Source organism: Brassica napus, chromosome C9 (assembly GCF_020379485.1).
Source record: "Brassica napus cultivar Da-Ae chromosome C9, Da-Ae, whole genome shotgun sequence".
Classification (NCBI taxonomy): domain Eukaryota; kingdom Viridiplantae; phylum Streptophyta; class Magnoliopsida; order Brassicales; family Brassicaceae; genus Brassica; species Brassica napus.
In genome coordinates, this window is record NC_063452.1 from 60,760,546 (window position 1) to 60,897,266 (window position 136,721).

Below are 136,721 nucleotides of genomic sequence, written 5' to 3' on the forward strand. Positions count from 1 at the left end.
TATAAAATCGCTATTCTCTAAAGAAATGAAGACAAGAAAGGTTTCAAACCTCTTTGACCATCACCATATATTAGTACAGAAGACAACTATGCATTAAAACAATAATGTTATATTTTTGAATTTTTCTAAAAATCTATGTGTTAACCCCTACGAAAATATTGAATTTTACGTTAAACACTATATACTGGAGCCTAAACTTTTTAGTGTTGTTTTAAAATTTCTAACCATATTCTAAATTTGTATTAATGTATTTTAAACTCTCTTTCATGGTATAAGGCAATCGTAAAAAAAAATTATTAATTAATTTAGTAAAACTTCATAATACTCTCATAGTCAGTGGAATAACAACTACAAAATCACTATTTTCTTGAAAAACGGAGACAACAAAGGTTCAAAACTTCTTTCAACATCATATGTTAGTGCAGGATGCAACTATGCATTAAAACAATATTGTCATATTTTTGACATTTTCTCAAAATCTATGTGTTAACAACCCCTACAAAATATTGAATTTTGGTAAATGCTTTATATACTGAAGCCTATAATATTTAGTGTCGTTTTAAAATTTCTAACCACATTCTACATTATTATTAATGTATGCTAAACTCTCTTTCACGGTAAAGGAGCATCGTTCAATTTTTTTTATAAATTAATTTAGTAAAATTTCATATTATCCCTAAATTAGTGGACTAACCATTATAAAATCGTTATTCTCTAGAGAAATGAAGACAACAAAGGTTTTAAACTTCTTTGACTATCACCATATATTAGTACAGGAGACAACTATGCATGAAAGCAATATTGTTATATTTTTTGAATTTTTCTCAAAATATAAGTGTTAACCCCAACAAAAATATTGAGTTTTAAGTTAAACGTTCTATATAGCGAAGCCTAAAATTTTTAGTGTTGTTTTAAAATTTCTAACCATGTTCTACACTTGTATTAATGTATGCTAAACTTTCTTTCATGGTAAATGAGCATCATTCAATTTTTTTGATAAATTAATTTAGAAAATTTTCATACTCTCCCTACCTTAATGGACTAGCCCTTATAAAATCGCTATTTTCTAGAGAAATTGATACAACAAAGGTTTCAAACCTCTTTGACCATCACCATATATTAGTACATGATGCAACTATGCATTAAAGCAATATTGTTATATTTTTTTTATTTTTCTCAAAATCTATTTGTAACCCCAACGAAAATATTGAGTTTTACGTTAAACGCTCTATATACTGAAGCCTAAACTTTTTAGTGTTGTTTTAAAATTTCTAACAATATTCTACATTTGTATTAATGTATTTTAAACTCTCTTTCATGGTATATGGAAATCGTTATAATTTTTTATTAATTAATTTAGTAAAACTTCATAATACTCTCAAAATCAGTGAAATAATCACTACAAAATCGCTCTTTTCTTGAAAACGGAGACAAAAAAGGCTTAAAACCTCTTTGAACATCATCACATGTTAGTGCAGGATGAAACTATGCATGAAAACAATATTGTCATATTTTTTGAAATTTTCTCGAAATATATGTGTTAACCCCTAAGAAAATATTGTGGTTTACGTTAAACGCTCTATATACTGAAGCCTAAATTTTTTAGTGTTGTTTTAAAATTTCTAAACATATTCTAAATTTGTATTAATGTATGTGTTAACCCCTACAAAAATATTGAATTTTGGTAAATGATTTATATACTGAAGTCTATAATCTTTAGTGTTGTTTTAAAATTTATACATTCTACACTTGTATTAATGTATGATAAACTCTCTTTCACGGCAAATGAGCATCGTTCAAATTTTTTTATAAATTAATTTACTAAAATTTCATATTCTCCCTAAATTAATGGATTAGCCATCATAAAATCGTTATTTTTTAGAGAAATGAAGACAACAAAGGTTCCAAAAATTTTTGACCATCACCATATATTAGTACATGAGGCAACTATACATTAAAGTAAGATTGTTTTAATTTTTGAATTTATCTCAAAATCTATGTGTTAATCCTTACGAAAATATTGAGTTTTACGTTAAACGCTCTATATACTGAAACCTAAACTTTTTAGTGTTGTTTCAAAATTTCAAACCATATTCTACATTTGTATTAATGTATTTTAAACTCTATTTCATGGTAAATGAAAATCGTTATTATTTTTTATTAATTAATTTAGTAAAACTTCATAATACTCTCAAAATCGATGGAATAACCACTATAAAAAGACTATTTTCTAGAATACGTAGACAACAAAGAATCTAAACCTCTTTCAACATCATCATATGTTAGTGCAGGATGAAAATATGCATTAAAACTATATTGTCATATTTTTAAAAAATTTCTCAAAATCTATGTGTTAACCCCTACAAAATATTGAATTTTGGTAAATGTTTTGTATACTGAAGCCTGTAATTTTTAGTGTTGTTTAAAATTTCTAACCACATTCTACACTTGTATTAATGTATGTTAAACTCTCTTTCATGGTAAATGAGCATCGTTCAATTTTTTTTATAAATTAATTTAGAAAAATTTCATGCTCTCCCTAAATTAATGGACTAGCCTTTACAAAATCGCTATTTTCTAGAGAAACGAATACAACAAAGCTTCCAAACCTCTTTGACCATCACCGTATATTAGTACATGAGCCAACTATGCATTAAAGAAATATTGTTATATTTTTTGAATTTTCTCAAAATCTATGAGTTAACACCTACGAAAATATTGAGTTTTACGTTAAATGCTCTATATACTGAAGCCTAAACTTTTTAGTGTTATTTCAAAATTTCTAACCATATTATACATTTGTATTAATGTATTTTAAACTCTCTTTCACGGTATAAAGGAATCGTTATAATTTTTTATTAATTAATTTAGTAAAACTTCATTATACTCTCTAAATCAGTGGAATAATCACAACAAAATCGCTATTTTCTTGGAAAAAAAAGATAACAAAGGCTCAAAACCTTTTTCAACATGATCATATGTTAGTGCATAATGCAACTATGCATTAAAAATATTGTCATATCTTTTGAAATATTCTCAAAATCTATGTGTAACCCCTACAAAAATATTGAATTTTGGTAAATGTTTTATATACTGAAGCCTATAATCTTTAGTGATGTTTTAAAATTTCTAACCAAATTATACACTTGTATTAATGTATTCTAAGCTCTCTTTCATGGTACATGAGCATAGTTCAATTTTTTTTATAAATTAATTTAGTAAAATTTCATATTCTCCCTAAATTAATGGACTAGCCGTTATAAAATCACTATTTTTTAGAGAAATTGAGACAACAAAGGTTCCAAACTTTTTTTACCATCACCATATACTAGTACATGAGACAAATATGCATTAAAGCAATATTGTCATATTTTTTGAATTTATCTCAAAATCTAAGTGTTAATCCCTACGAAAATATTGAGTTTTACGTTAAACGCTCTATATACTGAAGCCTAACCTTTTTAGTGTTGTTTTAGAAGTTCTAACAATATTATATATTTGTATTAATGTATTTTAAACTCTCTTTCATGAAATATGGGAATCATTATAATTTTTTATTAATTAACTTAGTAAAACTTCATAATACTCCCAAAATCGGTGGAATAACCACTATAAAATGACTATTTTCTTGAAAAACGGAGACAAAAAAGGCTCCAAACCTCTTTCAACATCATTATATTTTAGTGAATGATGCAACTATGCATTAAAATAAAATATTCATATTTTTTGAAATTTTCTCGAAAACTATGTGTTGCTCTACAAAAATATTGAATTTTGGTAAATGTTTTATATACTGAAGCCTATAATCTTAAGTGTTGTTTTAAAATTTCTAACCACATTTTACACTTGTATTAATTTGTGCTAAACTCTTTTTCATGGTAAATGAGCAGCATTCAATTTTTTTTATAAATTAATTTAGTAAAATTTCAAATTATCCCTAAATTAGTGGACTAACCGTTATAAAATGTTATTCTCTAGAGAAATGAAGATAACAAAGGTTCCAAACCTCTTTGACCATCACCATATATTAGTACATGAGTCAACTATGCATTAAAGAAATATTGTTATACTTTTGGGTTTGTTCTCAAAATCTATATGCTAACAAACCCCTACGAAAATATTGAGTTTTACGTTAAACGCTCTATATACTGAAGCCTAAACTTTTTAATGTTATTTTAAAATTTCTAATCATATTCTACAGTTGTATTAATTTATTTTGAAGTCTCTTTCATGGTATAAGGGAATCAATATATTTTTTTATTAATTAATTTAGTAAAACTTCATAATGCTCTCAAAATCAGTGGAATAATCACTACAAAATCGCTATTCTCTTGAAAAACGGAGACAACAAAGGCTCCAAACCTCTTTCAACATCATCATATGTTAGTGCAGGATGAAACTATGCACAAAAACAATATTGTCATAGTTTTTGAAATTTTCTCAAAATCTATGTGTTAACCCCTAAGAAAATATTGTGTTTTACGTTAAACGCTCTATATACTGAAGCCTAAACTTTTTAGTGTTGTTTTAAAATTTCTAAAGATATTCTAAATTTGTATTAATGTATTTTAAACTCTATTTCATGGTATAAGGAAGTGAATCGTTATAGTTTTTATTAATTAATTTAGTAAAACTTCATAATACTTTCAAAATCAGTGGAATAACCACTATAAAATGGCTATTTTCTTGAATATGGAGACAACAAAGGCTCCAAACCTCTTTCAACATCATCATATGTTAGTGCATGATGCAACTATGCATTAAAACAATTTTTTCATATTTTTAAAACATTTCTCAAAATCTATGTGTTAAACTTTACAAAAATATTGAATTTTGGTAAATGATTTATATATTGAGCCCTATAATCTTTAGTGCTGTTTTAAAATTTATAACCACATTATAAATAGGTATTAATGTATATTAAACTCTCTCGCATGGTACATAAGCATCATTTAATTTTTTTTATAAATTAATTTAGTAAAATTTCATATACTCTCCAAATTAGTGGACTAACCGTTATAAAATCGCTATTCTCTAAAGAAATGAAGACAAGAAAGGTTTCAAACCTCTTTGACCATCACCATATATTAGTACAGAAGACAACTATGCATTAAAGCAATAATGTAATATTTTTTGTATTTTTCTAAAAATCTATGTGTTAACCCCTACGAAAATATTGAATTTTACGTTAAACACTATATACTGGAGCCTAAACTTTTTAATGTTGTTTTAAAATTTCTAACCATATTCTAAATTTGTATTAATGTATTTTAAACTCTCTTTCACGGTATAAGGGAATCGTAAAAAAAATTATTAATTAATTTAGTAAAACTTCAAAATACTCTCATAATCAGTAGAATAACCACTACAAAATCACTATTTTCTTGAAAAACGGAGACAACAAAGGTTCAAAACCTCTTTCAACATCATATGTTAGTGCAGGATGCAACTATGCATTAAAACAATATTATTATATTTTTTGAAATTTTCTCGAAATCTATGTGTTAACAACCCCTACAAAATATTTTAATTTTGGTAAATGCTTTATATACTGTAGCCTATAATATTTAGTGTTGTTTTAAAATTTCTAACCACATTCTACATTATTATTAATGTATGCTAAACTCTCTTTCACGGTAAATGAGCATCGTTCAATTTTTTTTATAAATTAATTTAGTAAAATTTCATATTATCCCTAAATTAGTGGACTAACCATTATAAAATCGCTATTCTCTAGAGAAATAAAGACAACAAAGGTTCTAAACTTCTTTGACCATCACCATATATTAGTACAGGAGACAATTATGCATTAAAGCAATATTGTTATATTTTTTGAATTTTTTTCAAAATATATGTGTTAACCCCTACAAAAATATTGAGTTTTAAGTTAAACGTTCTATATAGCGAAGCCTAAAATTTTTAGTGTTGTTTTAAAATTTCTAACCATATTCTACACTTGTATTAATGTATGCTAAACTTTCTTTCATGGTAAATGAGCATCATTCAATTTTTTTGATAAATTAATTTAGAAAAATTTCATACTCTCCCTACCTTAATGGACTAGCCCTTATAAAATCGCTATTTTCTAGAGAAATTGATACAACAAAGGTTTCAAACCTCTTTGACCATCACCATATATTAGTACATGACGCAACTATGCATTAAAGCAATATTGTTATATTTTTTTATTTTTCTCAAAATCTATTTGTAACCCCAACGAAAATATTGAGTTTTACGTTAAACGCTCTATATACTGAAGCCTAAACTTTTTTAGTGTTGTTTTAAAATTTCTAACAATATTCTACATTTGTATTAATGTATTTTAAACTCTCTTTCAGGGTATATGGAAATCGTTATAATTTTTTATTAATTAATTTAGTAAAACTTCATAATACTCTCAAAATCAGTGGAATAATCACTACAAAATCGCTTTTTCCTTGAAAAACGTAGACAAAAAAGGCTTAAAACCTCTTTGAACATCATCACATGTTAGTGCAAGATGAAACTATGCATGAAAACAATATTGTCATATTTTTTGAAATTTTCTCAAAATCTATGTCTTAACCCCTAAGAAAATATTGTGGTTTACGTTAAACGCTCTATATACTGAAGCCTAAACTTTTTAGTGTTGTTTTAAAATTTCTAAACATATTCTAAATTTGTATTAATGTATTTTAAACTCTCTTTCATGGTATATAGAAATCTTTATATTTTTTTATTAATTAATTTAGTAAAACTTCATAATACTCTCAAAATCAGTGGAATAATCACTACAAAATCGCTCTTTTCTTGAAAAACGGAGACAAAAAAGGCTTAAAACCTCTTTCAACATCATCATATATTAGTGTAGGATGCAACTATGCGTTAAAACAATATTGTCATATTTTCGAAATTTTCTCAAAATCTATGTGTTAACAACCTTTACAAAAATATTGAATTTTTGTAAATGCTTTATATACTGAACCCTATAATCTTTAGTGTTGTTTTGAAATTTCTAGCCATGTTAATGTATGCTAAATTCTCTTTCATGGTAAATGAGCTTCGTTCAAATTTTTTTATAAATTAATTTAGTAAAATTTCATATTATCCCTAAATTAGTGGACTAACCCTTATAAAATCGCTATTTTCTAGAGAAATGAAGACAACAAACATTCTAAACCTCTTTAAACATCACCATATATTAGTACATAAGGCAACTATGCATTAAAGCAATATTGTTTTTTTTTTATTTTTCTCAAAATCTATGTGTTAACCCCTAAGAAAATATTGAGTTTTACGTTAAACGCTTTGTATACTGGAGCCTAACCTTTTTAGTGTTGTTCTATATTTCTATTAATGTATTTTAAACTCTATTTCACGGTATAATGGAATCGTTATATTTTTTATTAATTAATTTAGTAGAACTTCATTACATTCTCAAAATCAGTAGAATAATCAATACAAAATCGCTATTTTCTTGAAAAGGGGAGACAACAGAGGCTCAAAACCTCTTTCAACATCATCATATATTAGTGCAGGATGCAACTATGCATTAAAACAAAATTTCCATATTTTTGAAATTTTCTAGAAATCTACGTGTTAACCCCTACAAAAAAAATTGAATTTTGGTAAATGCTTTATATACTGAAGCCTATAATCTTTAGAGTTGTTTTAAAATTTCTAACCATATTCTACACTTGTATTAATGTATGTTAAATTCTCTTTCATGGTAAATGAGAATCGTTCAATTTTTTTTATAAATTAATTTATTAAAATTTCATATTCTCCCTAAATTAACGGACTAGCCTTTATAAAATCGCTATTTTATAGAGAAAGGGAGACAACAAAGGTTCAAAACCTTTTTGACCATCACCATATATTAGTACATGAGACAACTATGCATTAAAGCAATATTGTTATTTTTTTTGAATTTATCTCAAAATCTATGTGTTAACCCCTACGAAAATATTGAGTTTTACGTTATACGCTCTATATACTGAAGCCTAAACTTTTTAGTGTTGTTTTAAAATTTCTAACAATATTCTATATTTGTATTAATGTATTTTAAACTCTATTTCATGGTATATGAGAATCATTATAATTTTTTATTAATTAACTTAGTAAAACTTCATAATACTCCCAAAATCGGTGGAATAACCACTATAAAATGACTATTTTCTTGAAAAACGGAGACAACAAAGGCTCCAAACCTCTTTCAACATCATCATATGTTAGTTCAGGATGCAGCTATGCATTAAAACAATATTTTCATATTTTTGAAATTTTCTCGAAATCTATGTGTCCCTACAAAAAAATTGAATTTTGGTAAATGCTTTATATACTGAAGCCTATAATCTTTAGTGTTGTTTTAAAATTTCTAACCACATTCTACACGTGTATTAATGTATGCTAAACTCTTTTTCATGGTAAATGAGCATTGTTCAATTGTTTTTATAAATTAATTTAGTTAAATTTCATATTATCCCTAAATTAGTGGAATAGCCGTTATAAAATCTCTATTTTTTAGAGAAATGAAGACAACAAAGAATCCAAACCTTTTTGACTATCATCATATATTAGTACATGAGGCAAATATGCATTAAAGCAATATTGTTATATTTTTTGAATTTATCTCAAAATCTATGTGTTAACTAATCCTTACGAAAATATTGAGTTTTACGTTAAACGCTCTATATACTGAAGCCTAAACTTTTTAGTGTTGTTTTAAAATTTATAACAATATTCTATATTTGTATTAATGTATTTTAAACTCTCTTTCATGGTATATGGGAATCGTTATAATTTTTTATTAATAAACTTAGTAAAACTTCATAATACTCCCAAAATCGGTGGAATAACCACTATAAAATCGCTAATTTCTTGAAAAACGGAGACAAAGAAGACTCTAAACCTTTTTGAACATCATCATATGTTTGTGCAGGATGCAACTATGCATTAAAACAATATTTTCATATTTTTTGAAATATTCTCAAAATCTATGTGTTAACCCTTACAAAAATATTGAATTTTGGTAAATGCTTTGTATACTGAAGCCTATAATATTTAGTGTTGTTTTAAAATTTCTAACCACATTCTACACTTTTATTAATGTATGTTAAACTCTCTTTCATGGTAAATGAGCATCGTTCAATTTTTTTATTAATTAATTTAGAAAAATTTCATACTCTCCCTAAATTAATGGACTAGCCATTATAAAATCGCTATTTTCTAGAGAAATGGAGACAACAAAGGTTCCAAACCTCTTTGACCATCACCATATATTAGTACATGAGGCAACTATGAATTAAAGCAATATTGTTATATTTTTTGAATTTATCTCAAAATCTATGTGTTAACTAATCCTTACGAAAATATTGAGTTTTACGTTAAACGCTCTATATACTGAAGCCTAAACTTTTTAGTGTTGTTTTAAAATTTATAACAATATTCTATATTTGTATTAATGTATTTTAAACTCTCTTTCATGGTATATGGGAATCGTTATAATTTTTTATTAATAAACTTAGTAAAACTTCATAATACTCCCAAAATCGGTGGAATAACCACTATAAAATCGCTAATTTCTTGAAAAACGGAGACAAAGAAGACTCTAAACCTTTTTGAACATCATCATATGTTTGTGCAGGAAGCAACTATGCATTAAAACAATATTTTCATATTTTTTGAAATATTCTCAAAATCTATGTGTTAACCCTTACAAAAATATTGAATTTTGGTAAATGCTTTGTATACTGAAGCCTATAATATTTAGTGTTGTTTTAAAATTTCTAACCACATTCTACATTTTTATTAATGTATGCTAAACTCTCTTTCATGGTAAATGAGCATCGTTCAATTTTTTTATTAATTAATTTAGAAAAATTTCATACTCTCCCTAAATTAATGGACTAGCCATTATAAAATCGCTATTTTCTAGAGAAATGGAGACAACAAAGGTTCCAAACCTCTTTGACCATCACCATATATTAGTACATGAAGCAACTATGAATTAAAGCAATATTGTTATATTTTTTGAAATTTCTCAAAATCTATGAGTTAACACCTACGAAAATATTGAGTTTTACGTTAAACGCTCTATATACTGAAGCCTAAACTTTTTAGTGTTATTTTAAAATTTCTAACCATATTCTACATTTGTATTAATGTATTTTAAACTCTCTTTCACGGTATAAAGGAATCGTTATAATTTTTTATTAATTAATTTAGTAAAACTTCATAATACTCTCAAAATCAGTGGAATAATCACTACAAAATCGCTATTTTCTTGAAAAGACGAGACAACAAAGGCTCAAAACCTCTTTCAACATCATCATATATTAGTGTAGGATGCAACTATGAATTAAAACAATATTGTCATATTTTTTGAAATTTTCTTGAAATCTATGTGTCCCTACAAAAAAAATTGAATTTTGGTAAACGCTTTATATACTGAAGCCTATAATTTTTAGCGTTGTTCTAAAATTTCTAACCACATTTTACACTTGTATTAATGTATGTTAAACTCTCTTTCATGTTAAATGAGCATCGTTCAATTTTTTTATAAATTAATTTAGAAAAATTTTATATTCTCCCTAAATTAATGGATTAGCCATTATAAAATCGCTATTTGTTAGAGAAATGGAGACAACAAAGGTTCCAAACCTTTTTGACCATCACCATATATTAGTACATGAGGCAACTACGCATTAAAGCAATATTGTTATATTTTTTGAATTTATCTCAAAATCTATGTGTTAACTAACCCTTATGAAAATATTGAGTTTTACGTTAAACGCTCTATATACTGAAGCCTAAACTTTTTAGTGTTTTTTTTAAATTTCTAACAATATTCTATATTTGTATTAATGTATTTTAAACTCTCTTTCATGGTATATGGGAATCGTTATAATTTTTTATTAATAAACTTAGTAAAACTTCATAATACTCCCAAAATCGGTGGAATAACCACTATAAAATCGCTAATTTCTTGAAAAACTTAGACAAAGAAGGCTCTAAACCTTTTTGAACATCATCATATGTTAGTGCATGATGCAACTATGCATTAAAACAATATTGTCATATTTTTTTAAATTTTCTCAAAATATATGTGTTAATCCTTACAAAAATATTAAATTACAAAAATATTGAGTTTTAGTAAATGATTTATATACTGAATCCTATAATCAGTGTTGTTTTAAAATTTCTAACTACATTCCGCTAAAAGTTAAACATGCTCTTGGATTTGTTATGGGCTGGATTTTCAAGTCTGGTATTAAGGTTAGTCAATCTCCTTTATGAATTTGATATCAATATTTTGTAGGTTAATCTTTCTCTATATCGCAACTTCATATGTTAATAGGGCATGTGGGCTGCCTGGTATGATATTCGGAGGAACTGCAGTTCAGACATTGATATTGATATTTATTACCATGAGATGTGACTGGGAGAAAGAGGTAATTCAATTTTTGCTTATGTTTCTTTTTTTGTCATTAAAACTTAAACTTGAGGCCGAAGCCAACATAATTCGACCAAATAGGTCAGAGAAGAAACAAAATGGGAGAGAAACAACAAGATGACATCAGTAGATGCCGATTACAAACCCATAAATTGGGTGATGAAAAAACCGGTAAAGGCCAACCAGAGGACCTGTAATACTCGATAGCAAGGAGGATAAGTGAGACTAATAACCTCAACTCGCATCGTCTGTGGCAGTCACCGACGCTTCCTTGAGAATAAGGGTCCTAAGCCATGTAGGGCCTCCGTGAGCAACATATGACTGAAGACGAGTATCACGTGTGACACTAAGAGCAATCTCCGCAGCTACTTGATTCGCCTCAATATGGACATACGTCAGATGGTAATGGCTTATCAAGCTCAAAAGATGAAGCACCCTAGCCGTCAACGTACACCTTCTCAAACTATGCCTAGGGTTGGTTAACACCTCATAAACTTCGGGAGAAGACACCTCCAGGATGACTTTATTCATACGCATATTCTTAACTGCTTCCACCGCCCAGAACAGAGCGTTCAAACCTGCCTCTGTGGCAGAACGACACGTAGAATAAGATCGTCTACTATGTGAGATGGCCTGTCCCTGAGAATCTCGGATGATCCATGCTGCCCCACTCCATTGCGAGCCACTCCTCCAAGAAGCGCCAACATTGCACTTGACCATATCCAAGGGCGGGGGTTTCCAACTTCCTCTGTAGAGCATTTCCCTAGGTAAAGTATTAGGCTCTTCTTGGTCTTGTCGTTGAAGCTGTGTCCATATTGTTGCATCTTCTTCAGCTTTAGAGACTATCGCTTCTGCCTCGTAGCGCACTCTCTCAAAGAAAAATGCATTTCTCGCTTTCCAAATCTGCCAAAGAAACCAGGGGAACCTCAGAGCAGAGTTGCCTTGTGTGGTACGTTTTTTACTACATGCGATCAGGTAATGTATGTTGAAGAAAACTGAATTCCTCGAGAAACCAGCCGGAGGTAACGGTATTGATGAACGCTCCCAAGTCTCCTTCGCAGCCTTACAGTGAAAGAGAGCATGGCATATACTTTCCTCATGGTCTCCACATAAGGAGCAAGTCGTATCAAGTAATATTCCCCTTGTACGGAGACATGCCTTCACAGCTAAGGCCCCTTATAGCATCCTCCATAAGAAATGTTTGATTTTTGGAGGAGCTTTTAGCTTCCACCGGCTCTTCCATAGTTGCTTTTCTAGAGGAGGAAGAGAAGAGCTATGATTGGACTGGATATCTTCTAACGTCTCCAGCAATTTATAACCACTTCTAGTATTATACTTCCCATCTCTGGTGAAGCTCCATACGATCTTATCGCCACGAGATCGAGAGACCGGTGTGCGAAGAACCAAATCCACATCCTCCGCATGAATGAATTGATGAATCCTCTCTACATTCCAACGACCAGTCTGTACTTCTATCACCTCCTCTACCGTAAGAGTAAGGTCCACCATTGCTTCTTGTCTATATCTTGGTGGTCTAGGTATGGAATCAAATTTATGGCTTGTTTTTAGGTATGTCTTTTAATTATATGGTCGTTTAATTTCGAATTTACAGGTTCAGAAAGGAAATGCGCGCGTTAAAAAATGGTATGTTTCCGATGAAGGAAATTGAAGACAATCGAACGTCAAAACTTATCATTGTAATCACCATTGCTAGTACGTTACGCAAATCGGTGTAGTGTCTGGTTCGGCTATCTAAACCTAAACCGGAGCAACGACCGATTTTTTTTATGAATAAATAACTAAGGCTCCTTTAACTACATATTTTCTTATTTGTATTTATCATGAATAAGGAATATTATCATAGCTAAAAAATGACACATCTAGTTCGAAGACCAAAGGCAAAAATTTATTTGTCAAACGGTTTATCACATGATGTCTAATACACGTAATTAATGAAACCGGGCATAAGAAATGGTGGGATGCAAGAAATTGAAGAATGTATACAAAATATTAATTATATCTCGTATTATTAAACCAGTTAATCGGTATATATATAGTAACCGGTTCGAAGTTTGTAAACCGAAACCTAAGCAATGGCGTGGTTGGTGAGAAATATACATGCTCTCCTTTCATGTCTTCTTTTCCAACAATTATTTTATACGTCAAGTGGCCCGGTTCTATATAGAAGAAGAAAATTATTAATTACATAATGACGAAAATAGTCGACAAAAAAATGGAGTTGTTAAGTTCGTGACAACCAGTAATGTGGACGTACATGGCACATAAAGCGATGTAAACGGAGTTATTGAGTGAATTAAGTCAACGATATAGTATTGGAGTTGAAATGAAAGAGGATTACAATGTTTTAAAATAATTGACGCATGCATGGTGGTTTAATGGTAAAATAAACCATCCTGGAAGCGAGAGGGACCGTAATTAGAACGTTTCTAGCTTCTGAGTTTTGCTTCATGAGATTAGATGATGGTAACTGTTTTCCACAAATGTCTTTTTTGTAACTATGTTCCACAAATGTCTCGGGAATTAACACATTTTCCGGTTCTTAACCTACCGATTATAAAAAAACAATATTAATATGTGTGTGTTACTCAAGATCATCACGTATCTGCTCTCATCTACTCCTTTATTTTATAGATTTATAATTTTCCAGAAGATCGGCGATGGGAGAGAGAGACGACGAAACAGGAGGTGTAGAGAAGGCAAGGATTCCTCTGTTAAGGGATCGAAATGAAGAGGAGGAAGAGAAAGATATATTGGTGGAGACGAAGAAGCTATGGCGTATTGTTGGACCAGCCATATTCACCAGAATCACCACCTACTTGATCCTCGTCATTACTCAGGCCTTTGCCGGCCACCTCGGCGAGCTTGAACTCGCCGCTATCTCCATCGTTAACAACGTCATCATCGGCTTCAACTTCGGCCTCCTTGTATACACACACATAAGAGACACTATTTTTGGCTTGTATCATAATGTTCAACTTATCAAGAAACTATAATTTTGTATGCAGCTAGGAATGGCGAGTGCGTTGGAAACGCTGTGTGGTCAAGCGTTCGGAGCGAAAAAATACAACATGTTAGGAGTGTATTTGCAGCGGTCTTGGATTGTTCTCTTCTTATTCGCCATCTCGCTTCTCCCTATGTACTTCTTTGCAACTCCGATTCTTAAGTACTTGGGCCAGCCTGATGACATCGCCGAACTCTCTGGTACCATCGCAGTTTGGGTTATTCCTATCCATTTCGCATTTGCCTTCGTTTTCCCTCTCAATAGATTCCTCCAATGCCAGCTCAGGAATGTGGTATGTATATATGTAACATTTTCTAGTCTAGTTAATTTTTCATTCCGATAATAATCAGTCACAATTACAGTTAATAATCACTTGACAGCTTGTTCTAGCATTTCTAGCATAATAATATCCTTCACATTGGCCATGACTGAGTATGTTCCGTGATACTATTAATGTGAAATGGTTTTGTCGCTTACGTTACAACCAGGTGATTGCAATAGCATCTGGAGTGGCACTTGTAGTTCACATATTTGTGTGCTGGCTTTTTGTGTACGTTCTTGAACTTGGAGTCATAGGGACCATGGCTACTGTTAACGTCTCATGGTGGTTCAATTTACTCGTCTTATTTACTTACACCACTTGCGGTGGTTGTCCGCTCACTTGGACTGGTTTCTCCATCGAAGCTTTCACAGGACTATGGGAATTCGCTAAGCTCTCTGTCTCTTCCGGTATCATGATTTGGTATTCGTTAAACGCCACTGGTGTCGAATTTTTCCGTTATGTTTCCAACCAGAACACGACTTCTTACGATAGACTTTTATCGAGACAGCTTGGAGAATTGGTATTATAAGATTTTAATCCTGATGACTGGAAATCTGAAGGATACAAAAATTGTTGTCGACTCCCTGTCTATATGGTACGTCATATATAAATATATATATATATTTGAAGATTAATATATATACTACATCTGGAAAGCTTAAACTAAAAAAAATATGAAAAGCTTTCATATCATATTTAATTTATTTATCAACCAATTTTGTATGATTACAAATGTTCATTGGTAGCATGTCGATAAATGGACTGGAGCTGATGATTCCAATTGCTTTCCTCGCTGGGACCGGGTATAACCAATCTCTCTTTATTATGACTATAGTGTATATAGTTTTATTTTTGTTTAGCTTGACTTGTATTATTTCATATTATTGAAAGGCCTCTCTATATTACGTAATATGATATATATGTTTTTATAGCGTACGAGTGGCAAATGAACTAGGGGCAGGCAGTGGGAAACGAGCAAGATTTGCAATGATCGTATCAGTGACACAGTCCTTACTCATCGGAATAATATTTTCCGTGCTCGTTGTATTTCTTCATGATCAAATCGGTTGGATCTTTTCTTCAAGTGAAACCGTCATAAAAGCAGTCAATGATCTCTCTATTCTTTTAGCTTTTACCATTCTTCTCAACAGTGTCCAACCGGTTCTTTCGGGTAAGTTACAAATGCAAACTGATTTGTTTGTTATTCCACAATAAACCGGGTCAACTATTGTGAAGTGACTGTTTTTTTTGTTAGGTGTGGCCATTGGTTCAGGTTGGCAATCATTCGTGGCATATATAAATTTGGGATGCTATTATTTCATCGGACTTCCACTTGGATTTGTCATGGGTTGGATTTTCAAATCTGGTGTTAAGGTAAAAGCCAGTTTTCTTTTAATATAACAAATTTCAGAATTTAAAGATTAACTAACCTATGTGTGTGTATTGTGATTTTATGTTATAGGGCATTTGGGGCGGTATGATATTGGGAGGAACTGGGATTCAAACATTGGTATTGATATTTTTAGTTGTGAGATGTGACTGGGAAAAAGAGGTAACTCGAATTTTTTTTGTTTATTGCTTTTGGTACATGTGTATGTCTTTCTAATGCAATGGTTTTATCGTTTATTTCATATTTAATTGTAGGCACAAAAGGCAAGTGCGCGCGTTAGAAAATGGTCGACCTCAAACTCAGAGGCAATAAATTGAAAATTGCATAATTTGTGTACAATAGTAGAATTATACTCCATAAAGCTAGGCCGTGGTTATCTCTTATATATTAAAAGAGAAGCATTGTAATAAATGCATTCACATTATAATAGGCATGTGGCAATTTCACAATGATTTGATAATAAGTATGCTAACGCGTTCACATTATATTCATAAATGTGTTCACACTATGTACTTTGCGATTTTTTTAATATAAAACTCACATAAATGGTTCCAATAAAACTTTAGATTTTTCGGTTCAAACAAAAATAGATAACGAATCAAAAGCCAAACTATATATATATTATTTTTATTGTTTACGGATAAAGTTGAGCAAAATATTCATAAATTTTGATTCGATTCGTTATCCGTTTTGATTTGAACCAAAAAATCTGGATATCCGTAACTCTACGAAACAAATCAAATACTAAAATACAATATCCAAAAAAGAAGCAAATCACAAATACCAATATTTTTAGGAACGGATATCTAATTTGATCTGTTATATGCATATATATACATATATGTAAAGAAAGAAATATATATATATATATGTTATATATATTATACTTTATATCAGTTTTACAATATTTTTATGAATTAAATTTATTATATTAGGTACTAGAATTTAAAAAGTTAAATAATGTTTTATTTTTGTAACAAAATGTTATTATTAAAAAAATTAATTATTTTAAAATTTTATTTTATTTACGGATCAAATCAGATATTCTTTAAAATTCTAAAACATTTCGGATATCCGAGTCACCAAATATCTAGGTGGCTAAAGATCGAATCGACACGAATGCTTCCAAATACCCAGATATTCGATATGTGCCCACTCCTATTTACGGATACAATTTTATTTTCTTTATATGTAAAAATGACTAATGTCAAGGCCTTTTTTATTTTAAATTAATTTTAATTTTATCTTTCACGTATTATTTTGAACAAAAATGTCATTTAATATTAATTAACAATATTTTTATATATTTGTCAACTATTTTTGTATACTTTTTACATACACATATATGTGCACCTTGATGTGAGCACGTTTTAACTAAGTATTCACCACAACTGAAGTGTCTAATTTTTTTGAAAGTTGAATATTTTTTCTTAATGATTCTTTCACTACCGACCAAATTGTAGTGAAATGATTTGTTTTAATAATTTTCTTTTCTTTTTCTTAAACTATTATATGTTTAGAAACTATTGGTTCGATATGACAGTTATCTAAAATTCATAACATGAAAATAAACAAATAATATTAATTTTTTGTTTTTACCGGAAAAAACCAAAAAACTAAACATTTTAACCAAATAAACTAAAATGAATATTAATTTAAAATAATAGTTATATTTTAGAAGATTAAAAACCAAAAAAAAACTTAAAACCGAACCAATATCCAGATTAAACAGATTTAATATCTTTTTATTAAAAATTACGAAACTAATAATCACATCCCGCGCAAGGCGCGGGTTATTACCTAGTATATGAGTAAAGCACATGCGGTATCATTTCAATCTCATAAGCTTACTCAATCAAAATTGGCAACTGGTAGATCGGTATTTATAGACTCTATAGTATATGTTTTGGTTTTGTCAACCGAAGCAGTGATTGATTTGTGTTCCTTTACGAATAAGGAACAAAGCAACTTTCAGTTCGCAATTTTCTTGTAAAAGTTATTTACATATATAGAATCTCTCATGTTTAATTAGGATTTGGTTTGATATTCATGATCCATGTTTTGAGCGGATGTAAGGGGAATTGATTTAGTAGTTTAAGAAAGAAGGGTACATGGAAGTTTTGGGTGGCTACCAAACTTTAAAATAATATTCGTCGTAGCTCATATCGATGCCAAGCAAGTGTGCAGAAAAGAATGTAGAATCTATATATATAAAGAAGAGTTTTCTTCAGTAGTAGGTCATCCACATAGGATGTCACGTCAGGAAGTCGAAAGCTGCTGTTGCGTCACGTGTCCCTGCATTCAACACTCATCAATTTGTTAAATGAATATATCTCTTCGCATTTCCATACATACAAGTAGTATGTAACTGACACTTTAATGCACATCAATAAACGCTTATATGTATATAGAGAGATCCATCGCATCCATTACATATCCTGACAATACTCTAAGATATTTTTAAAACAACTTTTAGTTATGCTCAAGAGATAAAACAGAGGAAATGCTGGAGTTGCAGGCAGATAGTGGAGTAACATAAGACGTCGTCATCCATGCTCAGTCACGAGCGCATCTAACATTACCGACGGCGCCTGACATCGGGTTCGTTCTGCTTATGTATCTTTAAAACATCCAAAAGTTGTTTTTTTTTTTTTATCATTGAAAAGTATTCTTATTCGGAGATTATATGTTTGTTAGTATTGATTGTATAGGATGTTTAGGCATATATATTAAACACGTATGTTTACAAATATAAAATAGTACTCGATTTCTGTTACATATTGTAATAGTGGATTAGACTAAAAAGGAAAAAAATGTGCTTATAATATGTTTTAGTTTTTAGTTTGAGAGAAAGAAAAATAATAATAATAAATAGATGTAGTGTATTATACGGGGATTATTATGATTTTGAAACTAAAACAAATATATAGGAAAATTGCACATTTTGGATGCGAGTACAATTCATATTAACCAGGTTTAGTTTAGAATGCAATATTATCCTCAAAAAAATATTTAGATAGAAATTATATTTATATTCACAAACTAGATAATTTTAGTTTTATAAAAAAATTTAAATTTGTGTACATTAATTATTTTACTTAAATTTTTAAAAGTTATGTTTTGAACTTCATAAATATTATTATCACTATTTTATAAATATTCTTAATTTTAATATTTAAAGATTAGATGAAATAATTTATAAAAAAAAGTATTCTTTTACTATCAATTTGAGATGTTAATATATTCATATTTTAGATTTATAAAGAATTTTAATACAAATATCGAAAAGTATATATAGTTATTCTATTAACTAACATGTACTATAGTGTAATAAAATAATTTTAAAATAATAGTTGGTTTAATATGTATTTTGTTGATTTAAAATATTTTTGTACAGAATAATATATGGTCGTATAAGTTCTGTTTGTGCATAATGTTATATAGCCAGTTTAAAATTTTATGTAAGTATAAATATATAATCATCAAAGCATACTATTCCTCCGTTTATTTGGTGTGTTTTACATTTGCTTTAGTTTATCTCAAAAAAATTACTGACATAACATAAAGCCTTTAGATGAGGCTCTGTTCTTTTAAATGATTGTCCTTCAAATGTTTTTCTTTCATTCTGCAGGGTGAAAAGAAACGTACAACCCGCAGTATGTGTGACATGCTTTTCATAGCAGCCATTCCCTGGCATCTTCATCTTCTCTCTGACAACCATTATCGGCAGTTGATTGACAGAGAGAGAATATACGTTAAGGTGAACAACGAACCTGAGATAAGCTTCATAAATCAAATTAAAAATAATTTTCTTATCTTTTTTTTTTAACTTTGCAACTTTTAAGATTTTCCCAATCTGTTTTCTGATGTTCTTGGAACTGCTTGCAGTGATGGTATGAAGGGCTACTTGACTCCATGTTCAGGGGAGACTCAGTCGCCTATTTTTTAGGTCCCCAGTGTAGGGTATGGAGGATATCTTGACCAACCAAGTCATTCAGTATGGCTGGGAAAACATTCACGTGCCAGGATTAAGCTAACTGAGTTCAATTTCTGCCCTGAACATCAGACCTTTACTGAGTTGTCTTTAAGTGCCAAAACATATAGAAGGGAAATTCCAAAAGATTCAGCTTACAAACATGAAAAAAATACTCTATAAAGGTTTGACTCAACTGGCATTATCAGATTTTATTTCTTATGGTTGAATCAATAAATTAGATTGTAAACGGAAGAATATATATAGATCTAAATTGTAACAAAGAGAAATGGTGTTCATAATGCGACAAACAATCAAAGATCGCAATTGTAGTTGGATGTTGTTCTCATCATTTTACTTTTGTATTTTGTTGGTTTTCATGACTATGTATGTATTTGTGAATCTGTTTATTATCTGATTAATAAATCTAAGGTGTTTAAAAAATGGTTTGACTCAATTTCTTATATTAAGAGTGGTTGAAACGACCGAATAAAATTGTAACTAAGAGCATCTATAACTAAGAGCATGTTTATCCCTAAACTCCGTTAAGGATTTTTTTTTTTTTTTTTTTTTTTCTGATTAAAAAAAATTAAAAAATGCACCAATCACGGGCCGCCACGTGTCGGTGAGACCCGTAAACAGTGCAAAAAACACACAACAACACACAACACACGTCTCTTATTTTGCACACATAACATACAGTTTTTTCCTAAACCGTAGGCCCCCCTAAGAGACGCTATAAAGATGCACTAAGAGATATTAACTCGCATAATATTTTTAAAGATTTTCAGATTTGTTTTCAGAAAAAGGCGATTCATAAATAAATAGAAAACAAAAAAAGACGCATTGCATGTGGAATCAACTATAGAAAGCTGCACTTATAAAATGCTCCATTTGTTCCACTTCCATTGTTGGGTATCATTTAGTTTATTAGTATTACTTTTATCGTCTTATTGTAAACACACATGCAGACTACTATTATTGGTTGACGTACGACTGAAAAGTAGTTAAAATAAAAGCCTGACCGCAGTGGAGTCTCCACTCAAAATGCTTTACTCTCATCTATTCTTCAGCCTCGTCCACGATCTTTACTTTTGAGAAGATGGGCGAAAGAGACGATGACGCACAAGGTACTCTAGAGAAGGCGAGGATTCCTTTATTGAGGGATCAACATGCGGCGGAGGACGGAGGAGGAAGAATAGAGATAGAGATAGAGACATGGATGGAAACGAAGAAGCTATGGCGTATCGTGGGACCGGCCATATTCTCCAGAGTCTCGACCTACTCGATCTTCGTCATTACTCAGGCTTTTGCCGGCCACCTAGGCGAGCTAGAACTCGCCGCCATATCCATCGTCCACAACGTCATCATCAGCTTCAGTTTCGGCCTCCTTGTATTCACACACACACGAAACACTTACTACCTTATAATAATATAATGTCTAGTTTTTTGAAGAAACTATTTTAATAAATATATGCAGCTAGGAATGGCGAGTGCGTTGGAAACGCTGTGCGGGCAAGCGTTTGGAGCCAAGAAGTATGACATGTTGGGAGTGTATATGCAGCGATCTTGGATCGTTCTCTTCTTATTCTGCATCTTGCTCCTTCCTATGTACTTGTTTGCGTCTCCAATTCTCAAGTTCTTTGGCCAGCCTGATGACATTGCTGAGCTCACGGGTATTATCGCCGTTTGGACCATTCCTACCCATTTTGCATATGCCTTCTATTTACCTCTAAGCCGCTTCCTCCAATGCCAGCTCAAGAATAGGGTATATATGTAACTAAATAAATATGTGAAAGGTCGCAAGGGAAGGGTGTTTGGTTGATATTCTCTTACAATAACAGGTGGTTGCATTTTCTTCTGGATTGGCACTTGTGGTTCACATATTTGTGTGCTGCCTTTTTGTGAACGGTCTTAAACTTGGAGTCATAGGGACTATGGCTACTATTAACGTGTCATGGTGGTTCAATGTATTCATCTTATTTACTTACACTACTTGCGGCGGTTGTCCACTTGGACCGGTTTCTCCACCGAAGCTTTCACCAAACTATGGGAATTCGCTAAGCTCTCTACGTCCTCCGGAATCATGATTTGGTATTTAATTCGTTAAACTCCCCTTCTGTCACATTTATTTAAGTTTGGTTTACATATTCAATACAACTGCTTACGGTATATTTTTGTCCAGAGACAGCTTGGAGTATTGGTATTACAAAATTTTAATTGTGATGACTGGAAATATGGAAGATACAAAAATTGCTGTCGACTCTTTGTCTATATGGTACGTCGAATTTATAGTACTTTTGGAGATTACTATATAATATATATGTTATTTTCTGAACGTAAATCATATGTTCAATTTTCATGGGCAGCATGTCAATAAACGGTTTGGAGATGATGATTCCATTTGCTTTCTTTGCCGGCACCGGGTAATCAATCTCTCACTTTTATTACTAGCTGATAGATACTTTCATTTTTGCTTATATCTCTATAGTTAGACTACTTCATATGGCTTAAAAGTAGTCGTTTAATTCACAAGACTAACTACAAATTTTTTTTTGAACACTGACTACAATTTATAACATGTTTTTATTGTAGCGTACGAGTGGCGAATGAATTAGGAGCAGGCAGTGGAAGAAGAGCTAGATTTGCAATGGTCGTATCAGTGACACAATCGTTAATCATCGGAATAATATTTTCGGTGCTCGTAGCATTTCTTCATGATCAAATCGGTTGGATTTTCTCTTCAAGTGAAACTGTCATAAAAGCTGTCGCTGATCTCTCTATTCTCTTAGAGCATGTCCATCAATCAGAACCCTCTATGGGTTCTGATCAATAAATTAGTAATAAATATAGTGATTTGAAAGGTTTAGAACTTGTGTTAATCTAATTTAATTTTTCCTCGTCCAATGGTAGAACTTCATTGAGGTTCTTAAATTTTTTTTTTTAAGTAGAATGATTGGATTTCATAACATGAAAGAATATAATTTTTTTTTAAAACGAAGACATTACAACATATTGAAAATACAAATAGTAATCGTAAACGAGAAAAAATCGATTTTTGATGTATTTTGTTTTCACGGACTCGATTCCGAATGCTCATCATATTCCCGAGATTTGAAGGCATATCTGATGATCAAAAATTTGGTCGAATCTTTCATCCATAATTTCTTCAAGATTATTAGAAGAGGAAGAAGCCATTTAGAATAAATGTTTTTGGTGAAATGGTAAAAGAAACATAATATTTTAGGAATTTTTGATGAAATGGTTTGTTGCAATGATAATAGAAACACAATAACATACTCTTTTTGTCTTAAGATAGACTCGGAAGAGGAAAAAAGAAATGGTTTGTTGAAAAGGTAAAGAGAAACATAATACACTCGGAAGAGAAAAATATAAATGGTTTGTTCATAACATCGATCAATATTGCATAGCTTATAAAGAGTTAATACCAATGACTATATCAAGACATGGTCAGCGAAACTGTTAGTTTCAGGTTTCATACTGTTGTACATGGACAATATGAGTTGCTAAGAAGACAGAATTTCCAAGAACTGGTGGATGGCGTCTTGAATCTTTGCAAATGCGACCACAAACTCTGCTGTATCTGTTTGATTCAGCAGCTTCTTCATCACCGGTTCCAACACTTTATACCTGCACATCACCAGTTTCTGCTATTCAAATCTTTCACTTAACTCAACCAAACTATAAAGAAAATAACATACCCTTTGTCTTTTAGTTCATCACTAACATTCCTTATTTTTGTGATGGTGAGAAAAGCAAAACCTGAGTCAGCTCATGAGGCGGTATCCAAGCCAGGACACAGCAGCCAGCTCATGAGGCGGTATCTTATTTCTGTGGAAGGTCAAGAATGGAAGTGGGACGCCAGTCTCCAAGCCAGGACACAGCAGCCAGCTCATGAGGCGGTATCCAGGTGGGCATGAGAAGGTTAGAGACATCCTTCAAGGAGGTTGAAACCATGGTCTTGAAGTAATGCGACTGGTATCTGCTCAGCTGTTCTTCAATCAGCTCATCAAGCTCCCACCTGGATTTAAGTTCCTTGTCTAGTCTTGCAGCTATGATATTCTGTTCTTGCCTCCACAGTTCGTACAAGTCTCCAGGTGATTCGTCACCTAAGCAATCAGGTAACATCAGTTACTTTATCATGATGGCAAAAACAGATAACATTACAATGCAATTATCAAAAGTTTCACCCATCTACATTACTATATAAGTAACTCAAAAAACTTAGTTAAATAATGAAACTTTATGCGGATACCTTTTCTAGAAGAGTCGTGCTGGTGAGATCTCCAGGAGTGATGTCTTTCAGAAGAACCACCGGCTTTACTAGCAGCGTTTCTCTCAAGATCATCCCATGAAACTGATTCCACAATGTGGGTTTCCTCAAATCCACTCTCTTCACTACATCAATAAGAGGCTAACCCAACCTGAGAAAAAAACTGAAAATTGTTAGTGTCTACATAACAGATGGGTTTCAACGAGGGAAGAATCCATAACAAACTTAATCAAATGATCCAAAACACTTGAACCTCTTCACAAACGAGATCGTAACACTAATACCAATTACAAGTCTTGGAACCAACAATGCAAACTCGAAAGGTGGAGCTAGCTGGAATAAATGCATGAAGCGCGCGCGCACACACACACACATGGATGCACATGCTCTCATAAATACACTCCTCCTCCAAAAAGAAAACTTTTTTTAGATTCAGACAAAAGAGAAAAAGATCAAACCTTTACGGCAAGAGAAGGTCCTAATCGATCAGCGAAGACACTGGAACCGACCCAGCAAACGAAACACATGATAGCCGCAACGAACCCAGATTTCTTATCCAAGCAGATGTGGATTACGATGTTGATTGGGTTGCTGTGGTAAGCACCGTAGAAGGCGAAGTGCTTCTCGAGATCGAGCAATTCCATCATGCAAAGAGTGAACCTCCAAGGTGATTTCATTGACAGATTTGGAGGAGATGCTGGAGTGATCGATAGATTTTGTAACATGTAAAGAGAAGAATGAAGAAGATGAAAGAAACCGACGGAAAAATAAATGGGATTTTTTTTCCTTTTATTTTTAAAGCATATCCAATACAAGAGAGACACGTTAGGGGTTTTTAGCATTTCTTAAAACTCATTTTTTGACACCGGTTCTCTTGTATTTAGGCATTTTTGATTTTTTTTCTTTTTTGATTTTTCTTAAGAACTCTTTGTTGGGACCACCAACAGTGTTCACGATTCTTCTCAACAGTGTTCAGCCAATTCTTTCCGGTTCGCCACAAAACAATATAGTTTCTTTTGGTATCCCAAATTAAACCGGGTCAAACCGTTGTGAAGTGACTTTTGATTTTTCTTTTGTTAGGTGTTGCTGTTGGATCCGGTTGGCAATCATCCGTGGCATATATAAACTTAGGATGCTATTATTTCATTGGACTTCCACTTGGATTTGTTATGGGCTGGATTTTCAAGTCTGGTGTCAAGGTAACCCTAGTTTGCTTTCTTTATTTGACATCAAATTAGAATATTAATGTAATCTTAAATCTCTCTATGTTTATACTTCTCTTGTTATTATGTTGGAACTCGGGTATTTGGGCTGGTATGATATTTGGAGGAACCGCGATTCAAACATTGATTTTGACCTGTATTGTTATGAGATGTGACTGGGAAAAAGAGGTAATTCAGTTCTAATTCAAACATTTTTTATTCTTATGATTTTGCTTGCTGCTTTTGGCTCAGGTATATGATTTTTTCATGTATGTTTATTTAATACAAATGGTTTGTGTTCATTTCAATTTTATAGGCCCAAAAAGCAAATGTTCGCGTTAAGAGATGGTCTGTCTCAGATCCAAGAAATTGAAGACTGTATTTCTACTTCAGCTTTAAATTATAAAAGCATCATACTAAAAACATGATGCTACTGCCAGATTGTATACATGTTTAAGAAATTATTGATGTTACCGTTAGATTTTTCTTATCGTCTTATATTGCATTATTGCGGTGGGGTTTGCATGAATCTGTGGACCATGGACATATAAAGCCTAAAGCCTCAATTCAGCACGTTTTTTACGAGTCGGAAACTTAATTATAACTGTCAGATAAGCCGAAGGGAAATGGACACGTACACGATTTAAGACCATGGAACCAATGTATTAGTCAAGGCCATCGCAAACGCAACGTTTTAGCATGCACACTTAGCAAGCAAAACAAAGCTTGGGTTTGCAGTCTTTAACATTATAATTTGAGGAAAAAAAACATTATAATTTGAGTTAGTTTTAATGATTCGGCTCATATTTTTAATAGCTACCACGCGTCTACGCGTATGTCATGAGACTGCTTTTTCCGTCAACGTTAAGAACTACAAAGTGATGTAGTGGATAAATTCGAGATTAGACTACGTAACAAGCTGGGGTGTTACGTTCTTTCACCAAAACAAAATTTTATCCCTTACCAACCTAATTGTGGCATCTCATTTACTGTGGCTGATTGATTGTTTGGTGGTTGTTTTGTCGTACATGTGTCCCAAGCTCCCCTTTACACTACAAGAAAACATCGGTATTCTGACGGACATTCCGACGGAAAATGAAATCCTCGGAATATACCGACGGAATTCCGAGGAAATATCAATCCGTCGGAATATTCCGAGGAAATTCCGAGGAAAAATGTGTTCCTTGGAAAAAACCGATGAATTCCGAGGAAATATTATAGCTGTTGGAGAGCCGTTGGAGAATTTTACAAAATTCCGAGGAAATTCCGACGAAAACCCAAAAAATTGCTCAAGAACACGATTTGAGAATGTGGAGATTCGCGGAATATACCTTTCTTAGGGTGAAAACGAGTGTAGGAATCAGGTAGAGCTCGAAAAATCAAGGGGAATAGAGCCCAAAATTGTTCAAATCGGATGATTATAGAGAGAGAAAAGGGGGGGGGGTCGAATTATAGGGGAAATCGGAGGGGATGAGAGTTCTGAGGTTTTGATCCAAAAAGTTCGGGTTTTGCCTTATACTTCTGTTTCCCGCACACGCATCGATCGATGCGTTTTTGTACAAATACGGATCGATCAATCACATTGTTACGCTTTGGTCCATCTTAGTGATCGATCGATGCGTTTCCGGACATATATCCATCGATCGATCCGTTTATAAAAAAACTTACAAGATTATCCGAGGACATTCCGAGGAACACTTGAGATTCTCGATCGATCGATGGGATAATCTAATTGATCGATCACATTGTTACGCTTTGGTCCATCTTAGTGATCGATCGATGCGTTTTTGGATATATATACATCGATCGATCCGTTTATAAAAAAACCTACGAGATTTTCCGAGGACATTCCGAGGAACGCTTGAGATTCTCGATCGATCGATGGGATAATCTAATCGATCGATCACATTGTTACGCTTTGGTCCATCTTAGTGATCGATCGATGCGTTTTTGGATATATATACATCGATCGATCCGTTTATAAAAAAAAATTGACGTATTGAAACCCCAAACACTAGTTCCTCGGAATTTCCTCGGAATATTCCGACGGAATTCCGAGGAAGAAGAGGGTTTCCTCGGAATTCCCTCGGAATAATCCGAGAAAATTCCGAGGAAATAGGGTTTTTAAACCGAAAACAACGTTTTGCGGTTTGAATAACACCTATATAACCCTTATTAAGTGTCTTACGTTCATTATGAAGTCAAAAATTTGTTCCTTACCGTATAATTAACATTTTTCCGATTGTATGAACGAAATCCCACAACATAAAAGAAACACTTATACCTTTTAATGAACGGTAAAGGGAATACTTTCAATTAGTTTTGAAATTTGTTATTTCATGGTTTATGCTCATCTATACAAAGAATCCTCAATGGTATGCATTACAATTGTATAAGAAATGAAATACGGTAAAAAAAATTGATGTTTTGAAACCCCAAACACTAGTTCCTCGGTATTTCCTCGGAATATTCCGAGGAAATTCCGACGGATATTTTACTATCCGTCGAAATTGCCTCGGAATATTTTCATTTTACCGGGCTAATATTTCGCAAAAATTGAAATTAGAATTCCGACGGAATTCCGACGGATAATGTCCGTCGGACCCTAAGTTTTATAACCACGAGCCCCTTCTTCTTCCCCATTTCTCTCTTCTTCCTCTGCGCGACTCCTCTCTTCTCTCCGGCGATTTCCCCCTGAAATCCGACGATATCTCCGGCGATCTCCCCCTTCTCTTACACAAATCATGTAAGGACCCTATCTCACTCTCTTAGGTTCTATTTGTTAGGTTTTTGTGTAGTTTTGATAGATTTTTGTTAGGGTGATTGGTTAGGATTGTGATTTGGTTGTATAATAGGTTTAGAATTGTGATTTGGTTGAATAATTTGTTTTGTTGAATTGATTTAAAAAATTTTTATAATTTTTTTATTTTTTTTTGTATTTATAAAATCGATTTTTGTATATAAAATCGATTTTTGTATTTTACAAAACGATTTTTCTATATAAATTTGATTTTTTGGATTTTACAAAATCTTTTTTGTATATAAATTCGATTTTTTGGATTTTACAAAACATTTTTAATATCTATAAAACTTTTTTTGTGATTAAAAACTATTATTTGGGATTTAAAAATATTTTTAATATATATATATATATATTATTAAAACTATTTTTGTAATTATTAAACTATTTTTTGTTTATTAGAACTATTTTTATATATTTATTAAATATTTTTAATATCTATAAATCTTTTTTTGTGATTAAATTATTTGGAATTTTTTTTTAAAAAAAAAATTAATTTATATATTTCTGTATTTATTAAATATATTTTTTTAATTTACAAGTCTCATGATGATCAGACCCGACCTCGACAGCGTCGTGGTCGTGGTGGTACGGGGAGCCAGTCTCGGGATTCTAGCCATTTTCAGGATTTTCCTTCGCCCCACAGCTCCAACCATACATCTCTCTCTGCTGCACCCGCTCCTGCTCCTCTCGCTCCCGCTGCTGCATCCGCTCCTGCTCCTCCGGGTCCTCCGGGAGTGATGAGTGTTGCGGAGTTGGTTCAACAGCCCGGTCGTGACCATCTTTCGTAACTCACTCCGTATCCACATGGACGGGGTCAAACATGGTAATTAAACATTTTTTTTTCTTTAAATTTGGATTCATTATTAACCGTTTGTTCTTTTTATTAGGTTCAACCGATCCGGGAACGAGATCAGCGCATGGATCAACCGTATGATGTACTCGGCCCTCGACAGGGGACATCCGACTTTCACTCACTTCCCTACCGACAAGCATGTTCTGTGGTTTCGTCAGTTTGTGGTAAGTATTCTAATTTTTTACTTATATTTTTAATCTTTAATATAAATTTTCTACTAATTGTGTTTTTTTCAGCAAGAGTTCAACTGAAATTCCGATGAGACGCTCTTTATCTATCACCACTTCGTCCATAAAGTTATGGACAACTATGGGAAGCAGATCCACGAGTGGAAGAAGAAGTGAGAAATCAATAAGGTTCGATTTAATTTATTAAACATTTTTTTAATTTATTAAACTATTTTTTCATTTATTAAACTATTTTCTTTTTTTATTATTAAAAGGTCCCAAAGTCGATGAACGACACGGTCTGGAATGAGTTGTGTGCGCATTGGGATAAGGAAGAGACGAAAGAAACTTCTTCCACCAACTCCACCAACCGCAGGAGCGACCGTAAAGGGAAGGGCATCTACAAGCATAACTTGGGTGCTCAATCTATTGCCACTCTGGGAGATCGCATGGTAAGTTCAACCGCTTTTTCTTCAATTATTTGAGTTTCAGAATTTTAATTTATTGTGCATTTCTTCTAATTTCTAATGTTTCTTTAATTTATGTTTTTTTTCAAGACGGAAGAAAATGATGGGGAGCCGGTTGATGATCTCGCCCTAATGAGGATGGCGTATACCAACAAGAAGACCGGCCAGATTGATGACGGTCTTGTGAGGGACGTGGTCGACCTGGTCCAAACTCAGGTGGTAGACGAAGTGTCTCAGCTTCAAACCGAGGATGACGCTTCGACGGCTTCGACCAACTTGTCCCGGTTTCGAATCAACGAAATCGTTGAATCCGTAAGTTCTTTTTTTTTTAAAGTTCAATTCATTTATTTCTTGGTTTAAATTTGTAAATTTGGCTATTTTCTATTCAATCGGTTCCAAAGAAGAAGGGACGTTTGGTCGGTTTGGGTCGTCGCACCCGGTCGGTTCCTCCTTCTTCTGCACCACCGCCCTTTGTTGATCCAGAAGTACTTACGGCTCAGTTGAAGGACAAGGATGATCGCATATCTTTGTTGGAGACCCAGATGGCGGCTCAACAGGCGGGCTATGAGGCACAGAGGAGGCTGAACCAGCAAATGATGGAGATGATGCAGAGGATGTACCCGAACGAGGTGTTCCCGGACGTGCCAGACCCGTAGTTTTTTTTTTTTCCAAAAACTCGGAATGTTTTATTTTTATTTGTGAAACTTTGAATATTAATTAATATGATTTCAATTTTAATTTTAATTTTATATTTTTGAATTTAAATTTCAAAAATTTTATTTTTGAAAAAAAATTAATATTTTTTACATTCCGAGGAAATTAATTATATTTTTTACTCGATCGATCGATGCGTTTTTGGACATATATCCATCGATCGATCTGTTTATAAAAAAAACGTTCGGAATATACCGAGGGACATCTTCCTCGGAATATACCGAGGGACATGTATTCCGAGGAAGATGTCCGTCGGTATATTCCGATTGATCGATGGATATATGTCCAAAAACGCATCGATCGATGAACTTCCGAGGAAATATCCCGACGAAGTTCTCCCTCGGTATATTCCGAGGAGATTTCCGACAAACTAGTGATCATCGGAATTTACTCGGAAATTTGTTTCCTCGGAATTCCGTCGGAAAATTCCGAAGGATTTCCGAGGAAAGAAGAAATTCCGAGGAATTATTTCCGAGGACTTGTTTCGTCGGAATAACGTTATTCCGACGAAATTCCGACGATTTTTTTCTTCAGTATCCTTGCTGTTTTCTTGTAGTGTTAAAGCTTCCCCGCTGGTTTCCGAAACCATGACATCAAGCAGTGTGGGCGTAGATGGCCTATAAACAATGAGGCAGAATTGTTAAGCAAAACCACTGATATAGAATACTACAATGTAGAAACAATAGAGCATTAAAGAAAAAAAAATTATAAGATATATTCCATTCTGAGGTATAATATAAGATATATTCCATTCTGAGGTATAATAAAAGTTTAATTAAGATGTGACTAATGTTTTCATATTTTGATATACAAAATATTTTTTTCAAAATCAAGAACTTCAGGAAAAAATTAAATAAATTTAAAACATTTTTCAAAATTAAGAATTTTAGGAAATAATATTTTTCTTTAAAAAAAACGCCACTAGCATTTTGTGGTGAAAAATATATACCACATGAATTTGTTCCACATATGGTATAAATTTTATTATTTTTGCTTTAGTCACGTGCGGATATATATGTATTTTATATATTTTTGGTTGACTGGTGACAGGATTGGTTGAAATGAATAACGCACTTGAACAGTACGCCTCTTCAGCCTCTTCATCTACACCCCCTGTATCAAATCAGGTTACTTTTTATTTTTTGGTAATCGTCAAATCAGGTTACTTCATCTACTCATTTTAGTTTTTAATTTCCAGAAGATCCGGCAATGGAAGAGAGAGCCGACGAAGCACAAGTTCCTCTAGAGAAGGCGATGATTCCTCTGTTAGGGGATGACAATGTGGCGGAAGAGAAAGACAGAAAAACAAAGAGAAAGATATGGATGGAGACGAAGAAGCTATGGCGTATCGTTGGACCAGCCATATTCACTAGGGTCTCCACCTATTCGATCTTCATCATCACTCAGGCCTTCGCCGGCCACCTCGGCGAGCTTGAGCTAGCCGCCATATCCATCGTCAACAACGTCATCGTCGGCTTCAACTATGGCCTCCTAGTACGTATATATAACACACACACATATTTTCTAGCTTCTATTTATAATGTTGGGTTAATATATGAAGAAACTACAAATATTTATATGCAGCTTGGAATGGCCACTGCGTTGGAAACATTGTGCGGTCAAGCGTTTGGAGCGAAGAAGTATGACAAGTTGGGAGTGTATTTGCAGCGATCTTGGATTGTTCTCTTCTTATGCTCCATCTTGCTACTCCCCGTGTACTTCTTCACGTCTCCGATTCTTAAGTTCGTCGGCCAGCCTGACGACATCGCCGAGCTCTCTGGTACCGTCGCTGTTTGGGCCATACCTGCCCATTTCTCATTTGCATTCTTTTTCCCTATCAACCGATTCCTCCAATCCCAGCTCAAGAATATGGTATGTACCTTAAGATTTTAAATGTCACAACGCGGCGGGTTAGTCCAAGTACTTTGTGGACTAGACGGCTCTATTCCTGGGGTAGATTGTGCTAGTCTTCATAAAATATGTTTGCAATAGACAAATTGATAAATGACTCAAATAAATAACACATAAATGTTTATGGAAGAAATTGTACAAGATTCTCATGATACATATAGGTTTGTTACAACATGCATAGGTTTATATAGAGAAAAAAATCAATCTAAATTTTATAGAGATTAATCAATCTGATTTTCTAGACTACTATATATAAAATAAGATATTGTGTTTTTTTTAGATTTTTCCTGATATCTATTTTCTAGAATTTCCAATACAATTTTTTGTTTTATGTACCACTTAATATATTCTGTGTGTTTTAACTTGTTTTGTCCCGTAGTTTTGGGTGAACTGGCTAGCTAAAAACATTAAACCCTGAAAAGAAAAATCAAACATGCCTGAAAATAAAAATCGACCCATTTTCCCTATAAAATAGTTCAATTTTTCTTGATATTAATCTTGCTAAATGCTAAATGTCTCTTACTTATATTACCACCAGGTGATTGCAATCTCTTCCGGAGTGGCATTTGTGGTACACATATTTGTGTGTTGGCTTTTTGTGTATGTTCTTAAACTTGGAGTCATAGGGACCATCGCTACTGCTAACGTGTCATGGTGGCTCAATGTCTTCATTTTATTTACATACACCACTTGTGGCGGTTGTCCGCTCACTTGGACCGGTTTCTCCGTCGAAGCTTTCACCAGACTATGGGAGTTCACTAAGCTCTCTGCATCCTCTGGAATCATGCTTTGGTATCTGTCGCCTTTTTTCTTTTTATGGTTTTACGGAACGGAACACAACTTCTTACGGTAGATTTTTTTACTTGGACAGCTTGGAGAATTGGTATTATAGGATTTTAATTGTGATGACAGGAAATCTCCAGGACGCAAAAATTGCTGTCGACTCTATGTCTATATGGTACGTCAAATATATAGCTTTGGAGATTAATATAATGTACCTGAAAATTTTTATAATGCCATATTTATGCTGCATATTACTATGGACAAATTTTATAGTAAACATTTTCATCGACAGCATGTTGATAAATGGTCTGGAGACGATGATTCCACTTGCTTTCTTCGCCGGGACCAGGTATAACCAATCTCTTACTTTGTTACTGATATATATACTTTCCTTTTGTTTCGTTTGGTCAAAATTATTCATGACACCAAGAACAATTAGATTTTTTTTTTTTTTTTTGGTAACTCTGGTATCTGGGCAGCCACATTCCCAACTATCCCCGTAAGGGGTCCAGCGCCCCAACGGAAGGGATGTTAAATCCGTTGTGGCCGGGGTTCGAACTCGTGATGACGGGCACCTCAGCCGAGGTTTCTATACCACCAGACCACGAGGCCCGGTTAAGAACAATTAGATTTGGTTGTACTAGTTCACTTTATAAGACTAGCTATAATTATCTCTTCTTCATATTATTGCTAGTCTGGTTGCTTCATTTATTTAGATTGATTAGGATTATAACATGTTTTTGTAGTGTACGAGTAGCGAATGAATTAGGAGCAGGAAACGGGGGAAAAGCAAGGTTTGCAATGATCATATCAGTGATACAATCGTTAATCATCGGAATAATCCTATCTGTGCTCGTAGTCTTTCTTCATAATCAAATCGGTTGGATCTTCTCTTCAAGCGAAGCTGTTATAAAAGCAGTGAATAACCTTTCTATTCTTTTAGCCTTTACGATTCTTCTCAACAGTGTCTATCCCGTTCTTTCCGGTAGGTCACACAAACAAAATAATATATTTTTCAAAAAACTAAGATAAACCGGTCAACGGTCATGTATTGATTTTGATTAGGTGCTGCGGTTGGTTCGGGTTGGCAATCAGTAGTGGCATACATTAATCTAGGATGCTACTATTTCATTGGACTTCCACTTGGATTTGTCATGGGTTGGGTTTTCAACACCGGTGTTAAGGTAAATGCAAGTTTTATTTGTTTATTTTGAAAGTTAATCTCGACCCTTTTCTCTCTACAGTTTTCATAAATATGCATATTGCTATTATGCGTTAAAAGGGTATTTGGGCTGGTATGATATTCGGAGGAACCGCTATTCAGACGTTTATATTGATTTTTATTACTATGAGATGTGACTGGGAGAATGAGGTAACTCAGTTCTTTTGTTTATACGTGGTTATTGCTCATATATATATGGTTTATTTCATCATCATGCGTCTCTTTTTAACACAATTGTTCATCATGCGTCTCTTTTTAACACAATTGTTTCGTCGTTTCTTTCAAATTTGTAGGCACAGAAAGCAAGCATGCGCGTTAAAAATTGGCAGGTCTCGGATGCAAGAAAATGAAAGCGAAACCTTAAATGTGCCATATTATTGTCTCTGGAGCATATGTGTTTTAAAATAAGTGACTAAACCCAATACATATTGTATCATGTCAATCACCTAAACAAATGATCGAAGGCCACAACTGGAGCAATGACCGATTTGTTTTCTTTATGAATGTTTTATAATAGAATAGGAAATTAAGTTACACGTTGACTTTATAATTTTTTTAATTCTTTACATAAGGAATTACTTATACACACTCGTCTTTGTGGGAGGAAGAAGACATGTCTTTTCCCAAATCTCTCTTCAAACTTGGTGATGATGGAATCTCTTCCAGTTAGACTCATGCCAAGCCTCGTTTTGTTTACCTTTTTTTTCTCATCCGCATATAAAGTAAAAAAATATCTACATTCCTCATCGGTCCAGCTCCAAACAACAACTATCATTAATAACCAAGCTAACTACACGTAAACAATCACAAAACAAACAAAGAACTAATTAAAACCAGATCAAAAACTTACATCATCTTTAGCCATGTTTCTTCTCTAGCTGTGGTCCTTACTAAAACCTGGAAAAAAAAAATATATGCAAGTGCGTTTACATATGACGACTGATTGGTAAAATGACAAAACCTACTTAATCTTTATAAGTGGACAGGTTCACGTGAACTCCACAAAACAAATGAGAACTATTTACACAATAATATAATTGTCATGAAGCTAATGAATCAGTCACATGTACATTTAAAATCATTAATAAACAATCACTCTATGCTACAAATGGACAGAGGACATACATGAAACGAACAGTGGCTCAGACACACTATAACACCAATTTAACGAAACCAACATTTTACAAGAGATAGAGAGTGATCCTCAAAGACCCTACTGCCAAATCAACTTATAAATGCTCAAAACGAAACTTTCAAGAGATAGAAAAGTGATATTCAAAAATCCAATAGCCAAATCAACCCATAGATCAAATCCGAGATCGTGACTACACAATATAACAATAAAAATCGAAATTAAAAGAAAATGAAACCTAGATAGAACTTTCCCGTCGCCGGAGAGTAGGATTCCAGTGAAAAGAAGATGCTCTGAGATGAGATCAAAGTGAAAGCCAGATATGAGAAGAAGCTTGGAGTCGCCGAGAGTGAAAGGAGACGAAAAAATGTATTTAGGGTTAATGGCATTGTTTTGTAATTTTATTTAAATATTAAAGGTGTTCTGGTCATTTTGATGTTTTAGTCGCAAAATTTTAATCGCGACGCTAAATTTTTCAGCGATTCGAATTTCAGATCGTTGATCACTAGCGTCTGGTTGCTGCGACCTGTCGTGATATCAGCGACAACTAAACGAACACACTTTGGTCGTTGACGCTAGTCGCCGACGCCAACGACCTCGAAACAAACAGGGCCTAAGCATTATTATTATTAAAAGAAAGACAGATCCCATTCCAAGACAAACCAAATTAAAAAGTAGTGAAACGCAAACCCAAGTGTAAACCGGATATTTTCTCACCTAACTGAGCCAATCAGCTCTCAACCTTACGTATAGAGGATGAACTGGACCGGTTCATTCGTCAAAGCCTAGTCATCAAAAGTTTCCCACTCGGACTCCCGTTTTGACAACTCCCTCATTGCTATCTCAGAGTCGTCGAATGTTACCCATTCGGTCTGAACCGAACTTGCTAGTTCAACCATCTCCTCATCGTCCTTAACCGTTGTCTGAACCAAACCGGTTAAGTTAACCATCTCCTTATCGCTATGTACCATATCGGCCTTCAATGTTTCAACCAAACACCAGAAATCTTCTGCCAAACGTCTATAATGCCAGAAAAATCCTCTCAAACTCTCCTTGCATTCTTCAAGTCTCATCAAAACCAACCTTAAATCGTTCAAACTGGAATCACCAACCGGTTCCGGTTTAGTCAATCTTTCATTCAACACTTGAAGCCGTATCATAACCAATATTACAACCGTAAAGTAGTCTTGAATCACGAGCTCTCTGATCTCGTCCACGATCTTGTTCTGGAACAAAAGTGGAGTATCCGGTCTAGTACATATATGCTCAAGGAAAGTCAAAAGAGAGTCGGTCTGTCTCATTATGTACCCGGTTTGGTAAGACGAAACACAATCTTTCTCTTTAGATTTCTCTTTTGAGCTATCCGTTAAATTTGGAAAAGACCCTACTACCTTCAAAATCCACGAGAGACTATCCAAATATCGTCCATACCTGAATAAAGCCAAACACACACACACACACAAAGGAAAAAACTTCTTAGTATTATAATATCCAAGTCGGTAACCGATATGAATTATGAACGCGTCCAAGTTATTAGATATATGTCATAGTCACATCAAATAATAGAAAAAGGGGAAAAAATAATTACCATATGATCCATGGTGATAATTCTATTGTGAGATTAGAAGATTTGTCTGAGAAATCATTCAGTTTCAGACTGTTTCTACCGCGATCAAGTCCTTCAAACTTGTATCTCGATGATTTGATAAGTATGTGGAAGACTATGAGAGACTTGATGGCCACAAAAGCATTCTTTGTGACTTGTAACCTCCACATAACCGCCGCAAAAGCTACCGGGGCATGACGACCATTGGAGTAAGAGACGACGTCGGAGATGTAGTTGCTATCGGGTGGTTTATGAGAAGTATGAGTTGTTGACTTCAAAAGGGCTAAGTGAATATATCTGACCGACTTCGAACTGAAACTATAGAACAAACTGGCTTTGCATATTGAAGCTTTGTCTTTGACTTTTCCGATTATGAGAGATTTGAGTTTTGCCATTCTCTTTTGGCAGAAGAAAAGAAGAAAATAAAGAAACTGGGTTGCTTGATTAATTATGGGAGTCTTCTTGGTTCTTATAGTCGTCAGGTTTTATTCACTCTCTTATTTAAAGAGTTTCCTTTTTAATTAGGGGAAAATATATGTGGGTTTTTTTTTGTGAAGATTCAAATGTGTCCAAGTCTCCTTTTTCCATTACGAGTTTTGTGGATATCTTCTATTTCCAAAGTCACTAGTTCATATTTTATTGATATTAATCATTGACAAGTTCGTAGTCAACATCACATAATACACCAATTATATAATATTCCTTATATATTATTTGATAAGCATTACAACTTCTTTTTGTAGCCACATGTCATCACTAGAATGATTCTTATAATCATTAGAGAAATATGTTGGTTCATCTAATTATATAATAAGTTTTTTATTAAACTAACAATAAATTCATCATTAATGTACTTTATTATTTCTTTAAATAAAATTTACGGAATTGCCTAATGTGGCTAAAATATATATGACAATTAATGATTTTGAATAATAAAGATTTGATAAAAAATAGTGTATCTTCTATCATATTTGTTTAATTTTAAGCTATTAAATAAATTAAACAACCACAATAACCATATAATAAAAATTTAGATTTTTATTTATATGTTATATTTTGAATTTTTACAAACGGCTATAAATTACTAAAACTGTTAAAAGTTTCACATTCAAATTTATGATCAATGGTCTAAAATTTTTGTTATGACAAAATACAAATGATTACAAAAATTATATAAGTAAAAGGTCTAATTTAATTAATTATTAAGATTAAAATATATATCGTTTTAAATTAAACTATAAACCATATAAAATACAATATTTTAGTTTCGAAATTTACTTTGAACAATTTTTTTGATAAAAGTTTTGAACGATCATTGACAACTTATTTTTTTTTAATTATAAATTACTAAAACTATTAATCCCACAATGAAAATTTTGTTATCAGTAATTTAAATTTTTTCTATAAAAGATACAAATGATCAAAAAACTATATGAGTAGAAATCATCCTTTAATAGATATTAATATTAAAAATATACTAAAATATATTATTTATGCTAGTATCATTTAAATTTAATAACATATCCTATCAAATATAAAAAAAAAATATTTTTTGGATTAATAAAATTGATTTATATGTTCACACCAATTTAATTATATATTTAATAGTTACTGACTTTTAATTATTTAATATATTTTTATTATTTCATAATATGTAAAAATATTTAATACATAAAATAATTTATATATATAATGTTGATCCCGCGCAAGGCGCGGATCTTAACCTAGTAATACTGTTGTTTTAATATTTTTTTCCGATTGTGTTGTGTGAATGAATAAGTTTCCCAGTATTTTAATCTATAAGAACTAAATATTTTAATACATATCATAATGCGTGTAATCAATATAAAAGCTAAAGAAATTATGACCTAAGACTTTTCAATCGAAGAGCGAGTCCGTCCATGATGTACAGAAAGAACAATAAAAATAAACATAGGATATGTCGGCATGAGGTTCAATTGCAATAGCAGCCGGTAGCCACCAGCGAATTCCATTGACGCGTAAGAAAAAAATCTCAATTTGATGTCTAAAATATTGGAAGATAACATTTGGTTATATTTTTCATAACAAGATGCTGGGGACCAGACTGGTCAGGTCAAGCTTAAATCCATAAGAATAATTCATGCAAGCCACAGTCGCATGGACTATAAACCATATCACAGAGGACCAAACTGTCATCTCAATTTCTGCGAGTGACATGCAGTTTATCTATACGTATACATCGACCCAACATTTGGTAGTGCTATACTAATATCAACCATGGGGTTGATGACCTGCTTAATTATTATATCATCAATGGCTCTATCAAAAACACTCTATACCCAAATCTGAGGCAAGGAACGAGTACGACCACAATGTAGGCTACATGTCATATATCTAATTTTCAACATTGAAAATTGGTTGTACCGAATAGTATGAATGATCCATAACATTACATCTCCCATCAACCAGAAAAAAAATTAATGATTACATAGCAGCATCGTATGTGTCCTCTAAGATACATTTAAGATTTGCAATTACAAAATACATTGACACATGAAAAATGACTTAAAAAAAAATAAATCAGATGATATAAATTTCTAAACAAGTGTGAAATAACCCAACCCATAAAAGGCGCCAAAATTTGCTTAAGATTAAATGGGCCTAAGGCCTATGCCTCGTTCTACGGCCTTATAATGGAAACGAGAAACGGAAGGAGAATAAATCGACATATACACAAGTCGTTCTGATTGGTTAAATAACAAATGACGCGGATAGCATAGATAAAAGCAATCTTAACCGTTGATAAACAAAACGATCCAACGGACGATAACAAAAAACATCATCCCTCCCTTTCGGGATAAAAACACATCACATCCTCACTCTCTCGACATCATTCACATTCTCGCACAAAGCAAATCACAAAAGAGTAAGATTCGTTCTCTATCAGCAGCAAATGGCTCGTACCAAGCAAACCGCGAGAAAATCCACCGGAGGAAAGGCTCCGAGGAAGCAGCTGGCGACGAAAGCGGCGAGGAAATCGGCTCCGGCCACCGGAGGAGTGAAGAAGCCGCACAGATTCCGTCCCGGAACGGTGGCGTTGAGGGAGATCAGGAAGTACCAGAAGAGCACCGAGCTTCTGATCCGCAAGCTTCCTTTCCAGCGCCTTGTCCGTGAGATCGCTCAGGATTTCAAGACGGATCTGAGGTTCCAGAGCAGCGCCGTCGCGGCTCTTCAGGAAGCGGCGGAGGCTTACCTTGTCGGGCTGTTCGAGGACACGAATCTGTGTGCGATTCACGCCAAGAGGGTCACCATCATGCCTAAGGACATCCAGCTTGCAAGAAGAATCAGGGGTGAGAGGGCTTAAGAAGAGATAAAGAAGAACAGTGGTTTTTAAGTAATGCTTTGGTTGTTTAGTTGGTTGTGTAAATCTCTTTTAAAAATGTTCGCTTGTGTTAGTGTTGGTTTCAAGTCTTTTGATTTGATGAATATGTCTACTTAATATCAATCTAGTGTTATTTCTCCACTTTCATTTTTGTCTGTTGATTTCAATCCGAGAAAAGTGAAAACAAAAACAACACCGTTCTTTCAAATCCGAGGAAAAAATTATTGTTACATATTCATCTTCCCCATGTGGATTCATCCTAATGTTGTTGACCAGTATAGTATTATTCCTTCCTTACAAGGATCTGGAAAAATAAAATGTTCAATAACTGGAAAATTTATGAGATATATTTCCTTTTGTGTATAAACGGGAAGGCTTTCTCTGAATTAGATACTTATCAGAAGTGTACGTTCTAATTGTGAAAATTAATATTAGTTAGAGTGCACATATCATCATCTTCTTGAAATTTTAGCGTCAAGTACAAATTTACGTCTTTTTCTGAAATAGTTTCGTTGTTATTTTCTACAATTTGAAAATAATTGGAATGTTTTGGCCAAAAATTTCCAGTGGCGCTAATATCTTTTTCTTTTTGAAAAAAAAAAAATTGGACGTAGCGCGAAAGGGTCTCGTGGTCTGGAAAAAGATGATTTTAATTGGTTAATAGTACACATCACACAGATACGTCAAATACATAATAGGAGTGTTTTAATTGGTTGACAAAGCATTCACGCGGATTGATTACGTACATAAATTCTCAGCCGTTGACATTACTATAATCCAACGGACAAGATTTCAGGAAACTCCCTCCAACTTCATTCCTTTTTCCAACTCACCGCCAATTTCTCTTTCTTATAAAATCAACACATCTTCAACCTTTGTTCTTCACTACTTAACTTTCTTTCGCATTTGCATTCTCATTCTCTAGACTGTTCGTAGTGATTTTTTTGATATCGATATGGCTCGTACCAAGCAAACCGCTAGGAAATCCACCGGAGGCAAAGCACCAAGGAAGCAGCTCGCGACGAAAGCCGCAAGAAAATCCGCTCCGGCCACCGGCGGAGTGAAGAAGCCGCACAGATTCCGTCCCGGAACGGTGGCGTTGAGGGAGATCAGGAAGTACCAGAAGAGCACGGAGCTTCTGATCCGCAAGCTCCCCTTCCAGCGTCTTGTCCGTGAGATCGCTCAGGATTTCAAAACCGATCTGAGGTTCCAGAGCAGCGCCGTCGCAGCTCTTCAAGAAGCAGCCGAAGCTTACCTTGTTGGTTTGTTCGAAGACACGAATCTCTGCGCGATTCACGCGAAGAGAGTAACAATCATGCCAAAGGACATCCAGCTGGCAAGAAGAATCAGAGGCGAAAGAGCTTGAGAGACTCTTATGCTATCTATCAATCTGTTTCTTGGATTTTAATTAGTCTTTAGTTCGATGTTGTAGTCCTGAACGTGTTCGACGAAATGTCTCAGTGAGAATTGTTCTTGTTTAATTTAACCTTAATTGCCCATATCTCTTTATTTAAAATCATTATATAATCTTAACAAACCATTGAAACAATCCGTTTATTTCAAATACGACAACACTAGATATTTAAACGGTCTAGAAGGCATTCAGCTCGGGAGAACCGAGTCTTGGTTCGTTGTTCTTCTTGATGAAGAGAAGAAATTAGCACTGAAGCTGCTGTAGAAGTGTCTTCTACTTCCACCTTCAGCTTTAACTAACGAGCTTCCTCCAATCGAAAACGATCTTCTCACAGTCTCCAACCTTCCTTCGCCGCAACGGCTAGCCAAATCGCTTTGTGACCTCGGAAGAACAACATTACCGTTTCTCGATCCCGAACTCTCTTCATCTCTTGTTCCAGACTCTGTCTGATGACTCGTCTCTGTTTCTTTATCACGCACCTCGGGGGAGAAAACAGGGGCGCGGCACAAAGGACAGTTCTTGTGAGAGAGAAGCCACGTGTCGATGCAGCTGACGTGGAAGGCGTGGCTACACTTCGGCAACAGCCTAACCCCTTCGCCCTCTTCGAATTCGCTCAAGCAGACGGAGCAGTCCGTGCCGTCGATGATCCCTTCTCCCTTCTTGAACACGACGACTGTTATAGAATCGATATCTGAGCGGTGGAGACCGAGCGTTGCGATGCTCCAGAAGTGATGATGATCTCTTTCTCCTCCTCCTCCGGCTTCTTCTTCTTCGTTCTCTTCCTCTCTTCGTCTGGTGCTGACGACGGGAGCCACTGCGGAAGGTGAGCTCCTCCGTCTTGATGACTTCGTGATGTAGAGGTAGAGGAAGACGATGAGGAATAGGAAGAGTAGGAGTGAGCCTATTATGCAGATTGAGGTGGAGACTATAACAGAGAGATCTCTCTGCGGCGGCGGAGGTGGTGGTGGGTATGTCGGAATAAAAGGGAAGTAGAGCCCGAAGGTGCAATTTTGTCCGGGTTGAAATGGATAAAGCATCTTCCTGTTATGGGACGCCATTTTCAGAGAAAAAACAGGGGACTTTACTTTTTCAAGAGACAACTAGTAGTTAAAACAGAGCACGAACAGAGATAAATGGGTTTCGGACACAAAACTAAGTTTTTGCTCTTGAAGAAAGAGAGAAGAAATAGGGGCACTAGATGAAATTTAAAACCCATATTGACGTTAGAATCTACACATAGTCAAGTCATGACCCCAAAAATTCCAAGAACGTGTTGAGTTTATAAGGGGACAGAGATCACAATCTACCGGACTCTAATAAGAATTGAGGATCAGTCCTTTGATAGGGTTTGGAAGTGGGTGGAAATTTCGTGGAAGGTGTGTGATAAATGCCATTAAAGGGATGTCTCTGTACGTCTTTGGAAAGTAGTTTCCTTTCAACTTTGTCTTGACCCAAAACTAGACTTATTAGTGAACTCTCTGTAGACGTTTACGCGTTTTCAGTGATGTTAACAAGTCAAGCTTCAAGTCGTTGATACCAAAACTCTTCATACCTTGGCATCAAGTTTATGAGTTTTCGGTTTGTATTGGTTAAAGAAGGTATACTACTGAACCAATCTCTCGACATAATTACATATGAACCAAACCAGATAATGTTACACAATATAGATATACATGGACCTCTACTTAAAACAAATTTGTACATTTTTTTGGAGAGGTACTTCAAAGCATGGGCATGCCTAGCTCATCGAAGAGGCCTATCCCACCATGGACTCCTCTCAAATGTTCATAACAAGGTTCTTGTTGAGCGAACCACCTTAAGCAGACCCAGCAAATGTGATTCCCACACCGGCACAGCAGATGGTTACACCCTTCAGATTTCTCTATCGTCGACTTGCAACACGGACACTCCTTCACGTTCTTCCCTTTCGCCCAGTCCTTCAACGACATGTCAGGATCCTCCTTGAACAGTTTGTACCTTTCGCAAGTGATGTACGGGTGATACTCCAGGTGGCACCTCGTGCACGTCTGTGAGTTACACGCTCCGCAGAAAAATGGCTCCCCTGAATCTAGAGGACCGGCAACGCGGTAGATGGAAGGGCAGTCAGGTGTGGAGCAGAACCGGAACTCACCATCGCTGGTTGTTACAAAAGAGGAGAGGGATGCTCTGAAGAGTTCGTCGAGCTTCTCTTGTGATAAGAGGGCTCTCATATCAGCAAGTACTATAGGAGCTCCACAGTCGATGTGAGAACAGATTATGGGAAATGCGTCAAAGTTTCTCATCGACGCCTCGAGCTGTTCCAACAAACAAGCTTTGCAGAAGAGGTGTGAACATGCTTCGAGAGAGTAGCCATCCTCAACCTCAGACAAGCAAATAGGGCATTCAACTTCAATCTCATCTGGTTTAGTACCGCCCAGTGCACTACCTTCTTCCCGTGCAAGTTCATAGACCATCTTCTCTACTTCCTGCCTCATCTCCACGCTCCCATGAACATGAATAACATGGTTCCGAGTGTTGAGCTTGAGATCCACACCATTCACCTTCTCTTTAATACCTTGGAGCTCTGGACCAAACCGATTCACAACTTCCTTCATGAGATCAGGACGGAGATTCGGACCTCGGAGGCGGATTTCAAGCTGCTTGCTCTCGTGATAAGCCAGAAGCGACCGAACCAGCTCTTGTTCAGCCGCAGCGGTTCTCTCTTCTGATCCACAAATGCGTACTGCGAGACTCTGCCTGTCTACCACAATGCAAGTTTCAGTCTCCTGTTGGATCTTCCGCATCAGGATAACACCTTCTCTGGACAAAAGATGCTGCAAGACCCTTGGGGTTAAGCCTGGATGGTTTATTATGGGTCTTCCTCTTATGAGTTCTTCGAGAGATCTCCGCATCTCCGAGATGCGTCTTGTTGCATTTGCGGAGATTTTAACACGATAAGCACCACTATGAATTGCCTCCAGATGCCATTCACATTCTGCAAAATACATAAAAGAGAATGTTAATGAATAATAGGTGATAGAGAGCAAACATCTCAAATGTGGCAATGGAATCACTTCTTTGTCTCTTGAAGCTTGCTAGCTTAGCATATAATTGTCTTCTGACTATGTTGTAGATAAAAGCAGGACAGATTATGGAGCTCTGAAACTTTTGCTCGCATTTTATCTTCTGCCATGGATAGCATCCATCTAGAATAGTTCCATCTAACTCCTGCAAAGCTTTTGCAGCTTCCAGATGTAATCTCCCATCAAAAGTAATCAACGCTCGCACAAAATTAGCTTCTTTTGGTTCAAAGACTTTGACTTCAACACACTTTGGGTCTGGATTCCTCGATGACAAGCGCGCAAATATTCTCTTATGCAGCATATCTTTACAAACAGTAAGATCTTGACAATGCACAATATTTCCTCTTCTGAATAAGAAAAATTCCAAATCTGTTCTCTGCGTAGCGAACTCCAAAACATCTAAAACTTCAGCATCCGAAAGATTTGTGTCAATACCAGTAATCAAAATAGAATCAGTGTGTCTTTGATCCGTCTCAAAGGGGCAATATTTTGTTCCTATCATGATGCCGGATGACCCAGCAAAGATACTGTGAATATCACCAGAAGCACACTTAAGAACACCTTTACCACAACTTTCCCTTTGCGGCCAACGAATCATAGCTGTAACAGAAGGCATCTTGAAAACTCCTTCACCACCAGCTGACAGCGATGGAAATAGTTTAATCACTGATCCGTTGAGATCAAACTTTTGAATCTCTGTTGCCTTCATAGCAGACTCCGGAGTCCGAAAGGTAACCCTACCCCACTTCTCCTTCTCATCACAGTCTTGCTTGTTACCAGCAAACTTATGAATGGAGCAGATACATCCATCGATCTCCTTCTCCAGGAACGTCAGAATCTCTCTGTCATCAAGAGAGTTGTCGCCGTAATAGAGTACATCGACTGTCAAGAATCTCTGATCAACTTCAAGATGCTTTATCTGAGCGCCGGATCCGAACAGTGCAAGGGGTACTTCTCCTCGACCATGATATATATACTTCTCAAAACATTCGTTACGCATCAACTTCTTTTCGCATTCCAATGCATCGTTCACTAGGGACAACACTTTGTCCATGTCGTGGGGAGGCGCATATAGTAGAATCTCGTTCTGATCTACATCAACTTGAATATTAATCCTCTCATCCTCACAAAGAGACCTAGCACGAGAGACGATGGAAAGCAGACTACGGTTAGATTTCCCACAGAATCGTTTCAGCAGAGTGCTGCTACAACCAGCCACCTTTTTCACTCTGAGCCTCCACTCATCCATATGAGATGCATCAAAAGGTGGAGGTGGATCAAGCATAGACAAAGCCTCGAAATCAAACGCGGTTACACATACCAAGTACTGGTCGACAGCTGACAGAAGCTCACCGAAAACAACCCAGTTTGGCTTCTGGCCAAACGCTAGCAACGAACACGACGGATGCAACTGGACTTGTTGCCCAGTCAACGCTACCTCGTACCCGAGCTGATCATAGCCAGTGTACATCGCCACGTTCTCGGCAAGAGACGCAAGTATAACCATTTTCAGATGCTTCTCGTGTTTATCATTACCCTCGGTTGAGTTCCAAACCCAGTAGGTTGGACTGACGAGAGAAAGTTCTCTCTCAATGCATATCTCCAGCTCCTTGACTGTGTCTTCGCATCTCCTCATTGATTTGGCGTTCAGGCTATTTTCCCAGCACCATTTGTTTCTTCTCTCTCGCGGCAGAGATGCCCATTCTTTGTACACCGAAAGAAGAGTGAAGAGGTCTCCATTATTGTTGCAGAACTTCACCTTGAAGATGACAAAGAAAAAAAAATTTCAGAACAACATCTTCTAAGAGGATCTAAACTATTTACAAAAGTAGAGAATATCTTACCTTTAGGCAATCAGCTTTCATCTTATCATCAAGGTTACCAACTCTGCAAAATATACTACTAGCATTGGCCATGACAGCAGCAAGAACAATCCCCTCTTTGCCCATTCTGTGTCTGAAGCATCCCAAAATCAACTTACCAAGCTTTGGCTCCAGACCCAGCTTGACTAAACAATGTCCTTCCTGCGTTAACTCAAGAACACCATTCTTCTCAACGACTGCACCCAACTGAACAAGGTTTTTGACAGCCATCACGACGGCTTCAGGGTCAGGCGCGTCGATAAAATCAAAATCCGCTATGTTGTCTACACCCAGAGCAAGAATCCTCAAAATCGCTACACCGAGATGAACCCTCCGAATCTCAGGCTCCTGATTAAGACTCATGGAAGTAAACTCGTGTTTTGAGTAGAGTCTGTAACATCTCCCAGCTTCTGTCCTCCCAGCACGACCAGCGCGTTGCTGAGCTGAACTTTTACTGACTCTGCAAACCTTGAGGATGCTCATACCCGTTCTAGCCTCGTATTTGCTCTCTTTCACCATCCCGGAATCAATCACATACTTGACGCCAGGAATAGTTAGAGAGGTCTCCGCAATATTTGTGGCAAATATCACTTTCCGTCTCCCAGGATGGCTCTGGAAAACCCTAAACTGTTCTTCAAAAGATAGCTTTCCATGCAAAGGCAAAGCGACAGCAGATGGAGCTATAAGCCTTTCGCATGCCCACTCTACCTCTGCTTGGGAAGTCAAGAATGCAAGGATCGTTCCATCTCTCTCTGTTCTATGCACTTCCATCGCCTTCTTTACAACATCATCAGCATATGGAGCAACGCGGCCAACAACAGAAGTCCCTTCCGTGTCACTACCAGGTGTATATATAATCTCCACCGGAAAGTTCCTTCCCGCGACACGGAGAATCTCACAGCCAAAGAAATACTCTGAAAGCTGGTAAGCATCGGCCGTGGCGGACATGATGACAAGCCTCAGGTCAACTCTTTTGCACAGCAGATCTTTGAGCAACGCCAAAACCAGGTCCGTGTTTAAGCTTCTTTCATGTGCTTCGTCAATAATAACGCACGAAACGCCAGGCAAACTCCGATCTTTGATGTAGTGTTGGAGCAGACAGTTATCCGTCATGAAAACAACTTTGGAACTAAACTTCTCCGCAGAAGAGAAAGCTCGGACAGAATCTTCCTCATAACAACCATTGCTTTCTTCTCTGACTCGATCAGCCAATGTCAATGCAGCGATTTTCCTTGGCTGTGTACAAACGATAGACTCACTGGACGCAACTCCGGAGTCAGCAAGAAACTGAACTAACTGAGTGCTCTTCCCTGAACCAGTTTCTCCAATCAATACCGTTACCTGTGAACACAACAAAATGTAAACTATTAAAACTAAGTCTTAACACAAGAACTGCAACCATAAGACAACAACATAGATCAGCTTCATTCTCAAATCTATATAAATTTCTGTTCTAATTAAAAGTTTTTATTTTTTTCAGCAACTCATATTAAATATTGAAATATTGGAGATAACCTGTTGGCCATAAACTTTCTTCAAAATATTCCGCCGGTAAGCATAGATAGGCAGCCCATCATCAAGCCTTCGACACTCCCTACGGATTAAACTATGAACACGTGGCCAATCATAGTCCCCTTCTAAACTAAACACGTCCACGTCATCAACTTCCACTCCATCATCACTTCTTTTGAGAAACCGCACAATCCACATCATAGCGTTCTTGAATTCTTCAAGCCGCTTGACAACCAAATCCCTCTCCGCCTCCAAAGCCTTCTTCATCTCAAACACCTCTAACCTAAGACCCCTTTTGGAATCAAAGGACTCAGCTCGACGAGACTTCTCATCAATCTCGCGTCTCACCTTCTTCACGCTCTCTCCGTTTTCCACAAGGGAGAGAACGTGAGACGAGAAGAGATCGCGGAGCCTGTCTCTAAGCTCGTCCACGTCGGACGGGACGACGACGTTGGGAACCAGCTCGGGGACGAAATCGTGCTTCCCTCGGAGGCGATGGTCCCAGAGAGACACGACGGCGGAGAGCGCGTTGGTCCATTGGCGGAAACCGAAGCTCCCGGCGACGGAGCCGAGCTGGGGGACGTGGACGGACTCCTCGGGGATTCCGCAGAGAGAAGCGAGTGTGATGATCGCTTGCTTTCTAACGGAAAAAGAGGGATTGGCGTCGGTGTTGGTGTTGGCGGCGGCGGTTCTTGGGTGAACGAGCTGGACGATGAAATTGGGCTTAATACGAGTCGGTTGGGCCCGATCGGGCCTGTGATTTGGCGGGAAATTGGAGCGGTGGTGGCTTTGAGTAGGCTGGTGGCTGAGGGGCCGAGAAGAGTGAGCGGAGCGAGAGTTATAAGAAGGGTTGGGGGAAGCTGAGGGAAGTGACCATCGACGATTAGTCGTGGATCTTCTTCCACTGTTGGGCTGAGGAAGTGAACTCCTCATGGTGGTTGGGGTGATGATGGTGATGATGCCAGTTTTTTTTGTGTGTTTCTTAAACAATTCAGAGAGAGAGAGAGAGAGAGAGAGAGACAAGAAAGTTTAGTAGAAGACTCGGAGGCAGAGAAAACTTGTTTTATACTACTGTTATTTTATTTCTTACGTTTCTTTATGTAACCTACTTTTTTGTTTTCTTTCTGGGTTTTTTTTAATACTTTGGATATAATATTTAACTAATTTTAAGAAATAATCCCAGCATTATAATTTTTTAAAATACATTTTTATTTCTAAAATATTATTGATAGATTTCAGTGAGTATTTTTTTTATTAATTATAATTAATATAATTGATAAATTGATAATAATTTATCACCCAAAATTATAAGAAATATAATAATAAAGATATTAAATAATTAAATCCATTTTGGAGAGAAAGTTGATATGATTTCAAAATCATTAATATTTATTAATAAAATTTAGTCAATGCATTTAATTATTTTTAAAATAAATCTACTTTAATTAAAAGGTAATAAATCTGGCCTAATCAGCTCAGTAAAATTAAGAACTTTAGGGTAAGTAGGCTATTTTCTGAGGTCTATTGCTACAAGGGTAATACTTTGGACCTGACACAATTTTTCATACCTTATTGTTTGGGGACCACAGGAAGCTACTTTTCTACTTATTAAATGTTCCGATAGTGGATATAGTAAACTTTTGAAACTTAATTTAATAAAAAAGATAGTAGAGAGAGAATAATTTAGGCCTAAAGGCCCAAAAAAATAAGTTCTTCTCTGGATATTTATGAAAAGGCCCATATATTTGGGCTTATGATACCGATCTGTTTGTAGTATAAAGTTGGCTATTTACTCACCCGCACAAAACCCTAGCTTCACTGCTGAACTGCGCCGCGAGTTATATATCTCTAATCCTCTCTCGCAGGCTGTTGTAGTGACAGTTTCTATCGGAGAAGATGAAGGTTAGCTCATCATTTCCTCCTCACACACTCTCTTTTGCTCAGTTATCTGTATTAGTTCGCTTGTTCATTCGGTTTTGTTTGTATCGCAGTTCAACGTCGCGAATCCCACAACTGGTTGCCAGAAGAAGCTTGAGATCGATGACGACCAGAAGCTGTAAGATCTTTCATTTAAATCACATTGCCTTTATTTTCTTACATACTAGGTTTGGGATTAGTTCTTGTTTTGTTTACGTTTGGCTAATTGAGTCTACAATGTTGAACATCTCCTTTTCGGACACAAACCTTGAATTATTACAGTTATTGTTTTACCGGTAGAATCAGTTCATACCTGCTGCAAATATTGGAATCTGATGTTTCTACGGTTTTTTATTAGCTAGTTTTGAATTCGACATACACAACATGACTGATCTTAGTCGTTCTTTTTTAAGACAAGATGATTTGAGTTTGACTTTTGTTTTATGGTGCAGCCGTGCTTTCTACGACAAGAGGCTCTCTCAGGAAGTTAGCGGAGATGCTTTGGGCGAGGTGAATATTTCTACTACTCGCTGATTGTTTATTTTGTCTTTGTGCTCTTAGAAATGGTTATTCAAGCTGTATAATCTATGTGTAGGAATTCAAGGGGTACATCTTCAAAATCATGGGAGGATGTGACAAACAAGGTTTCCCAATGAAACAGGGAGTTCTCACCCCCGGTCGTGTCCGCCTTTTGCTTCACCGAGGTACTTGACTCCTAATCTAATAACATTATGTACAGATTAATCAGTTTTTCTCTGTCTGTATTTATGTAAAATCTTGTTTGTGTGAATTAGGTACTCCTTGCTTCAGAGGACACGGAAGGAGGACTGGAGAGAGGAGAAGAAAGTCTGTCCGTGGTTGCATTGTCAGCCAAGATCTCTCTGTTCTTAACCTTGTCATTGTCAAGAAGGGTGAGAAGGATCTCCCCGGGCTTACCGATACCGAGAAGCCAAGGATGAGGGGACCTAAGAGAGCTTCTAAGATCCGTAAACTGTTTAACCTCACCAAGGATGATGATGTGAGGAAGTATGTCAACACTTATCGCCGCAAATTCACCAACAAGAAAGGTATGAGAGAATCAAAACCACTATCTTGAGAGTTTTAAGAATAACTTATTTTGGGGTTGTTAACAGGCAAGGAAGTGAGCAAAGCCCCTAAGATCCAGAGGCTTGTTACTCCTTTGACTCTTCAGAGGAAGAGAGCTAGAATCGCCGACAAGAAGAAGAGAATCGCCAAGGCTAACGCTGATGCAGCTGACTACCAGAAGCTTCTTGCCTCCAGACTCAAGGAGCAGCGTGATCGCCGTAGCGAGAGTTTGGCCAAGAAGAGGTCTAGACTCTCTTCTGCTGCCGCTAAGCCTGTTGCTGCTTAAATTAAGAGATTTCTTTCTCTCTAGTTTGTTTCTCCAAAGACATGAAAACACCATTGTGAACGTCTCTTTGTTTTTGGGTTTCTGCTCTGTGTTAACTTTTCAATTCTATTACGATATAAAAGTTTTGAACTTGTTTGCTATATTGCGTTTTAGTTCTTGAAACTGTTTCATTCATAATGACTCGAGTGTTGTTTCAAAACCAAACTCAAAACTCAATCAAACACTTGTAATAGAAACCCCGAACAAAAAGGCCATTACGGGAAGTAACAATACAAAAGTAAACACTGACAAATTCAATTCGGTTTCTACGAGTTACAGCACATGCCACTCTTGGTCGGAACCACCTGAGCAGGCCCCGGAACAATGTCAATCTTCTTACCAGCAAGAGACCCCGGATCGCCATTCCCTTCCCCAGCAACAAGATTCTTCTTGTTCACAATATTAAAAATCTCAGTCAAAACAGTCGAGAAAGCCGTCTCCACGTTGACCGCGTTCAGAGCCGAAGTCTCCAAGAAGAAAAGCCCTTCCGTCTCCGCGAACTCTTTAGCATCTTCCGTCGAGATCGCACGCTGATCCTCGAGATCGGACTTGTTCCCGACGAGTATTATCACAATGTTCTTGTCCGCGTGTCCTCTCAGCTCCTCCAGCCACCGCGGGATGTGATCGAACGTCTGACGCCGCGTCACGTCGTAAACAAGCATCGCCCCAACCGCTCCTCTGTAGTAAGCACTCGTCACCGCTCTATACCTGCGTCACGACGTCGTTTTCTTCACTTTAAAAAAAAAATGAATTGTGAAATTATATTCAACCAAAAAAACTTGTTTACAATCAGATGCAACTTGATTTTGAGCAAATTACGACGACGTCGTTTTCAATTCAAATCTCGGAAAACAAAATTAGAAAAGTTTCGCACGCAGATCGAACACGAGATCTGAAAGGAAAGGGCGTAGAGATTTTACCGTTCTTGGCCCGCGGTGTCCCAGATCTGAGCCTTGACGCTCTTATGGTCCATCACGAGTGTTCGAGTTTGGAACTCGACGCCGATGGTGGCTTTGGAGTCCAAGCTGAACTCGTTTCTCGCGTAACGAGAGAGTATCTGCGATTTCCCGACTCCGGAGTCTCCGATCAGGACTAGCTTGAAGACGTAGTCAATCTTCTGCGACGGGTCTCCGTATCCTCCGCTCGACATCTTTCACCGTCTTCTTTCTCAGCAAATGGTGTGAAGTATTCAACTAAACGAAGGTGAAGTTTTATACGGAGTGATCTCGTGCGGTTAAGTCTTGTGTAACTCGTTGACGATGCTTACGTGTCAAACGATCGTTGGTTGTTGTGGATACTTTTTTTCTCTATGTGTCAGGCGCATGTTTTTCGGTGCGATGCTGTTTACTAATTAAATCAAAAGAGGGCCGAATCAAAGGAATATTGAAACTCGCCTTCACGGTCCTGAGGCCCATTACTCGACGACGTCGTTTTACGCTGTATTGCTGACATGGCAAACAAAATGTCCACGTCATACTTTTTTTTGTTATTCTTCTGATTTGGGGGAGACGACGATGGAAGAGCCAAGGCGATTGGAGAAGTTGCAGAGTGTTGTATCAGCCGTCTCTTCTCGCGGTTTACTAACTTCCGATCATGAATCTTCTTCTTCTTCTTCTTCTCGGTTCATTTCCGATCTCGTTCTTTTCCTGGTAAGTGAGAAAGTTGAATGGTTTTTCGAATTTTTTCCCGGAGAATTTTGAAATCTGATATCATTCTTCGTTCTAAGGTACAACCATGCGGCGACCTAGATGTTGAATCGAAACTCGTCTTGGTCTCTGATTTCATACCGAAAGTAAGCAAAAGCTTGATACCATTTTTGATTATTCCTCTTTCGAAGCGTTTTGTTTTACTGCGTAGGTATCTGGACGTTTCCTCGATGAGATATCGAGGTCGATTCAGCGAGGCGATGATTCCAAACCACTTAACACAAGTTCAGGTTCTTATAATCAGTTCCCTTTGTAGTTATCTATGTTTCTGTTGTTTTTGTTTCAGCTCACTTGAAATTGCCTCTGCTTCGAAGATGTGTTTGTTTGAGTTACTTTAAAGCGTATATATATTCTCTGAATCTTCGGTTTGCTTTAGTCTTTTCAGTTATTATGTGAATGGCGGTTAATAGTTTAATTTCTATGTAGTAGAGTCTCAAAAGAGGAGTGTCATGGATAATGTTGATCCTTACGCGGCACAGAAAGCTCAAGAAGACGTGGCAATGGTCGGGGTTGATGCAATGAAGAGAGCAAACTCTACACTTGAGGATTTCGTAAGTTCTTTACTCATACACAAGCATAATCAAGTAGAGAAAGATAGAGGGAGAAAAAACTTCTCTTATGACTTATGCAAGTGTATCTCTCTCTTGATTTTTGAAAATGTGTTAGTCTTAGTGATAGTCCATATCGTGTTGCAGTCCAGGTCTTACTTCATGTTCCATCACTTGGAAGTTAGCGAACCACAGTCAATATTTAGATATTTACCCGTCCTTTCATTCACTGAGAGTTACATATATCAGGTAATAACTGTATATTTTTGTTCAGTGAAGTTGCACCTAACCCGGTTCTAAGAAATTTTGAAGTCTTTCTGTTTCCCTAGATGGATGCTCTTAATGAGAAGATTGTCCGCGAATCAGCTTGTGAATCCCGAGTCAATGTAAGATGCCATCTCTAATATTTTGGAGTGTGGGAATCACCAAATTAGTGTAGAGCCTAATGGTTTGAGAATTGAGATGCAGTGTTCAAGCCATGGATGGAATGCTGGATCACGGGTTTTGTTTGAAACTGATCCATTGAAGCCGCTCGGAGATGTGCTTGAACGTGAGGGCCTTTTGACGCAAAGGTATTTCCTTGAGATAACTTTATAATTTTCCTTATTGTATTTATCAGCAAAGGGACAAACAATATAGCAGAACTTAACAGATATTAACTATGTCATTGGTTAGAATACAACAAGAGTTTGAGTCGGGCAAAGAGTATTGGGCGTTAGAAAGAAAGCTTTGTCATGCTCTTTCGAACAAAAATAAGGTAACTGGTTCAGGTTACTTCCTTCAAATAAGTGGCTGTTTATGTATGCTATAGATTTGCTCACCGTTTGATCTATATATATCTTTATAGATCTGTGTCGAAGATGTGATGAGAGCAATTCATTTGAAGTCTTTTGATTACCGGGTGTTGAATCTTCTGCTATACAAGTTGAGAGGAGTAGAGGTGAGTAGTACATTCATCATGTGCCTTGTCATTTCTTGATGAGAAGTCATATTCAGTTTGTATTTGATTTATGTTTTCTTTCTTTGGAAACTGCGGAAAAGGTGAATGAGTTGCACATGGAGTTCTTGTCAGTTTCAGAGTTCCTGGTTGAAGTAGCTGATGATCTGTACGCTTTCTTTTGAAACATTTTTCCATCTTCCATATATACTAAGTTTGTTGAGTCTTTCAGGGTCTTGAGTGCATTTTGAATTGTATTTTTGCAGGTTCGACTATGAGGTTAGCTACACTCAGAGAATAGCTGTGTCACATCGAGATCTCCACTGATATGCTTTTCTTGTAGGACGACGTGCTGGAGAACAGTTTCAATGTATTACGAATGTTTGTGGGAATCTTTGGCCCATCAAATGCACCCACTGAGCTGGTAAAGAAGCGTTAACACGACAATCATTCAATCGACGTTTCTCTGAAAACATTTTTACAGTTTTCATTGTTTCTTACAGGCCAAGCGGATATCAGCAGCTGAAGAGAAGTATGAAGAGATCATGAAATCCCTGGATCCACATTTGTCTTCAAATTACCAAAGGAGATGTGAAGAAGCTACTAAAGAAGGTATCAATAATACAATTATATCATCAAAAACTCCATTTCTGTTGACTTATTGACTCGGTGAAAAAGTTTAGGGGGGAAAGTTTCTGGCCCTTCGCTGGGAACATGGAACATACCGGCGGTTATTTCGGACGAGGATGCATACCGAGCTGCTCACCGGTAAAAGAACATGTAGCAGTTATAAAACCGGGAATTTGTTAAGGTTGTTTACCGGATTAAACCGGGAATTAAAATCGAGGAAGAGTAGTAGTAGTAACCTTTTCATTGTATCCTTTGCCGAGACGTGAATAGGCTTCAGCTTGTGACCAAACATTCTTGGGCCGTAGGATCTTTTCTAAGTATCAACTATCGGAGGGAGACAAAAGCCCTGGACTCTTGTAGTTGCAGACTTGCATCTTGCAATTTTTTTCTGGTTTTTTTTGTTTTGACAATCACGTCGTCTTTCTACATTTTTTTTGTCGGCCGTCGTTTTTCTACATAATTTTTCCCATCTCATATAATCTCTTTTTGTGGCTTCAATTTATCTGTATATTTTAACATAAATATTTATTTTAAAGAGAATGCGACAAATCAGGTAATGTGGAAAAAGATAGTCACAGAACGCGTTACCACGGAACGTAATTTCACAGCCTTTATTTCGCGTCTTGTAATTTTCCCAATTTTCGATTTTATTATAAAAATGATTTAAAAGAAAATGAAAAGATATTCCAAATTTCAGGTGGCTTATGTAATAATATTCCCTGTTCTTCCTGAGAGAAAAAAAAAACTTGGCTTCGTTTGATTTAATACGTGCATTTACTTCTCTTGTTTTCTATATGTACGTTTACTTCAAAGTTCAAACCATACTCTTATTAGATGCACAAAAGTTCTGAGCTGTATTTTCAAGAAGCCATAGAAAAGTCGAGTAGTCGATGCCACCATAAATTGTAACTGAACAGTAGTTAAATATCATCAATTGTTCATGGACCATTCCGTATTCTATTCCTTTTATTATTATCACTAGGTGATAACCCGCGCCCTGCACGGAGCGAGAAGATTATTAAAATATTATAACTTTTAATATGTAGACATAATAAAAATTAAAGTCATAGTAAAAACAATATATGTAAGAAAGTACGGATTATAGCTAAGAATTTTAGTATGTCAATATAAATTTATATGCGATGGCCATTAAAATTAAATTGTATATTTGTTTGCATGCGGGTAAATTATAAATACAATATTAAATGAAACATAAGCAACAGTCTAATAAAATATAAAATGAACAATGTATAAAAAAACAAAACAAAAATAAAAATGGAGACAAAATAACTGATGTCAATAATGTTTTCATAAGTCTTCGTTTGCAATCCTATTATGAGAAATATAGCAAATAGATCATCTAGAGAATTTAAAAACATTATTTAACAAAATATGTGAATGCATGTATTACCTCAATCGTAAAGCATCAATTTCTGGAACACCAATGGGGTCGAAGACAACTTTGGAAAACCCATCAATGTTAGTAACCCTCTTAAGTCGGCCTTATTATGAAATATGAAAAAATATTAGTAAAATATACATATAATATCAGCTCCGATTAATTTATTGTATATACAATAAATACAATAGATTACCTTGTCCCCATTTAATTTGCCAACACTACAAAACACATAATATTATGTCTGCATCTATAGAATTCCATAAATCATTGAAAACATGAGCAAATGCACCATAAGCGACACACTTAATGACGACGTTACTGTAAAAAAAAAAGGGGTTCAAACCATGTGATACTATACAAATGTATATCTTTCTTTTTACAGATGTTGAATACTTACGGGATGTGTAGTACAAAAAAACAGATTTTGTGGTCGATGATACCATTATTTCCGTTCGTAGGTTCCATCATATATTCTTCAAGAAATCCTACTCCTATAAACATAGTTTGCTTGTTGCAAGATTAGTTTTATGAATTTTGATATGAACTTTAGATGTATCAGTGATGGTCACGACAAAAATATATCAGAATCATTCCCCTATCGATTAAAGTAAGTTTTCCAATTCTTTGAATTTAGTTTCCTTGATTACATTAACAATTAAATTGTGTTTCCTTAATATTTTGAAGCATTAAGTCTTGGGTTTAATTGGTTATTTTCGATGAATTGAATCAAAAATATCATAAAACGATTTGATATGAACATTCGTATAGGTTATGATATAAATATTATGATAAACGATTGTAGATTAGTTTTATGATAAACATAGTTTGCTTGTTGCAAGATTAGTTTTATGAATTTTGATATGAACTTTAGATGTACCAAGTACTGATACAGGTTAAAGAACTTAGTTGTACCACGTTTAAAGAATCAAAAATTGTACTAAAGCATACATAACGATCGATGAGACACTTATTGTGTTGCCTTATTTAAATAAAACATTTCCAAATTTTTGAACATATCATAAAGTCTACCTTAGAAATGAGTTAATATGCTGCCTTATTTAGATCCCGATTTTTTTTTTGGAAATCGGAATGTAATCCGAAAGTGATTTTTGAAATCCGAAATCATATAGTATAATGTAATGACCAGTGGCATTTGTATGTAATTTTTCTAGTTCATGAAGGGTTTTTCTAAAAAGTAAGTGAGAGTGCATGTGGTGATGACACCTAGGAAATGGCACTCATGTAATAAACACATGAGGCCAAGGTTTATTTCTAGCAATGCTCCTCCTTTAATAAGAAAGGGATGTCGATCGAAACTTTTGCTTATTTGTAAGAAGTCGCCATTATGGTGGTTACTTACTAGTACTTTTTATTCGAAACAAATATATCGTGGGAAGAACTAATTTTCTGAAATTGAAAGTACTACACATACAAATAAAATATGGACAGTACAAAGGAGGAGAAAACGATACTTCTAAACTTGTTGGAAAGCAGCAGAAAGAGACACGCATAGACTATACAACATTTAATGATAACATAAGATTGTTGAAAGTAATTAAATGAAAGCAGTCAAAAATGATAAAAATGTGGCATCCTTCTTCTCTTCTTCATTTATTGATGATCTTTGGAAACTTTTACCTCTTTCACCTTTTGAGTGAAAAATCAAATCTCAGTCAAACTGTGGTTCTTTACTACTATTTGCTACTCAGTAATTTCCTTATTTGCTTACTATTTTCTCTGATGATAAAAGGAACCTCGATTCTCCTATTTGCTTACTATTTTGTTGTGATGATAAAGGAAACCTCTATTTGATGTGTCAGTAAAATAGATACTTACCCGTGAAAAGTTATTAACACTCGTTTTTTTAACCGTTGAAAGGTCCACTCAACATTTGGATTATTACTGGGTACTCCGTAAATGTTCCAAATCTCAAAAATGAAAATAGAGCGAAAACTGTTCCTAAACCAACTCTAAATCTCACTCTATAATATAATTTATTCCATAAATGGAGTAATCTATTTTTTGTTTGTTCATGAGAAATTGAGTAGGGTTGAACATTTTTATTCCATTTTAACTTTTACTCTATTTTGAAAAAAAAAATTGAGTATTGCATTGAAAATGCTCTGAAGCTAGCGTTAGTAATGAGTGTGGAACCATGAAACAATTAATGACTTCTAGAGATGCCCCTACGCATATTAATTCGACATTCAAGGGATGCTGGTCGATTGTTATGGTCCTCTTCCACATTGATGTGGTGATACAACACAAACGAATGCAAATTCAGCAAATGTCCTAAAACACTTACTTTTAAATGTGGTTCGTTCATATAGGAATGCAAGTGAATGGAAAGCTTCTTTTAGAAGCTCAATAGTGATGACAGAACATTAATTGAAACAGTTGACTATGTTTTTGAAAAATAGAGTGAAACATTGACTTTTACAACTAACAAACATATTAGCTTGACTTTGGCTAACAATAGTTATTGACCCAATTTTCAACACAAGGATTTCGTGATTAAACTCATTGAACCCGGTTTAGCACTGATATAGCCAAACCGAAAATGTGAAGTCATCGTCAATCAATCAATAAAATTAACAGTGAATGTTTTTGTTCCAAAACTAGTGAACAATGGCAAAGGAGATGACAAATAAAATGAAAAGAGAGTAGTAGAGATTGAAGTGACGCATAGAAAGAAGGCTAGTTTCTGAGACTCTCTCCTCTGATATGTATCCTCCTATTCTGTCTCCCCCACTCCGTCTTGTTCCTTTCACCCTTCCCTCTCACTTTTACCATTTTACCCCTTCCTCTCACCTTAAAGATTTCTCCATCTCACTCATTTTAAAACAACTGGTCCAAAAGCTTCTTCTCTCTGTTTTGCTTTTCAAAATTTCTTGAAATTTCACTCTCTCTGTTTAGCTTCTAAACTCTTGAAATTTCACTAGACGCACATGAAAGTTTCTCATCTATGGTTGGTGATAGGCTACTAAACTCGAAGATCAACATGTTCACTACTTACAATTCTACCCTTCTCCTCCTCTTCTTCCTCGTTTTCATCACTCCACACGTCTCATCCTTTCTTCAACCTGTCCAGCCTCCCAATTCTCCCCAAGTAATCAAATCTTTCACTCAATGTCTCTTTTTTTTTTCCTAATCTTTCATTTTTGATTGATTTAAAAGTTATTTGATTATTAGGTGGCTTTGGTCGAAGATAAAGCAAGATTAGGTTCTACACCACCGAGCTGCCACAACAGCTGCAACGGCTGCCATCCTTGTATGCCTACTCAAGTCCCCACTCTCCCGAGCCGCTCCCGTTTCACCCGAGTTGACCCGTTCTCCGGCGGTTTCGTACGGCCTCCTTCCTCCCTAACCACCGTACTAGACCAGTACTCTAACTACAAGCCCATGGGATGGAAATGCCACTGCAATGGACACTTTTACAACCCTTGAAACCATCATCTTGGGGTTAGGTCTCTCCTTTATTTTAAGTTTAAATTTGATTTTGTATAATTGAGACTAGAGGTGTTCTTTGTATATGTACGGCTCAATTTGTAAATAATCAAAAAGGTCTGTGATTATTTTCAAGAAGAAGAAAAAAAAACAAAATCGCTGATGTCGTCACTGATAATTGCATTTGCAGAGAGATAGAGATGTATGTAACTACTTACTTGCGTCATTCATTTCTTTCAACACTTTGGTTTTGTTAAATTCAATTAACATTAAAGTCTGTCTTCTTGTTTCCTTAACGTTTGCATGTTCACAATTTAATTCATCAGCTTTTTCAGCTTTTATTTTACTGACAAAATCCTTTTGAGCTAAAAAAAAAAGATTTGTTAACCTTTTGTTTATCTAAACCCCTATGTATTGAATCAAATTTATAATTTCATTCTGGAAAAAGCTTGAACTAGATTTGATTTGAATGGAACAACACACTGTCAAAGTTGATAAATCAATTTTGTCTCACCTGCCTCGATGTCCTACACAATCACTGTTTGAGACTCTTCTCGTGAATCTTCGGTAGACCCATATCTGAGTAAGGCTTCGTACAATTATTAACATCACTTTTAGCTTTTTCTTCTGTTGGTTTATAGCTTCAAATTAATAAAGCAATCAATTAACCATAACTAAGTGCATTACTTACTGTTATTATCTATGCTAACATGACGATGCAACTTCATGTTCTAGTAAAGAAAAAGATGATGATATAGATGACACATTAGTCCACAGTTTATTTCATTACAACTCATGTTTATTTTTATTAATTCGAATCGAAGGCGATAGTAGAGAGACACTCGAAGAGTTGTTGGGGTTTGGAGAGCATCACCATGTGATCTCCACCGTCGATCTCGTACACTTTTGATACGTTGAAATTATCAATCATCCAACGAATAAAATCGCACGGAATAGCTTTGTCTTCTTTACCCATTATGTAAACTCGTCGAACCGAGCCATACCCTTCCTCGCTAAACTTTTCTTTCTTTGCTAAATCCTCTTTGAAAAATGAGCCTTGTCTATGCAACGTTTTTGCCAGCTCGTAATCCTATTTTTAACACATACACATACACAATTCCCAATAATCATCTCATAACATAAAGAAACACATGGTCTCTTTATATCTAGCGTCTACTTTGACATGCTTATAGACTTCTTGTGTTCCACTAGTAAACATAATTAATTCAATTCAATTTACATTCCATTCCCAAGCACAGTTTCAATATATAGACTTAGTGGTTAATACCTGGACAGAACATTCTTGGTAAAGACGGTTCTTCATGAACTTAGGTCCCATCTTCAACAAACTCATTGTTCCATGGGACGACAACTCACAGTCTTCAAAATCACCAGGCATCTCCATATACTTTCTCATCAATAATAAAACAAATAATTAATTCTCATATACTGAAATATATATAGTAATATATCTCATGCTAAATTGAAAAAAAAGAAGCTCATGTTAAATTATTATGAAACCTTATCTAGCACGTGAGAGGGCACATGGGTTGTGTCGGGCAAGAAAGCGTTGACGAACACAAGAACCTTAGTTTTCGCCGGGAACTTATCGGCGGCGTAAGCAATGTTGATGCCTCCGAAGCTGAACCCAACGAGAATCACCTCTTCGTTCTCAGGGAGAGATGCGAGGGTTTCGATCAACGGTTGGGAGTATTCCTCGAAAGATTCAACGGCTTGGATTGGGCGTCGATCGATCCCGGAGGCGGCGAGTTCGACGGCAGTGACGCGGTGACCGGCGGATTCAAGGAGGGGTTTGAGCTTGAACCAGATCCAAGCTCCATGATAAGCGTTGTGAACTAACACAAAGTGTTGTTTTCTCTCCATAACCGTGGATAGACGATTCTTGTTTGTGTGTTTGGTAGGTTCTTGATTGATTGTGAAAAGTAGGCCTGGGAGTTCGGGTCTTCGGTCAGGTTCGGGCCGGTTCCTTTCGGATCCGGGTTTTTTCGGGTCCTAAATATTTAGATCTAATAGGTATTTAGAAATTTTCGGTTCGGATTTGGGTCGGTTCTTCTCGGGTCCGAGTCGGTTCGGATCTATAATTAAAATACACATAAAATATCCATAATTTTTCGGGTCCATATCGAGTCCGGGTCGGGTTCGGGTATTTAGGATCTGAAAAGGACATGATATACCCAATTCCATCAACTTTAGTTGAATATTTGTCATATATATATAAAATTTCACAAAACAACTATTAATAATTAAAATAAAACATTTTAAAACTCTAAATTTTACATTTTAAAATTTTATATTACTTAAAAAATGTTAAAAAATAATAACAATGTTGTTAACAAAAAATATTTTAACTAAATCATAAAATAATATATATAAAATAGAACACAAAAACATCATAGTTTTAGATATATATGTTTTTAAGTCGGGTATAAATCGGTTCTTATCGGATCGGGTCTATTCGGGTCGGTTCTTTTCGGGTCCGTGTCTATTCGGGTCGGTTCCTTTTCGGTTCTGGTTCTTTCGGGTAAAAAAATTTAGACCCAAAAGGTACTTGTAAATTTTCGGTTCGGTTTCAGGTCGAGTATTTTTGGATCGGTTCCGGTTTGGATCTTCGGGTCCAGGTTAAAATGCCCAGGCACGGTGAAAAGAAAGATGAGGTTATGACGTGATTTGTATTCGTTAGGTAGAGTGAATTGAGATAGTATAATAAATTTAGATTAAGTGGAGGTTATTGGTTCTAGTAGTTTAGTGGATTTAGAAATTCTTTTTGGATTTAGAAATCATTGACTAATCCATTGATTCTAAAATCAGACAAACAGATTTCAAAATTAACTATATAGATTTCAAAATCAAAATAAGTGGATTATTATAAATCAATGAAATGTATATATAAAGTTCTCATTGCGTAATTATGCATCTAGTTCATCATTTTCATGCGATATATATATATATATATATATATTTTTTTTTTTTTCTTCTTCTAAAGTTTCTTAATGTCTAAAAAAATTATGTATTCATGTTTGATGATGTATACACTTGATAAAAAAGCTTATCAAAACACGCACAATCACATTGCTTATGTTATTTGAATCACAATAATGATAACTAATTCAGCATTTTCGTATGCGAGACTAATTTCGTTTGCACCTATCAATTTGAAAGTTGAAGAAGTGTCAATAAGTTCTCTCTTCACAAGAGAAAACAACTCGAGAAACAATTCATCATCATTTTTGTAACAACAAGATAAGTAATAACACCAATTTCGTTTTTATATATGTATTATACAATATGTTTGTATGCAAGACATGTGCCTAATGCATGTTTTAAAAATGAACAAAAGACGTAATATTAAGATTCTTATCAACTACGTTTATTAGGATACACACAAAAAAACAAGGAATTGGAAAAACTCAATAATACAAATTCAGTCAAAATAACAAGGTTTAATTCAATATTTGCTCCATTGTGTTTTACTCTTAAAATTATTTATAAATCCACTCAAATCTAAGTTAAAATCAAATCTTTAAAGAAATCATTAATATTGAATAACACATGATTTTAAAATTCATTTTTTAATAGAACCAATAACAACAGATTTGAAATTGGATTTTAAAATGATAAAACCAATAATACTTGATTTGACTTGGATTTTAAAATCCATTAAAACACTTAAACCAAATAGAAACGTATGTTTGTAAACACATGCATAGTAACACATGCATAGTGATGATATGTTCGTTTAACACGTGTCATACCGAACATTTCACGTTAAACATCTTTGTTAATTACACAGCAAGAAACAGGAAAAATAGGTAAACCATACGCAGCGGGGATGAACTGAACACGTCGTGATTAATAATATTAACAAAGCTAGTTAAATTTTTAAATTTTAGTTACAAGTTACACGAAGAAAAAGCAGTTGGTGGACCAGCATGGCAGCATCGGACTTTGACTTTTCTTCAGACATCGCTCTTAGACGAGAGTGATAATTGTCGATTTGCCAAACAATTTGTACAAAAACAAACAAGATCGAAAGGACAAAGCTTTTTGCTCCTTTTTTCAACTTTTCTTGGTTCTGTTTTGTTCTCTTTGGTTCTATTCCCCTCAGTGAATCTTTCTAGCTGCGATATATATATATTTTTTTGGATTTTCTTATCCGGTACGGGATTTCCGGTTCATCTTCTATCGTCATTTGCTGTTGCCTAAATCTTATGGGAAACTGAGCAGATTCGTGTCCTAGCATCATCTCCTTTGACTCGTTTTATCTCCTATGCAAAGTCTTTTTTTTTTACAATCTCAGGGGATGCGCTATTTGCGTTGAGGGATTTAGTTACGTGCATTGCCTAATCAACTCAGTGACTGGAATCAGAATCAAGTGAATCCTTGCATTTGGTCCCAAGTCATTTCTGATGACAAAAACTTTGTCACTTCTCTGTAAGTTGAATCATAGCACTGATCTAGTTAATGTCTTATAATATTGGTCCACGTACTTTATATTAGAATTTGGGAGCAATCGTAGATAGGAATATATCTGGATGAGGATTATATCAAAAGAAGAAGTAGAGATGATGATACAAGTGATTTGCTTTGTACACAAGGTTCGCCTAAAGACAGACTAGTGATGTCTGAAGTTTCACGGATGTTAGAAGGAGAAGGGCTTGCAGAGAGAGATGGGAAGAGTGGTAAAAAGTGGAAATCACGAGATGTCATGAGTTCGAGAGGTTGCAGAGGAGGTTTGATTGGGGTGAAGATTCTAGAAGTATTGTTCTTCTATCAAACCATTTAAGAAAGATGACCAAATATCAAATCTTGATTTTACTGGAAAGTTGTATACATTGGCTATCTTTGACTTGAATCCTGTGAAAGAGAATGGCCCTAATGTTTGATTGTTGCCTGTTCTTTGAACATAATTTATTTGACTTTTTTTGTTGACTTCCCTTGGTGTCGTGCAAAATGTCACTAGAGGTCAACGTAATTTAAAACGATGTTTTGTGTGAATATAGGAAACCATAACTATCATGAAAAACGATTTCTTGATTATGTAATGATACTAGAAGAATCGAACTAGTTTAAAATAATTTACAGTATTAATGTGTTCAAACTACTGTATGTTGTTTACAAAATATCTGCTAGTGGCCGTGTGATGTAGGATACAATGAGTCTAAACACTGAGCAAGGGAAAAATACTTTTGATTTTGTAAGTTCGTTAGCTTACGTTTATAACGTTCACAAAAAAGATTTTGCATTCATTTGAAATTTTAGAGATAGCAAAAACAAAACAAAAAAATCATTGATGGAGAGTTGGAGACCTTAGTTTTATCACGTAGTTTTTATTTTCTTAAACGATTTTCTTAAACAAAAAGGTTGTTTAACTCTTATACTTGCACCAGTATGATAAATGATATGGTGAACTAATAATCAGAAGAAAAAAACATGTTTGAGTTCCTAAAGAAAAATAACATATGTGAAGCACTCTGCGGTAGCCTCGTAGCAAATATCCCTTCGACATTGATTTACACCTTCACCTCTTTTTGTCACCGCGAGTGTCGGCCTTTGCCTTTCGCCCCTGCCGATTTACTGGGAGATACTTCGGTCTTTAATACTTTGTGAATGTGAATCTGTTTTCCTGTATCGTCTATAAAATTTTGCATTCAAACACCTTCATATTAGTAAAACTTGCAATTACAAGCACCATCTTTTCTTCATAATATTTTTTCACTTGAATTTTGATTTTCAGAAAAATCCTCTCTTAACAAAAAGTTTTGGTAGCTCTCTTTACTAAACAAACCATTAATAATGACATTAGTGTACTTCCTACACTCAGATACTCCAATACATACATGTTGTTATTATTATTCGAACATGATTTCTCAGAGTTGATTGTGAAAAACTTTGCAGAAATGGAAAAAGTGTTTTAGTATTTGAAGAGAAAGAAACTTTGCGAAGAAGAAAGTTTTTATAACTTATAAGAGGATTTTTATTACTCAAATGATTCTTACAAACCTGGATACTTTTTGATGATTCAAAATGAAAGGGGAGTGTAGGTATTTATAGCCTCCAAAATACAAAATATCTTACATATTTTAATCCTAAATCTAGAGAATTCTATCATAATATCTAAGATTTTTTATCATAATTATCTAGATAATTCGATGAGAATATCTAGATTTTTATTCTAAGGAGGTGGAGGATAATTCTAGATATTGGACTAAGTTTGGACTAAAATGATTAGTAAATTATTAGTCCAAAATGTGATCCAAATCAAGTTTAACTTTCAACGTTGATAGCCTTCAGAAAAGTATGTTCAAAAAGAAAAAAACTTCAGAAAATAGTTAAATACATGGAGCAAGATGATAAATATTGGGTTCAAACTCACTAATAAGTTTGCGGGATTGTGGCTGAGCTGAGACCATAGAAGATGAAAACACCAAAGAGAGAACAAGAAGCGAAGCAATCAAGCAGAACTTTCCCTTCATTTCTTCTATTTTTGAGCTAGTGCCTAGTATTATTATATATCTATATATATTTTTGTTAGTTGTATGTCCTAAAGTTTCATGCATATTTGTATTTATATCAATTAAACATGCTGCCGCGTATAACGAAGGTTCAAAGTCTCCACAAGAAATTTGTTTATCTAAAACACTGACTAGCTTTGAAAGAAAAGAGCAAGGAAGTTTCAAACTTTCGACTCATGTTGTCTTTCCAAAATCATTCACTCATGATATAAACGTCGTAGACTCACAGAACAGAAACTATTCATTTTCAAATGTAAAATTAGATTGGAACTTTGATACAATATGGGAACAATACCTATATTTGATTATACTAACCATTTTCTCAATACAAATTTTTATAAAGGTTTAAGTGGCCTTCTAGAGATCCTTTCAAGTCGATTCTGGGTAAGGAATCCGATCCGTTGTTAAAATGTAATCAGGAACCCCAACCTGAGAAACAATGATGTTATCGTCTTTAGTTCTCCCATAAAATATGTCTATCGTAGATTTTATAAGTATGAAAAGATTTAGAAATACCGCGTGAGAGATCTTCGAAACAAATATTTAGTCAAAGAACAACAAAAACTTATTTTAAACATGTCAGTTATGAATATTTATAGCATTGCTACTACATAACAAATTGATACATAGTTAATTAGAATATAAATAAATTTTGATTATTAATTTTTGATAGAAATTAACAAGTTGACAAAAGAAAATGGATTATAAGAACATTATCCATTTGGATTTTGGATACGGGATGACATCCAATACTCTGATTTTTTTCACGGCACACGATCTTTGCCGCAAAAGACTCAATGAGTAAAATTATTCTTTAACCTAACGAGAGATCCCTTTATCTGACATCATATATTTTAAAATTATTACTAGATCACAAACCGCGCGGATTTTTGTTTTCATTTATTTTTATATAAACATTTTTTTTTCAATTTTTGATTGGTATATATTATAATATATTATTATAATATATATGTGTCTATCAATTTTTAAAACATAATAAGTTTACGGTATATTTTTTTCATTAAATAGATTGTTTCAAACTTTCACATGTATTTGTATCTTTTTCTATATATATATTTTCGAATTATTATTTCATTATTAAAATCATAACTATATATATAAAGATTAGTAAAATATTATTTTATTGTCATATTCAAAGATATTGTAACATTTCACAAATTTAGAAAGTTTTTAAAAAATTAAACTTTTCGCTTCATAGATTTATATTATCGAGTAAATAATTAAACATTTAGTTTTTGTTTAATTTTAAAAATAAACTATATAGTTTAAAATTTGTTTTCATTGGTTTAAGGTAGTAAAGATTAACTATTGTTAGATAATATGATTTTTTTTATTTAAAGAAAAATCTTTATAATTTTAAAAATTAACATCGACAAATATTTAAATAATTAACATATGGAGGTATAGTATTACAACATTAAATTATATCTATTTAATTTATACTATTTATAAATCCAGTGGACCATCTATTGTTTAAATCTAATTATTGATAGCCCAATAAAAATTTTTGGTAGGTCCAAAATTTAAATGATAAAATTAGAGATTAAATGTAACATGAATTTCTAGGAATATGTCTATTTAAAAAAAGAATCATACATGAATCAAGATTGTGACTTCTGTTTTAATATATAAGATTGAAATATCCACTTGGCCTTTTTATATCATCGTTAGCCAGCCGATCACATGCTTCTTGATTTGTTCCATTATTTGTTGTTGTTGGCAAACCAAAATATACATAATTATATAATTTAACTTCATGAATGCGAAACAAATCAACAATCAACACTCTAAGATGCGCAGTCTTTAGTTTTGATACCTCGATATTTAACTAAACACCTTGTTCTTCACATGTAACAACGATTTTAAAACTCTCTATACCAACTTCAGTTTGTTTGTTGTCTGCTTAATTATTACTTTGATAAAAATTAAAAAGATAGAAAGACTGTTATAACTAGGGGTGGGCACTTCGGTTATTTTCTCGGTTCGGTTCGGGTTGGGTTCGATTTGGTTAGTTTGGTTCTAGTATTTTTCCAATTGAAATAAACCATAGTTAGTTCGGTTTGTGTTCGTTTCGGTTTATATTCGGTTCGGTTTGTATTCGGTTTGGTTGGGTTTATTTTTTGGATCAGTTTAATTAGGTTCTTCTTAGTTTAATTTCTTAAGAGAAATTATGTTTTAAAACATAAATTATGTAAACATAAACTATGTGAACTAAATTCAATATAAAACTGAAACAAAAACATTTAAAAGTCACAAAAAGTATATAATAATTAAAACAAATGAAAGTTTACTTAAAAAAACCAGCATCATTAGTAATGTCTCTTGTATCATTATTTAAAAGCATGCAATAAATCATCAATGTCTCTTATATCATTATTTAGACGCCTACAATGAATCATCTTCCATGTGACGATGTAGAGAAAAACTTTTGTTTGTAATAAAATTTTCTTTAGGTTTTAGGTTTAGATTTAACATCCACGTTTACATATATAAGAATATGAAAATATAGACTTTTCTATTTCTTTTAAATAAAATATTTTAATGATTACATATCCGGTTAGAATAATATATGTTAATGAATGAAAAATGGAAAATATGTAGTTTGGTATTAGAATTTTAGTATATTGGTATTGCTAATATTTTTAATTTAAATAATTACAAAATACATCGGTTTCTCGGTTCGGTTCGGTTCGGTTTTAAACCAAACCGAACCGAACCATTCGGGTTTGGGGAAATCTTCAACCGAATGGTTTGAAATAGACTTTGGTTCGGTTCGGTTCGATTTTTTTGCCCACACCTAGTTATAACATACTCATACATGATTCGAATGCTGTAAATGGGAAAAGTTAAACAAAAGATCCAAATAATTATACTTATAAAAAAAAATCCAAATAATTATTAAAAACCCTAATTACAACTACAAGTGACATCCCTTAATTAACAAAAATCATCTCTCTATATCTTTACTAATAAAGTAGAGTTTTTTCTCTCCTTGGGAGTTTTTTTGACACTTGTCGCGTTCTCATTCGTTGAAGGATGTTTTTTGATTTGGGCTTTCTGAAACATTTATGGCCCAGTTATACTGTTTTACGTTTTCTGTTTTCTGGGAGACTCAAAACGGCGTCGACGTCTTCTGCTTTTCTTGAAGAAAGCTCGAGACTTTTTTTTTTGTGAATGGAAAGCTCAAGATTTTTGAAACTGTCGGAGACAACTCTGGGCGGATCCGGCGTGGCGCTTCACTACGCAAATCTGATAGTCGTAATGGAAAAGATGATAAAGCGACCCCAGTTGGTGGGTCTCAACGCGAGAGACGATCTCTGCTCGATGTTGCCAGCGACCGTGAGATAATCACTCAGTTCGAGATTAAAAGGAGTTTTCAGGGTGAATGCATTGCATTATGCAGCTGTAACATGTTTGTTTTTAATAAGCATGTTGTTTATTTCATTTCGCTTTCTAAGATCACAAAGTGTTCTGTTTTGTGTATCATTAGGGTAAATCGAGTTCCTAAAGGAGTTGCTGTCCAAAGGTGATCCTGTTGATTCTCAAAGTGAGTCTTGCATGCCATTGATTTGGGATGCTGGCCATGACTTGTTAGATCACAATGTCGATGTAAACTTTTGTGTATAATGCATATCTTTAGTTGAATTTCCATCTAAACCGTAGTTTTAATTTTGATTTTTTCATGGTCTTGCAGCCTAACGCCGAGACCGAAGATAATGTCACGCCGTTGTTATCAGCAGTGGCGGCTGGTTCTATGGCATGCTTAGAGCTGTTGGTCAAGGTTTGAGATGTTCCTAATTTGAGTGTTGTGCTGTTTCAGTTGCTATACATCTTAGATCAAGCTTGGTTCTTATTTTGTTAATTACAGGCAGGTGCCAAAGCTAATGTTTTTGCTGGTGGTGCAACTCAGTTGCTAATGTTGGAGATTTGTGTTAAGCAACTGTTTACTTAAAGCTGGAGCTGATCCTAATAGGAAAGACGAGGTAACCTCAACGTAACAATCAGCTCTTTAAAAATAAACACAAATCCTCATATGGCTGTGATTTTCAGGATGGCAATAGGCCATTAGAAGTTGCATCTCTAAGAGAGAACATAAAGATTGTTGAGACTCTCTTCATGTTGTAAACAAAACCTGAAACTGTTTTAGACTAGACATTTGTTGGAGTTCCCGCTCACATGGAATCAAATAAAAAAATACGAGGGAAACTCAAACAAGTCAAAATCTGGAGAGACTGTGATTTAGAAAGACCTTTCTGAATCCTAAGGTACTTCATACTTTGAAGTTTGATCAAAATGCATCTCTTTTGCATGAAATTTTTAAAGCACACTGTTATATATTCCACAGCTCTCTCCAGAAGCAAAGGGGAAAGGCACAGAAGCAAAAGCAAGAGGACAAGACGCATTCCATATTCCCATCGACGCTTACACACAAGTATTCAACATTAAAAATACTTCTAAAGCTTATGTCCATTTTGTGATTCTGTGGCATTTTCTTTGAACAATGGCCATTGGTTTGACCCCACAGATCATATCTTCTTCTTAAACGAAGCCTCTGTTGGTTGCGATTAGGACAAGTTGAACATGCCTTATCAGATGCTAAAGTCTGCAGAGAACTGAAACCTGATTGGCCTAAAGAATGTTTCCAAGAAGGTGCTGCTCTTCGTTTGCTACAGGTAAAAATCATCTCAATTCTATTACAAAAAGCCTTTGCCTTTGAACACTGAAACATTATAATTCACTGAGTTATCAATGAATCTCCAGCGATTTGATAAGGCAGCCAATGCTTTTTACGAGAGAGTAAATCAAGGAGATCATTGATGCTTTCAGGTTTGTTTGAAACCCTCGTGATGTTTTGTCTTTTTTTAAATCATTCTCTCAAGAGATTTGAAGTGTCTTTTCTTTCTTCTACAGAGAAGTTGTAGATGCTCGAAGGAAGTTTCACGGCAACGATAAGATTAAGGCCAAACCATAAGTTCTTCTAAAGATGGCTCTGTTTAGTATATGTATGAAGTTTTGATTTTGCTTCTTACCTTGGTCTCTCCCCTATGCAGTTGTTGCCTATTTTACTTATATGTACTAAAAACTTCAGGTCTAGAGCTTTTTTGTGCTCTGATTTTGTCATTGTGTTTGGATTTACAAATATTTTATTTGTTTTAGTTAACATTTTATTTTATTTTTGCCAGCAAAAATCTAATCTACTAAACCATTTTTATCTTTGGATATTTAATCTATTACTCAAATTTAAATGACTAATAAAATATAACGGTCTATGTTCGTATGATATTATCTAGACATTTTTTATAACAATATTAAATACAGTCCTAAGACTGTCTTTGTTGCCACATAAGTTACCACTTTTCTCAATGATGATGCGTAACCGCTGTCAACTTCACTTCCCCTCCCATTTAGAAAGAAAGGAGGAGAGCTTATAAATGTAGACATGGTTTTGCTCGATGGGAAAGTTATCATACTCAAGCTTCTATCATTTAATCTGTTGTAGATTTACACAAAACCTCCCTTACTTTACGGCTCTCCAATCACATAGACTAAACACTTTCAAGCACTTCATCACTTTCAAGCCCCTCATTAAAGAAGGAGAATTCTATGAGCTTAGGAATTCCGATGAGGTTAGTGGCAGCAAAACCTTTAACAGTGGAAACCAAATCATTCACTACAATCTGAATTGACATGTATGTAAGTATGCATGGGAATATAGGTACCCTTTCAGGTATGGATATTATCCATTTGAATCTAGGTTTTTTGATGATGTTAGTGGCAGCAAAACCTTTAACAGTGGAAACCAAATCATTCACTACAATCTGAATTGACATGTATGTAAGTATGCATGGGCATTTGGGTACCCTTTCAGGTATGGATATTATCCATTCGAATATCGTTTTTCGATTCTTGGTGTTTTGGATTTTGAAAAATGGTCTCATTCGGATGTTAAAAAAATGGGTGGGGTTCGAATCGGATCCTCCTGGATCTGGGTGGGTTCGGGTTTTAACCGAAATAATCAAATTATTCGATTCGACTCGGGTTTTTTATATCCAAACTACTCAAACTTATCAAAAATAACTTAAAAACCAAAATACTCAATTTATATAGTTCGAATTGGTTATTTTTTTCGGAAAGTAACCATGGATACAATGTTATTTGAGTACTTTTTATCCAAAACATCCATTTTATCTATAAATATCCAAAAATTAATGTATTTGATTTATAATTTTAACTTTAGGTATTAATGCTATTATGAAATTATATTACATATATATGTTTGGATATGTTCGGATACTCATTCGATTTTCGGATTTTGAAAAAAAAAATCGTTCAGATATTTAGGCAACATACGATCAGGTCGGATACCCGGTTTTCGGGTTGGTTATGGGTAATATTAGGCCCATCTGTATATGTAAGGATTAATATTGTTACACGCTTATGAAAGACAACACACTTTAATAATAAATATCTTCTAATAGTAAAAGTCGGACATTCTCAATGAAGAGGATGCTCACGTCGACACAGAAAATCAGCTAACATAAAAGTTGTTTTTAGTTACAGGAGCTTTTCTATAGACTGATCTAAAAATTAAAGTGGCATATATCAATCTTATCTCTCCAAATCCTAAAGATGCGACCATTACTCGACTCTTCCATTTCCTTATTGTTTCATGTCTGTGTAAATCTATGTTATCGAATTATACGTCGTATTAATTATAAAAACAAAATATATAAATGTTTTCCCTTATTTCCAAACATCTTTGACATAAACAAAATATGCGATGATTATTACTACTTTAAGAAAACGAAACTATTTATTATATTCCTACAAACAAGATAATCACAAAATAACATAACTATTTACATTTTTCCTTCTCCAATATTAACTTTATTGAATGTTTAAATTTCAACTAAATTAACTTTGTCACATCTATTGACTTTTTACTCTATTTTTATTTAATTCGATCAAGACAAACACTTATGCTACTCCAATTATAATCAGAAAAGATATCATTCTCTTTTAACATACTTTCAATATCGACTTTTTGAACATAGTCTCTTTACTAAGACCATAAAATAAATTGAAAATTTATTTCAGAATAACACATATGAACCCGGCGCGTAGAGACCACTAGTAGATATAATAATAGAAACTCGGAGATGGGTACAAACAAATGCTAAAGAGCATTGATAACAACAACACGCATAAGAATTATATATACTTACATTCTACAACATGAGCACACATATGTATATGATGTGCCAACAATATATATAGATAGATATATGCGAATAAATTCTTCAACAAGCACAGTCCCAGGCATATATTCGATTTTGAGTTCCTCCAAAACATACCTGAAAGGACGAGGAAGGCTAAGGAATGTCAAAAAATATAGAATCATCTAGTAGATGATCAGGCCATGCAGCTGAAGCTCCTGATTCTTGATAGCTCGAAGAGGTGAGATTGCTATTGACATCTTCAATAACGTATTGGCTTCTAATAAGATCATCAGTCATAACAGATGAAGGATCAAGAGAAGGTAACAAACTCTGATTTGAGCTGGACGGATCCGAGAGCCAGCTTGGAGATATAAGAAGGTTTTCTCTTTGATTGAAGAACTTGAAGTGATTGGCATCAAGATTTTGGGGGAAAACAGATGATGGTCCAATGTTGGTATTTAAGTTTTTTAGGGATGGTAAGCTGTTGAAGTCCTGAATATAGGAACCAAGGTCGAGATTATTGCTGGTGGTAGAGGCAATAGAGTTAAGGAGACTGGGAGTGTCAAAGTCATTAGGGTTAATGTTGTTATACATGGAAGGTGGTTGAAGGAGGTATTGGAACAATTCGAGCTTGGCCATCTCGGTTTGGAGTTTCAGCATAATTTGCTCTTGATCAACAAAACCTCTGAGGTTAGATGACAGAGAGATCAGCTGAGATAAGCTGGACAAGACGTCGGTTCTTGGGCGATGAGTCATTGGGTCAACTCCCATCTGAATCAGCTTTTTCTTCAAATGGGTGTTCCAGAAATTCTTGATCTCGTTGTCTGTTCTCCCAGGTAAGTTGTTTGCAATCGTTGACCACCTTATAACCATCATCATCATCATTATAAGCAAGCAGTACAAGAACACAAAACCGTTGACTATAAAATCAAAAAGAATCAGAACATTACTTGTTTCCAACAACTGCATGAAGATTCAAGATAGTCTGTTCCTCCTCCGGAGAGAATTTCCCTCGCTTGATGTCAGGTCTCAAGTAGTTCGTCCATCTTAGCCTGCAACTCTTCCCACACCTATTAAGACCTACAGAGAGAGAGATAGAGAGTATGAGAAGCTTTTAACTTAATAAAAAAAGCTTTAACAAGGTATAAAGTAGTACCAGCAAGCTTGGGAAGAGCACTCCAGCTACTATGGCCATGTTTTTTGACATACTTGACAAGTTTCTCATCTTCATCAGGAGTCCAAGGACCCTTCTTCAGACCAGAGTCACCACTGGAAGGTGATCTTCCCATGTTCGTTGATCTCCTGTATCTTTGTTCCTCCTCTATACTATTATTTCTCTGAGATTTGGTCGCTTGCCTCCTTCCTTCACAACCACACCAACTGCTTCTTATTTCTATTTATATTAAACCTAGCAGTCTAGCACCCTTTTCTCTTCATGTCCACTCATCACGTGTCTCTTTTCTATTCGCCTAACAATACAATACAACCATGTCATTTTCACCTTTCAATTCCATTTCTTTAATCATTTTTTTTTAATTATTCTCTCACATACGCTCCTTACCAGTGTGAAAAATCATTCAATGTAATTTCTTCTTCTTGTCTTGAGCAACATCAGTATCATCTCAGGAGCAGCCGCCTTCAATGGACAAACACACATCAATTCTTCTATTATTTGTCTTTTAATTGGGATTATTTGGGAAGCAGTTCATCAGTAGCCATCACCTATATATGCCCTAGTGCCAAATCCTGTATTTGTCAAGGAGAATAGCAGAACATCGTTATTGTTTGTCTTTTCACTGTCTAAACTTCTAGTATACAGGTTTCTCAATGAATGAGGCAATCATATAGGTTATTTGAAATACCTGTTGCTGAAACTTTCAAAAAAAAAAACACGTTTTTGTAGGGTTTCATCATTACCTCTTTTTTATTTATGAAATCCACAAAAGATCTTCTATGAGTAGGTAATGATGAAAGAGAAGGGCAGTAAAGGGAATTTGACAGGAGGAAGAAGCTGTTAGTTTTATTTTTTAATCATTGCAGACAAATAAAAAGAGAGGATTTGAAATTGAAGTCAGCGCCAACAACACATGGCAACAAAAGGGTGGCAAAGAGACATATCTTCCTCTAACACGCAAAATTGATTTCCTCGCATCATCATTTACACGGCATATTAGTTTATATAATTCATTTTCATATGTACCCTAGTTTATATAATTCATTTCATTAAAATTTAGATAAATCAACCATCAACCCAACAAAACTCAAGGAATGAGCCCTAAGAGCTATTTATTGTCTCTGAAAATGAGAATGTTTCAAGGATATGACAGTGTAATTTCTTGTTTGACACATCAATTCATAAGAAAGTCGATATAGTGAAATCTAGGTAATACTTAACGAGATTTTGCAACCCCAAAATGCCTTTTTTTCTAGGAAGAAAAGGTACCTAGTGAAGAAACCTGCAACAGGAAGAACATATCAGCATTAACGGTTTCGTGTCATTGTGTTGTAATGAAAACATTTCTTAATAAAGCAAAAGGTTGTTTTCACAGAGTTAATAAGGACAGCAGCATAAATATTTTAGGAAATTTAGTAAATATTTCCAGGGAGAGTTCTCTCATTACAAGAAATTCCATAGCAAATAGTACTGGTGCAGGAGACCAGTGATAGTTCTTTCGGGTAAGTAATCATATATCATATTCTAACTCCACTATAACTCCACTACACGAGAATCTAAATTGCTGAAAATTCAAACAGCAATAGTAATGGACAGGACAAACATGGAGGACAAGGTAAGTTTTGGTATTATCAGCATAAAAACTTACTATATCAGAATAAAAACTTACTATTGATGATGGTGACAGACTTGATGTGAACGATTTTGACCATTAGGAGGAGCTGGTTAATTAGGGGAGAGGTGGGTGCAGAAAATTAGCTAAATCTCCATCATCTTTAAAACCTAAAAGACTTTCTTCGTCCGCCTTAGTATTGCAACCAACGGCATATCTTGAGCTCTTGTCTTTTTCTTCTGTGTCTTATATAATGAAGATCACAGGTTTCGTGCAGAGTTTCAATTTAAAGATATATTTAGTATCAAGAAACAAAATCTAATTAAGAAACATATAAATATCAAACAAGAAGATGTTTTACCAAATGAGGGCATGGACGCTGTCAGTTTCCAGAAGGTATCTTAGTGTGTGCAGTACTTTTTTTTTTTTGGCACAAATAGTGTGTGCAGTACAGTATTGTCATTTAACTCATATACATACCATCACTGCGAAGCATAAACATACAAATATGCATGAGGCTTGAGATATTAACATTGCTTAGATAACGCAACAAGACAACCATCATGAGAGCCATATTAGAAGCCAATTAATGAAAGCGATTATATCAGTTTCATTATAAGGATGTTATCGTTTATGGCTTTCATTTCATCGTTTGCAATCTAGGTAATCCCAGGATCATGTACCCTAGTACTGTGTTTCGAACGGTTTAAGCCTACCAATCATCATACTTAGGCAAGATAAGCCTACGAATTTCAAAAAGGATTTTAAGAAAACGAAGAAATCTTACAAAATTATTTCTTAGATTTGGGGAAAGAGGGATTTGAATTGCTTGTTGAATTAGGGTTCCTGGCAGAGTGGACTACAGTCTCGGATGGAGGAGGCAGGTACAGAAAATACTAAAAAAAATAAAGTAAGGATTACAAACTTAATAATTATGAAATATGTGATGTCACCTAAATCGTCCTTTTCCTCTAATAAAAAAAAAACAGTTTGGTTGTAAATGTCAGCTAAACAACTGAATTGCTTCTTCTCCTAAGTCTCTAACAAGGCGTTTAAAATCTCGGGCTTTCTATGCCACCAATGAACATTTTTAACCCTTAACCTATTTTCTAACAGTTATAATAGAGTTTAACCCGCACGTTCGTGCGGATATATTTTTATTTTATAAATGTATATATTTAACATTATCGTGAATATTTTAAATATATGATTTACATTTTATTGTTATATATTGTGTAACTTTATAATTTTATTGTTAGGTTTTCTATTCAGTATTATTAATAAATAATAATTTGTTTTATACTTTTTACTTTGTTTTAGACATCATTGCCGAATGATAAAAAAACATGCAATGAACCATACTTGTAATGAAAAACATAAAGATATCAGTAGGTGCCACAACATTTTTTTTTTAAAATACCACTATCAATAAATTTGTAGTTAAAATAGATTTTTCATTAATATCTTTTGAATTATTATTTTCCTGATGTCTTATTTTGTAAATAACATATGAACTAAAAGTTAGCTATGACTATAATATTTTGTATATAATCATTTTAGATAATATTTTGTTGTGAGTTTCAAATTAATTAAATAATATATAGTTGTAGATATAAAAGTTTAACATATGCTAATATTTTTTGTATAAAATATACATACTTTATGAATTTTAATCTTTTTTAACGGTGAATGATAGTTTTTTTTATTTATTTAAATGAAAGCAATGATAGTTTATTTTATTTATTTAAATGAAAGCAATTTTTTTTTGACATCTAAATATTATATATTATATCTGAATTAGAATCTTCACTTGCGACGAATATTTCTTTATATAATAGGTTAATTTACCAATTTTATATAGTTTTGTTTTATTTAATTTATATAGTACTTCTATTTTATATAATATATTATAAAATTTATAAAAATAGCAAAGAATTTTTATTTATTTTTTATAATAAAAATTTAATCAATATTAATGTATAATCATATTATATCAATAATTACGAAATTAATTATTGCATGGTTTTAAAAAAATACTTAAAACTTTTAATAAGATTTGGGTAGATATTTTCTCAACAAATTTTATTATAATTAAAAATAAAATTTAAATCTATATTTTCTCAACGGATTTGTTATACTAAGAATAATCAGTATGTCATATTAAGTAATTAATCAAATGGTCTTACTAAGACTTTTAAATAGTAGATAAAAATTAGGACCCTAAATTAATAGATTAGATATGAAGTTGCTGAGTATTTTTCAACCAACTCTAAAATTCCATAAAATTGATAGTGGACTAACATGCATTAATCTTTGGATATCAAAATGTTCTTCAAATCCAGAAAATGAAACAAGAAATCACCGTTCAAAATCTTCTTGCTTACTCTTCAATTTAGAATACTAATTTAGCACATACTTTTCCCAACCGTTACGCCCAACATTGCTGGAGCATTTGGTGACACAAGAAACCTCGAGAATATGACAAATGAAAAGGAAGAACAAGAATGTCTACCATTAATTTTAGTCAGTCAAATTAATACTATATGGACTAAAATGCGTGGTCTTAAGTGTTGTTTTTGTTAACTATAAACCACTAAATGCCATTTTAGGTGGCTGAACTTCTTTTGTCGTGGACATCGTTTTACCGTAAAGACGGTAAAAGACATGGTAGCTAACAATAGAAGAATGTGCCATCCAAGACCACGAGCTCTACAAATACTATACTTTGGATGCAACAATGGCATCTATCTTTTAGTGAAATATATCTACAGCAACAAAAAAAATAACAATTGAAGAGGAATCGTAACATGGTTGAAGTTTCACTAAATGCAAAGAAGAAACAACACTACATAAAGTGTGTATTTTATGTGGATCTCCTGCAAATCAAGTTGCCCAGGGACTAGAGGCAATCTCGCTCGTACATAGTTACGACTTAAAAAGGGTGCATGTAACCAGTAAGTTTGTCCAGCAAGTCTCCACGAAGCAATCGGGAATGCAGGAAACAAAATCATCATAAATCATCTACCAGATTCAGAAAATTGAAAACAACGAAAATAAAATAAGTTTCTCTATTTTCTCAAGAATAAGTTCTGACTTAGAAAATTATACAAGTTCAGAATTTTTAGTTTACCAGGAGTTTTCAAACGGATTACATCTCTTTTCCCTTACCCTCCCAGAGCTCTTATGTGTCTCTGCGCTCTTTTAGAGTATTCATATGATTTCCTTTCTGCCACGGAAAAATAAATTTACAGAGTTTATCTTAAGCTCACTGCAAATCTTAGAAGATAATTACACTACATAAAAAAGATTGTAAGCTTAGGATTCCCTTACCTTATATTTGTTAAACTCAATCTAACGAAACCCAAACTAATTAATTGTCACCATATAGAGAGCCCATGAGCTCATAGGCAAGGGGCAGTAGTAGCTATCAACAAATAAGAAATTAGTTAAACCAGGTTACTTAGGCATCATAACGCAAGCCAGCTATGTATTTATTGAGTATACTATACATATACACACCTTCATCATCAAATTGGTATATGAAAAGATCAATACGTATATAATAATAATAAAGCAACCACTCCTCATAGAAGTAAATAAGCATCATCTTAGCATCATCTATTACAAATTGGTAGACGAAGTGTTGAGCATCAAAAAGGATGAGCAGTGGCTGTGTCTCAACTCGGCTCAAGGTTGAGTTTACTAAGTTAGTAGTTCCTTCTCATGACAAGCTTTTTATAGGAGTTTTCAAAGGTCCACCTTCACTAAATTCACTATTCATATATCTTTATTATTTTCACAAATCTTCACTAAATTCTGGATAAGTTGAACATATAAAATACTTTTTAGACGTTCAGTAAACAATCTTAAAATAGTATAAAAGGCTCAGCTTTCGCCTTGATTAATGGGGGACAAAAAGGCACAGCTGAAAAAGTTAATTAACTTTACCAGTCATGTGATACAGGTGAATAGGTAGATTTATGTCATCTTTTTTTTTATGAATGATGTGTTTGGAATTACGATATTCCCTAGACAGTCCCTTTAATATCACCAATTAACATAGCTCGAAACCAGTGATGAAACTATAAAATTTTGAAATACTTTTACCGTAGTTAGTTAGTTTGTGCTTGGAGTAACCACATATGATGCATTAAAGATTGTACTGAATGCGTATACTAATGATGAGACGAAGAAATGGGAAGACGCATCTACGAACCTCAAAAAGTAAGAGAGTCGCCATGCCACTCGCTATGTTCTTCGAGATCACCGCCCCCCTCACCAGCAAGCATCAAGCAGAAGACAATAAGAAAATCTGAAAAACCCTGTAAAAATCAACATTGTTGCTTTTAAGAAGGTAGTAGTTAAAGACTTAAAGCAACCAGGCTAAAGTGTTTGATCTTTTCATGAAAGTATAAGAGTTTAAAGACAAAAGACTGGGGAAGCTTTTTGCATGAAAAGTAAAGTCACATGACCTGACCCAAAAACTACGAAGATATCTGCATGAATATATATATACGTAAGGATAGTATACAAAATACAAAAGCATCTTAAAAAGCTGTGCCGAACTCTAAAACACATGGTTGGGGTTGGTAAGTCAGGTCCTTTAAAATGAGTTCCAATAAAGAACAAAAATTTATCCTTGAGCAAACCTCATAAGTCGCCTTTAGATCTGCTCTTTGTCTTACGCGTTTTGTACCTATTCTATACTGGTAGCACTTAACATTAAGGACACACTGACCTATCCCCTAGAGCTTCAAATTTGTCCCTATCTTTTCCAGACACAAAAAGATTGATGCTAAGCTGGAAAGTTGAGGACGTAGTCTCTGTTATTGAGATTAAGGATTAGAATCTGTAAGTAAAATGTAGACTGATGAATATGAACAGCACACGTGATTACAGATGCCAACCCCAAGTCAAGATAATTGTGAAAAGAAATAACAATGAATAAATTCTGCAATTAAAGTCTATACTTTTGACAATTTCCCCTATACAATATTGTGGGCAGATAGATCATTCAGAAAATCTTTGACTTAACCTTCAGATAAAAACTATTGTATTAGGTGAATCAACATGGACTAGATCATTGCTATTTCAACTATCTAGTTATTGCAACAACATGGCACTAGAAAATCTGGAGAACCTACCCTCTTTGTAAATGACCAAACATTACATGCAAATTAACAGGAGTATTGAACTGTAGCGACCTTCCTTGGATATCTTCCTTGGACATTAACATGTAGTAGAAAACAACAGGACATCTGACTATTATAACTTAGCATCTTCCACTATTGCTAGCTACCCAAAATTAAAGCTGAGATACCTGTATTGAACTGTAGCGACCTTCCTTGGATAACAAACTCCTATGGCTTGAAACATGGTAAGCAAAGGCTTCTCTCATGAAGAATGTAGACATAAACATGACTTATTATGCATTAACTTTGGCGCAGAAAGTGGAAGAGTTATATGCGTTGGACATATAAGAAACTCAAGAATAAAATATCACTGAAATCACCGGACTAGCAGTAGATAGTGGAACAACTCCACTAACGTTTCATCACCATATGCACTCAAGAGAGTGGCTGATTACCTTGAAACCTGCAACATCAGCCATATCTCAAACCCATTGTGTGAATATGATGAACCAAATCTGCAAGTCAAGTCAAGAACTTCTTTAGGATCGTGGAATGGATGAGAGACCATTGTTAAAAACCTTTAAAGATTATTATACCATCGGTTCATATCTAATCTTTCTCCATGCATCACCCAAGTCAATATGTACATTCGAAAAACATAAGCAGATTGTAGCTGATTCCACTTCGAATTAGAGCTCATCCATAAGAAATATAAGGTTTGCTTCCAGTCCAAAACTAGAGATATCAGTTTATTTTACCTCGTACAGATGTAATGGTTTCGGGGAGGAGTCGGGAGAATCATGAATCCCCATTAGCGGCACCAACAGAGATCTAAGGTTTCTTCTCTCGGTTCGATTTTGCGTGCTTCACATACAGCTGCATATGAGTCTCTGTTCCATCAAATTAGATCTCCTGATCCTGTGACTCTCGTCAGTGAAGATATTTGCACGTTACAAAAAAGAAAATCATGTCTTTTTAGATGAGAAATTGAATTCAGCATGGAGTATTAGCTATATATTACATGAAACAGGAATTGGGTATGCTGAAGCGTAGAAACTAATTATTTTTACAAAATTAGGAAACTGGTACTGGTTGGAAGCATATATCCAAAAGTATATGGTTCAAATTAAAAGAAATCATTTATTATTTTATAATAACTTTAAGGGGAAATTTGGAAAAATACCTTCTAATAAGATTATATTTTGAAATCTATATCAGTTTTTAGCTTTTTAGAAAAATACACTTATATATTATGAAATGACTTAATTATCCAATTTAAATGTTTATAATTATCTTAATATCTACATTGATAATTTTAATGAAAAAAACAGAAATAGTTTTTACCTATGCAATTGAGACGTCACCACCATTCTTTTTTTTGTTCTCCAATTTTAATCAAAGCATAGAGCTTGGTTAAACACTTTTTGAAACACTACTCAAATTATAAATCGTATCTTCTCCACTTTGCATCGTTAAATGTCTGGTATTATTTTCTTTGATTTGAAACTATTAGATCTTTTTTTTCCCTTTATTTTTCTATTACTTTGTTTTTGAACTGCGTATATATTTCATGTGTGATGAAATAACTTAAACAAACAGATATAAATGAAAAGAATCAAATGTTTGTTTTACATTGCATCAAATTCTAAAGTTTAAACTAAATAAATAACAACCACCACTGTAAAGATGAACGAATAGAAAAGTAAATATAATAATATTTTAATCGTACAGAATTCTTCAAAATTAATGAGGTTCTTGGAAACCTAAATCTGGGTATGGCAAATACATACGAAAAAACAGTAATAATCATGGTAGAAAATCTATCAAAATATAATCTATAATTCAATCATAGATTGAACGTATATCAAATTAAAGTATAAATATTGATCTAATATAAAATGCTAACAAAATCGTATGATTGAGGAATATATATACCTATCTCAAACGTAGTAGTTTCAATTTTCAATTACTTTAATTTTTTAGTTTTAATTAACATTAAGATAAAAATGTCTTTTCACATGTAAGAAAGTGTAGTTTTCAAAAAAATTAAAAAATAAATGTATTTTTCAAATTCTAAATCATAAATGGTATATTTTTTAAATTATCCCTAACTTTAAAGTTTAAACGATTTTATATTATAATTGTGAAAATATAAATAAATTAAGATTATAAAACTATTATCCAATTAATTATTTTTGATATTTCATAAATATCTGACACAATATATTTAAATATATATGCTATATCACTAATAAAAATTCAATGAATAAAGACAATTCATACTATTAATTTTAATACTTGCATATTTCTATTCTCTTTATTTTACTATTATTAAATTTTAGATTTTATGCCTTAAAAACATGATTTTAGATTTATTGTTTATTTATGACATTGTGTTTTTTTAAAACCGAAGCGTATAATTCCAAAACAGAACCGTTAGCTTCCAATATGTTTTAAGATAAACTATTTTACAAAAATTTTGGAAGCAAGATTCCGTAAATTTCCACGGGGTTTCGATTTTTGATTCCGGTTCCGAACGCGTATAAATTATTTTATTTTATATAGTAACGAATCTAAATTCAGTATTTGGTTATTTCGCTTACCCCAAAGTTGTAATCCAAATCATAAAAGATAGACCGGTTAAATCGATTCAACCGAGCAATTCGTCGGTTTAAAGTTACAAACCGGTTTAAACCTTTACTTTTATACTGTTCCCAAAACGCTACAGACAGTATAATAAAGTTAGAGAACCTACGCGGAGTTGTCTGAGAAAAAAAAAAAAAAAGGAAATCGGAGGTGGCGAAATTTAATCACCGGAGAAAGGAATATGGCGGTGGCAGATGCCGGGAAGCTAAACATAGAGGAGCATCCTCCTCTCTGGGGATCTCGCAGCGTTGATTGCTTCGAGAAGCTCGAACAAATCGGCGAAGGAACTTACGGGTAATTACTCCAATCCACTTTCCACTTTTTGGGTATTCAAAAAGGCGTAATTTTTACTTGAATCCTGTTTTGATCTTTTGGGTATTCAAAAAGACGTAAACTTCCTTACTCGGGTCACTTTATTTTGATGGGGATTGATCAATTGTTGGGGTTAGAATCAGCTTTTAATTGTGGGTTTTGGCTTTTCACAATGCATATGCGTCTTTGTGCATCTATATCTGAACTCTGAAGAGATGTTTATTGTTCGTTGTTGTTGTTTGGTGTTGTTGCAGGCAAGTTTACATGGCTAAAGATATCAAAACTGGTGAAATCGTGGCTCTTAAAAAGATCCGTATGGACAATGAAAAAGAAGGGGTATTATTATTATTCTCTCCTTTATATTTGTTTTTATACAAAGACACGTTTTCTGTTTGCAATAAACCTTATTCTGAATTGGTAATACAGTTCCCTATAACTGCCATCCGGGAGATAAAAATTCTCAAGAAGCTGCATCATGAGAATGTCGTTGAGCTTAAAGAGATTGTCACTTCACCCGGTAATGTATTTGTATTAACACACATCCCACGCAGAGATTAGTTTACAGAGAGAGTCTAACTTTCATGACTGTTTCTGTCTCTATTAAAGGTCGGGACACAGATGACCAAGGAAAGCCAGGTTTGTGAATACTTATTTCAAGTTCTCTAGTTAGAATCTCAGTTCGTGACTTTTATACCAAAATTATAGATAACAACAAATACAAGGGAGGGATCTATATGGTTTTTGAGTACATGGACCATGATTTGACTGGACTCGCTGATCGTCCTGGATTGAGATTCACTATTCCTCAAATCAAGGTAGCTTTTTTAATTAGATAAGCCATTAATTAGCCTTTGCAATTCAACTTTGTTTCTAACATTTCAATCCATTTAAAAAAAAAAGTGTTACATGAGGCAACTACTCACCGGGCTTCACTATTGTCACGCCCACCAAATTCTCCACCGTGATATAAAAGGTGAACATCTCACAAATTACATTGTTGATGTTAGGTTTGTATCTTTTTTGTTGACTCTAGATCTTGGTGCAGGCTCGAATCTCCTTATTGACAACGAGGGACAGCTGAAGCTGGCTGATTTTGGGCTTGCAAGGATGTATTCTCAGGATCATTCTGGAAACCTCACAAATCGTGTCATCACGTTGTGGTATAGGTATGCTTTTGAAGTCTTATATCTTTGCACTATGATGTTTGTTAATGTATTAGCTGTTGTTACTTTGCTGACTTACATTTATTGCGGCAGGCCTCCTGAGTTACTACTCGGGGCCACAAAGTATGGCCCAGCAATTGACATGTGGTCCGTTGGTTGCATATTTGCTGAACTTTTGTATGCAAAACCAATCTTGCCTGGCAAAAATGAGGTCAGAGTTCCATCTTTTGCATGTCAGATGCTAGTAGTGCAGTGTGCCTTGATGCCAATAATAACATAAAGATCTACCTGGTCATTGCAATTTACTGCTGGAATTAATAGCTAGCCACTAGATATGTGGTCTCTTTTGTTATGTAACCATCAAGTCTGGTTAGATTATTGTCTATGTACAAGTTTGATATGCTATATCTCCTACTTTGTTTCAGAATGAACAATTGAGCAAGATTTTTGAGCTTTGTGGATCACCTGATGAAAATAATTGGCCTGGGGTTACCAAGATGCCTTGGTTTAACAATTTTAAGCCATCACGGCCATTGAAGAGACGCGTGAGAGAGTTCTTCGGACAGTAAGTGAACTAAACCAATACCAAATATAGAGCTTCCCTTCCACGCAAATGCTGTGATGATAAGGTCTTATTTGTCTTTTCTTGAATTGAGGTACCAAGTCTTTGATCGCCATGCACTTGAACTGCTGGACAAAATGTTGGTGCTTGACCCATCACAGGTATTGGAGATCTTTATCCTTATTGGCAGTGAATACTTTAAAACACCATTTAGACCTGTTCTTGACATCGAAGTTATTTTTGTTTTGTTTTGTCCCGGTGTAGAGAATAACTGCAAAGGATGCTCTTGATGCCGAGTACTTTTGGACTGATCCTCTGCCATGTGACCCAAAGAGGTATTAGCTTTTGACAGTGTGTTTGTGCATTATCATTCTTCTGACTAAAACAATGTTTTCATATATACAGTCTACCTACATATGAGGCATCACATGAGTTCCAGACAAAGAAAAAGCGGCAAGAGCAGCGACAAAGAGAGGAAGCAGCAAAAAGACAGAAACTGCAGCATCCACATCAGCAGCACTCTCGCTTGCCTCCATTACAACACGGTGGCCAATCTCATGCTGCTGCTCCACACTGGCCTGCCCATCCTACCAACAACGCACCACCGCAAGTACCTGCTGGACCAAGCCACCACTACTATGGGAAGCCGCGTGGTCCACCTGGTCCAAATCGTTACCCTCCTAGCGGAAACCAGAGCAGGGGTTATAATCAGAGCCGAGGAGGTTACAGCAGCAGCGGATCATATCATCAACAAGGACGGGGAGCTCCTTATGCTGGCGGTGGGCCTAGAGGGCCTAATGGTGGTGCCTACGGGGTTGGACCGCCTAACTACACACAAGGTGGTCAGCATGGTGGCTCTGGGAGAGGTCAGAACCCAATGGGTGGTAGTAGAAACCAGCAATACGGATGGCAACAGTAGAAAGCCCTGTGTCATTTGTCTAAAATCTTAACTCATGTGAGTTAAGTAATGTTACTTTAATATGAGATATTGAATCTCTATTCATACACTGTTGCTGACTTTATTATAATGAGATTGACAGTATATGCTTAAAAAAATTGAGCAATCGAGATGAGCAATTCTTGTCAAGTTTTTTAAGCATCATTATTACACAGCTCGATATTGAAAAAACATTTAAAGAATAGTAAGAGTTTCTCAAGTAAAAATCTCTTTCCTTATACCAGAATCAAGTAATGAATCCTTTGTTCTACTCTGTTGCTGTTAAAGTATATTTAAATTTCAATCAACACGAACAGCCACCTCCTTGTTGCTCCGCTTGAGACGCATTGGTCGAAGACTTTAAGTTGACATCAACCATATCACCTTGTTTTGTTGAAAGTGTGTCCATTCCTGGTAATGCTGCTGAAATCTTGCGGAAGAGTGGCTACAAGTTTCCAAAATACCAACGTTATTCGAAGAAATCTCAAAATCTTTACAGTCATGACTCACGAGGATAGATAATACCTTGATGTTAAATCCTGCCTTTGCACTCGTCTCAATGAATATTACTCCAAAGTCACGAGCTTTGTTATCCCCTTCCTCTATTGACACTTGCCTGTCAAATGGAAATGTTAAATTGATAGCTGAATGACAAAAGCTTCCAATGTAACTTTTTCATTCATGCTTCTTTTCTTTTAGGTGTATCATTGGATTTGATGTTATTAAGGTCAAGTGTTTGGTACCTCTTGTCAACGAGATCTGTTTTGTTACCCACGAGAACAATGATGACATCGCTACCTCTCTCTGTACGAACATCCTCAATCCACTTAGAGGTGTTCAAGAATGACTGCCTATCTGTTACATTGAAAGAAAAAACAAAAGCACTAGACATTACATACAGTCTTGCAAAATCTAACAGTCTGTTTAAAAACAGGGATGTATATAAAGGTACTCTGTAGACTGTACAGAAGATAACATTTCATGGTAAGTCTGAAAAGTTAACACACAGAAGGCTTTACTTGCAACATCATAGACAATAACAGCAACAGAAGAATCTCTGATATAACTTGGAATCAGACTTCGAAACCTCTCCTGTCCAGCAGTATCCCTGTGCCATTACAAAGTCAAACGCTTACTGAAACGCACAACATATCAAACACCAAAAACAATATATTTATCTAAAAGAATGAAAATTCCACAGTCAATAAAGATACATGGTACTGGTAGCACGATTCAATGGACATAAAGAAATAGAACAAAAGATACCTAAAGGATTAAGCGTTTTTTTCTAACCGTAATTACAGTTTGGTGTATAGATTTTCCAAAAGAAGATGAAACTAAAAAAGCAAAAGGTCATTTGATTAATATAACTCTATGAAACGAAAAGGTGGAAGATGATAATACCATAGCTGGAGACGAAGAGTCCTATCCTCCATGTACATTGTCTTTGACAAAAAATCAATCCCAATAGTTGCCTGCAACAATCATCAACAACAACGAGTTTCAGATCCTATTAAACCAAAATCCCTTTGCAAAACTCTGAATCTGATCGGATTCTCCCACACACACACACACACAAGAACACTAAAACGATTGCTAGCTGTAGATCGCGCAGTTAATTTACAAACCTGATAAGTGGTGTCGAATTTGTCGTACATGAAACGAGTGATGATGCTGGTCTTTCCCACGGATTGATCTCCGAGGAAGACGAGCTTGTACTTCGCTAATGGTGTCACCGCCGCCATTCCAGATCTGAGTTTTGCGATTCAGATTTGGGATTCCACACACGCGTCTTTATGATCGGCTCTCTATTGTAACCGCCAACCACACAAGTTATTATACTCTTCAACTATTTATTATTTCACGAACAGACCCTTGACTTTTACATTGATTCATTAATGGGCAATTCTCTCCAATAGCCATTTTTAAATTTTTATCACAAAAAATATTTCTAAAAAAAAAAAAATAACCATTTTTTTTATTTTTATTTATTTTTAATTTGAAACCCTATCCCAAAACTCACCCTTTAACTTTAAACCCTAAGTCTAAATTAGTTAAACCTAAGCTAAAATGTATTTTTACTCTTCAATAAAACTTATTTTGGTCATTTTCTTCATTAAAAGATATTTTTGTGACAAAAACTTAAAAATGACTATCACAGGAAATTTCTCTTCGATAATTTGCCTAAAACTATTTATATACTGAGACTCAATTTTACCAAAGTTGATACTATTGCTTCAGCTGAGACATGCAGCATGAACTAACTTTGAGTTTTGCCTCATAAAGGAGGTAAGAGCAGATAGTATATTTTTTTTTTGTCAATTACCAGACTCCTCAGTAATAAAGAGATTAATTTGCTTTATTTTTTTTTTGAGAAGTTCTGATAGTTTATTTTCACAAAAATAGTCGTTAATGAAAAAAATGACCATTTTTTATTAAAAAGTAAATATACATTTATACCCTAAAGTTAACTAATCTAAAAATAAGTTTTAGAGTTAAGAGGTGAAATTTTGAAGGTGTAGTTTCAAATTAAAAAAAATAAAATATAAATATTAAAAAAATATTTGCTTTATTTTTTTTTTTGAGAAGTTCCGATAGTTTATTTTCACAAAAATAGCCGTTAATGAGAAAAATGACTATTTTTTTATTAAAAAGTAAATATAAGTTATGTAAAATTTTGAAGGTGTAGTTTCAAATTTTAAAATATAAAATATTAATATTAAACGTTTCAAAATAAAAATAGATTATTTTGGTCATTTTTTCAGGACTATTTTTGTGACAAAAACTTTAAAAAGAACATTTAAAAAAATTGCCCTTACTTTTTAGTTATCAAAAGTTTTGAATCTCTCTCCGGAACCACAACTATAATATTAGTTTTGTGTTAAAATATTACTTGATCATATGATTTTTACACTGTCCTGGTTTTAGTTGAGTTAATGAAACTTGATATTAGAGAATTATTGGTTTTCACCATGATGCCCTTTGGAGTTGTTAAAGAAGCCGGAGATGCTGTTGGATTTGTGTTATAGTTTTGTTTTTACTGATCCTAAGCTCATAATATGTTGTTTCAGTACGATAAGGACCTTACACCTTGATGATTAATTTGGTATCTACTTACTAGTGTTCTCTTGTCTGAACGTCTTTGTCATTCTTCCGATACCTAATAACTCAAATACACTCTGGCTTTTTATTCTCGAGAGGAAACAACTGTCATAACACATACGATCAAGATTAACCAGACCACAAGATTTTGGTAATGACAAAGACATATATGATTTAATGACAAACATTCTGTCCCTCAGATCAATCATTCTTAATATTCCACAACGAAAGGTACAACACAACTGTTTACTCTCAACGTATACAATACAAGAGCCACATACTACCTTCTCACATTTACTCTCGTTATTTGTGCCCACTCTTGATATACTATTTAAATTTCATCTTTATCCTGCAAATAATTCACACTTGTGTTCCCAGCCTACCTTGTTTTGCAGATCAAAGGGGCATGGATTCACCATCTGCAAGCCAGCTGAAGAGCTCTGAAGATGATGCTGATAAAGTCTGTAATAGAAGCATTGTAGTTCCACATAGAGTTGTTGCATTAGCCAACAGATTTGAGAAGAAAGACCGTTCCTGGTATGTCATAGTCCATAAATTAGAATCAGCAAGAGTCTTAGGTAGCTAGCTAATGAGCTAATCTATCTCTCGATAGGTATGTCAAATCTAAAATCCCTAATGATCTGTCTATTCAAGTCGACGATATTACCTTCCAAGCACACAAGGTATTCTAATATTCTATAATGGTAGCTTGACACTCTTCAAGTGTACATATATGCACATGAGTCCAGTTATCTTTTTTTTTTCAATTTGTCTTCAACAGTTTCCTTTGATCACCAAATGTGGTTACATAAGCAATACTGAGCTACAGCGTTCAGCTTCTGGGAATGGATATCATCTCAAGCTTGAGAACTTCCCAGGAGGAGCAGAAACGTTTGAGACCATTCTCAAATTCTGCTACGGTTTTCCGGTGGACTTGAATCCTCTCAACGTAGCTGCACTGAGATGTGCATCAGAGTATCTGTACATGACCGAAGAGTTTCAAGACGGGAATCTAATCTCCAAGACAGATGGTTTCATCACCTTTGTAGTACTTGCCTCATGGAGAGACACGCTCACTGTTCTGAGATCATGTACAAGCTTATCTCCATGGGCAGAAAACCTCCAGATTGTAAGAAGATGCTATGACTTGCTAGCTTGGAAAGCATGCAATGATAGTTATGACATACCGGAAGATGTAGAAAACAATGAGAGAAGTCTATACAATGGTATAGCTAACCTTCAACTTGATCACTTCATGAGAGTTGTGACATCTGTAAACGCACGAAGGGGTAAACCAGAGGTTATAGGTAGACTCATCATGAAGCACGCAGAGAACTGGTTGCCGCTAATCGATGAGGATATGGAAGGCATACGAGGTTATGGATCAGGAAACAATGAGTTTCAGTTCAGTGTTGAACGAGAAAGAACAGAGGGAAGCACTTTAGGATGTCAAGAACAAAAGAGAACCATTGAAAGCTTAGTAAGCGTGCTTCCCACGCAACCTGAAGCAGTAGTACCATGCCAGTTTCTGTTGAGGTTGCTGAAGACAGCGATTGTGTATTCGGCATCCCCAGCTTTAATATCTGATCTTGAGAAGAGAGTCGGTATGGCATTGGAAGATGCTAATGTATGTGACCTCCTGATTCCTAACTTCAAGAATGAAGATCAACAAAAAGGAGCAAGGTGAGTTTAATGTACTCTTAAGCAACTTTTATGTTAAGTATCAAAGGTCGTTAGTTCAACTGGAAAGGACTCTGGGCCATTGTGTCAGGGATCCCAGGTTCAAATGACCGCGGAAACGAAACTAATATTATATATATATATATTATGGTTTCGGCCCCGAACTAGTATTCAAAAAGAAGAAAAAAACTCTGATGTTAAGTACTTAAACTAAAGAACTCTTTGTTGATTTATGCGCAGATCACATGAGGAGTACACAATATACAATGTAGACGTGGTTCACAGGATTCTTGAGTATTTTGTAATGCATGAACAGCAGCAACAACAAGAACAGCAACAGGTTCAAGGAAAGCCAGGCATAACAAAGCTATTGGACAATTACCTAGCCGAGATTGCAAAAGATCCATATCTGCCCATCACCAAGTTTCAGGTTCTAGCTGAAACGTTGCCTGAAAACGCTTGGAAATGCCATGACGGCCTCTATAGAGCAATTGATATGTTTCTCAAGGTAGTAGCTAGCTAGAACCCTTCTTGTGATTTTTTATCTCCAAACCAAACATTCATTTAACAGTTAATTGTGTTTATTCCTTGTTTCAGACTCATCCTTCACTATCAGAGCATGATAGGAGAAGACTGTGCAAAACAATGAACTGTGAGAAACTATCTCTTGATGCGTGCCTCCACGCTGCACAAAATGATCGGTTGCCTTTGAGAACTATAGTCCAGGTATGTGATAAATAGAGCAATTTTTTTTTTCCAATATTCCACAAGCCGTTCTTGAAGTCAAAGAATTGATATGAGTGACTGATTTCATCATAAACAAAGATCAATACTCAGGTGCTTTTCTCGGAACAAGTGAAGATAAGGATGATGATGATGCAAGACAAGCAAGCAGCGGGGACCAATGAAGAAAATCCTGAAGGTCTTGAGGATAAACGAACATTCAGAGATAGTGAGATAATCACACTCAAGGGAGAGCTGGAGAATGTAAAGAGGAAGTTGGCAGAGCTTCAGGATAACTACAATGAGCTTCATCAAGTGTATGAAAAGCTAAACAGTAGCAAACAGAAGAGCACACAGAACTGGGGGCTGCGTTGGGAAAAGATTAAGAAGTCACTCCAGATAAAACGTGAAGAAGATGAAGCAAGAGACAAGCCACAAAGACGAAGTTCCACGGGACCAAGAACCAGCTTGAGGAGAAGAATGTCCATGTCATAAGCCCTAGCTAGCTTTGTGCTTTACTGATGCACCACAATCTGTTTGAACTAAGTTTGCGTAGCTTCCAAAGTGAACACACAAACTAAGTGGAATCAAGAGTTAAATTCTATCATTTTTCATCAGTAATGTGATTAAAAACGTTTGATACTTCATGTCATGAAATATATCGTTCAAGTTTGTTCAGTATATAGATTTTATTACATTTCAGTTTAGAGTTTCTGTAAAAATTCAATATATAAATCTTTAATTTGAGAAGAAAAGTTTTAAATAATAAATTTCAGTTTTGGTCATTCAAAAAATCATATACCAATGCAATAGACAGACGGAAACAACTAGGTTGTAACGAGTATATGATGTTACGTTATATGTTTATTTATATAGATTTTCAGTATTTGGTTGCCAAACAAACCAACTGCTCCACTCACGTTTATCTGAGCACCAACCACGTTACCCCTGCGGCTATGTCTTGGAGTTAAACAAGAAACGAATGACATAAAGCCTTGATCAGTTTGTTTTTACCTATAATAAGTTTTTAAATCCCATAAATATAACTTTAACAATGTCGATTTCTTAATTCTGAAGAAATATAACTAAGAATTCAGTTTTTATACAAATCCAATAGATCTAAACATGATGTTTCATCCGTGCTGTTTATGCTGCTAACTACAATAAGGATCTGCTCAAGGAATTATACAAAGAGCTATCTGGTGACTTCGAGGTTCGTTAAAGATCCAAATTCTGTATATATTGTTTTCTTTTAGTATAGTACGACAGATCTGTAAACTCTATATGTTTTGTTTGAAAATCAAATACAGCGAGCTGTGATGTTGTGGACACTTGAACCAGCAGAGAAAGATGCGTATTTGGCTAAGGAATCAACAAAAATGTTCACCAAAGACAATTGGGTTCTAGTTGAAATCGCTTGTACTAGATCTTCCCTTGAGTTTTTCAGGGCCAAGCAAGCATACCAAGTTGGCTACAAGACATCTATTGAAGAAGATGTCGCCTACCACACATCTGGAGGTGTCCGAAAGGTATTATATATAAGTATGTTAAAATTTATGAGCCTGCATCTCAAAATCAATACAAAACAAATATAAGGCATCATTACATATCATTTGTTTACTAGAAGAAGACTCTTACGTGAATTCATAACAAAGTTAAATCATATACTATGTCATATTATTTGTACGCATGCCGTTGTCTATATGCAGCTCTTGGTTCCTCTTGTGAGTACCTTTAGGTACGATGGAGATGAAGTAAACATGATGATTGCTAAGTCTGAGGCTAAGATACTTCACGAGAAGATGGAGGCGAAGGATTACAATGATGGAGATCTCATTAGAATCCTGACAACAAGAAGCAAAGCTCAAATCAGTGCAACACTCAATCACTTCAAAAATAAGTTCGGAACTTCCATTACGAAATACCTTAAAGAGGATTCCGACAACGAATATGTTCAGCTACTTAAAGCCGTGATCAAATGCTTGACTTATCCAGAGAAGTATTTTGAGAAAGTTCTTCGTCAAGCCATCAACAAAATGGGAATTAACTGACGAGTGGGGACTTACTAGAGTGGTCACCACACGAGCTGAGTTCGACATGGAACGGATCAAAGAGGAATACTTGCGCAGGAACAGTGTCCCACTTGACCGAGCCATTGCCAAAGACACCCATGGTGCCTATGAGGATATTCTTCTAGCTCTTATCGGACATGCCATACTTGAAGTTAAAACAATATTTGCGAGAGAAAGGGAGAGCAAAGTCTTATATATTATTATGTTAAATAAAACAGTTGTGATTGGTCTTGCATGAGTGTTTCAAAAAAAAAAAAAAGATTGATCTTGCATGCAATCTTGTACTGTTGAAGGATTTATGAGTGTTTTTCAGTTTCTTTTGTTTGATTTCTACCGTTAATCTTATCATGAAACAACCTTTGCATGGGAGTTATTTGGGGTGAGAGTCTCTATACTCACAAAGACTTGTCATTCTTTCATCTTTCTGAAACTGAATAATTATAAACCAAATAAGAATGTAGCATATGATTTTGTTTGGTCAACAAAATATGAGAATTTTTTCACAGCTCAGATTATTCTTCTGTTATTATCTTTGAAAGCCAAATGCATATTCAGTCATCACTCTGGATATTAAATATAAATAGTTATTTTATTAAAAATAAAAAGTCTATAAATATTTTATTTCCATATTAGAAATGCTTTTAGTACAGTCCACGTCCACCCCTTGTTTGGAAACTCGCTAGGCGCTACGCGTGCAGCGCACACGGGCCTAGCGATTTATTAAAAACGCGGAGAAAAATCGGAGAGTACTCGGAGATGAATTTTTGTATTTTTAATGTATAATACTCTATATACACACGTATAATACATATTTATGTATATTACATCATCAATATTTAAATTCATAATTTATAAAAAGACCAAATTGTAGGGATTTAGGGGTTTGCTTTTCGCTATTAGGGTTTTAGAAAAAAAAACATGAGAAATGTAAGTAGAAAAAAAAGGAATGTTGTTTTATGTGTGAAAAGATATGAGAACTTACGATTGGCTGAGGATTGGATTGCTAACATGAGTTATTAGGAAGGAAATCACGAGTTGGGCCAAGTAAATTTATTAATAATACGGCAGCTTCTACGTATTAAGCGTTCGTACATGGCTCAGCGTAGAAAGCATCCGATTTGGCCCAAGTCGCCACGTTCCACCTACGCATCACGTATACTCGGCCGAGTAATCGGCTCCGCGGACGAGTTTTTGAACAAGGTCCACCTAATGATAAAAGGCAAAGATATAATACCTTTTTTGCCAATTTTATTTTTGACTTTTTCTGTCACATGGATTACACAGTCTGTAGTAATAAATAAAAAGGTTTCACATTTACATATTTACTTAAATTACTAATATTTTTTTAATATTTTTTAAAAAATCATTTCATTATTTAAGACGATGTGCATGTTCCTCGTCCCCCAGTTTCTCCGTCTCATTTAAACAGTGAAAACAAAAAAAACAACTGGAAAGAATATTCAGTGGTCGAACGATGGCGTCTCTCAAAATTCCTGCAAATGTTCCTCTTCCCGAAGAAGACTCCGAGCAGCTCCGCAAGGCCTTTAAAGGTTTTCCTCCAATCTCTCTTCATTAAAAGTTAAAACTAGACTTCACCTTGATGCATGAAGTCTATATTTTTTAATATTTTTTGTTTGGTTATATATCATTCAGTAGCTATATCTATTTCCAAATCATTATCCTATTATATGAGGGGTTTGAATGTTTGGTCGTTTACTTTTGTTATACGTCTAATGATCTACAGATCTAGCTAGTTTGGTTGATAATATGTATATATATATATATAAGTTTCGTAAGAAATGGATTATGGGTAACCTCTTTTTTTTCTTTTCAAACGATTCAAAGCTTATGTAAATCACAATTTTTAGTACAATGAATGGAAGACTTAAGTGTTTTGTTACTGATGATGAAATCATTTTTTTTTAAAAAGACATTAGTAAAATACAAAAATGCCTGGAAAAAACATACAAAAATGCGTGTAAAACAAAAGTTCCGTCCAGTTTGTAAGTTGTAACTGACGATGAAATAAGTATATATGAAGATATTGAGTTATTGGCTTTCGAAAATTAAAGTTTAATTTTCGACAGTGTCTCTCAACATCACCGTTGAGATATTCCTGACTTTTTTTGCGTGTGTGGATGTGGTGCAGGATGGGGAACAAACGAGGGGATGATCATATCAATCTTGGCACATAGAAACGCAGCGCAACGTAGCTTAATCCGTGCTGTTTATGCAGCTAACTACAACAAAAACCTTCTCAATGAATTAGACAAAGAGCTATCCGGTGACTTTGAGGTTTGTCAAAGGAAACAAAAATCTCTATATCTTCTCTGTCTTGTTTTGGTCTGAGTATACTATAATGGTTTGTTTGAAAACAGAGAGCTGTGATGTTGTGGACTCTTGAGCCAGTAGAGAGAGATGCATATTTGGCCAAAGAATCTACCAAGATGTTCACCAAAAACAACTGGGTTCTTGTTGAAATCGCCTGTACTAGACCTGCTCTTGAGTTTTTCAAAGCCAAGCAAGCATACCAAGCTCGCTACAAGACCTCTCTTGAGGAGGATGTTGCGTACCACACATCTGGAGATATCCGAAAGGTATTCATAAAACACATATATATTCTTGAGCTTCCATCTCTTAACTCGTTGTTAAAATATTAAAAAAAAAAAAGAGAAATTGCTAATGTTGTGTTGTTGCTTTAATTTAATCACTTGTGGAAAAAAAAATGCAGCTATTGGTTCCTCTTGTGAGCACCTTTAGGTACGATGGAAACGCTGATGAGGTCAACATGAAGCTGGCTTCTTCAGAAGCTAAGACACTTCACAAGAAGATTACTGAGAAGGCTTACACTGATGAAGATCTCATCAGAATCCTGACAACAAGGAGCAAAGCTCAGATCATGGCCACCCTTAATCACTTCAAGGACAAGTTTGGAAGTTCCATTAACAAGTATTTAAAGGAAGATTCAGAAGATGAATATGTTCAACTACTCAAAACCACGATCAAATGCTTGACATATCCAGAGAAGTACTATGAGAAGGTTCTACGTCGAGCCATCAACAAGGTGGGTACAGACGAATGGGCACTCACTAGAGTGGTCACTACACGAGCTGAAGTCGACATGGAGCGGATCAAAGAGGAATACTTACGCAGGAACAGCGTTCCTCTTGATCGAGCCATTGCTAATGACACTTCTGGTGACTACAAGGACATGCTTCTCGCCCTTCTCGGTCATGACCATTCTTAAAACAACATCATCGTTTCATTGTCTTTAATAAAACAGCTACATGATTGATAAGTGTTCGTCATTATCTTTTGGTAACTGATCCTTAGTTTTATTGCAACAATTTATTCGGGTCTTGAATCATATAAAAATATTATTTATAACGACTCATTCAAATTAGTTTGAATTAGATCTTATTTATTACAAACTAGATACCATCTAACGCACATGCCACAACAAAAGCTTCATAATCTAAGCAATCACATGTCTTACAATCTTTACACCCACAAAGATCTTCAACTCTCTTAGTGTTCACCAACTTTGAAGCTTGAAGTTTCAAACCTATCTTCAACATAAGAGGCTTATTACAATCTTCTCCATCTTTCTTCTCACCCATCACTACAAATCTCTCTATTTCCATCCCATCCGACTCCATAACCGATTTCCAAGAAACCTCTCCTCTACCCACCAACTCTGATCTCGACCATTTACCCATAAACGATGTCGTTTTCCTTCTTCGCAGCTCGAAAAGGACGCTTTCTTGCTTCAGTTCCTCGATGGCGGTTTCGTCCCCTTGGCACTCCAAACCGAATGATTGGTTCCATATCGTGACATCGTTGTCTGGTCTTGAACAGATCTCTGTAGTGTTTAGTTCAACCTTACGGTTACTTCCTGCATGGAGATAGAATCTAATGAAGAGAGAGCTTGGTGATGACTTGAGCTCTACGTTTCTCGCTTCCACGATTTTTACTTCAAATTTAAGAGAACAAAGGTTCCTCACGACACCCATTTCTTGAAACTTTCCAGTCAAATCAAGAATCTTATTTCTTCTACAAGAGAATAATAAGTAGAGAAGATTTTAGAGGAATGAAGGTGAGTGTTATGAATATGTGCATGGGCCAAATCATCAGTATTTATGTATGGAGAATGTTTGAGGAAACTCTACACTAGTTTCCACTTTCTAATCAATATTATATTCGAATTATTATGTTAGTGACGATTTTATTTAATAAACTAAACTCTTGAGCATCACTAAGGAGTAAGGACCAAGGGTCGAAATAATAATAAATGACTCTTGCCCATAGTTTTGGGAGATAATTTGATCACCTCATCCCCATATAGAATTTTCTGTATCCACTTACAATAATATTTAATGCAAAATGCCATTTTGAAGACACTAACATATTAGATTTCGCGTGGACACCATCCAATAGCCCAAAGTTGTTTTGAAATAGAGTCAACACGATTAAATTTGAATAATAACAACTAGATTTTAACCTGCACGTCCGTGCGAATAATTTTTTATTTTATAAATATATTTGATATTATTACAAATGTTTTAAATATACAAATTTTATTTTATTATTATATATTGTGTAACTCATAATTTTATTTTATATTTTTATTCGACATTATTAACATATAGTTACTTGTTTCATACATTTTACATTTTTATTTACTAATATATTTTCGAGTTAGGTCCAATAAAATAACAATATAAAATAATCAAATGGATAATCTCCTTTAAAATACGTTTTTTTCTTTAATTTATACATTTTTCTATAATACATTTTAAAATTTTATTTATTTATATTATAGAAAAAAATATGTTTAAGATAATTTATATTTACATGTTGTGTTTAAAAAATGTAATTTAACATATATTATTTTAGTATTTAGCAGGATTTATAAGGAAAACACTGTTTTGTTTAAATAATATATCCCTATTATTTTAGTAGATTTATATATAGTAGCATATAACACATTATTTTAGTAAATTTTATTGATATATGATATTTTGGATGTTATGATATTGAGTTTTCTTTTTATTTTTAATTAAGATTTCAAAATATTAGATTGCTTTAATTTTTACAACATATATAGTTTGTTTTTTCTTGGTGCATTTCAAAAAATTATTCTTTATTATCTATGATATTATCTTTTGTAAAATTTGAAATATATCATTTTGTGTTTGAATATTTATTTTCAAAATTTTATAGTTTGTCAAGAAAACTTTAAAAAATTACACAACTATTTTTCAGTTTGGAAGATTACATGAATTTTGAATTTGTTTTTGTTACTACGTTGCTACACTATCTTATAAAAAATATTTGAATTTTGGTAATATTTTCTATTTTTTTCTCAACATATTTCTTTATAATTAAAATAAAAAATATAATTAAAATTTGATTCGTCGTTAATATTTTAAATGAATTATTAAAATTTAATAGTTTTCTAATAACATATTTTTTAAATAGTATATGAACTAAAGGTTATTATATACTATTATATTTATATATAAACATTTTAAACAATATATTGTTGAGAGTTTCAAAATAAATAAAAAGATAATATATAATTGTAGATATAAAAGTTTAACATATTTTAATAAATTTATTTTTGTATAAAAAGTTTATATATTTTACAAATTTTAACCCACTTTAATGATGAGTGATAATTTATTTAGATGATTTTTTAAATTGTTTTTGTTAATTTACCTATTTAATAGAATTTTTTCATATTTAATTCATATAGCACTTATATTTTTATATAACACAGAATATAATTATAGAATTTATAAAGAATAATATATAATTTTTATTTTCTTGTTTTATAATAAAAGTTTTGTTAACACTGATTTATAACAATATTATATTACTAATTACAAAATTAATTAATATGTTATTGTATAAAAATATTTAAAATTTTTAGTAATATTTTGTTAGATTCTTTCTCAATAGATTTTGTTATAATTAAAAAAATCAAATTTATAGTTGGTTTATTATTAATGTAAATAATCAAATATGTTATATTACCTAATTCTTTAAGTGGTTCTACTATAACTTGTTAATAGTAGATAAAATAGGATCCTAAATTAATAGATTAGATATAAGAATTTGAAATAATTAAAAGTACATGTAATTTCTAACTTATTCTGTATTTCAAAAAAAGAAATTTTGCAAAAGTTATATTCTTAAGTTTGGCACTTATGAAATTATGTGATTGAAGTTTATATGTGATTGAAGTTTATTTAATGACATACGTGTGTTCATAATGGCAGGTATCTCTAAGTATAACAAAGATTCAATCAAGTTAGAGCAAATTAACATATTGCACGAAAATAAGGTGTAAAAAGAGATCGTATCTAATCTATCTACTTAAGAAAAGAGGAACCAAACACATACATATTCTTTGTGTGATGATATTATGTCGATGAGAAACTTATAAATCAACTTAGAGCAAGTATCATCTTTAGTAAAAGAGGTCCAAATCAAAGTTATTGTATCGATAATATAATTGTATATATACAGTCGGTCTACATTAATAGATTACATAGAACGTAATTCGTTTGTTATACTTATAATAGAGTACATCCAGAATTAAATTAAATCGTGTCAATATATTGGTTTACTTTTAATAGATTTAAATGTTGGTTTAATGGAAGTTGTCCGGTTCCATTTGTAATAGCAGTGTGTTATATAATAATTAGATTGTAACAATCTTGAAATGGTCCATAAATTAAGCAGTTTTCTAACAAACTTGAAACAGTCCAAAACTTAAATGACAACATTAATGATAGATAAATTTCGGACTCTATTTTAATAGAGCAGATGTTATACGAGACACTAGTCAATTACTTGTGTGTACAAATGAGTATGGAATTTGACTCATAATAGGTAACAATGTTATTACCTCATAATAACAATGTTGAGTATGGAATTTGACTCAAAATATAAAACTACAAAAAAAAGGTATGAGCCACAAATCCCATGATCAATGATAGTAATACAAAGAAAGACTTTGGTTCTTACATAAGAAAATGTGCAAAAATACTGTAATTTGAAATATGTTTTCATATCCAACACTCGTTTTCACAAATATGAAAGGGACAGTACACAACCCCTGTTGATATCCAAAGGACAGCATTATAAACTGTGTGCAATCGTCTATAAAGAAATATCACTGCTATTAGTGAAAAAGACACAAGAAGTCTGGAAGATTATCTCAACCCTAAAGTAAAAAAAATGAATAGTGCTTTGGTACATATCTTATTTCCTCCAATCAAATTTTAACTCTCGTGTCATCCACCATGGATTGAATGCTAGATCTTTCATTAAACAAGAAATGCTTTTTCATCTAAAATCTCTCCCAGTCATTGACAAAGAAATCTACAATCTCCAAATTTAAAAAAACCCATAAAACCATAACTTAAGACGAGAGAATGTAATTTATACAAATTGAAACTGACATCCTCTTGAATAATCCTTAGTTACACATACACACACCAAGGCAAAAATAAATAAAATCACTGGGAAAACAAAACAATTTTTTTCTTCTCAACTTCTTTCAAGGACCTTGTTGTGTAACCCATTGTTTCAGGTCTTCTTCACATATCCTCTTCTGCTAGCTTTATGCTATATCCATGTCTCATACCTGAATAAACCCACAGATGTAGGCACCGAAAAAAAACTATTAACTAAATTGAAAATCAGACAATGTCTTAATAATCATAATCATGCAACTAAACAGGCAGATAATTTACCTTTTGAAGAAGTTTTCTCAGTTTTATCACTAGATTTCTCCCGGTTCTTCCACTTCTCTCCATGTCCTTCAACTTCTTCTTCCTCCTCCTCATCATCAAGTCCCATATGATCCCTCCCATCATCTCCAATATCACTCTCACTCGCAGTTTCCCACTCCGAATCATCGCTTTCATTCCCATACACTTCCCTCTCTTCCCCTTTCCTATGCACACCTCCATGCTTCAACGCCGCCTCTTTAAACAACCAAGCAGCTCTCATCTGCTTCTTCACCAGCCTCTCCGCGTAATCAGGAACCTTGTTCTGCCTCATGGACAGATCCGGATCATTCGACTGAGAACACTCATTAATAAACAGAATCGCGTCTAACAAACTCTCTTTAGCTAATCCCAACATATCGTAAGCCTGAGCTCTCCTCCAAAGACTCTTCGCGTGCCTGTTCACAGGGTTGTGCAAAGAAAGCGCGCGCGTGGCGTCGCTTATAGCAACCAGAGGCTGTTGAAGCAGGAGATGACACTGCGCTCGATTGCTGTACAGCACGACTCTCTCCTTCTTCGACCTCATCGGACATAGAGACAACGCTTCAGAGTACTTCTCCGCCGCGCCTGCGATATCTCCCGACGAAAAGAGAGAGTTCCCTTCGAGTTTGACCACCAGAGCTGCCGCTTGTTTGATGTGGAGATCCTCTTTAGGCATACTTTTCTCCCACTTGAGTCTCTGCCTAACGTTCACCGTCTCTTCTATCAACTCCCTCGAGCGGCTCCCCACGGAGTCGCATTCTTGAAGAACGCTGACAATGGAGTCTCCTAGCTTCTTGTGGTCTCCCAAGTTTGTGATCTCTGCTAAATCCACGAGCGTAGGCACGGCTTTATCAACCACTTTGTGAGAAGTGTTCGGATCTTGGAGCAGCCAGAGGAGACACTCGATCGCCATGTACTGCCAATCATCAGAAGAGCGAGCGATATTGCACAACGCCTCCATCATTCCAGAACAGGAGGACACAGGTCCGCGGCCGAGCTTATGCTGACAGATCGTCCTAAGCAGACCAATCCCAGCGGGGGAGTTCTCGTTCACGAGACCTCCCCACATAACGGGAAGACTCACAAGAAACTCAGGCTTGCACAAAGCGGGAAGAAACTCAGATTTAAACGCGAAACAGTTGATAAGCTGAAGAGACCAACACTGCAGCTGGGAAGCCCACTCCTCGGCCTTTCTCGACTCCATCTCAACGCCTCCCATGCCACGTGTCAGCAGATCGCAATGGTAACTCAACCTCCTATCCGGGAACTGGTAAAAATGAGAGTAAACAATCTCCAGCGAGCTCATCCCAAGCTGTATAGCCAACTCGAGTATCTCTCCGTGGCTCGCCACGGAGGAGAACGTGCTCGGGTAAGTAGCCAAATGCCCTAGAGCGCGGACCGCCACTCTCTGCTCCACCCAGGTGAGCCTGCCTCTGAGGAGCTCGACGAGAGGCGGGATAACTCCCGCCTCCACGGCCCGCTCAGCGAACTCCTCCATGTTCATGGTGTAGGAGCCGATGATGTGGGCGGCGTAGTAAGGGATGTAGATGTTCTGGTCGTGAGAGAGCCAGCGGCGGTTTTTGAGGCCTTTCCAGATGAGGGCGGACATGCACTCGAAGATGCCGAGGTCGATGAACTCGGGGTCGTTGGGGTGGGCCATGGCTGTGTTCCAGAGGCCGCTGATGGGGAGGACTTGGCCGTCGTCGTCTTGGGAAGGGAGGTCGCGGAAGAACTTGAGGATGCATGATCTTCGTTTGTTTGGGTTTCCTTCTTTCATCACGCAGAAGAAGCATCCTGGATAGGGACACTCTTGTGAAGATGCTTTCTCCATTACTGCTTTGATGTTGTTATCAAATTAATCTATACATAAAAAAAAAACAAAAACAAAGAACAATCTTTTAATTACAGTTTTGAATAAAAATGAACTATTTGGAGTAGTGAATAAATTAAAAAAAAAAAGGAAAACTATTTCTATGTGGGCAAGTCGTCAAATCGTGAAAACGAAAGGTGAGAGTGGATCTTACAGGGTGAAATCGAGTGGTCCAAAAAAAAAATTCGAAAAATCTTAAGAGGGGGAACAAAGGAGAAATCAATAAGAAAAGACAAACACTGCTCGAGTCAAATTAGATCTATCGAACACTGGGGATTACAAATGTGACTAACAGTAAGATCTAAGTTCTTAAAAACCAGCTAACTATGTATACGAACGCAAACCCGTGTTACACGGAAACGATTCTGGGAAAGGAAAGCACCAAACTTTCGAGATAACTTTTTTTATCTTTTGCTGAATTATAACTGAGAAAAGGCTATAAGAGAAAGAAGATACCTAGAATTAGGAGATTGATAAGTAACCCTAGAAAGAAGAAGCATTTATGGTGAAGATTCTAGTTTCTCTTCCTCGATCGGACACTGGAAGTGAAGACAGCTCGATTTGGACAACGGAGAGAGAAGAGAGAAGAGAGAGATGGAGCTTCTCTCCGTCTGTTAAAAAGTTTGGGATAGAAAGAAGAGTAAAGTGATTTATGTGAACCCTATTATCGAAATAACTCCAATTTTACTCACGCTCCCCTGTCTCTGCTTCTGTCGGAACCGGTTTACGTCCGGTTCGGTATCACTAGACTATTGTTTTTTTACCAAATTCAATTAATTTAATACTTGCTTTATTTTCAAAAGTGATTTGCAAATTAATAAGAATCCAATATCTTTTTGTTTGAGAATAAGAGAAAGTGGATCACCCAAAACCCCTAAATGTGCATCTTTTTGTTTTTACATCGAAGGATCAAACATCACTAAAATTTCCCAACACATACCAGTTACTTGTGTCCAAAGAAATCATTTGAGTGTTATATTTGGTGTGTCTCATTACTCTGTTTTCTCTTAAATTCCATCAGCCACTTTAGTTTTAATCCCAAGTTTTGGTGAAGACTATGATTTGAAGCACTTTCATTCTCGTCCGTCTGTTCGTATATATATTTTAATGAGCATGTAACGATGTTGATACACCCTAAATTAGGGAAATATCACTCAATCGTACTTAAGGGATATGAACTCGCCAAAAGGGAGAACTGGTGGATTGAATGGTGACACAAGAGGGGCGGAGAGTCTCTTGATACTACCGAGCTTCGATTGTTGTTTGATATGACGCACAAGTCCAACAAAGGAAGAAATGATGGATCGAAGGGTCGCACAGCAGATGCGGAAGGCTGCTAATATTCCCGAAGCCAATTTGTTGCCGGATGCGACACACCGGTCCAACAAATAAGCAGTCTCGATCCGTTGCTTGATATAATGCACAAGTCCAACGGGAAAGAAGTGTTACTTGGAGCTAACCACACCAAGAAACGAGAAGTGAGAATCCATCTCAAGGTTCCAAAAATAATCACTTAAATCTTATTTTATTTCATTGATCAAATGACCTTTATATAATAGGCAAGGCATACAAAAAGACTAGCCAAACATAGAAATTGGCAACTTATAAAAACTAGGAAGACTTGACCAAAGACTTTGAATTGACCAAAATCATAAATGTCTTGACTTGACCGAAATTGAAGGATTGTAGTCCTAAAACTCTTCGGCTGGTCTCGTGCTTCCACATGATCGACGGTCTCTGAATTACCGTCAAATTGATATATTATATGACCATCACTTATAATTTCTTGTTGGTCCTTTCTTTCTTTGGGCTGAAACTTGTTCATAAACACATTTGCAATATACTTCAAGCCCATCTCGTTTAATCGCAAACCCATAAGCCAAACCTTCTTGATTTGTTTCTGCTGCTGATTCGGGGTGCATCATTCCCTCCTCCTTTAAAAAGATTTGCCCTCAAATCTGTCTTTCTTTAGCTTCAGATGGGATGATCTCTTGGCTTTCCGTAGAATATATATATATATATTTTTAAAAGAAAAGAAGATGAAAGGTAGAAGATGGATGAAGAAGATGGAAAGATGAGAAAAATGAACACACAAGTACCGGTTGAGTGGCTCTGATACCACTTGATACGTCCTAGATTAGGGAAAGATCACTCAATCGGACTTAAGGGATATGAACTCGCCAAAAGAGAGAACTGGTGGATTGAATGGTGACACAAGAGGGGCGGAGAATCTCTTGATACTACCGAGCTTCGATTGTTGTTTGATATGACGCACAAGTCCAACAAAGGAAGAAATGGTGGATCGAAGGGTCGCACAGCAGATGCGGAAGGCTGCTGATATTCCCGAAGCCAATTTGTTGCCGGATGCGACGCACCGGTCCAACAAAGAAGCAGTCTTGATCCGTTGCTTGATATAACGCACAAGTCCAACGGGAAAGAGGTGTTACTTGGAGCTAACCACACCAAAAAACGAGAAGTGAGAATCCATCTCAAGGTTCCAAAAATAATCACTTAAATCTTATTTTATTTCATTGATCAAATGGTCTTTATATAATAGTCAACGCATACAAAAAGACTAGCCAAACATAGAAATTGGCAACTTATAAAAACTAGGAAGACTTGATCAAAGACTTTGAATTGACCAAAATCATAAATGTCTTGACTTGACCGAAATTGAAGGATTGTAGTCCTAAAACTCTTCGGCTGGTCTCGTGCTTCTACATGATCGACGGTCTCTGAATTACCGTCAGATTGATATATTATATGACCATCACTTATAATTTCTTGTTGTTCCTTTCTTTCTTTGGGCTGAAATATGTTCATAAACACATTTGCAATATACTTCAAGCCCATCTCGTTTAATCGTAAACCCATAAGCCAAACCTTCTTGATTTGTTTCTGCTGCTGATTCGGGGTGCATTAGATGTGGTTCTCTAGAATATATTACAATATCGGTTTGCAAGAAAACAAAAGAAACCATCTAGTTCCAGGAATCAAGATCATAAGTTCCTGAAATCAGTAAACCAAAAATAAGAACATTCATGTCTTATTCAGTTACCTTACTTCATTGGTATCTGTTGAGCCTCTCTTTTTTCCACTCATGATACTCGGCCAGCCAATGGTGTCTCTCTGTCTTTATCTCTGACCTGAAAGTTCTATGGATCTGAATGAGTACCAGAAGAAGCGTTGATGAACAACCTGCTTGCAATCAAAGAGGTTATGAGTCTGATGATTGTGCCGATTTTAAATGTGGTCAGGCGTCAAGATATAGCAACTTAAAGTGAATCAGCAGCTTCCTCAAAATTATGGTAGACCTTTTATAAAAACTTGTTCACTAATGTATTTAACACGACCACAAGTTAACCCCAAGACCTTAGTGTACAAAGTTTAACAGAGAGTTCGTTCTTACCTTCAAATATATTTGTTGCAACAACCATCTTTAGTTCTACATCAGAGTAGCGCCTTTAGTTGTCCTTCTGCACAGCAATCCCGTCAAATACACTCAGGCAGACAGTCAAGTGCCTGCAGAGGCCAAAAACCATGTTTTTCATCCTTGAACAAACGTGCAAGTCGCAAATGTGTGTAACGGGGTAGTTAAAAAACATGCAAAGTTGTCATCTACCTCCTTGTGATTGTCATGAGACGTAGAGTACTCTGGATCTCTTCGTTGTAAATCGTTTTAATGCCCCTGACATCACCAACGAAGTCTGCTAACCAAACAACTATTAAGGCTACTTGGCGGTGAAATTTATAATCATTATATGGAGCCGTTGTAAAGTATGGTAAACAATTCAAACCTGGAAAACTAGTGTTGGTCTTGGCAAATAACATGAGGTGGTTGTAATTGCAAAAGCAAAACCTTTCCATGGGATCGGCTCTCTCGTTTCCGCAAGCCCAACGAAGACGGTATGTTCCGTGAACCTAATAGAGACAGGCGCATCACCAAACTTGAAGTTCGGATTGCTTCTGGCGATATCAAAAACACTTACTCATAAACCGAGCCTTCATTGAAGGTGTTAAAACGGTACACGTTGATTGACCTTTGGATAAGCATAGCCTGCAAATTGAAACGATGGATCAGCGTACTTCAAATACTGGATCAGCCTCCCAGTATCTCAGCAGCCTAGCCTCCACAACCGATGAACACCTCCCGGACTTCGAATCAGAAAAAAAACACCCTAGAGTTGGCCATTGAGAGAGATGAGTAGCAGAGAGAGAGGAAGAAAGCAAGATCTCCAGGGGGAATACTAACCTATTTATAGCGGAGATTATAGACTTCGGACATGGAAATGACTCATTGAACGGCTCTTAGTGGTTGTCGACATTAATGTGAATAAAGTCGCTATCCGTTACGGGAAGATAGAGAACAATTGATCGCCATCATCGCCGCCGAAATCGAACTCGAACTCAGAGCAACGAAGGATGAATCTAGGGTTAGCGCCGTATGTCGTCGTGTTCCCAGGGCCTTGAACAGAGGACGTACCAAAGCCCACTTTTGTTCAACGGGCCAAAAACGAAAATAAACCAGTACGGTGACTAAATAAATGACGTGCTGCGTTTTGTAGAGCGGAACAAGTGTCGGCACGACGTCGACCGAATTAATGACGTGACATTCGACGTAGATCCTTTGGGAGAGAAAGAATCTGTACTGACTCTCAAAGCCCTCTAAAATGTAAAAACTAAAAATGACAAAATTGCTCAAATCTACTAATTATAGGGCTGTTGTGGTTAGTTTTAGTTTCGGACTAGATGCCCATTAGTTCGCATCCCTCTAGTCCACTAAATGGTTTCACGCAATAACATGGGCTTTGGAGTCCATAACACCCATGAACCCAACTCATTGGACTACTAAAACTACTATCTTCAACTTATTATTGTTTTTGTTTTTAGGGTCGTAGTCAAAAGTCAGAACTCGTTGATATATTATGAAGTCAATTCAATTCCGCTATCTTTATGAAACAATATTAAATGCATCATAACCTATATTAAGAAAATGTGACATCCCCACAGTAGAAATTGTACATTGCGGAATTTGAAGTGTTTGTTAGTAGTTTCTGTTTTTTAGAATTGTTTATTAGCGATTCGAATCATATAGTTAACACTTTTACTAGTTTTACATAGGCAGGGACGTGTAAACATAAGCCTTAGCAAATCAACTTTACTTTCAAACTTAATAAGATTAATTCAGTGAACCTAGACGCATATAGTATAATCGGTGAGGAATCAGGAGAAGATCGTGTATAAAACAGTAGTCCCCATTAACTCCAATAATTAGATCTCAAAAGGTGGAATAGACTATTTTAATTGGAAACACCATTAACCCTCCCAGTATTGAGCTTCTCTCTCTTGACTTTTCCAAGTGACATCATAGTATCATACCCTATAAAGTCTCATCCACTAAACCAAGGCCATCATTATCGGGGATCTTAAGTTGATTTTTAAAGTATTTAAGACTTAAAAAAAAAAAAACAATTAACTTAAGCAATGTATCTTAATTAAGGGACACAAGATACGCCTCTTAGAAACACGCTTCGCGTTGAGAGAAAAAAAAAACAGTTTCAAGTCACAAAGAAAACCGTTTGTTGCTCTCCTCGACGACGAAGCAAATCGTCGGTGGCTCTCTTCGACGAAGCAAATCATCGACTTGCCCGGAGTTCCAGACGACGCCGTCCGGTTTGAGATGTGACTGCTGCGAGATCACCGGCGTGGATGCCAAGATGAAAGGTTCTCATTACCCCTCTTCCCACCACCACCACCTACGAGTAATCATTCTCTCCATTGCGTTTTATTGTCACATATCTATCCTTTTGTGTTTATGAGTACTTGGATTAGCTAGTCCTTAATTTGTGTTTGAAGTTTAGACTTATGATGGTTGTGTGAGTCCTGCTTTTGTGATTTCTATGGATTTTAGTGATTCATGTCACTTGTTTTCACAAAGTTGATTCCTTTTTTATAATGTAAGAATCTGTTCAATTTTGTGTAATTGGGTGGTTTTTGTTGTGCAGAGAAGAAAAGAAGATGTAGTAAGGGTTTGGTGATTCGTGCGTCTTTGTTTGGCGTTGGAGCACCTGAGGCTTTGGTTATAGATTTGAATGAATTGATGTTTTGGTAATTCCAGAAAGTAGCAGCGTTAATGTTATAGCGTTAATGTTAAAGTAGCAGCGTCATGTTGTGATTTATGAATAATGGTCCTACATTTTCAGGTTCACCATGGCTTCTATAGTGCTTACTGTAGATCCTAAAATCTACACTAAGTATTGATAGTGTTTGAGATATAAAACTAGGGAAGAAAGAAGAACTTCGTGGGGGACAATATCCTCAGAACACAATGATAGAATTAGGTTCGATTCGTTGAAAATGAACTTTGTTCTTCGTGTCAAACAACATCGAGATCTCGGAAGAGAAAAAGGATCGTGACTGAACTCGGGATCGAGCTGCCTACGTACCCGTCAAGGGATCAAGTCTGAACGTAGTTCGGTTATTGTCATCTCGGGTGAGATGTCGATTTTATCGGTCTTGTATCGTTTGCGAACGGATGATGAATCTATAAGAACTCGGATCGGTTACATATGATCTCGTTAGATCAGACATCATATGAAGAGCTCTCGTCTTCTTGTTGAGGTCTCGTGAGATAAGAAGGATTTTAGTCTGATCAAATACATGGCTGTAATTGATCCGTAAAGCAAGCAACAATACGTTGTTGATCCCGTTCCTTGTCCCGTTGTTGGTTCGATTTATGTTGGAGAAGTGGGATGATAATCAAGAAAGCACGTGTCTTCTTCCTTGTATTTTTAGTGTCAATGTTCATGATTCTGTTTATTTCTTTTGTGGAAAGTAAAGTGCTCCAGCCCCCCCTGCAAAAGCCATCTCGTTCTCTTTTATAGGAGGGTGTTGAATCTTCTAAGTTTGGTGAGTTTGTTACACGTGTTCCTCATATTTAGCTTTGACTTCTTCTCCATTATTCAAGTTATGAGCTACCTTCCGAGATATGGGGGATCTTTTAGACTTAGTCTTTGATCCAAGCCAAAGATCTCATTTTGACTCGTGCGGGCTCTATGGGCCGATATTACGTCTCTCTGGGCTGGTTTAAACTCAACTCGAGTTAATGCTAACCGGTATTCTAATTCTTTTAGCGGGATGGATTTAGTACGAAATCCAGTATCAACACTTACCACAATTCAACGGTTAGGCCTGCATTTTGGTTCCTTTGAAGTTGTTAATTGACTTGTGTTGAGATGTAAGCTTGCATGTAATGAAGAGAAGAAAACGTTCAAGTCATGACATTTGCTTGTGCCTAATACCTTCAGGATCACACATGACAGAGATATAGTTCCTCATCTGCCTCATAGTGATGAGAAATGAGGTGGAGAGGTACAGCAGGAAAGATTCAAAGGGTAACATATTCCTGTCTCGGACAGTTCCTTCCACTGAATCGAAGAATACAAAACCGAAGTCTCTAACTATAGGAGCTAGTTGGTTCTTTGATTCTTTGTGGTTTTGTAAAAAGATCAAGTTTATCTTAATAATCCAGTAATTTGTAAATATGTTCCGAAATTGGAACCAAGTAGTATATATGTGAATTTTGAATATCGTTGGGATGCTCGTTGTTCTCTCAGATACTATTGCCAATAAATCAGGCCAGACGTGTAAGCTGCTGCCGCTTTATGGGTTCATAAAACAAAAATGAAATAAAAATTATTTTTTCTTATAATACTAACAAATCATAAGAAAACGTTGAAGTTAGTAAAAGAAGAGAGAGAATTGAACCTACGATCATTTTAAAGAAAAAATTATATGTTGTATATAGTTGCATTATTTATGCAATGTCACTACTTGAACATATCACGGATACAAAAAGGTCTTTCTATCATTCGTGCTCATTGTGTTTTCATCTTCTTCTCCTCGTTATCCATCTCATATCCTATAGGAACGTAGATGCTAAATATATGTAAAATAAATTATAAAATTGTAATCAGTCAATATGGGCTCAACCTATGTGCATCAATACCTTTCTCGATGGAACTAGCATTAGCAAAGCACAACAATGCAGATTGGACACGAAAAATCAACACTCTGGGAGTCTTAACCGACATAGGATACTGATCAGTATCTGCAAAAATGTCGGTCCCAGGAATTGCCGAGCGTTTAAATCCATGGTCGAATCGATATGAGTATGATCTTGGCAAACGAATAAAACCACCTACAAATTACAATCAATTTAAACTCGATCTTTAAATAAAAAACATCAAAGGTATTGTTATAACTTTATGACTTAATATTTGTGTATATTTTTTAGACGATGTTTATCCGTACCGCAACGAGGAGTCCGATCTCGACAGAGCCGAATAAAACGCCAAAGAAAGCTCCAATGAGAGCAAAGAAGTCCAATTTATCAATTTTCCAAATGTGAATAGCTTCATTATGTCGATTAATCCCGGAAGTGCTGAAAGGATTATGGAGGCGAGGATCGCGATTGGAGTATAGTAGAGAAGCCTCGTTAAGCACTCGAGTGCTACAAAAACTGTAACCGCCATTACAATGTTCGACATCGCCGTCTCACACCCGGCAGCGAAGTTCACCGCCGTCCGAGAGAAAGAACCTAAAGCAAAATTGTTGTAGGAAAAAAATAAGATGACGATTTTGCCAAATTTAGGTCGCCAGAACACGTAATTTACGTATATAGAAGAATATAGTTACATTTACATGTATCGATGTTTATATTTAATTAAATAAATTCTCACTGCGATGGTCATTTAAGTTTTGAAATTATTTTTCTTATGTTATTTAATAGTAAGATCTAGCTAGGAAGTTCACAAAATAATACGTAAGCAAATTGTATTCATCCACCAAAATGACTTTTATGTGTTATGTCAATCGTATATATAGTAGGATACTGATATATCTCCATATTTAAAGAAATGCAGATTTTGTTAAATTACCAGTAGCAGCATAACAAGATGTTAAGGAACCAAGAACATTCATAAATCCAATGGCCACCATTTCTTTGTTTCCATCGAGTCTATACCCTTTTATTCCCGCGAACGACCTTCCCACCGCAATGGCCTCCTGATAAAAATGTGTAATTAATTAATCAAAACAATAATAGAAAATAAGTAATTAATAGTCAAACGTTAATGACTCACGGTTAAAGCGACAACAGCAACGATTAATCCGATTTTAGCGATATGTCCAAGATGAGGAGTATTAAACTCAAGATCGTTAATTGATATGGGATTAAGACCTCCTTGATATGCCTCACTGTCTTCACGCCATGCTCGTCGGCTTTAGTGAGAAACACCATTAACGTTGAAACTACGACGGAGATCAACGGAGCTATTGCCGGTAGCCAAAACAGCTTTTTGTTCTTTTTCCCCTAATATACATATATTCCATTGTTAAATTCATTTTATTATCTAACACTTTTAGTACCCTATACATATGTATTTTTAAACGTGAAGAAAAACAATATTTTAGCATAGTATGTCATTATATATTTATTGCTAATGGTCTGGAACGAAAGCACGTGAACCTTCATATGGTAGACTCAGATTGAATCGAACCAAAAGTTAAGAATTAGTGTTAGATTTATTAACCAAAGCAACTTTAAATTTTACTTACGATGAAACGAGCGATAAGGATAAAACTGAGGAAAGAACATCCGAGGATGAAAGTATGAGGACTCCATTGTTGATGACAAGATCTCCAGACAGTTCGAAGAACAGAAACAATGTCAGTGTTTGTGGTGAAGTTAGTGATACCAAGCAAACCTTTAAGCTGTTGGAGTCCTATTACAATGGCTGCACCACCCATGAACCCTACTATGGCTGCGTGCGACAGAAAATCCACGAGAAACCCCAATCTGAATATTCCGAAAGAAGCTTGGAAGATTCCAGCGAAGAAAGTTGTTGTCAAAACGAGTTTCGTGTAGCCTAAGGGATCTGTTTCTGGATCGATTAGTTCCTGCAACATTGAGGATAAAAGGAGAGATACCACAGCCACTGGTCCGATTGCTACCTCTCTTGATGTTCCCATCAATGCGTATATCAACGGTGGCACCACGCTCGAATCTGTAAATGTGTAACGCTCCATATATAAGTCTAGTTCAAGACACATTTAGAATTTCGACTGTATCAAACACATTTTTTTTATCAAGCAATAAAAGACACATGACTTTTATACATAATATAAACTTACATAGGCCATATTGAGGATCAAGCTTTGCAAGAGTTGCATAGCCAATGCTCTGAACAAAAAGAAAACAAAAATCAAAGAAATTACTTAGATCTCCAAACAGATCATCATTCTTTAGTTTTTATAAAATAGATACCTGGGGAATGCAAAGGCTAGCTAGGGTTAGACCAGCCATGAGATCGTTCTTGAACATGATGAGTTTATAGTTTCTGCACCAACCAAAGATTGGGAAAACGGCTTGGAGGATAGAGAGGATTCGTTTAGGGAGAGGCTGTTTTTGAAGAGACTTGAACCTTTTGGCTTTGGTTAGGAAAGATTCTTTGACTTGGCTTTTAAGCTCATGCCACGGGCTAGGTGGTTCAGGACAGTCGAGCAGCCACTTTGACCGGTCATGTTGGTCTTGACGTGGAGGTGCGGCTGCAGATGAACCTGAGTTTGCCATGGCCATTTGGATCATATGTGCAGGATTTGAAGTGTTTGGGAGAACTTGAGAGAGAGATTCAAAACTCTCTGAATCTCTTTCTTTCATCTTCTTCTCAATTTATGTGGTTGCAAAGAAGTTTACCTATGAAGTGAAGTTTGGTTGAGCATTCAAAGTGTGAGGATGCTGAAGTGAATTGACCGATTCTCTAATGTTTATATACACAATAGTTAGTGGAATCTCATGGTGCCTATTTATTTGTTAATTAAACTGGAAGCACAAAAGTGATTTATTTTCTGAAAAAAAAAACTTGTTAAAGTTTAAATATATGATACTGAAAGAAGGTTGTACAAAATACTTTTCCTGTACATGAAATGAAATATCATGGGTTATTCGTGTTGTGTGCCAGAGGTACTAGTTATTCGTTCCAAACGTTTCCAATTTCAGGATATCTAAAATATTAGCTTTAGATAGTGTCAAGCAAAATTATAAACACAAAGCTTCTCAAACCCATTCCCAGAACTGTCTAACTCAACAATTCCAAACACGTACTTATTTTATCATTTTTTGGGTTCTTTGGGACTATCGTGGTAGGTAAAAATGAACTGGAGCCTCAAACACAGCTTCTCTTATCTACACGTTTTATGTGATCCATAGGTGAAACATATTATATGAGGTTAATAAATAAATTTGATCAAAAATTGCTTAATGTTTTAATACTTGAAATGGTTTAGAAATTGACATTATTCATTGGACTTTTGGATACGCCAATGATGGAACGTGCGATGGGTTTTAAAAGTGAAGTGGTTATGCCATAGCCAATGGATGATATGTCTCTGTCTTTGTCTTGGTCGGACCAAGTGGAGAAGACACTATATGTGTGCATCGAACTTCATGGGTCCAAATTAGACCAAAATCAAATCCCTCGAAATATTTCTTGCACACGTATTTAATGTTTTTCTTTTTTGGCGAAATTATAAATTTGTAATTTGAAACTCGGGTTAGACGGTGTCGTACGCTTTTGGGCTAGTCCACTCTTTAGCACTAAGCAAATTAATTCCGGTGCCGACCAGATCATGGCTTATCAAAAAAACAATTGTAATTTGTGGACCCTAAGTCGTTTGTATCATGTCTAATAGGGATGTAGCCTGTAGAGCGTGATTCTATAAGTTTTTAATCCGAACTTTGTAATGAGCTATCTACTTTGTGAATAGGAGAAACGAAGATTCACATAAGAAGGAAACAAATCTTATCATACACCACTCGCATTTGTTATCTCGTGACATTCTCAAAACAACATGCGATCATTTCACCATATATTTTAAGAAATGTGTGTACGTGTTCTTTAAAAAAGATGCCTCTAGAGCAATTGCGTTTCTTCCCCCAATCCGCTAGGCTATATATCTACTTACACTCTAGCAAATTTAGTTATTTGTTTAAAAACTCCCTCAAATGTAATTAACTTAAACTCTACGTTAAAGTATAACCGCTAAACTATTTATCGAGCAAATTAGAGTAGGCCAAATCAATATATTAGCTGTATCCTTTGAATATTTGTTCAGTTTTAATATGTTTCAGGCCCAAAATAACTAGTATATGCACGTCTATATGATTAGTAATGCAAATTGCATGTGTAAATGTTTATCATATGCGAAATCTACGCATGACGAATTGTAGATTTCCATAGCCGTAGCATTTTGAACCCATAACTTATTTTTCACACTAGCATTCTTACTTTATTAGGTACAGAAAAGTTTTGAAATCAAAATGTACACTACAACAAAACATAGTGAATTCTAACCAATTTTCTGACCACTTAAGTTGGTCAAAACTGTTTCCGACCATAAACTGATCATTTAATTACGATCTAAATAAATGGACAAAAAGTGGTCGGCAATTACTGACCAAAAAAACTGGTTAAAAAATGGTCAGGAATTTGTGACTGAATTTTGACCACTTTATAATCGTCAGAATTTTGGTCAGAAACTAATCAGAAAGTGGTCAGGCATTTTAAAAAGTTTAGTTGTTCCCAACCGTTGGGACAGTGGTCGGAAAATGATCAAAAATCTGATTTTTCATTTAGTTTGCAAACTAGCCGTTAGTCATATATCATCTATATAAGGCAATTGATTCATTTGCAATCTACAGACAGATACAAAGTTAAGAAAACAGCACTTAAAATGTCTTCACATATTTTTAATTTTCGTAGATGGATGTACGATCAATGGGATTCAAATGGGCAAATTTCAAAAGAGTTTGCGGAAGGGCTTAACGAGTTCATGCGTTTTGCCGGAAATCAAGAGATTACTTTGAGAGAAGGTAAGACGTTTTGTCCTTGTATTCGTTGCGATAATAGTAAATTCATTCCTATTGAAAGAGTATGGAATCATTTGTATCAATACGGATTTACACATAATTATAAAATATGGTATTTTCATGGGGAAGTTGATACCGGAAATATGCCTAGTACTAGTGAATATGTGCCGGTTAATTTCGAGGAACCTAGAATGGTAGTTGAATCTAGTGATACAATGCAAATGGTAAACGATGCATTTCGTGAAAACATCTCTTCATTTATAGAAAACGGAGAGAGAGTTGAGGAACCAAATTTAGAAGCAAGGAGATTTTTTGATATGTTGGATGCAGCTAAGCATCCAATATATGAGGGTTGTAAAAAAGATCATTCTTCTTTATCGGCTGCAACTAGGATGATGACCATAAAATCAGATTTTAATTTGGCAGAAGACTGTGTAGATGCAATTGCTGATTTTGTGAAAGATTATCTCCCCGAAGATAATATGTGTCCATCTTCTTACGACGAGGTCGATAAACTTGTTTCGGGTCTAGGTTTGCCATTTCAAATGATAGACGTTTGCATCGACAACTGTATGATTTACTGGAAAGCCGATGCGAACTACTTGGCATGTAAATTTGTGGTAAACCCCGATTTAAGGTCACTAGTGGAAGAGCTAAGGTTCCATATAAACGTATGTGGTATTTGCCATTAGCTGATAGGCTTAAAAGGTTATATCAATCGGAACGCACAGCAAGTGCTATGGGATGGCTAAAGAGCACTCAAGTGAAGGAGAAATTGTGCATCCCTCAGATGCAAAAGCATGGAAGCACTTTCAATCAATTTATGAGGAATTTGCATCAGAGAGCAGAAACGTCTACCTCGGATTATGTACTGATGGTTTCAACCCATTTGGAAAACATGGAAGGCAATATTCATTATGGCCAGTAATTTTCACACCTTACAATTTGCCCCCCTCTTTGTGCATGAAACGAGAGTTTCTATTTCTCAACATACTTGTTCCTGGTCCAGAACATCCCAAACGATCTCTTGATGTTTTCTTACAGCCGCTGATTTATGAGTTGCAAGAGTTATGGGCAAATGGTGTAGAAACATTTGACATTTCATGCAGACAGAACTTCAAGATGCATGCAGTACTTATGTGGACTATCAGTGATTTTCCCGCATATGGAATGTTGTCTGGATGGACAACACATGGAAAGTTATCGTGTCCACATTGTCAGGATAGTACTGATGCATATCAGTTGAAACATGGAAGAAAGACGTGTTGGTTTGATTGTCATAGAAGATTTCTACCGAGTTCACGTCCTTATCGCCGAATCCAGACATTGTTTACAAAGGGAAAAGTTGTTCATGATCCACCACCACCAGAGTTAAATGTGCATCTTTTTGTTTTTACATCGAAGGATCAAACATCACTAAAATTTCCCAACACATACCAGTTACTTGTGTCCAAAGAAATCATTTGAGTGTTATATTTGGTGTGTCTCATTACTCTGTTTTCTCTTAAATTCCATCAGCCACTTTAGTTTTAATCCCAAGTTTTGGTGAAGACTATGATTTGAAGCACTTTCTTTCTCGTCTGTCTGTTTGTATATATATTTTAATGAGCATGTAACGATGTTGATACACCCTAAATTAGGGAAATATCACTCAATCGGACTTAAGGGATATGAACTCGCCAAAAGGGAGAACTGGTGGATTGAATGGTGACACAAGAGGGGCGGAGAGTCTCTTGATACTACCGAGCTTCGATTGTTGTTTGATATGACGCACAAGTCCAACAAAGGAAGAAATGATGGATCGAAGGGTCGCACAGCAGATGCGGAAGGCTGCTAATATTCCCGAAGCCAATTTGTTGCCGGATGCGACACACCGGTCCAACAAATAAGCAGTCTCGATCCGTTGCTTGATATAACGCACAAGTCCAACGGGAAAGAAGTGTTACTTGGAGCTAACCACACCAAGAAACGAGAAGTGAGAATCCATCTCAAGGTTCCAAAAATAATCACTTAAATCTTATTTTATTTCATTGATCAAATGGCCTTTATATAATAGGCAAGGCATACAAAAAGACTAGCCAAACATAGAAATTGGCAACTTATAAAAACTAGGAAGACTTGACCAAAGACTTTGAATTGACCAAAATCATAAATGTCTTGACTTGACCGAAATTGAAGGATTGTAGTCCTAAAACTCTTCGGCTGGTCTCGTGCTTCCACATGATCGACGGTCTCTGAATTACCGTCAAATTGATATATTATATGACCATCACTTATAATTTCTTGTTGGTCCTTTCTTTCTTTGGGCTGAAACTTGTTCATAAACACATTTGCAATATACTTCAAGCCCATCTCGTTTAATCGCAAACCCATAAGCCAAATCTTCTTGATTTGTTTCTGCTGCTGATTCGGGGTGCATCATTCCCTCCTCCTTTAAAAAGATTTGCCCTCAAATCTGTCTTTCTTTAGCTTCAGATGGGATGATCTCTTGGCTTTCCGTAGAATATATATATATATATTTTTAAAAGAAAAGAAGATGAAAGGTAGAAGATGGATGAAGAAGATGGAAAGATGAGAAAAATGAACACACAAGTACCGGTTGAGTGGCTCTGATACCACTTGATACGTCCTAGATTAGGGAAAGATCACTCAATCGGACTTAAGGGATATGAACTCGCCAAAAGAGAGAACTGGTGGATTGAATGGTGACACAAGAGGGGCGGAGAGTCTCTTGATACTACCGAGCTTCGATTGTTGTTTGATATGACGCACAAGTCCAACAAAGGAAGAAATGGTGGATCGAAGGGTCGCACAGCAGATGCGGAAGGCTGCTGATATTCCCGAAGCCAATTTGTTGCCGGATGCGACGCACCGGTCCAACAAAGAAGCAGTCTCGATCCGTTGCTTGATATAACGCACAAGTCCAACGGGAAAGAGGTGTTACTTGGAGCTAACCACACCAAAAAACGAGAAGTGAGAATCCATCTCAAGGTTCCAAAAATAATCACTTAAATCTTATTTTATTTCATTGATCAAATGGTCTTTATATAATAGGCAACGCATACAAAAAGACTAGCCAAACATAGAAATTGGCAACTTATAAAGACTAGGAAGACTTGATCAAAGACTTTGAATTGACCAAAATCATAAATGTCTTGACTTGACCGAAATTGAAGGATTGTAGTCCTAAAACTCTTCGGCTGGTCTCGTGCTTCTACATGATCGACGGTCTCTGAATTACCGTCAGATTGATATATTATATGACCATCACTTATAATTTCTTGTTGTTCCTTTCTTTCTTTGGGCTGAAATATGTTCATAAACACATTTGCAATATACTTCAAGCCCATCTCGTTTAATCGCAAACCCATAAGGCAAACCTTCTTGATTTGTTTCTGCTGCTGATTCGGGGTGCATTAGATGTGGTTCTCTAGAATATATTACAATATCGGTTTGCAAGAATACAAAAGAAACTATCTAGTTCCAGGAATCAAGATCATAAGTTCCTGAAATCAGTAAACCAAAAATAAGAACATTCATGTCTTATTCAGTTACCTTACTTCATTGGTATCTGTTGAGCCTCTCTTTTTTCCACTCATGATACTCGGCCAGCCAATGGTGTCTCTCTGTCTTTATCTCTGACCTGAAAGTTCTATGGATCTGAATGAGTACCAGAAGAAGCGTTGATGAACAGCCTGCTTGCAATCAAAGAGGTTATGAGTCTGATGATTGTGCCGATTTTAAATGTGGTCAGGCGTCAAGATATAGCAACTTAGCGTGAATCAGCAGCTTCCTCAAAATTATGGTAGACCTTTTATAAAAACTTGTTCACTAATGTATTTAACACGACCACAAGTTAACCCCAAGACCTTAGTGTACAAAGTTTAACAGAGAGTTCGTTCTTACCTCCAAATATATTTGTTGCAACAACCATCTTTAGTTCTACATCAGAGTAGCGCCTTTAGTTGTCCTTCTGCACAGCAATCCCGTCAAATACACTCAGGTAGACAGTCAAGTGCCTGCAGAGGCCAAAAACCATGTTTTTCATCCTTGAACAAACGTGCAAGTCGCAAATGTGTGTAACGGGGTAGTTAAAAAACATGCAAAGTTGTCATCTACCTCCTTGTGATTGTCATGAGACGTAGAGTACTCTGGATCTCTTCGTTGTAAATCGTTTTAATGCCCCTGACATCACCAACGAAGTCTGCTAACCAAACAACTATTAAGGCTACTTGGCGGTGAAATTTATAATCATTATATGGAGCCGTTGTAAAGTATGGTAAACAATTCAAACCTGGAAAACTAGTGTTGTCTTGGCAAATAACATGAGGTGGTTGTAATTGAAAAACCAAAACCTTTCCATGGGATCGGGTCTCTCGTTTCCGCAAGCCCAACGAAGACGGTATGTTCCGTGAACCTAATAGAGACAGGCGCATCACCAAACTTGAAGTTCGGATTGCTTCTGGCGATATCAAAAACACTTACTCATAAACCGAGCCTTCATTGAAGGTGTTAAAACGGTACACGTTGATTGACCTTTGGATAAGCATAGCCTGCAAATTGAAACGATGGATCAGCGTACTTCAAATACTGGATCAGCCTCCCAGTATCTCAGCAGCCTAGCCTCCACAACCGATGAACACCTCCCGGACTTCGAATCAGAAAAAAAACACCCTAGAGTTGGCCATTGAGAGAGATGAGTAGCAGAGAGAGAGGAAGAAAGCAAGATCTCCAGGGGAATACTAACCTATTTATAGCGGAGATTATAGACTTCGGACATGGAAATGACTCATTGAACGGCTCTTAGTGGTTGTCGACATTAATGTGAATAAAGTCGCTATCCGTTACGGGAAGATAGAGAACAATTGATCGCCATCATCGCCGCCGAAATCGAACTCGAACTCAGAGCAACGAAGGATGAATCTAGGGTTAGCGCCGTATGTCGTCGTGTTCCCAGGGCCTTGAACAGAGGACGTACCAAAGCCCACTTTTGTTCAACGGGCCAAAAACGAAAATAAACCAGTACGGTGACTAAATAAATGACGTGCTGCGTTTTGTAGAGCGGAACAAGTGTCGGCACGACGTCGACCGAATTAATGACGTGACATCCGACGTAGATCCCTTGGGAGAGAAAGAATCTGTACTGACTCTCAAAGCCCTCTAAAACGTAAAAACTAAAAATGACAAAATTGCTCAAATCTACTAATTATAGGGCTGTTGTGGTTAGTTTTAGTTTCGGACTAGATGCCCATTAGTTCGCATCCCTCTAGTCCACTAAATGGTTTCACGCAATAACATGGGCTTTGGAGTCCATAACACCCATGAACCCAACTCATTGGACTACTAAAACTACTATCTTCAACTTATTATTGTTTTTGTTTTTAGGGTCGTAGTCAAAAGTCAGAACTCGTTGATATATTATGAAGTCAATTCAATTCCGCTATCTTTATGAAACAATATTAAATGCATCATAACCTATATTAAGAAAATGTGACATCCCCACAGTAGAAAATTGTACATTGCGGAATTTGAAGTGTTTGTTAGTAGTTTCTGTTTTTTAGAATTGTTTATTAGCGATTCGAATCATATAGTTAACACTTTTACTAGTTTTACATAGGCAGGGACGTGTAAACATAAGCCTTAGCAAATCAACTTTACTTTCAAACTTAATAAGATTAATTCAGTGAACCTAGACGCATATAGTATAATCGGTGAGGAATCAGGAGAAGATCGTGTATAAAACAGTAGTCCCCATTAACTCTAATAATTAGATCTCAAAAGGTGGAATAGACTATTTTAATTGAGAAACACCATTAACCCTCCCAGTATTGAGCTTCTCTCTCTTGACTTTTCCAAGTGACATCATAGTATCATACCCTATAAAGTCTCATCCACTAAACCAAGGCCATCATTATCGGGGATCTTAAGTTGATTTTTAAAGTATTTAAGACTTAAAAAAAATAACAATTAACTTAAGCAATGTATCTTAATTAAGGGACACAAGATACGCCTCTTAGAAACACGCTTCGCGTTGAGAGAAAAAAAAAACAGTTTCAAGTCACAAAGAAAACCGTTTGTTGCTCTCCTCGACGACGAAGCAAATCGTCGGTGGCTCTCTTCGACGAAGCAAATCATCGACTTGCCCGGAGTTCCAGACGACGCCGTCCGGTTTGAGATGTGACTGCTGCGAGATCACCGGCGTGGATGCCAAGATGAAAGGTTCTCATTACCCCTCTTCCCACCACCACCACCTACGAGTAATCATTCTCTCCATTGCGTTTTATTGTCACATATCTATCCCTTTTGTTTTATGAGTACTTGGATTAGCTAGTCCTTAATTTGTGTTTGAAGTTTAGACTTATGATGGTTGTGTGAGTCCTGCTTTTGTGATTTCTATGGATTTTAGTGATTCATGTCACTTGTTTTCACAAAGTTGATTCCTTTTTTATAATGTAAGAATCTGTTCAATTTTGTGTAATTGGGTGGTTTTTGTTGTGCAGAGAAGAAAAGAAGATGTAGTAAGGGTTTGGTGATTCGTGCGTCTTTGTTTGGCGTTGGAGCACCTGAGGCTTTGGTTATAGATTTGAATGAATTGATGTTTTGGTAATTCCAGAAAGTAGCAGCGTTAATGTTATAGCGTTAATGTTAAAGTAGCAGCGTCATGTTGTGATTTATGAATAATGGTCCTACATTTTCAGGTTCACCATGGCTTCTATAGTGCTTACTGTAGATCCTAAAATCTACACTAAGTATTTGATAGTGTTTGAGATATAAAACTAGGGAAGAAAGAACTTCGTGGGGGACAATATCCTCAGAACACAATGATAGAATTAGGTTCGATTCGTTGAAAATGAACTTTGTTCTTCGTGTCAAACAACATCGAGATCTCGGAAGAGAAAAAGGATCGTGACTGAACTCGGGATCGAGCTGCCTACGTACCCGTCAAGGGATCAAGTCTGAACGTAGTTCGGTTATTGTCATCTCGGGTGAGATGTCGATTTTATCGGTCTTGTATCGTTTGCGAACGGATGATGAATCTATAAGAACTCGGATCGGTTACATATGATCTCGTTAGATCAGACATCATATGAAGAGCTCTCGTCTTCTTGTTGAGGTCTCGTGAGATAAGAAGGATTTTAGTCTGATCAAATACATGGCTGTAATTGATCCGTAAAGCAAGCAACAATACGTTGTTGATCCCGTTCCTTGTCCCGTTGTTGGTTCGATTTATGTTGGAGAAGTGGGATGATAATCAAGAAAGCACGTGTCTTCTTCCTTGTATTTTTAGTGTCAATGTTCATGATTCTGTTTATTTCTTTTGTGGAAAGTAAAGTGCTCCAGCCCCCCCTGCAAAAGCCATCTCGTTCCTCTTTTATAGGAGGGTGTTGAATCTTCTAAGTTTGGTGAGTTTGTTACACGTGTTCCTCATATTTAGCTTTGACTTCTTTCTCCATTATTCAAGTTATGAGCTACCTTCCGAGATATGGGGGATCTTTTAGACTTAGTCTTTGATCCAAGCCAAAGATCTCATTTTGACTCGTGCGGGCTCTATGGGCCGATATTACGTCTCTCTGGGCTGGTTTAAACTCAACTCGAGTTAATGCTAACCGGTATTCTAATTCTTTTAGCGGGATGGATTTAGTACGAAATCCAGTATCAACACTTACCACAATTCAACGGTTAGGCCTGCAATTTTGGTTCCTTTGAAGTTGTTAATTGACTTGTGTTGAGATGTAAGCTTGCATGTAATGAAGAGAAGAAAACGTTCAAGTCATGACATTTGCTTGTGCCTAATACCTTCAGGATCACACATGACAGAGATATAGTTCCTCATCTGCCTCATAGTGATGAGAAATGAGGTGGAGAGGTACAGCAGGAAAGATTCAAAGGGTAACATATTCCTGTCTCGGACAGTTCCTTCCACTGAATCGAAGACTATACAAAACCGAAGTCTCTAACTTATAGGAGCTAGTTGGTTCTTTGATTCTTTGTGGTTGTAAAAGATAGTGTATAGATAATAATCAAGAATTTGTAAATAGGTCAGAAACTGGACCCAAGTATGTATATATGTGAATGAATATCAGTTGGATTGCTCTGTTCTTCTTTCAGATACTATTGCCAATCAATCAGGCCAGATCGTTGTAGCTGCCTGCGGCTTTATGGTTCATGTCCTCGTCCGATCCTAATATGTTGACCCTTGCTGTGAACCTAAAGCCGAGCAGATCCTTGTCTGAATGTGATATTCAGTTTCTGCAAGAGTAGACAAAACATGTTTACTTGCCTCCTTCCCTGAGGACCAGGGATCACTAACTTTAGTCGTCCATAAAACTACAAATGGTAAACAAATAAGCTTATTTATTAAAACCCTTAATCAAACTACTCGACTTGTAAAGATTTGTCACAGACTTAAGAATCAAATTGCTTGTGTCTATATGAAGTTGTATGTATAAAATTTTATTCACAACACCAAAGTATCGAAACGAGTTTATATCGAAAGAAATCGTGAAGAAGGCTATATACGTTTATGGAATTATTAAATTTGGACGTGATGAAGACACCAATTGGGTTCAGATGTTTCTTTCAAATTATTCTTGATTTTTTTACTAATCTTTGTTTTTATGTTTTTATTTTAAAATCTATGTTTACAATGTTATCCTTTAATATGTTTTATATAATAAATACATTTTATCTTAAATAAAACAATGTTTAAAATTTTTTATAAGAACCCTTAAATAAGATATTTGCATTGGAAGACAAAAATTTACAGGCTTTTAAATAAAATTCTTAACACATATTTATTACTAAAAAAATGATTAAGAGTCTGGAAACTGATTCACCATATACCTTTGCTCCTTGGATTAAGATACATTGAACTTAGACACACGTGTTTTTCTCTCCAAATCGGTTTATACTTTGTAGTTTTTATACGCAACATCGTTGAAAATTAGTGATGGAATACTAGTATACTGCTAATAAGCGACTTTGCAGATGGAAAATTAGATCATCTTTAACAAGCGCGTTAACATTAATACATTACAAACACAATATTTATCCAGCGACATCTATATTTATACATTGTTACCGAATATAGTTACACACCCATCGATCGGCACACTACAGATTGCATGACTTTATTTATCACGATCGAGCTTACGTACCAAGGCACTCTACATAGCACATACGTACTTAATAATTATTCATCATCATGCACACGTCGCATTTTAAATTACTAAACTCGCATGCAACAATCCGTAAAACACGCATGTTGATTATATTATTTTTCTCAAACTTTCAGTCCAAAGCAAGCATCGAGAGCTTCTCTGATTGTCAAATAGACTCTGCCGCCGATTTTGCTGACGAACTTTGCTTGATTCAGCTTGTGGAATACATGCCATTTAGGGTTAACGATCACGAGCTGCAAATCAATATCCAAAACGATATTTATTCTATCGTTAATTTTGTTCTATAGATCAGGGGACGATTATAACTTTGTAAGAATATGTGATTTACCTCAATACCAATTTGGATTAGATTATTATGGAGCTCCACCAATGCCGTAATTCCCGATGTATCAACGTTCATTAAATCTGTTAATTAAGAAAAAGGAGGAATGTTATAAAACAAAATAAATAAAAATTATTTTTTTCTTATAATACTAACAATCATATAGAAAACAGTTGAAGTTAGTAAAAGAAGAGAATTGAACCTACGATCATTTTTAAAAAGAAAAAATTATATTGTATATAGTTTTGCATTATTTTATGCAAGTCCACTTACTTGACATATCAAGGACTACAAAAAGGATCTTTCTCTCATCGTTGCTCATTGTGTTTTCATCTTCTTCTTCCTCGTTTATCCATCTCATTATCCTATAGGAACGTAGATGCTAAATATATGTAAAATAAATTATAACTTTGTAATCAGTCAATATGGGCTCAACCTATGTGCATCAATACCTTTCCTCGATGGAACTAGCATTAGCAAAGCACAACAATGCAGATTTGACACGACAAATCAACACTCTGGGAGTCTTAACCGACATAGGATACTGATCAGTATCTGCAAAAATGTCGGTCCCAGGAATTCTTCCGAGCGTTTCAATCCCTGGTCGAATCGATATGAGTATGATCTTGGCAAACGAAATAACCACCTACAAAGATACAATCAATTAAACTCGATCTTTATAATAAAAAACATCAAAGGTATTGTTATAACTTTATGACTTAATATTTGTGTATATTTTTTAGACGATGTTTATCCGTACCGCAACGAGGAGTCCGATCTCGACAGAGCCGAATAAAACGCCAAAGAAAGCTCCAATGAGAGCAAGAAAGTCCAATTTATCAATTTTCCAAATGTGAATAGCTTCATTAATGTCGATTAATCCCGGAAGTGCTGAAAGGATTATGGAGGCGAGGATCGCGATTGGAGTATAGTAGAGAAGCCTCGTTAAGCACTCGAGTGCTACAAAAACTGTAACCGCCATTACAATGTTCGACATCGCCGTCTCACACCCGGCAGCGAAGTTCACCGCCGTCCGAGAGAAAGAACCTAAAGCAAAATTGTTGTAGGAAAAAAATAAGATGACGATTTTGCCAAATTTAGGTCGCCAGAACACGTAATTTACGTATATAGAAGAATATAGTTACATTTACATGTATCGATGTTTATATTTAATTAAAATAAATTCTCACTGCGATGGTCATTTAAGTTTTGAAATTATTTTTCTTATTGTTATTTAATAGTAAGATCTAGCTAGGAAGTTCACAAAATAATACGTAAGCAAATTGTATTCATCCACCAAAATGACTTTTATGTGTTATGTCAATCGTATATATAGTAGGATACTGATATATCTCCATATTTAAAGAAATGCAGATTTTGTTAAATTACCAGTAGCAGCATAACAAGATGTTAAGGAACCAAGAACATTCATAAATCCAATGGCCACCATTTCTTTGTTTCCATCGAGTCTATACCCTTTTATTCCCGCGAACGACCTTCCCACCGCAATGGCCTCCTGATAAAAATGTGTAATTAATTAATCAAAACAATAATAGAAAATAAGTAATTAATAGTCAAACGTTAATGACTCACGGTTAAAGCGACAACAGCAACGATTAATCCGATTTTAGCGATATGTCCAAGATGAGGAGTATTAAACTCAAGATCGTTAATTGATATGGGATTAAGACCTCCTTTGATATGCCTCACTGTCTTCACGCCATGCTCGTCGGCTTTAGTGAGAAACACCATTAACGTTGAAACTACGACGGAGATCAACGGAGCTATTGCCGGTAGCCAAAACAGCTTTTTGTTCTTTTTCCCCTAATATACATATATTCCATTGTTAAATTCATTTTATTATCTAACACTTTTAGTACCCTATACATATGTATATTTTTAAACGTGAAGAAAAACAATATTTTAGCATAGTATGTCATTATATATTTATTGCTAATTGGTCTGGAACGAAAGCACGTGAACCTTCATATGGTAGACTCAGATTGAATCGAACCAAAAGTTAAGAATTAGTGCTAGCTAGATTTATTAACCAAAGCAACTTTAAATTTTACTTACGATGAAACGAGCGATAAGGATAAAACTGAGGAAAGAACATCCGAGGATGAAAGTATGAGGACTCCATTGTTGATGACAAGATCTCCAGACAGTTCGAAGAACAGAAACAATGTCAGTGTTTGTGGTGAAGTTAGTGATACCAAGCAAACCTTTAAGCTGTTGGAGTCCTATTACAATGGCTGCACCACCCATGAACCCTACTATGGCTGCGTGCGACAGAAAATCCACGAGAAACCCCAATCTGAATATTCCGAAAGAAGCTTGGAAGATTCCAGCGAAGAAAGTTGTTGTCAAAACGAGTTTCGTGTAGCCTAAGGGATCTGTTTCTGGATCGATTAGTTCCTGCAACATTGAGGATAAAAGGAGAGATACCACAGCCACTGGTCCGATTGCTACCTCTCTTGATGTTCCCATCAATGCGTATATCAACGGTGGCACCACGCTCGAATCTGTAAATGTGTAACGCTCCATATATAAGTCTAGTTCAAGACACATTTAGAATTTCGACTGTATCAAACACATTTTTTTTATCAAGCAATAAAAGACACATGACTTTTATACATAATATAAACTTACATAGGCCATATTGAGGATCAAGCTTTGCAAGAGTTGCATAGCCAATGCTCTGAACAAAAAGAAAACAAAAATCAAAGAAATTACTTAGATCTCCAAACAGATCATCATTCTTTAGTTTTTATAAAATAGATACCTGGGGAATGCAAAGGCTAGCTAGGGTTAGACCAGCCATGAGATCGTTCTTGAACATGATGAGTTTATAGTTTCTGCACCAACCAAAGATTGGGAAAACGGCTTGGAGGATAGAGAGGATTCGTTTAGGGAGAGGCTGTTTTTGAAGAGACTTGAACCTTTTGGCTTTGGTTAGGAAAGATTCTTTGACTTGGCTTTTAAGCTCATGCCACGGGCTAGGTGGTTCAGGACAGTCGAGCAGCCACTTTGACCGGTCATGTTGGTCTTGACGTGGAGGTGCGGCTGCAGATGAACCTGAGTTTGCCATGGCCATTTGGATCATATGTGCAGGATTTGAAGTGTTTGGGAGAACTTGAGAGAGAGATTCAAAACTCTCTGAATCTCTTTCTTTCATCTTCTTCTCAATTTATGTGGTTGCAAAGAAGTTTACCTATGAAGTGAAGTTTGGTTGAGCATTCAAAGTGTGAGGATGCTGAAGTGAATTGACCGATTCTCTAATGTTTATATACACAATAGTTAGTGGAATCTCATGGTGCCTATTTATTTGTTAATTAAACTGGAAGCACAAAAGTGATTTATTTTCTGAAAAAAAAAACTTGTTAAAGTTTAAATATATGATACTGAAAGAAGGTTGTACAAAATACTTTTCCTGTACATGAAATGAAATATCATGGGTTATTCGTGTTGTGTGCCAGAGGTACTAGTTATTCGTTCCAAACGTTTCCAATTTCAGGATATCTAAAATATTAGCTTTAGATAGTGTCAAGCAAAATTATAAACACAAAGCTTCTCAAACCCATTCCCAGAACTGTCTAACTCAACAATTCCAAACACGTACTTATTTTATCATTTTTTGGGTTCTTTGGGACTATCGTGGTAGGTAAAAATGAACTGGAGCCTCAAACACAGCTTCTCTTATCTACACGTTTTATGTGATCCATAGGTGAAACATATTATATGAGGTTAATAAATAAATTTGATCAAAAATTGCTTAATGTTTTAATACTTGAAATGGTTTAGAAATTGACATTATTCATTGGACTTTTGGATACGCCAATGATGGAACGTGCGATGGGTTTTAAAAGTGAAGTGGTTATGCCATAGCCAATGGATGATATGTCTCTGTCTTTGTCTTGGTCGGACCAAGTGGAGAAGACACTATATGTGTGCATCGAACTTCATGGGTCCAAATTAGACCAAAATCAAATCCCTCGAAATATTTCTTGCACACGTATTTAATGTTTTTCTTTTTTGGCGAAATTATAAATTTGTAATTTGAAACTCGGGTTAGACGGTGTCGTACGCTTTTGGGCTAGTCCACTCTTTAGCACTAAGCAAATTAATTCCGGTGCCGACCAGATCATGGCTTATCAAAAAAACAATTGTAATTTGTGGACCCTAAGTCGTTTGTATCATGTCTAATAGGGATGTAGCCTGTAGAGCGTGATTCTATAAGTTTTTAATCCGAACTTTGTAATGAGCTATCTACTTTGTGAATAGGAGAAACGAAGATTCACATAAGAAGGAAACAAATCTTATCATACACCACTCGCATTTGTTATCTCGTGACATTCTCAAAACAACATGCGATCATTTCACCATATATTTTAAGAAATGTGTGTACGTGTTCTTTAAAAAAGATGCCTCTAGAGCAATTGCGTTTCTTCCCCCAATCCGCTAGGCTATATATCTACTTACACTCTAGCAAATTTAGTTATTTGTTTAAAAACTCCCTCAAATGTAATTAACTTAAACTCTACGTTAAAGTATAACCGCTAAACTATTTATCGAGCAAATTAGAGTAGGCCAAATCAATATATTAGCTGTATCCTTTGAATATTTGTTCAGTTTTAATATGTTTCAGGCCCAAAATAACTAGTATATGCACGTCTATATGATTAGTAATGCAAATTGCATGTGTAAATGTTTATCATATGCGAAATCTACGCATGACGAATTGTAGATTTCCATAGCCGTAGCATTTTGAACCCATAACTTATTTTTCACACTAGCATTCTTACTTTATTAGGTACAGAAAAGTTTTGAAATCAAAATGTACACTACAACAAAACATAGTGAATTCTAACCAATTTTCTGACCACTTAAGTTGGTCAAAACTGTTTCCGACCATAAACTGATCATTTAATGACGATCTAAATAAATGGACAAAAAGTGGTCGGCAATTACTGACCAAAAAAACTGGTTAAAAAATGGTCAGTAATTTGTGACTGAATTTTGACCACTTTATGATCGTCAGAATTTTGGTCAGAAACTAATCAGAAAGTGGTCAGGCATTTTAAAAAGTTTAGTTGTTCCCAACCGTTGGGACAGTGGTCGGAAAATGATCAAAAATCTGATTTTTCATTTAGTTTGCAAACTAGCCGTTAGTCATATATCATCTATATAAGGCAATTGATTCATTTGCAATCTACAGACAGATACAAAGTTAAGAAAACAGCACTTAAAATGTCTTCACATATTTTTAATTTTCGTAGATGGATGTACGATCAATGGGATTCTAATGGGCAAATTTCAAAAGAGTTTGCGGAAGGGCTTAACGAGTTCATGCGTTTTGCCGGAAATCAAGAGATTACTTTGAGAGAAGGTAAGACGTTTTGTCTTTGTATTCGTTGCGATAATAGTAAATTCATTCCTATTGAAAGAGTATGGAATCATTTGTATCAATACGGATTTACACCTAATTATAAAATATGGTATTTTCATGGGGAAGTTGATACCGGAAATATGCCTAGTACTAGTGAATATGTGCCGGTTAATTTAGAGGAACCTAGAATGGTAGTTGAATCTAGTGATACAATGCAAATGGTAAACGATGCATTTCGTGAAAACATCTCTTCATTTATAGAAAACGGAGAGAGAGTTGAGGAACCAAATTTAGAAGCAAGGAGATTTTTTGATATGTTGGATGCAGCTAAGCATCCAATATATGAGGGTTGTAAAAAAGATTATTCTCCTTTATCGGCTGCAACTAGGATGATGACCATAAAATCAGATTTTAATTTGGCAGAAGACTGTGTAGATGCAATTGCTGATTTTGTGAAAGATTATCTCCCCGAAGATAATATGTGTCCAGCTTCTTACGACGAGGTCGATAAACTTGTTTCGGGTCTAGGTTTGCCATTTCAAATGATAGACGTTTGCATCGACAACTGTATGATTTACTGGAAAGCCGATGCGAACTACTTGGCATGTAAATTTGTGGTAAACCCCGATTTAAGGTCACTAGTGGAAGAGCTAAGGTTCCATATAAACGTATGTGGTATTTGCCATTAGCTGATAGGCTTAAAAGGTTATATCAATCGGAACGCACAGCAAGTGCTATGAGATGGCTAAAGAGCACTCAAGTGAAGGAGAAATTGTGCATCCCTCAGATGCAAAAGCATGGAAGCACTTTCAATCAATTTATGAGGAATTTGCATCAGAGAGCAGAAACGTCTACCTCGGATTATGTACTGATGGTTTCAACCCATTTGGAAAACATGGAAGGCAATATTCATTATGGCCAGTAATTGTCACACCTTACAATTTGCCCCCCTCTTTGTGCATGAAACGAGAGTTTCTATTTCTCACCATACTTGTTCCTGGTCCAAAACATCCCAAACGATCTCTTGATGTTTTCTTACAGCCGCTGATTTATGAGTTGCAAGAGTTATGGGCAAATGATGTAGAAACATTTGACATTTCATGCAGACAGAACTTCAAGATGCATGCAGTACTTATGTGGACTATCAGTGATTTTCCCGCATATGGAATGTTGTCTGGATGGACAACACATGGAAGGTTATCGTATCCACATTGTCAGGATAGTACTGATGCATTTCAGTTGAAACATGGAAGAAAGACGTGTTGGTTTGATTGTCATAGAAGATTTCTACCGAGTTCACATCCTTATCGCCGAATCCAGACATTGTTTACAAAGGGAAAAGTTGTTCATGATCCACCACCACCAGAGTTAGATGGTAACTATTTATTGAGGCAGCTTGGAGATTTTGGGGCAGATACGACTGCTGAATGCGGTGGAAATGGGCATGGCCCAGTCGATACTGACCTACCAGGACCATATCCTACTTATAAACATCTACCTCGTGATGCAAAAACAAGATGGTTCAGAGCATTTGCGGTACTAAATTTATCACTGTAAATTTAGTTTTTACTCTTTCTTCATTCACTATAAAGTTTCTTTACTTTTCAGCAACAATTTACTTGGGAACCGAGCATTACTGAAACCGTAAAAATTGCTTACGATAAAAAGGCACATAAATCTTTTTCAAGCAATTTGTGTGAATGGAAAGAAAAATGGGAGCTCAACAAAGATCCTCCGGAGTGGGTATCAGATAATAATTGGCTGGGTTACGAATTGCTGTGGAAGGATGAAAAAGTCCAAGCAAAGTCTTTCACAAACTCTACCAACCGGAAAAGCGAGTGTGGTGGTTTTGGTATTGCAATACACAACACATGGGCAAAAATCCTATGAAAAGCGCAAAGACGAAATGGTATTATATTGTTAAATATACTTTGGCTAATTGTAGTTACTGTGGGTTGATTTTTTGGTTTTCATTTTGGTAAGACCATTGATAATGGAGGGGAAGAGCCTGATATGCTAGCATTTCTTGCGGATGCACATCGAAGTCGCAAAACTGGTGACATTCTTGACAAAAAAGTGAAGCGGATTGTGGAGACTGTCAAAGAGAAGATAAATGATCAGCTAACTCAAGGTGGATCAACTGAGACAAACCTTCTTACCCATGCACATATCAACAATCTGGTTTTAAAGGTTAAGTTAGTTTGTTTATTTTTTTTTGTAATTTTTTGTGCTTTCCTTATATATTTCTCATTCTACAGGAAATCCCTGTCATTAAGGATCACCGTTTTGGGTTTGAAACACTGCCGGATCCGGGACAAGTACCTCCTTCAGCTTCTTTCATGTCAAATTTGGACCAAGAAGTTCAACAACGGATTGCAAACGAGAAGATAGCAATAGCTGATGAGAAGATTGCTATGGCAACAGAGAAGATTGTGACACTGGAGAATGACAAAGCTGAGAAAGATAAGGTTATACAGTATTTGCAAAACTTAGCATCTAAGGTTGTTAGCAAATTTCCAGATTTGCTTCAAGAAGATGAAGATGCAACTCAAGAATAAGTGCTATGCTTGTAGTCTTTTTGTTAAAGCTTTAGTAACAAACGTGTGTTACATATTATGCTCGTAGTTTTTTGGTTAAAGCTTTAGTAATGAACTCTATTGTAACTTTAACGGTTGTTTTAAGACTTTAGCAAAATATTTTGCTAAAACTTTTTTTTTTTTGTAACATGCTAAAACTATTTAATGTTAATTGTTTAAGTAGGTTTCAAGTCTAAAATATATTTGGTTTAGTCTTTTAAATTTTAATTGCAATTTTATTGATTAATAAATAATTTAATTAATTAATTTTATAAATGGTCAGAATTTCATCAAGAATAAATGATCACAAATTCGTCAAAAATTTTAATAACAAAAAGGTCAATAAGTGGTCAGATATTTGTAGATTAAATTTGACAGTAATACGTTAGAAAATGGTCAGAAATTTTTGACCGTTTACCGACGATAATTTCTGACGACTTTTATGACCGTTATTTTGGTCAAAAAAATTTGACAATTTTCTGACCAAGATAAATTTTTGACGGAGCTTTTCCGACGACTTTAAGTGGTTAGAGATCGGACAAAAACTCGTTGTTTTGACCAATTTCTATCGGATTTGGTGGTCAGAAATCAAACTTTTCCTTGTAGTGGTAGTTTGTGAGGAAAAGAAACACATCAGATGGAAGACAACTGCATGATGATGGCATGTGTAGTAAGCATGGGCACGCGAAGCACTTTCCTACTAAATAATAATACTAATAATTTATAATGGTGTTTTGTTTTCCATTTGGAGCAGAAAGTAAGAAAGTTATACTTCTATTCGTTCGATTGTGAAAAATACACGTTCATAATTGGGCCCTGGCCACCGTATGCTTCGATTTGGATAAGTCTAGGCTTTGTTCATCTTCAATTGTTTCTTAAACTCTTAAAATAATGTAGGAAAAAACTGAATTCAAATTATATTATTATTAATGTCATCAATCTAATTAAGCAAAAAGATGTCAATCAATCTGATGTACACTCGAAAAGAAATATTTGTTTGTAAGATTATTAAGAGCAATAACACCAAAAAATCAAAGTGTACGTGGACTTGGCGAAAGATAGCTGTCAGCAACACTCACCTAACTGTGAAACGTGAACAAAGCCACGTTCCATTTTACAAACTCGCACGTCTGCTCACGCGTGCACGGTAGATCCTGAAAATCTTCCGAAAGTTAAATGGGCTTCAAAGTTGTAACTTAAGCCTAAAATAAAAACCCTTTTGTATGGTCCTTCGAGGTTCACAGATGTGGGCTTTAGTATTTTCCGCCAGATAT

General features: G+C 35.3%; 20 protein-coding genes, 4 long non-coding RNA genes and 4 pseudogenes across 45 annotated transcripts; 15 read left to right on the forward strand and 13 right to left on the reverse strand.

Annotated features, from left to right (window-relative positions):
* Positions 1-11,668: 11,668 nt before the first annotated feature.
* Positions 11,669-12,534, reverse strand: LOC106403776. The gene is made up of 2 exons (XM_013844566.1): positions 12,448-12,534; positions 11,669-12,337 (listed from the first exon to the last, which is right to left on the reverse strand). Exons 1-2 carry the CDS (start codon positions 12,532-12,534, stop codon positions 11,669-11,671), a joined length of 756 nt encoding a protein of 251 aa, XP_013700020.1.
* Positions 12,535-13,396: 862 nt separating this feature from the next.
* Positions 13,397-16,720, forward strand: LOC106405147 (protein DETOXIFICATION 28). The gene is made up of 10 exons (XM_013845744.3): positions 13,397-13,918; positions 14,087-14,379; positions 14,461-14,748; positions 14,945-15,198; positions 15,287-15,373; positions 15,525-15,581; positions 15,711-15,949; positions 16,034-16,152; positions 16,241-16,330; positions 16,423-16,720. Exons 2-10 carry the CDS (start codon positions 14,113-14,115, stop codon positions 16,483-16,485), a joined length of 1,464 nt encoding a protein of 487 aa, XP_013701198.1. The 5' UTR covers positions 13,397-13,918; positions 14,087-14,112; the 3' UTR covers positions 16,486-16,720.
* A 4,102-nt stretch (positions 16,721-20,822) lies between these two features.
* LOC106406823 lies at positions 20,823-26,120 on the forward strand (annotated as a pseudogene).
* LOC106406824 lies at positions 23,514-25,198 on the reverse strand. The gene is made up of 4 exons (XR_007329100.1): positions 24,894-25,198; positions 24,418-24,586; positions 23,864-24,271; positions 23,514-23,792 (listed from the first exon to the last, which is right to left on the reverse strand). It is a non-coding gene; the product is annotated as an uncharacterized LOC106406824 (long non-coding RNA).
* Positions 26,121-31,631: 5,511 nt separating the features above from the next.
* LOC106405685 (protein DETOXIFICATION 28) lies at positions 31,632-35,141 on the forward strand. 9 transcript variants are annotated; one of them, XM_048769368.1, is made up of 10 exons: positions 31,632-31,768; positions 31,840-32,135; positions 32,226-32,513; positions 33,091-33,344; positions 33,424-33,510; positions 33,628-33,684; positions 33,803-34,320; positions 34,401-34,519; positions 34,618-34,707; positions 34,851-35,141. In XM_048769368.1, the coding sequence occupies exons 2-10, from the start codon at positions 31,851-31,853 to the stop codon at positions 34,905-34,907; spliced, it is 1,755 nt and encodes a 584-aa protein (XP_048625325.1). In that variant the 5' UTR covers positions 31,632-31,768; positions 31,840-31,850; the 3' UTR covers positions 34,908-35,141. The 9 variants fall into 9 exon arrangements, with proteins under 9 accessions (XP_048625325.1, XP_013701661.1, XP_013701664.1 ...); XM_013846207.3 differs by having other exon boundaries at positions 33,815-34,320; XM_013846210.3 differs by having other exon boundaries at positions 34,082-34,320.
* On the reverse strand, positions 34,905-37,866 carry LOC106405686 (putative clathrin assembly protein At5g10410). Of its 2 annotated transcripts, XR_002662089.2 has the most exons (4): positions 37,278-37,843; positions 36,407-37,120; positions 35,408-35,454; positions 34,905-35,325 (listed from the first exon to the last, which is right to left on the reverse strand). XR_002662089.2 is itself a non-coding variant. In XM_022711510.2 (2 exons), exons 1-2 carry the CDS (start codon positions 37,688-37,690, stop codon positions 36,475-36,477), a joined length of 1,059 nt encoding a protein of 352 aa, XP_022567231.2. In that variant the 5' UTR covers positions 37,691-37,866; the 3' UTR covers positions 36,299-36,474. The 2 variants fall into 2 exon arrangements, 1 of the variants encoding a protein (XP_022567231.2); XM_022711510.2 differs by lacking the exons at positions 34,905-35,325; positions 35,408-35,454 and having other exon boundaries at positions 36,299-37,120; positions 37,278-37,866.
* A 2,281-nt stretch (positions 37,867-40,147) lies between these two features.
* LOC106369979 (histone H3-like centromeric protein CSE4) lies at positions 40,148-42,158 on the forward strand. Its single transcript, XM_048768188.1, has 2 exons — positions 40,148-40,638; positions 41,585-42,158. Exons 1-2 carry the CDS (start codon positions 40,231-40,233, stop codon positions 42,023-42,025), a joined length of 849 nt encoding a protein of 282 aa, XP_048624145.1. The 5' UTR covers positions 40,148-40,230; the 3' UTR covers positions 42,026-42,158.
* A 6-nt stretch (positions 42,159-42,164) lies between these two features.
* Positions 42,165-43,502, reverse strand: LOC106404494 (E3 ubiquitin-protein ligase RING1-like). The gene has a single exon (XM_048769375.1). The coding sequence runs from the start codon at positions 43,129-43,131 to the stop codon at positions 42,262-42,264; it is 870 nt and encodes a 289-aa protein (XP_048625332.1). The 5' UTR covers positions 43,132-43,502; the 3' UTR covers positions 42,165-42,261.
* Positions 43,503-43,637: 135 nt separating this feature from the next.
* Positions 43,638-49,693, reverse strand: LOC106404492 (ATP-dependent RNA helicase DEAH12, chloroplastic). The gene is made up of 4 exons (XM_013845216.3): positions 48,513-49,693; positions 46,980-48,338; positions 45,127-46,894; positions 43,638-45,047 (listed from the first exon to the last, which is right to left on the reverse strand). Exons 1-4 carry the CDS (start codon positions 49,440-49,442, stop codon positions 43,795-43,797), a joined length of 5,310 nt encoding a protein of 1,769 aa, XP_013700670.1. The 5' UTR covers positions 49,443-49,693; the 3' UTR covers positions 43,638-43,794.
* A 577-nt stretch (positions 49,694-50,270) lies between these two features.
* LOC106405975 (40S ribosomal protein S6-2) lies at positions 50,271-51,938 on the forward strand. Its single transcript, XM_013846545.3, has 6 exons — positions 50,271-50,411; positions 50,501-50,565; positions 50,879-50,936; positions 51,022-51,130; positions 51,221-51,493; positions 51,560-51,938. The coding sequence occupies exons 1-6, from the start codon at positions 50,406-50,408 to the stop codon at positions 51,796-51,798; spliced, it is 750 nt and encodes a 249-aa protein (XP_013701999.1). The 5' UTR covers positions 50,271-50,405; the 3' UTR covers positions 51,799-51,938.
* A 7-nt stretch (positions 51,939-51,945) lies between these two features.
* On the reverse strand, positions 51,946-53,051 carry LOC106405978 (ras-related protein RABA4a). Its single transcript, XM_013846546.3, has 2 exons — positions 52,758-53,051; positions 51,946-52,545 (listed from the first exon to the last, which is right to left on the reverse strand). Exons 1-2 carry the CDS (start codon positions 52,985-52,987, stop codon positions 52,104-52,106), a joined length of 672 nt encoding a protein of 223 aa, XP_013702000.1. The 5' UTR covers positions 52,988-53,051; the 3' UTR covers positions 51,946-52,103.
* A 244-nt stretch (positions 53,052-53,295) lies between these two features.
* Positions 53,296-56,068, forward strand: BNAC09G46320D. 3 transcript variants are annotated; one of them, XM_022711509.2, is made up of 14 exons: positions 53,296-53,486; positions 53,564-53,629; positions 53,695-53,773; positions 53,970-54,094; positions 54,239-54,340; positions 54,421-54,477; positions 54,560-54,663; positions 54,767-54,848; positions 54,939-55,031; positions 55,133-55,197; positions 55,295-55,307; positions 55,372-55,452; positions 55,532-55,640; positions 55,707-56,068. In XM_022711509.2, exons 1-14 carry the CDS (start codon positions 53,352-53,354, stop codon positions 55,709-55,711), a joined length of 1,116 nt encoding a protein of 371 aa, XP_022567230.1. In that variant the 5' UTR covers positions 53,296-53,351; the 3' UTR covers positions 55,712-56,068. The 3 variants fall into 3 exon arrangements, with proteins under 3 accessions (XP_022567230.1, XP_013699094.1, XP_013699095.1); XM_013843640.3 differs by having other exon boundaries at positions 53,297-53,486; positions 55,712-56,068; XM_013843641.3 differs by having other exon boundaries at positions 53,297-53,486; positions 53,973-54,094; positions 55,712-56,068.
* Positions 56,069-59,746: 3,678 nt separating this feature from the next.
* On the forward strand, positions 59,747-60,825 carry LOC106402583 (EPIDERMAL PATTERNING FACTOR-like protein 1). Its single transcript, XM_013845634.3, has 2 exons — positions 59,747-60,169; positions 60,253-60,825. The coding sequence occupies exons 1-2, from the start codon at positions 60,026-60,028 to the stop codon at positions 60,505-60,507; spliced, it is 399 nt and encodes a 132-aa protein (XP_013701088.1). The 5' UTR covers positions 59,747-60,025; the 3' UTR covers positions 60,508-60,825.
* A 417-nt stretch (positions 60,826-61,242) lies between these two features.
* LOC106402693 (alpha-hydroxynitrile lyase) lies at positions 61,243-62,501 on the reverse strand. The gene is made up of 3 exons (XM_013843477.3): positions 62,029-62,501; positions 61,796-61,915; positions 61,243-61,597 (listed from the first exon to the last, which is right to left on the reverse strand). The coding sequence occupies exons 1-3, from the start codon at positions 62,389-62,391 to the stop codon at positions 61,316-61,318; spliced, it is 765 nt and encodes a 254-aa protein (XP_013698931.1). The 5' UTR covers positions 62,392-62,501; the 3' UTR covers positions 61,243-61,315.
* A 1,065-nt stretch (positions 62,502-63,566) lies between these two features.
* Positions 63,567-65,459, forward strand: LOC125593165. The gene is made up of 2 exons (XR_007329101.1): positions 63,567-64,959; positions 65,124-65,459. It is a non-coding gene; the product is annotated as an uncharacterized LOC125593165 (long non-coding RNA).
* Positions 65,460-70,322: 4,863 nt separating this feature from the next.
* On the forward strand, positions 70,323-74,088 carry LOC125592778 (annotated as a pseudogene).
* Positions 74,089-74,271: 183 nt separating this feature from the next.
* On the reverse strand, positions 74,272-83,273 carry LOC106405195 (transcription factor MYB92). Of its 10 annotated transcripts, XM_048769383.1 has the most exons (12): positions 82,796-83,268; positions 81,806-82,714; positions 81,284-81,389; positions 80,398-80,491; positions 80,198-80,293; positions 77,855-77,963; positions 77,429-77,552; positions 77,125-77,312; positions 75,843-76,027; positions 75,438-75,750; positions 75,232-75,361; positions 74,272-75,143 (listed from the first exon to the last, which is right to left on the reverse strand). In XM_048769383.1, exons 10-12 carry the CDS (start codon positions 75,568-75,570, stop codon positions 74,435-74,437), a joined length of 972 nt encoding a protein of 323 aa, XP_048625340.1. In that variant the 5' UTR covers positions 75,571-75,750; positions 75,843-76,027; positions 77,125-77,312; positions 77,429-77,552; positions 77,855-77,963; positions 80,198-80,293; positions 80,398-80,491; positions 81,284-81,389; positions 81,806-82,714; positions 82,796-83,268; the 3' UTR covers positions 74,272-74,434. The 10 variants fall into 10 exon arrangements, 9 of the variants coding, with proteins under 9 accessions (XP_048625340.1, XP_048625335.1, XP_048625342.1 ...); XM_048769378.1 differs by lacking the exon at positions 80,398-80,491 and having other exon boundaries at positions 82,388-82,714; XM_048769385.1 differs by lacking the exon at positions 80,398-80,491.
* A 1,652-nt stretch (positions 83,274-84,925) lies between these two features.
* LOC106427063 (cyclin-dependent kinase C-1) lies at positions 84,926-87,959 on the forward strand. Its single transcript, XM_048769376.1, has 12 exons — positions 84,926-85,139; positions 85,412-85,493; positions 85,584-85,674; positions 85,764-85,793; positions 85,863-85,972; positions 86,058-86,130; positions 86,203-86,323; positions 86,414-86,531; positions 86,746-86,885; positions 86,977-87,043; positions 87,147-87,217; positions 87,288-87,959. Exons 1-12 carry the CDS (start codon positions 85,027-85,029, stop codon positions 87,799-87,801), a joined length of 1,530 nt encoding a protein of 509 aa, XP_048625333.1. The 5' UTR covers positions 84,926-85,026; the 3' UTR covers positions 87,802-87,959.
* On the reverse strand, positions 87,953-89,664 carry LOC106427064 (ras-related protein RABH1e). Its single transcript, XM_013867795.3, has 6 exons — positions 89,448-89,664; positions 89,224-89,294; positions 88,839-88,927; positions 88,563-88,674; positions 88,345-88,435; positions 87,953-88,264 (listed from the first exon to the last, which is right to left on the reverse strand). The coding sequence occupies exons 1-6, from the start codon at positions 89,562-89,564 to the stop codon at positions 88,124-88,126; spliced, it is 621 nt and encodes a 206-aa protein (XP_013723249.1). The 5' UTR covers positions 89,565-89,664; the 3' UTR covers positions 87,953-88,123.
* A 308-nt stretch (positions 89,665-89,972) lies between these two features.
* Positions 89,973-94,074, forward strand: LOC106427040 (BTB/POZ domain-containing protein DOT3). Of its 2 annotated transcripts, none has more exons than XM_013867772.3 (6): positions 89,973-91,458; positions 91,535-91,604; positions 91,703-92,604; positions 92,842-93,109; positions 93,199-93,327; positions 93,439-94,074. In XM_013867772.3, exons 1-6 carry the CDS (start codon positions 91,328-91,330, stop codon positions 93,817-93,819), a joined length of 1,881 nt encoding a protein of 626 aa, XP_013723226.1. In that variant the 5' UTR covers positions 89,973-91,327; the 3' UTR covers positions 93,820-94,074. The 2 variants fall into 2 exon arrangements, with proteins under 2 accessions (XP_013723226.1, XP_013723225.1); XM_013867771.3 differs by having other exon boundaries at positions 90,481-91,458; positions 93,427-94,074.
* A 379-nt stretch (positions 94,075-94,453) lies between these two features.
* On the forward strand, positions 94,454-95,765 carry LOC106427038 (annotated as a pseudogene).
* Positions 95,766-96,789: 1,024 nt separating this feature from the next.
* Positions 96,790-98,790, forward strand: LOC106427043 (annexin D6). Its single transcript, XM_013867774.3, has 4 exons — positions 96,790-96,946; positions 97,546-97,691; positions 97,775-97,993; positions 98,128-98,790. The coding sequence occupies exons 1-4, from the start codon at positions 96,871-96,873 to the stop codon at positions 98,641-98,643; spliced, it is 957 nt and encodes a 318-aa protein (XP_013723228.1). The 5' UTR covers positions 96,790-96,870; the 3' UTR covers positions 98,644-98,790.
* BNAC09G46420D lies at positions 98,761-99,705 on the reverse strand. Its single transcript, XM_013867775.3, has one exon. The coding sequence runs from the start codon at positions 99,407-99,409 to the stop codon at positions 98,828-98,830; it is 582 nt and encodes a 193-aa protein (XP_013723229.1). The 5' UTR covers positions 99,410-99,705; the 3' UTR covers positions 98,761-98,827.
* Positions 99,706-102,712: 3,007 nt separating this feature from the next.
* Positions 102,713-105,723, reverse strand: BNAC09G46430D. Its single transcript, XM_022712905.2, has 3 exons — positions 105,507-105,723; positions 103,163-105,040; positions 102,713-103,053 (listed from the first exon to the last, which is right to left on the reverse strand). The coding sequence occupies exons 2-3, from the start codon at positions 105,009-105,011 to the stop codon at positions 103,007-103,009; spliced, it is 1,896 nt and encodes a 631-aa protein (XP_022568626.1). The 5' UTR covers positions 105,012-105,040; positions 105,507-105,723; the 3' UTR covers positions 102,713-103,006.
* Positions 105,724-110,446: 4,723 nt separating this feature from the next.
* LOC106427042 lies at positions 110,447-111,256 on the forward strand. The gene is made up of 2 exons (XR_001285434.3): positions 110,447-110,812; positions 111,056-111,256. It is a non-coding gene; the product is annotated as an uncharacterized LOC106427042 (long non-coding RNA).
* A 2,097-nt stretch (positions 111,257-113,353) lies between these two features.
* Positions 113,354-116,160, reverse strand: LOC125592779 (annotated as a pseudogene).
* A 6,566-nt stretch (positions 116,161-122,726) lies between these two features.
* LOC125593167 lies at positions 122,727-124,737 on the forward strand. The gene is made up of 2 exons (XR_007329102.1): positions 122,727-124,235; positions 124,479-124,737. It is a non-coding gene; the product is annotated as an uncharacterized LOC125593167 (long non-coding RNA).
* A 2,242-nt stretch (positions 124,738-126,979) lies between these two features.
* Positions 126,980-130,766, reverse strand: LOC125593166 (sulfate transporter 2.1-like). Its single transcript, XM_048769386.1, has 10 exons — positions 130,268-130,766; positions 130,135-130,183; positions 129,559-130,007; positions 129,076-129,306; positions 128,872-128,998; positions 128,243-128,529; positions 127,935-128,128; positions 127,756-127,847; positions 127,489-127,565; positions 126,980-127,393 (listed from the first exon to the last, which is right to left on the reverse strand). The coding sequence occupies exons 1-10, from the start codon at positions 130,658-130,660 to the stop codon at positions 127,262-127,264; spliced, it is 2,031 nt and encodes a 676-aa protein (XP_048625343.1). The 5' UTR covers positions 130,661-130,766; the 3' UTR covers positions 126,980-127,261.
* Between the last annotated feature and the right edge of the window lie 5,955 nt (positions 130,767-136,721).

What these genes read in the sequence shown, in the direction of transcription:
- LOC106403776 (XM_013844566.1), bottom strand. Translation starts at nt 12,534, where the DNA reads ATGAGGAAAGTATATGCCATGCTCTCTTTCACTGTAAGGCTGCGAAGG. An exon ending in AATACCGTTACCTCCGGCTG is followed by an intron (nt 12,338 to 12,447) that starts GTTTCTCGAGGA and finishes TTTCTTTGGCAG; the next exon opens with ATTTGGAAAGCGAGAAATGC.
- LOC106405147 (XM_013845744.3), top strand. Translation starts at nt 14,113, where the DNA reads ATGGGAGAGAGAGACGACGAAACAGGAGGTGTAGAGAAGGCAAGGATT. An exon ending in TCTTCCGGTATCATGATTTG is followed by an intron (nt 15,199 to 15,286) that starts GTATTCGTTAAA and finishes TTATCGAGACAG; the next exon opens with CTTGGAGAATTGGTATTATA. An exon ending in GCTTTCCTCGCTGGGACCGG is followed by an intron (nt 15,582 to 15,710) that starts GTATAACCAATC and finishes ATGTTTTTATAG; the next exon opens with CGTACGAGTGGCAAATGAAC.
- LOC106405685 (XM_048769368.1), top strand. Translation starts at nt 31,851, where the DNA reads ATGGAAGAGAGAGCCGACGAAGCACAAGTTCCTCTAGAGAAGGCGATG. An exon ending in GCTTCAACTATGGCCTCCTA is followed by an intron (nt 32,136 to 32,225) that starts GTACGTATATAT and finishes ATTTATATGCAG; the next exon opens with CTTGGAATGGCCACTGCGTT. An exon ending in TTTTCAACACCGGTGTTAAG is followed by an intron (nt 34,520 to 34,617) that starts GTAAATGCAAGT and finishes ATGCGTTAAAAG; the next exon opens with GGTATTTGGGCTGGTATGAT.
- LOC106405686 (XM_022711510.2), bottom strand. Translation starts at nt 37,690, where the DNA reads ATGGCAAAACTCAAATCTCTCATAATCGGAAAAGTCAAAGACAAAGCT. An exon ending in TTATCACCATGGATCATATG is followed by an intron (nt 37,121 to 37,277) that starts GTAATTATTTTT and finishes GGCTTTATTCAG; the next exon opens with GTATGGACGATATTTGGATA.
- LOC106369979 (XM_048768188.1), top strand. Translation starts at nt 40,231, where the DNA reads ATGGCTCGTACCAAGCAAACCGCGAGAAAATCCACCGGAGGAAAGGCT. An exon ending in GAATCAGGGGTGAGAGGGCT is followed by an intron (nt 40,639 to 41,584) that starts TAAGAAGAGATA and finishes CTCATTCTCTAG; the next exon opens with ACTGTTCGTAGTGATTTTTT.
- LOC106404494 (XM_048769375.1), bottom strand. Translation starts at nt 43,131, where the DNA reads ATGGCGTCCCATAACAGGAAGATGCTTTATCCATTTCAACCCGGACAA.
- LOC106404492 (XM_013845216.3), bottom strand. Translation starts at nt 49,442, where the DNA reads ATGAGGAGTTCACTTCCTCAGCCCAACAGTGGAAGAAGATCCACGACT. An exon ending in AGAAAGTTTATGGCCAACAG is followed by an intron (nt 48,339 to 48,512) that starts GTTATCTCCAAT and finishes TTGTGTTCACAG; the next exon opens with GTAACGGTATTGATTGGAGA. An exon ending in AAGCTTCAAGAGACAAAGAA is followed by an intron (nt 45,048 to 45,126) that starts GTGATTCCATTG and finishes TGTATTTTGCAG; the next exon opens with AATGTGAATGGCATCTGGAG.
- LOC106405975 (XM_013846545.3), top strand. An exon ending in CCGCCTTTTGCTTCACCGAG is followed by an intron (nt 51,131 to 51,220) that starts GTACTTGACTCC and finishes TGTGTGAATTAG; the next exon opens with GTACTCCTTGCTTCAGAGGA. An exon ending in CAAATTCACCAACAAGAAAG is followed by an intron (nt 51,494 to 51,559) that starts GTATGAGAGAAT and finishes GGTTGTTAACAG; the next exon opens with GCAAGGAAGTGAGCAAAGCC.
- LOC106405978 (XM_013846546.3), bottom strand. Translation starts at nt 52,987, where the DNA reads ATGTCGAGCGGAGGATACGGAGACCCGTCGCAGAAGATTGACTACGTC. An exon ending in GACACCGCGGGCCAAGAACG is followed by an intron (nt 52,546 to 52,757) that starts GTAAAATCTCTA and finishes GTCGTGACGCAG; the next exon opens with GTATAGAGCGGTGACGAGTG.
- BNAC09G46320D (XM_013843640.3), top strand. Translation starts at nt 53,352, where the DNA reads ATGGAAGAGCCAAGGCGATTGGAGAAGTTGCAGAGTGTTGTATCAGCC. An exon ending in ACCACTTAACACAAGTTCAG is followed by an intron (nt 53,774 to 53,969) that starts GTTCTTATAATC and finishes ATTTCTATGTAG; the next exon opens with TAGAGTCTCAAAAGAGGAGT. An exon ending in CTGAGAGTTACATATATCAG is followed by an intron (nt 54,341 to 54,420) that starts GTAATAACTGTA and finishes CTGTTTCCCTAG; the next exon opens with ATGGATGCTCTTAATGAGAA.
- LOC106402583 (XM_013845634.3), top strand. Translation starts at nt 60,026, where the DNA reads ATGGTTGGTGATAGGCTACTAAACTCGAAGATCAACATGTTCACTACT. An exon ending in AGCCTCCCAATTCTCCCCAA is followed by an intron (nt 60,170 to 60,252) that starts GTAATCAAATCT and finishes TTTGATTATTAG; the next exon opens with GTGGCTTTGGTCGAAGATAA.
- LOC106402693 (XM_013843477.3), bottom strand. Translation starts at nt 62,391, where the DNA reads ATGGAGAGAAAACAACACTTTGTGTTAGTTCACAACGCTTATCATGGA. An exon ending in CCTCTCACGTGCTAGATAAG is followed by an intron (nt 61,916 to 62,028) that starts GTTTCATAATAA and finishes TTGATGAGAAAG; the next exon opens with TATATGGAGATGCCTGGTGA. An exon ending in ACCAAGAATGTTCTGTCCAG is followed by an intron (nt 61,598 to 61,795) that starts GTATTAACCACT and finishes TGTTAAAAATAG; the next exon opens with GATTACGAGCTGGCAAAAAC.
- LOC106405195 (XM_048769384.1), bottom strand. Translation starts at nt 75,570, where the DNA reads ATGGGAAGATCACCTTCCAGTGGTGACTCTGGTCTGAAGAAGGGTCCT. An exon ending in TGCTCTTCCCAAGCTTGCTG is followed by an intron (nt 75,362 to 75,437) that starts GTACTACTTTAT and finishes CTCTCTCTGTAG; the next exon opens with GTCTTAATAGGTGTGGGAAG. An exon ending in CATGCAGTTGTTGGAAACAA is followed by an intron (nt 75,144 to 75,231) that starts GTAATGTTCTGA and finishes GATGGTTATAAG; the next exon opens with GTGGTCAACGATTGCAAACA.
- LOC106427063 (XM_048769376.1), top strand. Translation starts at nt 85,027, where the DNA reads ATGGCGGTGGCAGATGCCGGGAAGCTAAACATAGAGGAGCATCCTCCT. An exon ending in TCTCCACCGTGATATAAAAG is followed by an intron (nt 86,131 to 86,202) that starts GTGAACATCTCA and finishes ATCTTGGTGCAG; the next exon opens with GCTCGAATCTCCTTATTGAC. An exon ending in GTGAGAGAGTTCTTCGGACA is followed by an intron (nt 86,886 to 86,976) that starts GTAAGTGAACTA and finishes TCTTGAATTGAG; the next exon opens with GTACCAAGTCTTTGATCGCC.
- LOC106427064 (XM_013867795.3), bottom strand. Translation starts at nt 89,564, where the DNA reads ATGGCGGCGGTGACACCATTAGCGAAGTACAAGCTCGTCTTCCTCGGA. An exon ending in TATTGTCTATGATGTTGCAA is followed by an intron (nt 88,675 to 88,838) that starts GTAAAGCCTTCT and finishes TCAATGTAACAG; the next exon opens with ATAGGCAGTCATTCTTGAAC. An exon ending in ACAGATCTCGTTGACAAGAG is followed by an intron (nt 88,436 to 88,562) that starts GTACCAAACACT and finishes TCCATTTGACAG; the next exon opens with GCAAGTGTCAATAGAGGAAG.
- LOC106427040 (XM_013867771.3), top strand. Translation starts at nt 91,328, where the DNA reads ATGGATTCACCATCTGCAAGCCAGCTGAAGAGCTCTGAAGATGATGCT. An exon ending in TTACCTTCCAAGCACACAAG is followed by an intron (nt 91,605 to 91,702) that starts GTATTCTAATAT and finishes TGTCTTCAACAG; the next exon opens with TTTCCTTTGATCACCAAATG. An exon ending in CTTTGAGAACTATAGTCCAG is followed by an intron (nt 93,328 to 93,426) that starts GTATGTGATAAA and finishes TCATAAACAAAG; the next exon opens with ATCAATACTCAGGTGCTTTT.
- LOC106427043 (XM_013867774.3), top strand. Translation starts at nt 96,871, where the DNA reads ATGGCGTCTCTCAAAATTCCTGCAAATGTTCCTCTTCCCGAAGAAGAC. An exon ending in GCTCCGCAAGGCCTTTAAAG is followed by an intron (nt 96,947 to 97,545) that starts GTTTTCCTCCAA and finishes GATGTGGTGCAG; the next exon opens with GATGGGGAACAAACGAGGGG. An exon ending in AGCTATCCGGTGACTTTGAG is followed by an intron (nt 97,692 to 97,774) that starts GTTTGTCAAAGG and finishes GTTTGAAAACAG; the next exon opens with AGAGCTGTGATGTTGTGGAC.
- BNAC09G46420D (XM_013867775.3), bottom strand. Translation starts at nt 99,409, where the DNA reads ATGGGTGTCGTGAGGAACCTTTGTTCTCTTAAATTTGAAGTAAAAATC.
- BNAC09G46430D (XM_022712905.2), bottom strand. Translation starts at nt 105,011, where the DNA reads ATGGAGAAAGCATCTTCACAAGAGTGTCCCTATCCAGGATGCTTCTTC. An exon ending in TGAGAAAACTTCTTCAAAAG is followed by an intron (nt 103,054 to 103,162) that starts GTAAATTATCTG and finishes GGGTTTATTCAG; the next exon opens with GTATGAGACATGGATATAGC.
- LOC125593166 (XM_048769386.1), bottom strand. Translation starts at nt 130,660, where the DNA reads ATGAAAGAAAGAGATTCAGAGAGTTTTGAATCTCTCTCTCAAGTTCTC. An exon ending in TCCTTATCGCTCGTTTCATC is followed by an intron (nt 129,307 to 129,558) that starts GTAAGTAAAATT and finishes TATGTATATTAG; the next exon opens with GGGAAAAAGAACAAAAAGCT. An exon ending in GCTAGTTCCATCGAGGAAAG is followed by an intron (nt 127,848 to 127,934) that starts GTATTGATGCAC and finishes ACGTTCCTATAG; the next exon opens with GATAATGAGATGGATAAACG.